The sequence below is a fragment of the Diabrotica virgifera genome, chromosome 3 (assembly GCF_917563875.1).
Source record: "Diabrotica virgifera virgifera chromosome 3, PGI_DIABVI_V3a".
NCBI classification, from domain to species: Eukaryota; Metazoa; Arthropoda; class Insecta; order Coleoptera; family Chrysomelidae; genus Diabrotica; species Diabrotica virgifera.
In genome coordinates, this window is record NC_065445.1 from 208,013,203 (window position 1) to 208,141,676 (window position 128,474).

The window sequence follows — 128,474 nt, forward strand, 5'->3', positions numbered from 1 at the left end:
AAAATCCAGACATGTCAGTTGCGAGATGGTGCATTTCCCACCACGAGGTAAAAACTGATCCAAATGGACACCTGTTCGTCTTCGGAAATCGAAGATTTTCCGCAGACTTCCAGGCTACAAACAGCGCTCTCAAAAGATCCACATTGGCATATTAACGAAGGAAAATGGAAGTAAACAACCTTTGCGAAAGTGCTGAGATTCTGATGGAAACACACATCCCCGATTCTAGTGCCTCAAAAGCACCGAGCTAAATGGAAGAAATAATCATACCCACACCGAATGACTGGCATCTTGCCAGAACATTAATTAGTAAGGAAATGGTAAGATGGGCCATATTATTATTTTAAGCCATATTATTATTATAAGCCTTTTAAGTCACCAAGGCCTGACGGCATATATCCAGCTCTACTACGGTGGGGACTGGATATTCTTTTGCCACACCTTGTGGAAATGATCAGAGCCTCCTTGGCTCTAAGATATATTCCTAGAGAGTGGGGAGAGGTACGTGTGGTCTTCATACCAAAACCAGGTAGAATGGATTACACCCTACCAAAGGCTTTCCGACCAATTAGCCTAACATTTTTCTCTTGAAAACGATGGAAAGGCTATGCGAGAGGTACATAAGGGATGAAGTTCTGGTTCATAACCCACTTCACCCAAATAAACATGCATACACTTCGGGAAGATCTACTGATTCTGCACTGCATCAAGTAGTGGGAAGAATTGAAAGATCGCTGGACAATAAAGAATCCACCTTAGGTATAGTCATAAACATTGAGGGAGCGTTTGATAAAACAATATTCCCAACCATCGCCCAACAGCTCAATATCAGGAATGTTCCCCTGGCCGTGAGCGAATGGATATTTAGTATGCTCTCCAATAGAGCAATAAGCATAAATGTAGAAAACGTTTCGGTTAGGTAGAGGCATGCTTACGAGGGGATGTCCACAGGAGGGGAGGTGTTATCACCACTCCTCTGGAATATAGTTTTGGATACCCTGGTTAACCAACTCAGCAAAAACGGTTGAGATAGTCCTCTTCACCAAAAAAAGGATCACGAGCTTAATACCCCCAAGGATTCTAAAATGCAGTCTAAACTTTTTTGAAGAGGTGAAATACCTTGGTATTACCCTTGACAGGAAGTTAACATGGAACTTTCTTAGAGCTAAAAGAGCATATATTGTCTAAGAAAAATATCGGCGAACCGTTGGACGCACTTGGGTCTTTCGCCCAGAGTGATCGTCTGGATCGACACTACTGTCATTAGGCGAATACTAACTTACGGAGCTATTGCTTGGGTACCAAAAGTTCTACAGGCAACAGCGATCAACAAACTAAACCATATTCAGCGGATGGCTTGCGTAAATATAACAGATGCCATGAAAACAAGACGAACTGCTGCAATGGAGTTGCTCATTGGCATCGCTCCTTTAAACATATATATCAAAAAGGTGGCACTGATGACTATAATGTGATTGCATTCAGTGGGTGTAAACCTAGATGTAGGAAAGGGACAATTGAGATGTCGTTTCTGGAGGGGTGAGCTGGAGGCACTACCCCTGCTACATGCAGGCCATGGAGGCGACTCAATTAAACCTACGTTTGTCTTCGACAAACCCTACAAAATGGAATCAAGATAACATATAGGGATTCAAACGTAACAAATGCATATTGCATCTACACCAATGTCTCCAAAATGGAAGAAGGCTGATCAGGATGCGGGATATACTCCAGATCACTGAACCTTAGTATAAAATGGGGTATGGGCAAAAATTCCAGCATAGTTCAAATGACCTGGTGATCTTTTTGGCTGGTCAACTGCAACAATCGTGGAAATTGCCAAATGTCACTCCCACACGCAAACCGTGAAAAGATGGGAAGAAGGGCCAGAATGTAGACTTGTCAAGGTAACACTAAGGAACCTTGGGAAGTCAGCATCAGAAAAGTACTTGAGAATGACCAGGAAAAACCTACGCTTGACAGTTGGTCTTGTAATTGGCCATTATCAACTAAGCAAACACCTCCACACACTGGTATCAGGAAGTGTGAACGAGATGACGAAACTAAGTCCTATGTTAATGTCTGGAGTTATCGTCAATACGAGAGTATGCGTTCGGTGAGCATTGGCCTACACCTGCCGACATGGGGGAGATGGCCCCTGGTGATTTGTCCACCTTCCTGGAAATGGAAGGATGGACAATGAGCTAAGGACGACAACCACCTGGGAGCATGTAGGGGAGGAGGGGGCTAGTTGTAACAATTTTCATAAAATCAAATATATCTTGACAGCTATTTTCCCAATTATCACTAATTAAACACTCAACGCTAGTTTAACTCTTTCTGAATCAAATTGAACTGAAAAAAGTTAAAAAGACTGGTATTTTTTAATCAACTAGCATTTCACGAAAAACAGTAAATTGTTACAACTTACCCCACGCTTGGGGCTAGTTGTAACATCTATATATTGGGGCAGGTTGTAAAAGTACGATAATTTGAATTTTTTGGTATATTTCGAAGAAAATAAGAACGTTGCTCCTTTTCAAAGATGTTGCTCGACTTAATAGCGTGGCTTCCGGTGTTCTTAAATATAAATGTAAATTTCTACGCATAACATTTTGAACCCAATCTGGACCAACTCTATAATTTTAATACCAATAAGAAAGAAGTTGCTTAGCACTGAGTTTTACGGCACATTGATAAGACAGTTTTCGCACCTTCATGGGAATTAATCCAAAATATAGTTCAGCTCACTTCAGAATATACGAAGCCATATTACAACATGTTACAACAATCCCCAACGTTTTGTTGCAACATACCCCGTACCACAATTTTGTATATTTATTAAAATAACTGTAAAAATATCTTCCTAATCGTAAAATTGTTAAGCAACATCAAAGAATAACTAAATTTAGAAAATAAATGAACACCAAAAGTTTCATTTCCATTTAAAACAATAGCGATAACCAAAATTTTATGAGTGTCAAATTTTATATTAACTCATCCAATTGAAGCTCGTGCACAAAACTACTATTTGCAACTATCGGAGGATGACTGGCTAGACGATGTCATTTGCAGAGCGACAAGAGAATAAAATTGAGTCAGCTAAATTAGTTAACAACGGTCAAATAACCTATGAAAAAGCCGTGTTACTACTTACCCCTGTTACAACAAGCCCCTTGTTCCCCTACAATGGCGCATATGTGGCCTAAGTGCTGTGGGACAGAGACTCGCCCTCCCTACTCTACAGATACAGAGATAGTACAAGTCTTTCCGGTGGGCCGGTAGGCTAAAACAGGCCGGTATATTTTAGGTAGAAAATTATCTATAAATTTAGCCGATCGGCCCCCCCTCTTAACAATGCTGGATCCGCCGCTGTTAGCAACAATATTATTACAGCGGTATTGTTAAAGAATTAGGCTATAACATATTTTTAGAAAATCACTTATATCTGCCAACAGGTTTAGGAAATATAAGACATTAAAAATGACAAAATTTTTAAGTGGACGGATTTCTATATGCCCGCAAGTTTATATAAAAATATATTATATTGAACTAAAATAATTTTAATAACATACCTTTTAATGTTCTTTATAATTTGGAGCTCGAAATATTGTAAAATATTTCAGTTTCTCTGTAAATACAGTGAAAATTATTTAAAAACAAATGAGAACTGTCAGAATCAATCGGTCTACCAATAGATGTTGCCAAGTTTCAACTTCATGGCTTGTTAAGTAAAGGTGGCTATGCTCAAACGAAAAGGATAGGCCCTCTCAGATTATAACTAACCAGTGTTGCCAACGATCGAACGTCGTTTTCTACTAGATTTATATAAAAACCTACTAAATTCTACTAGAGAGGATAAAATCTACCAAAAATTCGGACATCTTGGCTATTAGTGCACCCTAATATGTCTGTGTAAATTTTGGCATTGGATCCGACCATCACTTGTAACACCGTTGCCGTATCCTCTATTTTTTCATACTATCACGTTACAATTTTTTGTGATATTATACACGAGCGGGACACCCTCAAAAAAGAGCTTAGTTTTCGAGATACTGACCACGGAGGGGTGAATGGCTAATTTTATTCATACTTTATATTTTCGAGGGTGCTGAAAACGAAAATGAAGTTTATTTTGAATTTTATGTGATGGAAAATTGTCAAAATCGCAATTTTAACCTAAAAATAAAAAAAATGAAATCACGTTTCTTGCGTTTACCTCGCAACAACTTTGTTCCATGTTAATATTTTTTTCTGAAATTTTTACAGTTTATAGCTCTAACATTTCTAAAGACAAAGGTACCTGCTTCAAGTTTTTATTATCATGATAAAGGTTATGAATTTTTCCAAGAAAAAGGTGCAGATTTGTGCATTGCAATGTTTAATCGCAAAATTTGTGTCACGAAGTTTAAAATTTAGCTTCTTAATAACGTTTATTTGAAAATAGAGAGTACAAAAAAGTTTTCTGGTAAGTTTTAGATCAAAATGTTTTATAGAAAAAAAATAGTGCAACTTTTAATGTCGACATTAGAAATTCCCAATATAACGCTTATTTTTTGAGGGACAGACAATCTAGTAGTGATGTTGATAATAGTTACTTTCGAGTATTCGTTACAAACCGTTACTTTTGTATAAAGTAATCATTTACAGTATTCGTTACTTTGATTACTGATTACCTTTGTTACTTTTGTATTCGAGTACCTATTGGCTCCGTGCGTCTCCCCTCTACCTACAGTCACGTGACACGCTGTCATATTTTGTAAGGACGTTTTAACATTGAGTTTTATGGGATTATTTTGTTAAACTTGAATATTTTATTTTGTAGTGATAATAACCGAATACAATTGTTAGAATTCATTAGTTATTAATTTATACTATAATTTATAGTGCAACAAAAATATTTTCTTTTTCGTTAATAAAGATTTATTGACATAAACTGAGATAGTGAGGTTATGTATACAAAATCAAACTGATAATCAATATTGGAAAGTGGAGAATTTATATCAGATTAAGTGTGTTTATATTATGTTTATTATATTTATATTAATACATAATATCACTAGGGTGGCACGTAATTTTTTTTTAAATGTCTCATTTAAACATACACAAAGCGTCCTGATAAAATTTTAAAAAACCGCCACCATGAGCAGGTCGGTCGATTTTGCTTTGACACTTTGTTAACGCTCGGAGCGAATAATCATATCGAGAATCGTATTTCTCAGTAGGTAGGTATTTTGTGTAGAGGTATTCCGATATAACAACGACCTTCACCGATCTGTTTAAGGGATAAAAATGAAAAAATTGGAATAAATCCTTTGTAAAAGGTATAAAATTTATTAAAATCCCTAAAGGGCTACATCAGAACAAAACGTTTTCGATTTTATTACAAAATCATCATCAGTGTAAGACAGTCTGGATGCTAGCTGAGCCACCAAAGAAATATAGGGGTAATAACCCTTCAAATATAAAATGTATGCTTTACAGATGCATATTTACTTAAAATGCCTTGTGATGGGCAAAAGGCAACAGGAATAATGCCCTAAGGTAAGGTATTTAAATTACCAACATGTGGGATGCAAAAAAATGCAACTCAGTTGCCATAAAGTCATCGAAATGTAAACTCAAATTTTTTTGCATCCCACATGTTGGGAATTTAAATACCTTACCTTAGAGCATTATTCCTGTTGCCTTTTGCCCATCACAAGGCATTTTAAGTAAATATGCATCTGTAAAGCATACATTTTATATTTAAAGGGTTATATTACCCCTATATTTCTTTGGTGGCTCAGCTAGCATCCAGACTGTCTTACACTGATGATGATTTTGTAATAAAATCGAAAACGTTTTGTTCTGATGTAGCCCTTTAGGGATTTTAATAAATTTTATACCTTTTACAAAGGATTTATTCCAATTTTTGTGATTGATGGTATACAGCCAACTACAGGAAAACTTTTCTTTCCTTGTGGATTTTGGATAAAAATGATTTTAGTACTATGATTACTTTTGTATTTGAGTACCGGTAATCATATCGAGAATCGTATTTCTCAGTAGGTAGGTATTTTGTGTAGAGGTATTCCGATATAACAACGACCTTCACCGATCTGTTTAAGGGATAAAAATGATTTTAGTACTATGATTACTTTTGTATTTGAGTACCGGTAATCATATCGAGAATCGTATTTCTCAGTCCTCACCCTCACACCCTTAAAACGCTTCATACCGATAACGATATTCGATAACACTCGTAAAATACCGGTCCCGTCTGTTTACGTCCGATACGATTGGTACGAAGTGATCAAAGTAGATACAATAATCGTTACTCGCTCTGATACGATTAGTACGAAGTAATCAGAGTAATCAAAGTAACGATTTGCCTCTCATCTGTATAGTAATCGTTACTTTCGGTATTCGTAAGTAACGAGTACTTTGTAACGAATACTTACTTTTTCAACATCTCTACAATCTAGGTCTAATTTCTCACCTTTAGTACTATCCTTGGATTATAAGCTTTTATTTGACACCTCATTTGTCATTCTACCTAGTATAATGAGGAAGAAGTAAACGTTCTTATTCTATTATTCTTGTAGGTACATTTAACATTGATTGAAATTATGAAAGAAATAGCTTGGCAACACTGTGACGCACAAACATAAGATTCAGCTGTGCGTTAAAATTACATAGGGTGCACTGGGTGCACTAATATTCAAAATGTCAAAAATTCTACTAAATTATTGCTCACAAAATGACACTTGACAGCCAAAAAAGAAGAAAAAATGACAGATGACTATAAAAAAAAGAAGAAATGACAGACGACAGCCGAAAAAGAAGAAGACATGACAGGCTATAGACCGCGATAGTCGTGACGTCAAAACGTCAAAAAAAGTTTTCCAAACACGTTGTGTCTAGGTACACGCTAAAATGTACGCAAATAAAGAAGTTAAACTTCATCAAGCTAGTGACTATTTAGCGTGGGCAGTGACTGTATATTTTGATACACGCTATTTTGATATGTTTAGTGTTTGTTTGATAGAAAAATATTTGTTATGACCTTTAATTCTACCTAACTTTTTTATTTGCGTACACGCTAGCGTATATCCTAGACACAGCGTGTTTGGAAAAATTTTGACGTTTTGACGTCACACTATCACGGTCCATTTTGTTATATGTGTTATTGGGGGCTATGCTGTATCCTTTACGTAAAGTGATTACAGAATTACGTACATCAGATTACAGTCGTCAAAACATAAGTGTATAAAGTGGTATGCTGTATCAAAAAAATTACGTATCATGTTATTTAGGGTTCTGTCATGTCCTGACTGTCATTTAATTCATGTTAACCCAACTTTTTGCTTGTTTTTAAGTTTAATGTTTATATTTTGAAAAGATAAATTTTGTAAATCGGTTATTTATGTACTTAAATGCTGTGGCAGAAAGACATAATTTAAATCTAGAGTGACTTCAGTTACGAGACAACCAGTAATCCGTTTTTATGAGATATTTCAGTGCCAAAAACTATTACTGTGATATAAAATTAAATAAAACATTGTAATTACTACTAGATTAACAATCTTATATTTTTTATGTTTAGTGATAATGTTTAAAATTTAATGGACTAAGCTCATGTTGTAAGTTTTTATGCTTCTTTAATACAATGCTTTTTTGTCTTAATTTCATTGTATTTACTGAGAAAAGAATTATAAATTTATTTTAGACTTGATGAAACAAATAAATTTTGCGAAAGCTTGATATTAATACATTCACTGACACAACTACATATGAAGTCACTCCTTAAGAAGATGTGACTACATGTGAAGTGTGTCCGTTAATGTGTCTACAGAGTTTTTTTTTATTCTGCCCCTTAACTTAATGACTGCAACCTCAAAATACAGATAACAGACACTAAGAATTCAGCTTTTTCACCCATTTAGTGAAGATGTTTTGTTTACAAATCAACATTATCAGTTTATCTACATTTCTGTATGCTATACCGCTATACCTACTAGAGGTGTATGCTAGCTTGGGAAAAGATCACTACAGGAGCAATGCAACCAATTTGTGACAATAATGTTAGAAGATCCTAACGATTCCAGAGCAACAACTAACACATCCAAGGAGGAAGCTACAGCTACCTGAGGAAAGGAATGCGGAATGTTTCAAACAATCAATGTTTAGAGTTTTTCAAACAAGGAAAGGTTAACGCAGACCTATTCTAATTTGGCTATACTGTACTGATGATAGCTAATGAGTCAGAGACATGTGTCTGTCTTCACATAGTATATCTTAAACATACTGTATTTTTTCCATCCTTGTTGCGAGACGTGCTGATATATACTTCCTACTTGATTTTACTGTCAACTCGCACTGACCATGAGGAAGTGGTTCAAGCACTTCAAAAAATAAAGGAATCGGGATATTCCTGGGGAAATGTGGAAGCCATTAGAAGAGGCAGGAATAAGTTGGCTAATACGTTTATTTAATAGAATTATGGAAGTTGGACAAATGCTAAACGAATGAAGAAGCAGTATATTTGTACCCGTTTATAAAAACAAAAAAAAATACAATAATGAACAAACTACAGTCATAAAACTACTTAGACACTTCATGAAAATATGGGAGAGGCACAGTAAGTACTCAGTTCTTATTTATACTCATTAGTTTTGGATCAGTAAACAAGGGAACTGCATAGACCTGGATAATGCGTACCAAAAAAAAGTTGATTAATAGCTAGCTGAAAATTATTTGTTAATAGATTAACAGTGTCTAGTCAGACAAACTTTGATGTACGGGAACAGGGGAAGTATTAATTGTGGAATAAGTTAAAAATTTGGAACGTCAGACTTTGAATACGTTTTATGTATTTTGTCGGACAGAACTTCCAATTGATTTGTTTCCATTTCATTACTCTCATGCAAAAATCAGACTGGTGTTTATCACCAACTGGGCATTTTAATGAGTGGAACAAGAAGAACATGTCAAATGACAGGAATCATGTTGGTTAGTAATATCAGTCTGCTTTTTGCATGAGAGTTTAATGAAAAGGTAACAAATCAATTGGATGTTCTGTCTGACAAAATACACATGAGTTTTAGTAATCTACGTTCCAAATTTTTAAACTGTTCCACAATTAAAACTTCCAGTGTTTGCGTACATTAAAGTTTGTCTGACTAGACACCGTTAAGCTATAGGGCTTTTCATTCACAGTCATTTGTTTCGAGCTTCTGTCATATGCCGTATAATCCGTGTATAGGGCTTTTCATCGATTGTCATTTGTTTCGAGCTTCTGTCATGTGTCATATTATATTAATATATCTACGTCATATGTCTTTGGTTTGTATCATTGGTATATGCCAATAACGTATGACGTAGATATATTAATATTATGTGACACATGACAGAAGCTCGAAACAAATGACTGTGAATGAAAAGCCCTATATTAATATTATATAACATATGACAGGAACTCGAAACAAATGACAATTGATGAAAAGCCCTATTAGCAAATTTTCAGCTTGCTATTAATCAACTTTTTTTTGGTACGTGGGATCCAGGCCTAGCAGGGTAAAGGTGCACTCACTAAGGAGACCAAAGGATGGTATCCTCTCCTAGAACAGAGTATCCTACTACTCTTCATTATCGTGAACGATCTCATCGCATTTAACATAATGCATCGGGCGATCCATGATATGGTACGAGGGATACCAGGGAGCGAGGGTCGGCGCCTCGTTGTGAGCACAACTTTACATTTCCTGGTACTTACTGTATCCTGATGATGTAGTGTTAGTAGGAAATAGTGAAAGCTACTTAGAACAAAAACAAAAATTCATTTTATGATATAATATATTGAAGTACTAAACAACTAAAAAATCACTTAAAAATTAAACACTAAACCAATTAAACTAAAAATCAAATAAAGTCTATCACACAAACAACTTGGTTTCACAAATAAAAATAACAATATTTATTAATATAACATAAACATTTTCACATAACCAAACTAAACGGCAAGTAATTTTTGTTTAGAAAAGTTTAAAATTACGTTTACGCGTGCGTTTACCTAAAAGAAATTACATACGAAGGTAGGCAACCCCTTGGATATCATTGATACAGCATACCGATTTTACACACAAGATTACAGCCTGTAATTCGAGTTTACCGTACGTAATCAGTTTACGTAAATGATACAGCATAGCCCCCATTAATTATAAGCCCCATTTGGGGCTAGTACACGTTGGGCCAATCAGTTGGGCCAAGGAGTTGGGCCAACGTGTACAGGATCACTTGGCATGAGTTTGCGATTGGCGGTCAGCGTTGGTCTACAAACCGAATTTTGTCGGTATTTATTGGTGCACAAATCAAAGGATTTTTGGGACTTGCGCGATCTGCCAAACAGCTGTTTGGTTATGAACACGAACACGTTGTTGTCGTTGAGTTTAAAATATTTGTTTTCTCTTCTCGCAATACTGATACTGTTTATAAGTATTAATTTTAAGGTTGTGTTTTAATATTAATACTTTTTTCGGTGTAAAAGCACTGTCGTTTGCGCCATTGTTTTTTAATCACTCTTGTTTGGTACACTTTTCTATAAGCATTGAACGCCATTATGGCTCCAGTACACGTTGGGCCACCTAGTTGGCCAATAAGTTGGGCCAAGTAAGAACAGTGAATACATGGTGATTACACGTTGGTGGAGTTATCAGTCTGTATTAACCTTTCTGTGGATAAACAAAAAACAAACTCTGATTATGGATATGGATGTGGATACTGTAGCAGCCGCTGCAATTAATTTGTACAACGCGTTCAATGCTTATAGAAAAGTGTACCAAACAAGAGTGATTAAAAAACAATGGCGCAAACGACGGTGCTTTTACACCGAAAAAAGTATTAATATTAAAACACAACCTTAAAATTAATACTTATAAACAGTATCAGTATTGTGAGAAGAGAAAACAAATATTTTAAACTCAACGACAACAACGTGTTCGTGTACATAACCAAACAGCTGTTTGGCAGATCGCGCAAGTCCCAAAAATCCTTTGATTTGTGCACCAAATACCGACAAAATTCGGTTTGTAGACCAACGCTGACCGCCAATCGCAAACTCATGCCAAGTGGTCCTGTACACGTTGGCCCAACTCCTTTTGGCATCTAGACAACCTCTTTTTTCCTTGTCTAAGTGAAAAACAACAAAAACCATTTTGATTTAAAATATAATAATTTTTATATTTACGTAAACAACATAACTGAAACTTCTAAAAAATAATTTTGAAAAATGTTAAATATTTATTCTATAGAAAAATATATCCTCTCAAGGAGAAAGTGGTGAAAACAAGATTGATTTACTAATACCATTGTTTAAGAACTACCCTTTTTTTAAACAATGCTAATACATTTTGTACATTTTTTTTTAAGTCACTTTCTTGTGCTTAACACAGTTTACTATCCAAAATTTTATTTCAAAATTAAGTTAGTTTAACGTTTCAAATTGTAAACTTATTTTAATGTAAAATTATAGCTTACTCCCAGTAAAAATAGTGCATTAAAGTTCCTTTCTAACTCTCAATAAACTCCAATTCCCAACTGATAAAATGCTGCAACCACTGGCAATTTTATCTGATTGCACATATCACAAAAATATGCTCTCTAAAGTGGGTGATCGACAGGCGAGCCATAATACCGCGGTTTTAAGAACAACCGACGGTTTTATTCGCGGCTCGTTGATCGACTAGCGAGCAAAACAGTCGTGTCAACCGTCCACAGCCAACATGTCGTAACCTTGTTACTTTCTTTCCTGTAGGAAGCTCGCAATGATTGAATTTTTTTCTTGACATCGGCTCTAGTTGAGTTGGGTTAATGTTTTTTATGATATTTAAGGGTTTAACATATCGATGGTGAAAGTTCTCATATGTCAGTTTTTGGCTATTTTGTTTTGTTTATTACCCTAAATTAAAGAGACATACATATGTATTTTTACGGTTTACCAGCTCCTACATATATGTCGTTATTGCATATGGCCATCTAGGCGTCTATCCACCCACATCAGTCGTGTTTGATATTCCATCCGGGTAGCCTGGCTATGGAGGAAAGCGTAATAAGTGCTGTGTATAAAAGAAGGGCAATTTGGGACCCAGCAGACCCACTATGTGACGAACTATGGCTTAAAATATCTGTTTTATTTATTCTTTGCAATTGCATTAAAAAAAGATCTAATATTCAAGTCAGGTGAATTTAAAAAACAATTTGTACCTTTAAGTCAATTTTTTTCCACTTTCTGAAAAGTGTAGTTAGTGAGTTTTACCTCTAATAGGACGATATGCTAAAAATTAAACCAAATATAAGGTAACAAATGAAACAAACGACTCCTCAGCAGTCAGTTGGATACTGAGTTCTGACTTCATTCCACTCTTTCACTGAGTCCAGGATGAAGCGCCTCCACCATCCACCTTTAAAATCCACCCTCCAAGCGACCATCTTAGCATCCTGCAGTGCGGCATCGGCTTTAGCTCCAACTTCAATAATCTCTTATGCAGAGTACTTTCATTTTGTTTCTTGATATACATGCTGGTTATTTTAAGGAGTAAAGAATGGCATTTTAGAATAATTTACCATCTACTTGACCTAACCGTTGCTTTACAAAAATTCACCTGAACAGAAGCCTGGTGGGAAGCTTAAGTTAAGACACAGTCTCAATCAGACCTATTCACTAGTGGATGGATGGTTTGACGGTATCAACAATGGATGGTACCCCAAAAACCATCCAACTTTCCACTCTAATATCTACTATACAAGACAGATTTTTGTGTTGTATTTTACTTTGTTAACTAGGTAGGTACAAAAAAATCAATGCATAAAAAATAACAGATGATATATTTCAAATAATTAAACCATATAAATATCTTAAAATTACTTACAATACTTTATAAATTAAAAGGATTGAAACTATTGATATAGTAAAGCAGAAATATTATGTACACCGTAAGAACAGAAACAGACGAGCCACTCTGCAGAGCTACTGAGTGGATTCATAAAGTCCAGCCACTGTCGCCGATCTTCGTTGCTAGTGGCGTCCATTACAAAACCAATCTCGCTACAAAATGGCCTGTTTAAGCCACTTTGTGGATCCACAGGGTAGCGCTGCAAGAGTGGTTCATCTGTTTCTGTGCTAAACAAAAATTATCTACACCACTTGATACCAAAAAGGTAAAAAATAAAATATTTTTATCAGTTTAATAAACAAACGCACTTTTTTCAACGAATATACACTGTTCTAGAATGTTACGTCTAATGGAGACGATATCCTTCGTATCAACTGTAAATAAGAATATTTGCAACCAACCCACTCTAAAAAATTAATATACTTACAGATTTTGCCTTTTACAAAAATGGCGGGAATTCAAAATGGCGACAATACAAACATATGTGACTAATAGCACGATAACATTTGAACGAAAAGTCCGATTTCAACCAAATTTGGTATATAGCTTTTTTTTATGTATAAGATCAAGGTCTTGAACCGGAAGAATCGGTTTACCAAAAGTTGTGTTTTTCCTGGTTTTTATGTAAAAATATGTTGTTCTTTTTCAATTCTTTCACCCTGTATATATTAATTTTTTTAAAAGAGAGTAAAAATATTTAACGAAATATTTTGAACTTTTTAGTTATGTTAATTACCATTTAATAAATGCATAACGTATCTTCACATGTACCTATGTGCAGCAGATTCATTTGAATGCCCGCCATTTTTGTAAAAGACAAAATCTGAGATGGCCTCATATATGGGCCTCAATTTGAATCTTTGTATGTGTAGGTGACTTAATGATTTGATTTAGAATGTTACAGGGTGTTCTATAACATAGTGGCACGCCAAACTTATGTTTTTTTAAAATGGAACACCCTATATTTTATTTTATATTCGAAATGTAACTTCCCCATTACAAAAATATAAAGGTTTGGTATATTATGCAGGATATTTACAAAATTATAACAAATTTTATATGAAAATCGTAACAAGTTCAACTCCCTGTATAAATAAAAATAAGCACAACGGCAATGGTTTATTGATGCCATATTTTTTTATTTGTCAAAATTTTCATAAATTATTGATATTCCTAATTTTCTTTATATTGAATACAGGGTGAGTCAAAACGCAAATACATTATTTTCTCAGTAATTTTAAATGAAACACCCTGTATTTTATATCACTATCGAAAAGTACTATTACCGTACTTTAATTTTTTAATAACATTCCCTATGTCTAAGTTTATTAGTTTCTGAGATATTTTCATTTTTCAGAGAAAATTATTAATTACGGTAAGCAATGACTGAATTGTCTAAAACTGACAATTTACGATTACATTTTCAAGTACAATTCAAATAATATTAAACAAAAAATTTCAAACAAAAATTTTGAAAAATAGACCCAACGGTGGCAAATTTTTACAGACACTTAAAAAAAATTGATTTCATCAGAACTTCGTTACTGGATTATGTGAAACAAAAAATTTAATAAGATTTTATTAGCTTAATAAGTTTCTCGAGATAATGCGGTCGAATATTTTTATTTTTAACGATTTTTGAGTCCTTGGTATCACTCGAAAATTAAAAAAAAAAACGAAATTCTTTCTAACAAAAACGGTGAAAATCAACATATTTATTATTGTTAAGCCAAAAATAAGCATAAAAACAAATAAATCTCGACAGCTTTACCTCACGAAATGTCTATAGAAAATATATGCAAAATCTTAGGTGGATTTCTCGAGTAGTTTTTTAGTTACAGTGTCCAACGCCTTTGAAAAAGCAGTTTTGTCTGTCAAATCGTCAAGTAATGCACACCGGAATATGTATATATTTGAATCGCGGAGTAATCTATAAAAGAGAAGATGAACAATTCAACATGATGTATATCTTCGGTAATTTTACTCCGATAAATCTGAAATTTTCAGAGAGTGTTCTTGAAGTTATGCACTTTCGTTTAAAATAATTAAAAAAAAATAAAAAATTCAAACCATACCCCCCTCTTTTAGCGTTCTATAAGCGTGTATATTCCTCGGTTTTAGGTTTATATTTTTGATGTTTGTTAAATTCAAAATGTATCTTCACAATAGTTGTTTGTTAATATAACAATTAAACAGGAAATAATATTTTGCTTTCTTTCATCACTCAGTCACTTTAAAAATAACTTCAATAATGAAGTGACTTCATATTGCATAACTAAAGGGAAAAATGAGATTGTTTATATTACTCAATAGAGAATTGAATAACCTTTCAAATGAGCTAGCACACGACCCCTATTCTCATTTCAAAAAAATAGTCGATTACGTCATCACGCCCAAATGGATGAAGTCACTAGTATGATATGTTAAAAAATCATAATTAAAAAATCGAATATCTTTTGTATTATACATTTTTTTCTAATTCTGTATATAAAGCAGTTTACAAGGGGGTCAAAATATAGTGAATAACACTGTACATTCAATGGGGCCGACCGACCAGCTCTGTCCCGTCATACAGCTGACCGACTATAATAACTTTTATTTATATTCAATTTAGAATGTGTGTACTGATTTTCAGCCTTAGTAAATGGATTTAATTACCTCCGCAGGTAAGCAACTTTGACAAGCTGTCAGTACCACCTGTTCTACGTTTCGTTTGAGCTACCGCAGTATGTTTCTCTACACAATCACAGTAATGAACTGTGAAAAAACTAGCTGTGAAAAAACTAACTAGAGAAAACTAGTATAATCATTTTTATTTACCATTCCTTCTTCTTTTTTATTGGTCTCTGATATTGCTAGTGTACTTAATTCTGTTGCCTCAAATTCCTCTACTTGTTTTATTTCTTTACTATTTATGCTCTTGATGTTCCACATTCCAATTTTCCAAATGCTATGCTCATTTTTTTGATCCTAAGGAGCACGGATAATTGGGGTTCTACTGTATGTAGTAGATACTGAAAACATACCTGAGCCCGTTTTTTAGAACAAAAATATGCAGATTCACTGTTGATATAGTACAGGTTTAAGTTTATATCTAATCTAAATTGAATGTTGAATATGCTGATATTGATCCATTGGTTATAAAATGAAATGTGTCAAATAGTCCTACTGTAAACCTGCTTTTAAGTTTGATTGTTTCTATAAAAAAAAATAAATCCATAATTTTATTTAAAAATAGTTAATATAACTAATACATACACCTTTATCTATTCAGTTAGTTACTGTAGAAAAAAGGGTGTGATTAATCTGCTATAAAATTACCTTTATAGGTGCATCATAATTGAATTTCTAAAATACATTTTAGTACCAATTTTAAATCCTCGATTTCCAACTATGTTTTAAGATGTATAAACAATAATAATTCATTTTGATACATCTGAAAGCAAAAAATCTTTCTGCTTAACTATATAAGATATTAAGAACCTATCTAGATAGAATGCTGGCTAGGTGTAAGACCGGCACTGTGTTCAGGGCTATGCTTTTGCTTCTTCCTCTTCTTCTCCTTTTTCCGTTTTCTCTTTTCTTCATCATGTCGTTTCTGCTTTTTATGTTTCTTCTCGTGAGTTTCACTATTTGTGTCAGATACAGCTGTTTCTTGACTAGGTAGGCCTGTTTCCTTGTGTTTATGTTTTTTATGCTTGTTTTTGTGTTTCTTTATGGGGGCTGCATTGGCATAACGATATTGTTCAGGAAGCTAAAAAAAATATGCAAATATTACCTTTTTCAGTATAATATGAAGAGTACTATACTATTAAAATATCAATTATAAATTTAGAATAGTGAAACTCTCTACAATTATTGGTCCTTGTGAGTCTAATAAGACCAGATAATTGATGCATAAAATTTAATAAACTTAACAAATAATAAAAAAATACGAAAATGTGAATAATGATCAACAATAGCCTTGCCGACAAATTGATTAGCGAAGTGTCCTATACAATGATCGTAAGTGCGATACTATAGCATATAATTTTGTAATACAGAACCTCACACACAATCTAGTAGATGGTATAGACCTATAGTACAGAAAAAGCACAATGGACATAGACACTAATTCCATAAATGTGAAAGAGTGGTATCAATGTAGGTTTAAAAGAACAAATTACTTTTTTACTCAATTCCTGACCGGACACGACTCAATCAGGTCTTACACATATTGCATAAGGAAAACTGAAAATGTATGGAATGCAGAGTGTGCATTAATGAAGAGCATTGCGTATTCCATTGCAACATTTTCTACGATAAACAACAAGATATGAGAGAACAAAGCTACAGTAGGAAAAATGAAAGAATACCAGAATAGAATTTGTTATCAATCTGATATATTATCTCAAATGGAAAACCGTAAACAGGTAGATTCTATATACACAGATTTTTCCAAGGCATTTGATTGTGTTGATCATCAAATACTATTGGACAAATTAATTAATGTAGGCTTTCATGACACATTTGTTGAATGGATTAAAAACTCTACATATGGTAGAAGCCAAAGAGTCAAGATAGGTTGTCATCTGTCTGACATTATTTCAGTAACATCTGGAGTTCCTCAAGGTGGCCACACTTCTACACTTCTTTTTAATATCTTTGTTAACGACATCACTTCCTGTTTCCTAAATAGCAAATGTCTAATGTTGGCAGATGACTTGAAATTCTGGAAAGTTATAGATAGCCAAAAAGACCAAGCTCTGTTGCAAGATGACTTAGACAGATTACAAAATTGGTGCAATCAGAACAAACTTCACTTGAATATAAAAAAATGTTGTTTTATAAGTTTTTCTCGTAAAGTCGATAGAATCGAAACAAGTTATACTATTAACAATATGCCATTGAATTATGTTTCTTCTATTCGGGATTTGGGTGTTATTTTCGATGAGAAACTTACTTTCTGTGACCACATAAACACTATTTCAATAAAGGCATCTAAACTTCTTGGTTTTGTTACTAGGAATTGCAAGTACTTCTCCATTAATTCAACAAGGTTAGTGTATTGTTGTTTAGTTAGATCTATTTTAGAATACTGCTCAGTTGTTTGGTCACCCTATTTTCAGAATAATATTGATACATTGGAAAGAGTCCAGCATAGATTTTTGAGATATTGTGCTTACCATGTTCACACTGCCATTAGAAATCATGATTATTCCTATATTGAACAACAATTTTTACCCCCACTTAAGAACCGTTGTGATATATCAGGTGCTATATTTATATATAAGATCATACATGGATTTATTGATTGTCCAAACCTGTTAAATCACATTAACTTTAATGTTCCAAACCAAGCTCTACGTCACCACAATGTTTTCAACATTCCTTTCCACAGAACAACATATGGCATTCATAACCCATTGAATAGATACATGGGGCTATTAAATGAATTTGATTATGATATTTTCAATTTAACTTTATCTCGGTTCAAAAGATCTCTTGCTTTGTGATATACAGTATGTCCCTGTAAGTTGTATCCATATGGAAAACTTTTTTATTATTAATTTTACGAAGAAAAGTTATTCTTCATAAAAAGCTCTGCATGGTCCAAAACCTAAGATTCAACCACCAGATATCAAATTTTATGAATATTATACGAGGTATGTCAAAAAGTTTGAATTTCACTCAAGAGTAAAGTAGCTTTATTTTTCACAATATTGAAAATTGCTATTATGAAAAGTTGTTTGGAATTAAAAACTATATTCTAATATGCAATTACATCCTTCTAATTGAAAAAAAATTTTTTTTGAAAAATTATGGATAACTAACATTATTTTCAGTAATTTTAATTCTAATAACTCTTTTATTATTAATTTTACGAAAAAAGTGATTTGTAATAAAAAGTTCTGCATGGTCTAAAATACTCTAAAACCTAAAATACAACCATCTTATGTCAATTTTATACGAGATGTGTCAAAAAAGATAAATTTAGATCAAAAGTAAAGTACCTTTATAGTTCAAAATATTTCAATAATAAGGATGTAATTACATACTGAAACATGGTTTTTAATTCTTAATAACTTTTCATAATAACAATTTTCGATATTGTGAAAAATAAAGGTATTTTACTCTTGAGCCAAATTCATATTTTTTGACATACCTTGTATAAAATTGATAAAATTTGACATAAGATAGTTGTATTTTAGGTCTCAGACCATGCAGAACTTTTTATTAAGAATCACTTTTTTTCGTAAAATTAATAATAAAAGAGTTTTCAGAATTGAAATAACTGAGAATAATGTTAGGTATCCATAATTTTTCAAAAAAAAAAAAAAATTTTCAATTAGAAGGATGTAATTGCATATTAGAATATAGTTTTTAATTCCAAACAACTTTTCGCAATTTTCAATATTGTGAAAAATAAAGCTACTCTCTTGAGTGAAATTCAAACTTTTTGACATACCTCGTATAATATTCGTAAAATTTTATATCTGATTGTTGAATCTTAGGTTTTGGACCATGCAGAGCTTTTTATGGAGAATGACTTTTTTTCGTAAAATTAATAATAAAAAAGTTTTCCATATGGATACAACTTACAGGGACATACTGTATATGTATGGTATTGTTGAATTTTGTTCTTATTATATTATATTTTGTATGTTTTTAGTATGTAGTGAACTTTTTAAATGTAACTTTTGTTATTGTTTTTACACTATAGGTAATTTATGTTTTGAAACCTAACTGATATTGTATTGTAATTTAACTGTCAATGGGGTATCCCGTGTATTAAATAAATAAATAAATAAAATAAATAAATACCCATGAACGAACATATAAAACACACTGTATGTTCCTGTCACCGTGTCTGTTACATTACTGTTACATGTACTTGCACTGGACAATTTTCTTTGACAGGAAAATACAGCGTGTTTTATATGTTCGTTCATGGGTATTCTTTCATTTTTCTGACTGTAGGAAAAACAATACCAGTGAATATAATGAAGGTAGCCATGTAAAGCAAAGAAAAGTTCAATGTGATAGTAGATCTAATAACAGAAATAATGAAAAAAAAGTGACCAAAAAAGAAAACAATTTAAACATAGGTTTTGTAAATTGAACTCAAACATAGCATGTTAATTAATGCAAGATTTGAGCCAATGCACACGATGGGTTATTGGGACCGTGCAAGTTCGGCAAAGCGACCCCTATTTCTATGCTCTATACTAAAATTCGCACTTTTAATTATATTGGCCAATTATATTAGTCCTGGTTACTGGATAATTGTCAAGGCCATAGTCCAAAAAAATAATAAGAAGAAAAAATAAGATTCAGGTTATGTTATGAAAACGTCAACAATTGTATGTAATAAATAAAATTAGTTATTAAAATGCAGTACTGCAAGCAAAATAAAATTAATTAAATTTACATTTATATAATAATTGCATATCATATCGATATTGTGGAGCAATATATAATTTTTCTGCTTCATTGACAGAAGGTATGAAATATACGTCAATTTGACAATTTCAATTGACAATATGAATTATTTAAGATAGTTGCAATATTTCTCCGTGACTTGCGCAGGGTCGTATCTCGTTTCCCCTTCCAAGTACTTGCACACCGCGAATAGCTGCTTTGAGTTGCACCAACAGTGTTCTACAGACTTTTGCTGTTATAAAACAGACAAATTCAATCAATAAAAATCAAAAACTATTGTAAAATACTAATACACTAAGCAGCAAAATTAATGGAACACTTTAAAAATGGGACATATTAGATGTTTTGAATTTCCTAAGCCAGTTGTTTGATTTGAGTGATTTTGTGGTATGTTATAGCCTTATTATTTAAAAAAAATTGATATAATAATATTGTTGCTAGACAGGTAAATCTCATTTTATACCAGGTGTAGCAATCATACTGTGTTTTTCCTTAAAGTTTAGAACACCCTGTAGAATATTCTAGCACATATAAAATATTGAAATTAAAACTCAATTGTGTAGCCCAAGGCTTTATTAACATTTTCTTGTTTGATTCATTTGCTTATGTTGGATAACAACAAAGTTAGGTACATTAACAACTAGCCATGTTTTTCATCAATAAATCCACATTTTCGGCTTAGTTAATAAACAAGCCTAAAGTAAGCTATGAGAAATTATCAATTTAATAGATGTCAAATTGTTAACAGTCAAAAAGTGTCTAATTTGTTGTGAAAATTAGTAGATTTATTATTTAAAGTTTCAATTAAGTCCATATTTTTTTTTGTTGCTTGGTGGAAATGGAATACACTATAAGCAATTTGACCCAAGATGATGTGTTCAAGCAGTGATCTTACATAGTAAAGGACTTAGCTACCATGCTATTGGCTTCTTATACTGGTAACAATTTTTTGCTAATGCATGATAATGCAAGACCTCACATTCACAAACTGTAATCGAATATTTACAACAGGTAAATCTTAGGACTTTGAATTGGCCATCGCACAGTCCAGATCTTAACCCGATGGAACATTTGTGTGACATAATTGGCAGAAGACTACAAAAGCGTTTGCCACCGACTAGAACCACACAAGAGGTAGAAACAGTAGTTCTTGAGATTAGGAATGATATTGATCAAGATCAAATAGCATGCTTCATTTGTAATATAAAAGTACATATCTCTTTTATTATCAAACATAAGCGAATGAATTAAAAAACAAAATGTTAAGAAAGCCCAAGGCTACAATTGAGTTTTAATTGCAACATTTTATATATTCTAGATTGTAGAATATTCCACAGAGTGTACCGAACTTTAAGGAAAAAACACAGTATGATTGTTACACCCGGTATAAAATGACAGTTCCCTGTCTAGCAACAATATCGTTACATCGATTTTCTTAAATAATAAGGCTATAGCATACTAAAAAAATCACTCACATCGGACAACAGGTTTAGGAAATTCGAGAAATCTAACATGTCCCATTTTTAAGGTGTTCCGTTAATTTTGCTGCTGTGTGTGGTTCTATTTGTCTCAATCTCCAAAATTTAGAGTATTCTGTGAATGGTTACAATAAGAATCCGGTCAACGGAGTAGAAAAATTAATGTGAAAATAACTAATACAGTCAAACCCGTTTATTAGAATACCGGTTTTATAGGAATATCCTGGTTTAAGGAATAGAAATTTGAGGTCCCGAAACGTTTTTACTAGCCACCAATGATAGGTTATTAGAATATCCTGGTTATAGGAATACTTCTGCTTGGCATGACAGCTATTCCAATAAGGGGGTTCAACTGTATATAAATTAATGATTCTTACAGGTCCAGGATGAAGTCGAAATCCATCTAATTGGATATTGGATAGTGGAAGAAGCTCCTTACCACCTACTGGTGGTTTTTCGATAACAGATCTTAAGGAACTATTGTCTTGTTGTCCTGGGGAATCTATGACACCAGGTAAAGTGGGTAGAAATGAAGATAACTGCTCCTTTAACTTTTTACCACTGAATTTGCTATAGGAATGTTCCAAGCCATAATATGTCATCAAATTTGTGGCTCCTGTTAGCTCAGATTCTCCTATAAACAGATTTAATATGGAGTTATTGAATAATTGAAAGCAGTGTTAAAATAGTGTTTTATTATTTATGTTAATGTAATATTAAGAAACGAATATTAGGAGAATACCAGAACTGGTTCATGCCAGGAGAGTTCAAAAATCAAGAGAATACAACAGAAAAATGCACATAATATTCATTGGTTTCAAAAGTGCTTTTAATATAATTAATCAGACGAAAGTGATACAAAGACAAAGATGATACTTATAAAAGCTAAAGAAAAATTAGATAAAGAAGCAAAGAGAATGGAGCTAGACATACACCAGCACAAAACAAAATACATGATGATGTGGAGGACAACTAACACAACAACTCAGAAATATATTAATAACACAGAACCCTAAATTTGAAACTATATCCACCTTTAGCTAGTTGGGAATAACAATAGGGAAAACCAGAACAGAGTGAACATAGGAAAGAATTCTAAAACATGGAATGAATGGCAATCTGCTGAGAAGCAAGACTTTAAGTAAGAGAACAAAGATGAACCCATATAAGACCTTAATAAGACTTGTTGTTATATACCTAATATGGGATGAAAACAAAGATGATTAACAAGAAAGAGGAGTCGAAAGCCTACTGATATTTGAAAGAAAACTAATAAGAACTCTACTGGGTCACAATGTAACAAGTAAGGGAGAAAGAAGAATGAAAACAAATGCCGAAATTCAGGAAGAATTAGAGGAGAAAATATAGACAGATACATAAAATCTCTATGCTTAGAATGGATAGGACATATTGATTTCTTAAAGAATACTTACTGTATGTCCATTTTTTTTTCTATTATTGAGTTATGCACAGTCTATCATCCTGCACAGATATTGCATGTCCTAACGCATTTGGTGTGGTACACATGACATTTCAAAACTATGTGCTGTGCTACATGAACTTAAACATTCAAAATTGATTTTGTCAAAAAGTACATGCACGGACATACAATAAGTGTGTTTTAAGCCATCGATATACAGAGACACCCACACTCAAGATATGTTGAGAAGAATAACTAACTGCACATAACTATGGCCAAGATGTAGAAGAAGGCCTAGAAGATGGCTTGATGATTTAGAAGAAAATATGAACAATCGATGTTAAATACTGGAAAGTTCAGTGCACTGACAGGATGAAATGGAAAGAGTCAGGACAGCAGCAAAGACAGCAAGCTATAAACATAGAGGAATAGATGACATAGAGGAGTAATTCACCTCACCCAGGAATAGAATTTTGAATGCCATGGCGTTAGCGACAATCCCTAGAGATTGTAATGGTTAATGAATGAAATATTAAGAAACTTACACCAGCCAACTGTTGCTATGAAATTCACTTGACATACTTAATTACATTTAAAGAGCTTTAAGTTATGAAATAACTCTTTCATATAAATTAATAATATATAGCTTTTAACATACCGGGTGGTTCTTTCATTAAATAGAAAGGTCCACTAGGGACTATGGAGGGATTCTTTCCTAGCAAAATTGTTGTTTTTAATGTTCCCGAAGAATCTTGACGTGATACGACAGGGGACCTGGCCCCTCTTGGCGACGATTTTGGAGAATATTGTTCAACTTTCCGAAACTGATCTCCCATCATCTTTCACTTCATTGTTTTATCAAAAAGTTGCAGACAAAAATTGGAAGCCATAAATGACAACTTCAAGTATGACAAGTGACAGGCGTCAGCATTCAGCTTGACAAACGAATTGAGCTCAGTATTGCCAAAATTGTATAGTTTTTGGAAACTACGATAATAATCGAATAAAGCCGACAAACGTAGTCGTACATAAAATAAATTTAAGTTCTTTTAGGAATCATTATTATAAAATTAAAATTTAATTATTGTCCAGTCTAGATAAGTTCTATTTTTTATTTAATTATTCATTATTTTTTTTTGAATTAATAGAATAAAGTGAATGCAAAATTTTTACGTCGTTAGTTTCACGAATCATAAATCACAAGGTGGAAGAATAGGCAGCGAAGAAACATAGCCCATATCATATTGGTGGCACACAATATAGAGGTGATAAAAAGGGTCACTAGAGACAAAAAAAGAACCAACTGGTGAAGGAAAAGATAGAGCGATTTAAAGCTTTAAAGAATGAGCTCTCAGAGGAAATAAACAATGAAAAGAAAAGGTGTACTGGAAAGAAATGCGCGATAATCTCAACAATGACATCTAGAGTGAGTCTTACAAGATAGTTACCAAAAATCTCAAAGGAATTAATATCCTCAAAATCGAAGAGATCCGAAAAAGACAGCAAGCAGAAGAGCTATTCCCACAGAGAGAGATTAAAGGCCGCGTCTCACCATCAAATAATTTGATCAAACAGTTTGAGCAAACTCCGGAAGTACGTCAAAGTGACGTCACAATTGCAGTTTTTTTGAAATTATAAAAATCTGTGCTCTCACTATCAGTCTAGTTTGATTACATTTTTTGTATTGAGTTGTCTAACTTGTTTGTACTTTATTTAAAATTAAAATTTTTCATTATTATCCACAATGAACACTCAGGATGTGACGTCACTAACTGTCACTTTCAGTTTGCTCAAACCAGTTTGATCAAATTATTTGATGGTGGGACGCGGCCTTAAGAAATTCAGACATTTGCGTGTATACCCCATTCCACAAATATACGTCTGTTTTGGATTATCGCGAGAACGAATATTTTACTGTGCACAATATTGTAGCAAAACAATGAGTCACCGGCCGCAAGGCGTAAGCCGAGAAAAGTCTAGATCGAAGCACGCTATACGTGGAACCGATGCGCGGTTGTTGGAAGGTCACACGATAGTCGGAGAGCTGGCTTAGCCCGGAATGATCGAGAATAACGACTAGGATATATAAGGCATAATTTTTGTGAATAGAGTTAGTCTTAAGCTAAAGTTTGTAAAGTAAACTTGTATAAATAAATAATAAAGTCGTAAATAAATACCCGAACGCTCGTTTTTGTTACAGTTGGTGTCGGTGTTCGGTTAACTTAGTGCGATATAAATAAGTGAATTACAGAGAGACTTTTGAACTTTATTCGTCGGGAATAACCGGAGTGCGTTAATTGTTCGGTATTCGGAAAGACTTTTAAAAGACATTTTGAAAAGTACGTGTGTGCCGACTAAAGATGTTGCTAGAAGAACTTTCGCTAAAACAGCTCCGTGAACAATTAGAAGAGTACGAGCAAGATGCCAGTGGGTCCAAGAAAGTCCTGAAAGCACGACTCGAGGAGGTCCTCAAGAAGAATGGAGATGACCCAAAGACGTTCCACTTCCAGTCAGCAGAACAAGCGATCTTATCGAAATTCGAAAGTGTTTCTCAAAAGATCGATGAAACGTCTAAGATAAGTCTAAGTCTTTCTCAAAAGATCGATGAAACTTCTAGAAAGAACAACGAAAAACTCGAAGAAGTTAGTAGACAGAACAACGAGAAACTCGAAGAAGTTAGTAGACAGAACAACGAGAAATTTGAAAGTGTTTCTCAAAAGATCGATGAAACTTCTAGAAAAAGCGACGAGAAATTTGAAAGTGTTTCTCAAGTAATTAAAGACGTTTGTAGACAGAATGACGAGAAATTTGAAGAAGTTTCTAGAACATTCGATAAGATGCAGAAAAGTGTAGAGACCGTAGAAGAAAATATCAAACAACTAGAGAGCATGATAACCGATACAAAAGTACAACCATCAGTTAATGCAGCAGCGTTAGATCCTGTAGTGAAAGATGAACTACCCAGAGACGAAACGTCGCATAATATGAGATTCAAATTACCACCATTTGATGGAAAGTCCTCTTGGTCCATATATCTTAGACAGTTTGAAGCTATTGCGACCGCCATTCATTGGACCGAACAGGAAAAGGCTGTTTCCTTGACTGCTGCTTTGCGAGGTGATGCTGCAGATATATTAAGATCAATTCCTAAGGGTCAAGAAAATTGTTACCAGACCTTGTTCACTCGTCTAGAAAAACGCTATGGAGATGCCCATCTACAACAAGTATACAAAGCACAACTGCGAAGTAGAAGTCAACGAGCAAGTGAGAATCTGCAAGAATTTGAAGCAGATGTGGCTCGTGTGGTGCGGTTGGCTTATCCAGAGGTACCAGACAGCGTTTTAGAAGAAATTGCAGTAGATACCTTCGTCAATGGGCTGAAAGATAATGAACTAAAGAAAGCTTTACGACTAGCAAGGCCGAAAGTTTTAGATGAAGCACTTGCTATTGCCTTGGAACACGAAGCAGCTAGCCAAGCTTCACGAAACAATCGAGTAATAGCCGTGGAAAAAGGCGATAAGAGAAAAGATGAACGTTTGGTGGAAATGGTACGGAGGGTGATTCGTGACACGATGCCGAAGAGACGCGTGAAGAGGGCTGGAAGAGTTCGTTCAAATACAGATGCTTCCTCGATACGGCCATGCGGTGAAAGTTGTAATCACCGGCTTAAAGTAGAGGAACAGCGTTGCCCTGTGAGACGAACTACCGTAGTTAATAAACAATGGCAGCCCCAACAGCTACAACACGCCCAAGAAGATGATCCATGTATAAAAAGAGTATTGGATTGGATGCAGCAAGGTGAGAGACCTAGTTGGCAGAACATTAATGCATGTAGTCCAGAAGTCAAGGCCTACTGGAGCCAATGGAATTGCTTGGTACTAAAAGATGATCTTCTGTACAGAACCTTGGAGAACGATGATGGTACAGAATCTAAGCTGCAGTTGATTGTACCTAAAAGTAAAGTGTCAGAAGTATTGCGTCAGTTGCATGACGGTACATCAGGTGGACACTTTGGTATTACGAAGACTCTGCAAAAGGTTCGAGAACGGTTCTATTGGGTGAACTGTAAAGATGATGTAAGAAGATGGTGCCGGAAATGTGAACTGTGTGCATCCGGTAATGGTCCAGTGGGTAAAAAGAGAGCACCCATGAGACAGTACAATGTTGGAAGTCCTATGGAAAGAGTAGCAATCGACATTGCAGGTCCATTTCCAGAAACCGATGCTGGAAATAAATACATTCTGGTAGCCATGGACTATTTTACGAAATGGACCGAGGCCTATGGATTACCGAATCAAGAAGCTGCTACCGTTGCAGAGGTACTTGTTAAAGAATTCTTCAGCCGATTTGGTGTTCCCTTGGAGATCCACTCCGACCAAGGGCGAAACTTTGAGTCAGCTCTTTTCCAAAACGTTTGTAAATTGATTGGTGCCAATAAGACCAGAACAACACCCCTGCATCCTCAATCAGACGGAATGGTCGAGAGGATGAACCGAACGATGGGTAAACACTTGTCCAAAGTTGTATCTGAACATCAGCGAGATTGGGACCAACACATTCATTTATTCCTGATGGCCTACCGCTCGGCCGGGAATGAAACTACAGGTCAAACACCAACCTGCCTGATGTTGGGTCATGAAGTTCGTTTGCCCTGCGACCTAGAGTTTGGCTGCAGACCTTCCGAGGAATATGTTGCAGGCGAAGAATACGTAGACCGCCTGAAGTTACGAATGAACAACATTCATGAACTTGCCCGACAACACATCCAGATAGCCAGTGACAGAATGAAAGATCAATATGATTCTCGCTGTAAGAATGAAAGCTTCGAAATAGGTGATCTTGTCTGGCTTTATAATCCACAACGTCGTCGCGGCTTGTGTCCTAAACTACAAAGACAATGGGAAGGTCCGTATGAAGTTAAGAAGAAAATAAATGACGTAATATACAGAATTAAGAAGTTGCCAAACGGTAAACCAAAAGTTATTCACATAAATCGTCTTGCACCATATGCTGGCTCCAATGAAACAGAAGAAGCCCGAGTCCTCCAACAGGAAATGAAAGATGCCGCACAGCCAAGTTTTAAGGAATTTATGTCAAATTACGCAGAAAGAAAGAGTGCTAGATTCGGCGTGACCACAGAAGTTCAGCAAGATCTGTTTGGTGTTCCAGAAAACGTCTCTCTAGCCCACTGTGTTGCCCAAGACCTCGAGATGACTAAAGGAATCTCGTCCGTATTCAATAGAAAGTTCGGCCGCCTGGACGAGTTAAGAAATCAGCAGCCTAAAATTGGAAGAGTACTGCGATTGGAAGATGGTCCTCGATCTTTGCTGTATATGGTGACCAGGAAGTCTTATACGGACACGCCAAGCTATGAGAACATATGGCGTGCTCTAAGTAATTTGAAGAAAATCGTGTGTAATTATGACATCAAAGATTTGGCTTTACCAAAAATAGGCCATGCAGTAGAAACTCTGGATTGGAAGATTGTGAGAAGCATGCTTGAAGTGGTCTTCAGAGAAACTGGCGTACGAATTACTGTGTGTTGCATGAACCCGAAGATGTCGGATCCTTCAAAGACAGTAGACTGTTATTTCTTCTTGAAGGGTGTATGCAAAGCTGGAGAGTCGTGTAGATTCCGCCATCCTGGGCCTTCATCTAGAGTTGCTGATCGGGACGCTCAGATCTTAAGAGGGGAGCAATGTAGCAAAACAATGAGTCACCGGCCGCAAGGCGTAAGCCGAGAAAAGTCTAGATCGAAGCACGCTATACGTGGAACCGATGCGCGGTTGTTGGAAGGTCACACGATAGTCGGAGAGCTGGCTTAGCCCGGAATGATCGAGAATAACGACTAGGATATATAAGGCATAATTTTTGTGAATAGAGTTAGTCTTAAGCTAAAGTTTGTAAAGTAAACTTGTATAAATAAATAATAAAGTCGTAAATAAATACCCGAACGCTCGTTTTTGTTACAATATGAAGAACGAAAGAAATTATATTGTTGTTTATTGGAGTAATTATTAGAGCAAAATACTTTCGTACTTCTTATGTTCGCACACTAAAATATTCGTTGTCGCGATAATCCAAAACAGACGTATATTCGTGGAATACACCATAGAAACGTCCGCAGCAAACTTCTCTATGGAGGAGCTGATGAAGACGGGGAAAGCACTCAAGGCCGGGAAAGCACCTGGACGCCTGGAGCCGACACAGTTCTACAAGAAATTGTTAAAATAATCATAGAGGAAAAAGCACCGTAGGTAAAAGAAATCATGAATGACCTCCTCAGGAGCCAAAAATTTCCAGAAGCATGAAAAACGACAAACCTTTTACTTATTTCCAAACCCGGTAAAGAACTTTTGATGAACCGGGAGCTTTTAGACCGATCTGCATATTAAACACAATGGGCAAAATCTTCGAAATATGTAATTATAAATACGAGATTAGAAAAGAGAGGAGGCATTGAGAAAGGAGGCTTGTCTGAACGCCAATATGAATTTCTTTTTCTTCGGGTGCCAGTTCCGTGGTGGAGGTCGGCAATGATCATAGCCATTCGGTTTAGAAGTTAGAAAACGGAAATCCGCAATAGACGCAGTCAGTGGAATCACGCACATGTAAGTACAGGTGGTTAGTGACCTTCTTTTAGAAATAAAAAAATGCCTTCAACTGCGCGAGCTGGAAAGGAATAACGAATAGGTACTAAAGAAATTGGACGTATCCCCTTATCTACAAAATAGAGTGAAAGGATACTTCTCAAGAAATATTATCATAGTGAGGGGAGATTTTATGCAGATATCGGCGGGGTACCGTAGGGCTAGGCCCTAGAACCGATACTCTGGAACATCCTCTACAATGACATACTAGAAAAAGATCTAGGAGCAGGGAACTAGTTAGGTATAGCTTACGCTAATGAACTGTTCATTCTAGTAGAGTTCAATTACAATAGGCTTATAGTGAACACGGCGAATGCTGCACTGGGAAGGGTGAAAACGTTTATGAACGATCGAGAGTTGACACTCGTTACGCACAAAACGGAAGCCTTAATATTAAGAGGACCTAGAGGCTGAGAGCACATCTCTTTCACCCTCGAGGTAGAGATAATAATGCCGGTCAAAAAGGTTAGATAATACTTAGGAGTGGTGCTGAAAAGTAAGCAGATATTTGGCGAACACGTCAATTTTGTTTGAGTTTGACAGATCCGTCAAAGTCAAACTAAATTTTAAAGTAGTAATAATATATATGTCATTATTTTATAGTAAATTTAATTATTATTTAACATACTATTTGAGTAGGTACGTATAGTTTCAAAGGAATTTATTAATAACTACCTAATGTTAAAAAGCAGATCGCTGTGGTAAAAGAGAACAACGTCTTTTCAAGTAAAATACTGACTGACAGGGCTCTGTCCTGTCTGCCTGTCTCCTACCTTGTTTAATTTGTATTCAGAGGAAATAATCCAGGAATGGCTAGAAGAACTAACTACGGGAATAAAAGTAAATGGTCGACTAATCAATAATATACGGTTTGCCGACGATACTATTTTATTAGCGGAATGCCTTGAAGATTTACAATAAATGGTCGACAGAGTGGTACAAGTCAGCTAAGAAAACGAACTGTCCCTCAACATAAAAAAGACTTAATTTTTGGTAATAACAAAAGCCCAACAACGCTAAGAATGCGTAACAATACATGGTGTACAAATTAAAGAGTTGAAAAATATGAATATCTGGATACAATAAATTAATAAAAATACTAGATACACTTCTCTTCTTCAAATGCAAATCCACTAATTGATGTTGGCGATCACATTTTCCATTAACTCTCTGTTTCTTGCGTCCTATTCATCTCCTGCCTTCAATTTTACCCTGGATTATAAGTTGAAGGAACTGGTATTATTTGTTTCGCATGATGTGACCCAAATACGCCGTTTTTCTTTTCTTGATGTTTTCGAAAAGCTGACGTTCTTGGTTGATTCTTTTAAGGACATCCACATTTGTGACTTTCGCTGTCCATGGTATCTTTAGGATACGGCGATAAAGCCACATTTCGAAGGCTTCTAATCTGTTTATATCCCTCGTTTTGAGTGTCCAGCCCTCTATGCCATATAGCAGCACCGACCACACGTAGCATTTAGTAAACCTTAGTCTCAGTGTAAGGTCGAACTCTGAGCAGGTCAGTACCTTCCTGAATTTTACGAAAGCTTGTCGAGCTTGCTCAATGCGACATTTTACTTCCCTGTCCGATGCCCAGTCTTCAAAAAGCCACGTTCCTAGGTATTTGAATTTGCTCACTCTCTCAATGGACTTAGTAGTCAGTGTTATGGTGGAGTTTTCAAATGCATCCAAGTTTCTGGAGATGATCATGAATTTGGTCTTTTTGGTATTAATCTCTAGTCCCATTCGCTTACTGTATTCTCCGATTATAGTGACAAGTTGTTGAAGATCTGCTATGTTGTCGCAAATTAAGACAGCATCATCAGCATATCGTATGTTGTTGATCAATACTCCATTCACTTTGATTCCCATCTCTGCATCTTCCAAAGACTCCTGAAATATGGCTTCCGAATAAATGTTAAATAAAAGAGGGGAAAGCACACATCCCTGCCAAACACCCCTTCTTATATGTATGGATTTTGATATAGAATTGTCTATTTTTAATTGTGCTGCCTGATACCAGTACAAGTTTTCAATGCATCTTATGTCTTTTTGGTCTATATCAAGCTTCTTGAGGATATGCATTAACTTGTGATGTTGGACACGATCAAACGCTTTCTCGTAGTCTATAAAACACAGGAATACGTCCTTCCTCTGATCGTAACAATTTTGGACCAACACCTGTGTTGCTACTATTGCTTCTCTTGTTCCCAAACCTTGCCTAAAACCCAAACTGAGAATCACTGATGTCCCATTCACATTTTTTGTATAATCTTTGATGTAGTATTTTTAAGAATATTTTTAAAGTGTGACTCATTAGGCTAATGAGTCTGTGATCCTCACATATTTTTGCATTGACTTTTTTGGGTAGGGGAATAAATGTAGAGAGCAACCACTGCTGAGGATAGCCACCAGTTTCATAAATAAAATTAAATATTTTATGTAGTGCTGAAATTCCCCTTTCATCTAGTAGTTTGCGTATTTCTGAAGGGATTTCATCAGGTCCAGGTGCCTTATTGTTTTTTGAATATAATATTGCCTTTTCTATTTCCTCTTTAGTGATTGAAGGGCCAGTCAGCTGGTCGTCTGTATAAACTTCACTCATGGGTTTTTCGTCATGAAAGAGCTCCTGGATATAGTTTGCCCATATATGAATTTTCTCTTTTTCGCCTAGCACTACCTGGTTATCCTGATTAACTATACTGATAACTGATTAACTAGATACACAGAAGAGATTAAAGCAAGAATAGGACAGGCATAAAATGCTTTCAACAAACTGAATAAAGTATCCTGTAGCAAGGATATTACAATTTCTTTAAGGTGTTCTCCGTATTATATTATGGGTTGGAGGCTGGGACAATAAAGAAAGATGTTTCGAACAAATTAGAAACAGTTGGGTGGATAGAGTCACGAATGTCGAGGCGTTGAGAAATATGGAAAAGGAAAGAGAGGTTTTAAATACAATTGAAGTTAGAAAACTGCAATATCTGGGACATGTCGTGAGGGGCGTTAATAATACAAGAAACAATACAAGGTAGAAGAAGTCGTTGAAGAAGACGCATCTCCTGGTTAAACAATTTGAGAGCTTGGTTTAACTGCACTTCTGCTGATCTCTTTAGAGGAGCGGTATCGAAACTATCGAAAGTGCGAATTGCCATGATGGTTGCCGACCTTCTTAGATGAGATAGCACATGAAGAAGAAAAAGAATGTTAAAATGGTTATATGTATTTACATTTTTGTATAACGGACTCTCCCTTTAACGGGCGAAATGAGCTAAGAAAAATAATTTTAAGTTTTATGTAATATTTACCCACTTTGTATATCTCGGATCACACTCTGCCTTTTTAGTCGAAGAGATAGAAGCTGATTTTGCTCGTGATAAGTAATATGCAAAAGCTACACGGGGCTATGTTGAATTAGTTGTGTACATGACTTTCCCCAACGAACGGAAACCAGAGTGGGGGACGAGGGTCGTTATAAGGGGTCAAAGTCGCGGTTTTTATTATTTTTTTGTGATGCTCCTAATAGAGATAGTGCACCAAAATTTGGGAATAAAAATAGGTCATGACGTAACTAAGGAAAATCTCCAGGGGCGAAACGCTGCATGATCTCGATCAGGAACGTCACAAAAAACCCCTCATAATTTTTATATTCACCCGTGCCCCTTTGTCGGCCACGCAGCGTTCTTCCCATGGAGACTTTACTTAGTTACGTCATGACCTACTTATTCCCAAATTTTGGTGCACTATCTCGATCATGAGCGTCACAAAAAAAATAAAAACCGCGACTTTGACCCCTTATAACTACCCCCGTCCCTCACTATGGTTTCCGCCCGTTGGGGAAAGTCATGTACACAACTAACTCAACATAGCCCCGTATAGTTTTCCATATTACTTATCACGAGCAAAATCCGCTCCCAGCTCTTGGACTATTTGAAGTTAAACTTCTTTAGGCGCGATTGGGAAAAATGTTGGCATTGGGAGTAAATGTAAATTTGCGTATATTCATCAAAAATTGTTAGCCCTACGTGCAGATGAATGACAGCGAATACGTTAAACGTTTGCTCTGACTGGGCATTCCAATGACCTGTCAAAAATTATTCAATATGGCGGCTGTGGTTAAATAAATGTGGTGTTTATTTTTTAGTGTTGTGAGAACAGAAACAAAAGTAAGTTTATAGTTGTAGTGACTTTTTAAATAGTTTTTATAAGCAACAGTTACTTAACCTTCCGTTACTCGCGCCAATTTTTTGTGATCGAATACTCACGCACGGTCCAAAACACCGGGTCCAAAAATATGGGTCAGTAAATAATTATTTAATTTTTTTTTTGACAAATTGTGTACAATTATATTATTCAATAAATATAATATGATCATATAATTTTGTGTATATGCGTTTGTGTTAATATTAATATTACCAAAGAATATATTATACTCTCCTAGAAGAAGTGTTTGAATGGAACATGGAACAGATGGTCACGTTTAATTGTCCATTGAATATACTGTAGTCGTTGTCAGGTCACATGCACCTACCTACTCCTTAGGAACACGAAATCCTATGCTGAAACGTTACAGGGCAGTAGCCTTCTATTAACGTCTATATTCTTTGATATTACTTATTCCTAAGAGGCTACAGAAGCGCGTCATCAATAGCGGAAAACGCGGTCCAAGATTGAGGCTTTAATTTTGAATATTTTGTTGAGATATTTGGACACATACTCGTAATATAGTAAAGAATGGCGGTACAGAGCCCAATTTGAGAAATCTAATTCCAAATCCCTACTACAATCAAAGTTAATGAAAGTGTCTATAAGGCCGGTCTGACACACTGTGCACGAGTAACGTAGGGTTAACTGTAAATGTTTTAGTATGGTAATAAAAAATTATATACTTATTTGGCAAATGTAAAATGTAATAGTGCTTCGATTTGCACAATTTGATTTCCAACAAAATTTCTACCAATCTTAGTGCAATATTTTGTTTTCTTTCTCTACACTCTACATTTTATTGCATTTTAATATTTTAATTCCACAAAAATCAAACTAATTTGATTAATTCAGACAATAAGCAACTGTCAAATAGTTTAAAACGTTCAATTGCGTGTCTAAATCGGTGCATTTTAACAACATTGGTGCTTGATTCACAACCTACTATACGAGGGTTCGATCCCCAATGAAATTTTTAATTATTTTTGTACATTTTATGATTATAACTACATAATGTATTATATAATTTTTTTCAGAAAATATGTATTTAGTTAAAATTTTTGCCAATAATTGTTTCGAAATCATTTCTTTGTGACATTTTTCAATGTATGTATTTGTGAGTGTTCTATTGGCATGATTTCAACAACCAACTGACCAGTCAATTATTTGTTTTGAGTTCTCTCATTACAAAAGATAGGATTCGTATGTACATTTAACACTATTGTATTGTATTTTCTATTTAAATGTTAGTACATACATGAAATGTTAGAAACTTAAAGTTTTCAGTTTTTACTGCTTTTTTTATTTCAAAAATATTGAAGTTATACTTCTTTAGGAGCGATGGGAAAAATTGTTGAGAGTGAATTTTTATGAAAACGATAGTATTAAGTAAGCGCTCAGAATAAAATGAAGTTAGTTGCTACATCTTTCAGGTGGATGACCGACTACTTGGGAAAACCTCAGGTTGTAGCCTTAGTACTTTTTTTAATTTTTGGTATTATTTTAATTATTAAAATTAGTGATTTTGATAGGTATTTAACTAAAAATACAATTAAACTATTTAAAATATATTTTTTCTATTATCATACTATAATATATCAATTATGATTTCACTACCTGTATCATAGTGCACTTTATTATGATACAGATTTTCATTACGATATGATTTTTAAGCAATAGAATCGCGATATGGCATTTGCGTTGAAGGTGGCACACGCGCAGTGGCACTAATAAATTTGAATATATTTTTTGTTGTGAATGATCATAGAAAAAATCGTGTAACTTGCATTTAATTATCATTATAAAGCTCGTACTCTATACGAAACTCGCCGCTATGTGGCTCGTTTCATATCACTCATACTCGCTTCATAATGACCATTATTAAATGATCGTTGCATAATATTCGCGATGTGCAAATACTTGGAGGGGATACGAGAAACGATCGTGCTAGAATAGCGGAGAAATCTTGCAACTTTCGTAAATAATTCATATTGTCAATTGAAATTGTCAAATTGACGTATATTTCATACCTACTGTCATCGCAGAAGAAAAATTATATGTTGCTCACAATATTGATATGATATGCAATTATTATATAAAAGTATATTTAATTAATTTTATTTTGCTTGTAGTAGTGCATTTTAATAATTAAGTTAATTTACTACATACAATTGTTTACCTTTTAGTAACATAACCTAAATCTCACTTTTCCTTCTTATAATTTTTTTTGGGCTACTGCCTTGATAATTATCCAGCAACCAGGACCAATATAATTTGGCCAATATAATTAAAAGTGCGAAAAAAGTTGCCGAGCTATGAAACAAGGTGTCGCTTTTCCGTACTTGCACGGTCCCAATATTATTTCGTTGAAATCATAAATAGAATTACAACTTGTTACGTGCGTACAAAGTGCGCACACTCTTTTTTTTTACATTTCTTTACTTTCTCTGAAAAAAATTTTTGTTACGCCTATGAACAGGAATTTGCCGAATGCGTCATATGATTTTGGAAAGTACAAAGTACCAACATTATAAGTCTAAAGTTGTGATTGTGAATGATAATCAAAATAAAAACAAAAAATACAGAGAAATTCAGTCTGTTCTGTTATTACAAAACCGAAGTGGTCGGCGTAATTAACAGGTTCTTTGCGTTCTTTCCGAGTGAGTCACTTCTTATCTCTTCTATTGTTTTTCGGGTAGTGTGAATTAACTTTTTTTTCTCACAACATATTCATTTCTTGTGTGTAGTTTTATTAACAGAAAAAGGTAAGGATCTATTTTTAGTAATCAATAAAATATGCTCATCACACTTCTCATCTAGAAAAATGTCGCTGTACCCGAGTTTAGAAGACATGAAAATGGACCAAATGGCCAATGCCCAATACAGCCAAATTCAAAGGAGTATTGCCGCCCCACAAGCCACTGCTCCCGGTGCTCCACCACCTTACACATATCCTGGATTTGATTCCATGCCTGTCCCTGCATTGGGGGCCGACAAACAACTTTACCCCTCATTAGGGGAATTTATGGGGCTAGAATTAAGTGAAGCTGTCATTGCAGAGAACATGCCAGAGTATTCCCAGGTGGTTCTCTATCAACAGGTATGTACAAATGTTTTGAAGTCTGGTGCAATCTTCCAAACTATTTTTATAAGGGATTTTAATTGATTGAAGATATTTTTAGTATCTTTACTGAGTAGAGCTATCAAGAAGTTTGTGTGTGCTTTCACACAATTAATATATTTTGATGTGATAGGCAATTAAATCCATTTGATTACTTGACCTTCAGGTCATTGATGTTTTTATTATACCTATTATTGTGTCTAGATGAATGGACAAATAAAATGATTTCTTTTTTGGCATGTTTCAAAGTAAATATATATTAAGTAACTTAAATAAAGTGTTATATTTTTAGAATTCAATTTTCAGTATTGATAACCTGGTAATAATTTATTATGCTTATATGGGATTGAGCCCCAAGTAATAAAAATTACATTATTAATTAACTAATGTTTTTCCACATTGGAAATCGAAACATCAAACATTAGTTAATAAAGAATGTAATTTTAATTACACAAATAATTATGTCTCAATCCCATTTAAACATAATACTTGAATTAGACATCATCATTCTCTTTGCCTATGCAATGTCGGCTTCCCTAATTGGTATATTAAATATTGGGATAAATACTAATCTTTTTTTCCTATCAATGAAATTTTTCTGTCACACACTACACCATTCGCTTCCTTCCACTTTAGTCATCCAGCCCTAATTCTACTGCATGCATCTCCATATTTCTCCATGACTTGTTTTTCACAATCATGTCACCATCCAAAGATATCATTTTATTTGTAGTAACTCAATATTTAAATGAACATTCCAAACACTCTGTTTTTGTTCTACTAAGTTTTAAACCTTTTTCCTCTAGAGCTTGTCTCCTATGTTCCAGTTTTTGTTCTAAGTCTCTTTCACTATTTCTTACTAACACTACATCATCAGCATACATTAAAGACCATGGAATGTACCCTGTAGTTTCGCTGGTATCTAATCCAAAACTAATGATAATAAATCTGTGGTGCTAAGGCAAAACCCGATATGCCAAAAAACGTGATTTTGTAGCAGATGAGTTTAAAAGTTCACGGTGTTGTTGTAATAGTGGACATATCGAAAACTAATTTTATCATCTACTGGTTACATGAATGCGTAAGGTTTTGTCATCATATTCTTCATCACTCAATGTACATATTGACGTTAAAAATGAAAAATCGATAATTTTTGACATATTGTCGGCTAAGTGTGTTAACCTGCTAACTCCACTTTTCACTGTGAGTGATACTGGGCTGGTTTCTGGGTCTGTGTACTTTCATACACCACCCCACAAACCCGCTGACACCAATATAGTTTAGAAATAACTATCTCTAAACTACACTGGAGCCAGCGGGCTTGTGGGACAGTGTATGAAGGTACACAAACCTAGAAACTACCCCAATATCACTCACAGTGAAAAATGGAGTTAAAAGGTTAACACTCTTAGCTGACGATATCGAGTTTTGTCTTAGTACCACAGAAATAAGGACTAAGCACCGAGCGTAGGTGCAATCCTACTTTCACATACAATTTATCAGTCTCTCCCTCACCTTTTCTAACACTAGTTGTTACTCCCTCATACATTTATCTCACAATCCTATTAAAGATGGCGGAAAGTAAAAATGTGCCGTCACCTCTCTCTATAGTAAAAGAGGTAGATTTTGAAGAGAATACATTTAAATGTTGTCAAACGAAGCCTAATAAAACACTCGTTTGTATAGTATGTGGAAATAGTTATCATATCTCATGTGCTGTGAAAAACAAAGTGAAATTCTTCCAGATAGGGGATTCGCGTGTAATCTGTTGCCAAAATAGTGATGGACAACCCATCGAATCATTTAGTGCCATAGCGATAGAAAATCAGTGGTTAAAAAGGCTGTTAGCTGAAAAAGATGATAAGTACAATTTATTATTAGATAACAATAATCTATTAAAATCAAATAATGAACATTTGCTAGAAAAATTAAATTTATTGAAATCAGAAATAACCAGAATCAAAATCTCACAAAAACCCAACATAACTGCTAATGAGGGTTTAATAAAAACTCAAGGTAATGAAGATAAGACCCCCAGTGTCCAGTCAAGGAATTCTAAATACAAAACAAACAATGAAACTGACTCAAATAAAAATTTTAATGATAAAAACACCAAACATGTTGAAAGGAATTCTAATATACAGGGCAATTCAAAAATTACTACAAACGAATTAAATGCACAATTAATGGATATTCAAACCAAACAGACATGTGACTACATTACAAATTTAACTGTCAAAAATGAGGAAAGCACAAAAATGAATCTTAATCATATCACAATGGGGAGTTCAGAGTATAAAACGAACGATGAAGGATATCAGATTGTGACAAAACGACGCAAGAAAATAATGGGAACTGGAATTGGTGATAAGGATTTCCATGGAAAATCCGAAAAACCAGACAAGAAATTGTGGCTATTCATCCCAAAAGTTCCGGGTAGTGTAAATGCGGCCCACATCAAGAGTTTCATAATAACTAAGACAAACTGACCAGAAAAGAAAGGATAATCAATGTTTCATGATAGGTGTACTACCTGACTTAAGGGAAGAAATTTACAATCCTGCTTTTTGGCCGAAGAAAATTGGCATTGAACGATTTAACTTTAGGTTAGGAAGAAGATTTTTAGATCGTGAGCATCACAATAGTGTTCTGTCAACTGGAGAAGATAGACCAGACTCTTTTTTAGTCAAGTAAATCCAAGAGAAAATAATATAGTAAATGTTATTTTATAGTTAGTATTTTAATGTATCTTGTACTGTGTTTGTACTATACCACGTTGTGTTTTATAAATGTAAACTCATTTTTAAAAACAATAAATTTTCTGTCTGTCTCAATCTTTACATATTCACCAAGGACTCCTTTCGTATTGAGTGCCCACCACAGAAACTCTCGAGGAACACAGTCAAGGTGTTAATATTTCTTCTGGCATTCCACTTTCTCTTGTACTTCTATTATTTTTTAGGTTTCTTATTACTGATGTTAATTCTTTTTCCGCCAGTTTTTGTTGTTGTTCTGTTTCTTGTGTTTGTTGTATCTCTGTTTGGCCTTTATCCTTTAATAATTTGTTGGGTTAGGCCGTAAGAATGTTTGCATAACGTTTATTCTTGTTCTGATATTTCGGTTATATAAATATTTATTTCTCTACTCCTCGCGGTAGAAGAGAACTGGATTATAATACATATTTATACATTTACTACTATATCATTCATTTTGGACTGCTGTATCTGCTTAGAGGAGGTATGATATCGTTTATATATTATCTGTCTAGTTTTAAGTTATGTTGAAGCTGAATTCGGGTTTCAATTGTTATTTTATTTACGAGATTAGTGCAGTACCAAATAATAGATTACAGAAATCTGTAGGAGCTCTTTCCTTCACACAGTGTTTCTGGCAGGTTAACAGACAAAGTTTTCTTCCTCTGAAGATTCGTCTCCTCCTTCTTGATTGAAATCAACTTTGATAAATATCTCTGCATTCCTGTCTTGTATGCTGTCATTTGAATCATTATCCTATTCATCGGACAGTATGTTGTCATATTAACAGTTCTCATTCTCATGTGAAGCTCTTAGTCGCAAGACTTCTTTGTCATACGGGTCCATGCTAATACATATATCGATGGGTTTTTAACAAAACATCATAAAACGCACATTTTTCTGGAGACGACTTTTCTTCTATCAAATTTTTGGCCAATAAACTTAAAAATTTTTAACTATGATAAACTAGGGTAGCAGCACCATTTTTGGCCATCTTAAGGAATTTCTTGGCCTTAATAAATCATTAAAAATCAAAAATTAGAGCTGCGCACTTGTAATTGAGCAAACGTATGACGTTAACTTTGTTTGATTTAATAGCCACTTACGTTTGAAGTTAAATTATAAGGACATTTTGTTAGGTATTTTTAATTCAGAAAGCATATAAAAACTAACTTTGTACCATTTGTGACCACTTTGCTCCTAATGTGGTTTATTCAGAAACCATTTGTGGCCATTTGTTTAATTCTACATAGATAAGGATGATAGTTTCTAGTATTTTTAGTTACCTAACACATTTTTTTACTAAAGGTAGAAAAATTATATTTAATTACTAGAAATGTTAATAAAATTACATGAAAAGGATAGTAGTTTTAATAAAAAAATTGTTATTACAACAGTTTTAATCAACACGAATTACTAAAATTTATAATATTTATTGATCTCTTCAACAAAAAAGTAACCCCTTGAATTTTTTTTTAAAGGTGGTTGAATTTCTTCCATTACCTCATCCTTTTCATACCAAATTTCATCCTTTTTTTGTGGCCACTTCCAATCATTCCCATAGTTTTCCATTGTGCTGATTAAAACCTTGCCATTTTTTTCGTCAGTAATTATTCCTGGGAAAAACTTACTTTCGTACTGTACAATTACGTATGTAGATACTTTGTCCGCAGTACATATGTCAAGAGGGTTCTCTTCAACTACATTCTGTATATTTTTGGCCTCCTCACAGACAGGTTCCTCCCCTGATTCTTGTGTGAGATTGGTCTTTTCTAACCCGTTTCCAATTACTTGTTTTACATCTTCAGGGGCCTTTACATTACTCACGGAAACTGTTTTGTTTATTATTTCGGTTTTTTTTAGTCTCTTTAGATTTTATCTTAATTCCATTTTTCCTAGAAGTTTTTTTTAGATTCTCTTCTTTACAGGCTCTTTTCGCCTCTTTGTCTTGCTTCTTTTTTTCTTTTTTTTCCATTTCAAGTTCTTTTTCTTTTTCTTTAGCCACCGCAAGTTCCAACCATGTATTACATGTTAGCACAGAAGGTAAGATTTCACGCTTTCTGGTTTTCTTGGAAATGTTTTCGTCAGTGGGATAAATTAGAATGTTACTTAATAGGTCTACAGGCCTTCTTTTCGGAGTATAGACAATGGTAGTACCAACAGATAAAGTCATTAAGTCAACATTTGAAGGTATAGGCGAGTCCGTCAATTTATTAATAACACTGCTATTTTCCAATAGATCCATCGATTCATTGTCCATAACCACATCAGAATTTTTTGCTAACTCTTTATCTATTAACATTTCTGTAGCATTGTCTATGAAACTGCTTTCTTTAAAGGAAGGATTATTATACTCTGGAAAGTCAAATTCTACAATATTAGAGACTGTTGGAGTTGATGTTAGTACATTATTATCTTCCACTTCAATTACAATGGAATTGTCTACCATATAATGGTTAGGAATTTCCTCAGCCGACAATTTGCTGACACTCTCAATAGGGTCATGTAATAAATCTTCTTCGTTTTTAAATTGTACCCATATATTGTACAATGATTCATCAAAAGCATCGTATTTGGACTGTTTGAATTGTTTTAAAACGTCGGGATGAATTTTAGACTCCAAATATTTTAAATGTGTCAGACAAGTTTTCGTTTTGCTAGAGACTACTATGGGTTCTTTCTTTAATGTGATTTTAGAATAATCTACGTTATTAGCAGAAAACGGAAAAAGTCCACATGTTTTAAACCCATTTTGTAGAGATTTAGTAAAATCAGTTTCATCCATAATTTTTTGAAGGAGTTGTGGAATGTCATGTTTTTTGACATATGCCGTTGTGAAATCTGTACATTTTTACTTCAGTTTTCCACTTACTTTTTAACGGAAAAAAGAAACTGACATCCAACGGCTGAAGGATGTGTGTCGTATTTGGATGTAAACACACAACTATAATTTTATTCTCAATGCACAATCGACTTAAAGGCAAACTTAAATGCGAGGAATGCATCCGCATTCCAATCGGCAACGCAATATTACTTTCGTGAATAAAAGGAATAAACACATTTGAAAAGTATTCGTAAAAGCACTTTGATGTCATCCATCCTTTGGGTGATTTTCCAACTCCCCAGTCTCTTGGAATATTTTTGCAGATCTTCTCAGGAAGCCGATCATATTCAAAAAGTGTAAGGGGTGGTGCCATTTTCCCTAAAGCATTTGCTGTTATTAAAGTGGTTATATTTTCTTTGTCCGAGGAGGATGAAGTATTGTAAACTGGAAGACCTTTCTCCGCTAAAATTAAACCGCCTTTTGGACATAAATAGAAAGACGTCTCATCCATGTTCCAGATTCTTGCCGGATCATCCAAAACATGCTTATCATCTCCAAGTAAATCCAAAGTTTCTTTGAACCAGTTTCGGATTTTTTCTTCAGTAATTAATGATCTGGCTCTATTTATGTATTCAGACTGCTTTAATGAGAGTTCTGGAAATCTACGCATAAATAGATGAAACCACTTCCTCCCAGGAGTATTTGCTTTAAAAGGGGTTTTTAGTTGACTGTCTTCTACCAATTTTTTTATTGAAAAATAAAGGCCTTCTCGACAAATAGGAAAACCCATTTTAGCTGTAGTTTTGATCCAGTGTACCAGCCGATCTTCTATGATCTTCCCTAAAACTGGACTTCTTCCGACTTTGCCTGATGTTTCTGGAGCTCTTCCACTTAACTTATTGCGTATTGTGGAACGGGGTACTTCATACAAATTACATGCTGTACTTACTTTCATTCCACCTCGAATAGCTTCCAATGCATTCTTTACTTGCTGAGGTTCGTATTGAAAAAAATGTTCGTTTTGGTCGTTGTCGTACATTATTATTTTTTTTCTTGATTTCAATTTTCTTTTTACTCCGTGCCATTATCTGTAATAATAACAAACATTTATAAATAAATTATTAGTTATATTTTTATGTACATAATGTTTTACCGGTAACGGTATGGTTTCTTATTTGTTTTAAATAAATGTCAATGTATAGTAAATGCATACTCCAGAGTTCTCCATAAAAAAATTATATTTTTGTTTTACAACCCCATTTTGGGATACCTTGATTATTACAAAATATTTTGAAATCATTTTGTTAACGAACGGTCCGTTGCGAGTAAAACACCCTGTAGAGTATAACTGGCTACTATGGGAACACGCGTGCTTTTAAAGTAGTCAGTAAATTATGTCATATGACCAAAATTGGATTTAACTGTTCCATTAGTAGCCACTATTAAACAGTTGCTGTGGCCACAAATAGGTCAGAAGTGTTCTAATAGTAGCCAGCAAATGGCCATTAATGGTGTGAATACAAAAATAAGTGTTCCATTTGTGGCCACCCAATTTAATAATGTATCGAGATAAAATAAGGAGTTTAAAAACAGATGAAATCGTAAAGAAATCATACCCAAAACTTAAAATCATACGTTGATCACAAAATTTTAATATTTGGCTTAAATACAGCTTAAATAAACTTACCTGTTTTCTTACGTATATCGTTAACAGAAGGTCTAATACACAGTGTCACCTACTTCAAGAATAAGTAGAAACTAACCTGTAAATCAGAATAAGTCGCAAATTGTAGAGCCATCGTGTTAGAACGAATATAGTCGAAATTCTTCCGATTTCCGTAAAGGCGGTAAACTCGGACCTTATTATATTAGATTATTGGTTTAGGTGGCCACTAACGGTGAAGTGGCCAAAAATGGTGCTGCTACCCTAGTATGTAAAAAAAAATGTAAATTTAAGAAAAGAAAAACTGTAATCTAACATATTTTTATTAAAATCATAAATAACATAATCTTAAGAGAAAAAATATTAATAACAAAAATCGACAAAGAGTAATAAAATTTTGTATTAAACAAGTAACACACAGAATAATAAAAGAGGTATTAAATTGTCTGTGACATTCTGATCTTCATCAGTTTCTGCCGATGTATCAGGAATTTCACCTTTATAACTTCTCATAACTTTTTTAGATTATGTGCTATTCTCCTAAATGGTGAGATACTTTAGCTAATTGCCGTAAATTACTGACACCCAACTTTTCTCTTTTAATTAATTCTAGCAGTTCTTATTTTTGTAGGCCATTAGAAGAAAAGATAAGAAAAGAAAAGAAACATAGAAGAAAAACAATTTTAAACTTTTTTAAAAAACCTGGATGTTTTTAGATTTTTTCAGAAACTTGTTTCCTAACATAGACTTGTCTTTATTCTGCCCGGCACAACTATCACAGAAAAGAGATACAGTTTTTACATTCTCTCAGGCTTTACTTCTTCTAAGTGGTTATAAATTATAGTGGCTATCTCATTGGTACCACGGTTACCATCTGCTTCGTAGATAGCAGAATGCATTTCTGGTTCCCCTTTCATAAATATTGTGTGTGTTTATGTTTTATTGGCACTGGTTTAAGCAACCAACTGGCCAGTCAATGTGTTTTGAATTCTCTCTTTTACAAAATATATGCTTAGTATCTAAATTTAAAACTATTAGTACTACTGTTTTTTTTACTCTGTTTTTTTTATTATTTTTTTTATTATATTTTTTAACATTTTTTTTATTACATTTTTTTATTTTTTTTTAGTTTTTTTTTTTTAGTTTTTTTTTTTTTTTTTTTTTTTTTTTTTTTTTGTTTATTTTTTTATCGCGCTAAGACCTAAACCCGATTCAACCTCGCGGAGGTTTAGATCTTAGTAACTTTTTATTTTATTTAATTATTTTTTTTTTTATTTTTTTTTCTTTTTTTCTCAGAGCTTTAATTTTAAACAATTAACATGGTTGTACAAAATTTTATAAACATCTAGATTGTTTGATTGTAAAAGGTATATAAGATTAAAAGGAAATTGTACATTAACTTGAACTAGATTGGCAAAAAAGTTTGATATTTCAATAAAATGTAAAGGACATTCTAATAGCATATGTTGTAGATCAGCTAGCTCTCCACATAAACATTCATCATTATCTACAAGTCCTATTTCTCTTTTGTAGACTGGAGTCAGACAGTGATTACTTCTTATTCGACAAATAGTTTTGATAAATCCTTTGTTGGAAACTTGATTAAACCATGTCTTGATGGGAAGTGTAGGCTGGATTTTTTTGTAATAATTTCCTTTGTCTGAATTATTGTATTGTTCCTGCCATTTCGTCCGTTTGATAGATCTCATAATAGAAATTATGTCTCCCATAGGAAGTTGATAAGTATGCAGAGTGGATTCCTTCGTTGTTGCTTTTTTAGCCAGATCATCTACTATTTCGTTGTTTTTTATACCAATGTGTGCTTTTATCCAACACAATATTATATTTTTGCCCGATTTCAAAGCTTCACTGTTCATTGCTATGATGTCACTGATGATATAATTTTCTGCAAAATTATGTACATTATATTTCAATTTCTTTACAATGCTTTGGCAGTCTGTAAATATAACATAATTGAGTTCTTTTTGATTAATACATATTTTGTATGCTTCTTTGATTGCAATGAGTTCAGCTGTGAAAATTGTCATTTTATCAGGTAATCTGTTGTTTATTTTTATACTTTTTTGTGGGTAATATATAGCATATCCAACTTTTCCTTCCATTTTTGAACCATCCGTATATAATTTCTGATAACTCCCCCAGTTTTTTTGTACACACTGAAGGTGGTCTATTTTAGTAAGGAAGTCTGTCGCACGAATATTACTTAAATGACAGTTAACTGGAGATAAATAATCTTCATAATTTAGCTTTCGAGACGAGCTTTGTTCAATTTGGTGTATGTCGCCAATGGAATTAGAAACGTTGAGGAAGCTTTCCACAACTAAAAGCAGTTTCTTTTTTTCCCAGTAATAATGAGTTAGGTATGAGGTGGTTAAATGAACAATTTTATTTAATAGCAGTTTATCGTTAACCGCTGTTTTAACTATAAATTTCTCACTTAGGTATTCCCTGCGTAATGAAAGTGGAGGTTCATTAAGCTCACATTCCATGACCAATATAGGTGTGCTACGAAGATAACCAGTGCATAACCTAAGTGCCTTATTTTTGATCCTCTCGATTTTTTGGAGTACAGAGTTTGATGCTGAGCCATAAAAAATAGATCCATAGTCTAAGATTGATCTTATCAAATTTCTGTATAGTAATATTGATATGTTTGGATCAGCTCCCCAGTTACTGACACTTACAGTCTTCATGATATTCATTGCATTTTCCATTCTTCGTAATATGTAATTTGTGTGTTCTTTCCAATTTAATTTGGAGTCTAAAAATACGCCAAGAAATTTTATTGAAGTTTTATAAGGAATACTAGTATTATCAAATTGTAGATGGCTTTGAGGAACATATCGTTTTTTAGTAAAGGTAACAATGGTTGATTTACTCTCTGATATTGTTAAGTTATTATCGGTAGCCCATTTTTTTATAATATTCAATGTCGATTTAAGGTAGTTATTACATCTATCTATTGACTTATTTTCTGCATATATCGCAACATCATCAGCGTACTGTAGGATTTTTATGTGTTGAGGAAGTTTAGTTTCTAAGTCAGCAGTATACAGTATATATAATATAGGACTTGGATGCTACCCTGAGGTAGTCCCAAAGATGTGTATCGGGAGTTAGATTGATCTCCATTTAATCTAACGTGAACTGCTCGATTAATGTATAAGTTAATGATGTTCCATGTTACTATCTCGGGTATTCCTATTTCCAACATTTTCGCGTATAGTATGTGAAGATTAACGTTGTCGTAAGCCCCTTTTATATCTAAGAACAAAGCACTAACTGCTTTCTTATAAGTAAAGGAACTATAAATGTCTATTAAAAAGTGGCAGAGGCTATCTTGTGTTGATTTACCTTTTCTAAAACCAAACTGACTTCTTGGTAATAGGTCGTTCTTTTCTAGCCAAAATTCCAGACGGTTTTTAATAAGTCTCTCATATGTTTTTAGTATACAGGAAGCCAGACCGATTGGACGGTAAGAATCCCAATTCTTTGATGATTTTCCTGGTTTTAAAACCGGGATAATAGTGTAAACGTGCCAATCGTCAGGAATCTTTATGCGGCGCATCCAAATTTCATTATATATATTTAGTAGTGCAGCCTTACCAATTCTTGAAAGATTTGATAGCATCGAGTAATGGATATTATCGGCACCTGGTGCTGAATTTGAGTTTTTCTTCAACGCAAAGTTTAGTTCAGTGGCAGAAAATGGTTTGACTAGGAAACGGATTGGTTCTGGATAGTCGTACAGAGCATTTAGTTGTAAATCAGGAATTACTAATTCTGCAGACGGCGGTGTGATATTTTGATGGAACTCTTCTATCCACGAAGCTTCCGACAGAATAACAGGGACTTTGTTCTTTGTTTTTCTATTTTTTATTCGGTTAACTTTTGACCATACATCTTTAATAGGGACTGACCTATTTAGGGATCCGACATAATCTCTCCAGCTATTTCTTTTAGTTTGTTTAGTGATCTTCTTGACATGTGCATCATCTTTTTTATACTTAAGTAGGTTTTCATGGTTTGGATTTTCTTTGAATATACAAAAACTTTCCTGTCTTCTTCTGACTGCTTCTTCACATTCTAAATCCCACCAGTATTTTCCTCTGGAAGTCGGTTTTTTTATTTTAAATTTGGGGATGCAGTAGGATGCAGTTGTATTTATATTGTGCAAAATTTGTTCATAAGAATTTATATCTTTAAATTGAGAGAATACATCTTCCGAATACTGTTCATATAATTTCCAGTCGGCATTCTTTAAATTCCACTTTTGTGAATATGGATTATATGTATGAGTTGGTTGATCCTCTAACTCTACTCTTATAGGTGTATGGTCTGAACCAAATAGGTCTTGAAGTGTTTTCCAAGTGATCAGGTGGTTTAAGTCAGGAGTACAAATGGTCAGGTCTATTGCCGATTTCGAGAAGTTCCTAAAGAAAGTAGGAGAGCCATCATTTTTGAATATTAAATTATTATCGTCTATACAGTCCATCAAGATTTTACCTTTCATATCTGTTTGGTTGTCTAGGCCCCAGGCAATGTGGTGAGCATTAAGGTCACCTCCTATTATAAATGGTCTTTCTATAGGTGTTATGAAATTGTTCCATTGTTGTAACAATAACTTGGTTCCTGGGGGAACATACATAGATATAAATGTGACAGTATATGACTTAAACTTTATTTTTATTGCTACTTTATTGACGTTTATTAAATCTACTTTCATGGTGACTTCCTCGTAATATAGGTTTGAATTTATTAAAATTGCTGAGCCACCGCCAACAGTTACTGAAAAGCGGTCGTCTCTGACAATATTGTACCCGTGAAAGTTATAATACTTTTCTGGTTTAAATCTAGTTTCTGATAATAATGCGATATCAACTTTCTGGCCTTCTAATAGGTGGATAAGGTTTTCTCTATTAGAGTTAGCCGATCTACAATTCCATTGACAAATTACCAATCTATTCATTATTATATAAGAGAGAACTTAAAACTGATTGAATTGAATTTACTAGAACTGATTTTTCTGGAATTTCAAAATTTTTGTGATTTATATTCGAGATAATACTTGTAACTATATTTGATATTAATTCTGTTAATTCTTTTGATGGTTCATGTATTTTAGATCCTTGTTCTGGATTAAATGTAGATTGATACGAAGAAGAGGTGATAATACCACCAGGTCTGTTGGACATGGGGTTTAACTTTATTATTTTTTGATGTTCCATTGTTACTTGGTCTGGTGAGGAAGAGATAGGTCGTTTGTATTTTGGTGGTTTTATTATTGTATATCTATTTGAAACTGAAGGTAGAGCGAACTGATTGGAAGATGTTTGAGACGTGGACAATTGAGTAAAGGAATATGAAGAGGATGGTGCATTCATATTTGGAGTTTGATGAGAATTTATTGAGGAATTATTGGCTGCTATAGATGCATAAGTTATCTTAGGAAAGAGTTTAATTGTTTCCTTAAAAGATAAGCTGTTTTCAGACATATAATGTTTTATTTTCTTTTGGCGATCAAATTCTGGGCATATCTCCCATTCATTAGTGAAGTGTTCACCTTCACAGGATAGACATTTTTTGTTAAACGATGATAAAGGACAAGAATCGGAAAGGTGAGATTCATGACACTTAAAACAGCGAGGATTACTTTTACACTGCTTACTCATGTGCCCATACCTATAGCAGTGGTAACAGATAATTACCTTTTGCTGGTATTTTTCAACAGTGTGTAAGACATGATTAATTACTACATACTTTGGTATATTCTGGCATTTAAAAGACACAATAACTGATTTTGTTGGATTAAATATTACTTTGTCATCTGCTACTATTTTTCTTGTTATTCGTTTCACATACTCAACCGAGAATTTGCAATGGTGATCAAATTCCTTTATTCTATTTTTAAGATATTCTTCCGATATATCTGAATCTATATCCCTTACTACACCTAGTTTAAACAATTGAAATTTTGGAATGTATGCGGTCAGATTTTTTTGAATAAGGAATTTGGAAGTAACTAAAGCATTTGCGCTACTATAATTTTTAAATGAGACCCTAACTCGGTTGCGTCCGATTGAGTCAATTTTTTTTATATAATTGTCAATTTCTGGATGCAACGTAAATAGGATCTCGCCTATTTTAACAGCGTTTAATTTTCCTGTAAAATTTAAACTGGAGTTTTCAATGAAAATGTAAAAAGGTCCTAAATCAATTTTTTCGTATAAATAAACAGGCCTGGTTTTTTCTGGTTGATCTGAGTTTACTAAAGTATTTTGTTTTTCATTAATATTGTTAAGATTAATACTACTACTTATCTTATTTTGAGGCTGGTTGGGTAGAAATCCATTTAAATCTTGTAAATCACAGCTACTATCCATCGAATTCTCAATATCAGGCGGTTCGCCTCCACTAGATGACTCCATAGAGGAGTTTTCAAGTAACGTTTAACTTATGAACACTTTCAAAATGTAAACTAAATAAGGAAAAGTTTAACAAAACTAAACAAAATTAAATTAGAACGGTATAAATCAAATAATCCGCCAAAAATTAATATTTTTCGGAGAGATTTCCAAATTTAAATTAACTTTGACAATTATTTTGACGTATCTGCCTTTCAAAATAGTTTCATTGAAAAATGAATATTTTCCTGAATAGCATAAAAGCATGTTATCACGATGAGGAGTATTTAATATTTTCTGTAGGTCGAAACTAGCATAAGCAAGAGCATTCAGAGCTTCTGTTCTGAAATAAAAAGCATTTTGCACTCTTCTTTATCCTGTACATGATTTTGGTAGTATAGTTCTTCGTTCTCAGTAAATTTAACATTTTTTTCAATTCTACACTCACAGAATGCACATTTACTATTGGACCAAGAAGACGTCGAAAAAAAAAATCATTTTAAGACGGCTGATTCTTTCATATATTGTTCCCTATGCTTCCTCGAACACCGTACCGGCCATCTGGCTACTGATACAGGTTGCGTTCATTACTGCGCAGCACACTTGTACAGGTAAACATATCGAATTTAAAATTATTGTAAGACGAAAAATTTTTTGTCATTACTTTTTAAACATTATTAGAAATATGAACTGTAATTGCCAGACATTTCTGTGGTTTAAAAAGTAATTTTTTTTTAACATCCCATTTATTTACAATCTGTAATAATGATTACAATAAGTAAATTGTTTAACAATTAAAAGAGACTTGCAGGAGATTGTCCAGTGACAATAACCTATTAAATCATAATTTTAGTACTTAACAAAATTATTTGTGACTAATAAATAAAACCCTATAAATAAAACTCTAATAAATAAAATATTTTTTAAAATTTAAAATATTGTTCGTAGATCGCTTGGAGTGTGGCGCTTTAGTCTTCTGTTTACCTGGGGTCTCATTAGGTTCTTCGCTAGCCTGTTGGGGTGGTTTTGTAGTCGGATGTCGTATTTTTGGGCGTAACTGGCAATTTCTTCTTTGACAGTCTTCATTTGGAAATCACGATTGATGTGTTCATTGGGCATGTACCACGGTGCATTTGTGATAATGCGCAAGGTTTTCGATTGGAATCTCTCCAGGATGTCGATATTGGATCTCGACGCAGATCCCCACAGTTGGATACCATAGCTCCATATTGGCTTAATCACTGCCTTGTATACTAAAATTTTATTGTTCAAACTCAGTTGTGACCTTTTTCCTATCAGCCAGTACATTTTATTGAGTTTCAGACCCAACTGTTTTCTTTTCGTAAATATGTGTTTCTTCCACGTTAATCTGCGGTCCAATTGCATACCTAGGTATTTTATATTATCCTTTTGTTGTAGTACTTGATTATTTAATGAGACGGTTGGGCACGTATCTTTTCGATTAGTGAACGTTATATGTACTGACTTGCTTTCGTTTACTTTAATTCGCCATGTTTGTAACCAGATATTTATTCTGTCGAGATTTGTCTGGAGCAGCTGCGAGGCGATGTACGGGTTTGAGTGAGCTGCAATGATTGCTGTGTCATCTGCATATGTGGCTGTGATGATGTTTTGGCTTGTAGGAAGATCTGCTGTGTAGAGTAGGTAGAGAACTGGTCCAAGGACACTACCCTGAGGTACTCCAGCTTTGATTGGATATAAGTTAGTGCACTGATCTTTAACTTTTACAAGGAAATGGCGGTCGGAGAGATAGGACTTGAGGATTAGAAAGTAGTTGAGAGGAAGGACTTTTCTTATTTTGTATAGCAGGCCAGTGTGCCAGACTTTATCAAAAGCCTGCGAGACATCCAAAAAGGCTGCAGAGCAGTATTGCTTCTCTTCTAAGGCTTTGTTTATGGAATTGCAGACTCGATGAATTTGCTCAGTGGTAGCATGTTGTTGTCTAAATCCAAACTGGTGGTTGGGTATTAGCTGCTTTTCCACGAGGATTGGCTGTAATCTGCCTAGTAACAGTTTTTCAAAAACCTTTGACATCACTGAAAGTAGACTGATAGGTCTATAGGACTTAACTTCTACAGGTTTGCCTGGTTTGGGTATTAAGATGATTTGTGCCACTTTCCACAAAAGGGGATAGTAACCAGTTCTTAAGATTGCGTTAAAAATCTGTGTCAAATATTGCACTCCTTTCTTGGGAAGTTCTTGTAAAATTCTTGCAGTGATTAAGTCGAACCCTGGGGACTTTTTCGGATTAATATCTGTTTGGATTTTGTTGAAAACTTGTTTGGCTGTGAATTTCTCCAACGGTGCTTCTAGTTGGTATGGATATTCTAAATACAATTGAATATTATCTTCTGCATCAGAGTTGTTGTTTTGGGCATGTGGTTGGAACACTTCCTCCAGGTATTTGGCAAAGACTGTGGCTTTTTCGTTGTTACTTTTAGCCCATCGTCCGTTACTGGCCCGGATAGGCGGATTAGAGAGTTGTGGTCTGTTAATCTTTCGTGTTGCCTTCCATAGCGAGTATTCGGAGGTTTTCGTGGCAGATAAATTTTGTAGATATCGTTTTATGTCGTTGTTTTTATTGTTGTTTAACAAAGTTCTTAGTCGCGCTGTAGCTTGGTTTAATCTATTTTTATCCTGGGGTGCGCGGGTTCTTTGCCATACTTTCCTTAGTCTTCTTTTTTCTGCGATTTTTTCTTTTATTTCGTTGGGTAAATCTTTGTGTATGATTGTTCTTGGTTGTTTAGGCGTTGACTGCCAGCCAGCTTCCTGAATTATCCTATTTAATTGATTTACTGCTTCGTCAATTTCGCCATCCGATTTTAGTGGGATGTTTAGATCCAGTCTCTCATCAAGGATAGCCCGGAATTTAATCCAATTGGTATATTTACTACTTAGATATGGTGGAGGTTCTGTTTCGAGGATATTCGTGGATATCATGACCAAGACAGGAGAGTGGTCGGATGAAAGATCGAAACAAGATTGTGCTGTCTGGGATTCAAGTGGTATTCCTTTCGTCACACAGAAATCAACCAAATCTGGAATTTTGTTTGTGTCTGTGGGCCAATATGTGGGTTCGCCAGTAGATATGTATTTAAGGTTGTTGGTTTCCATTGCCATGTATAATTGCATACCTTTCGGAGTTATTAGCCTGGATCCCCAGTGAGTGTGTTTTGCGTTATAATCGCCGCCTGCTAGAAACCTGTTTCCAAGTGTGTTGAAGAATTCTTGGTATTGATTTTTGGCTATAGTATGTCGTGGTGGACTATATATTGCAGTTACTGTTAAGGGACCGTTCCAGTCTTCTATGCTAATACTTGTTGCTTGTATATAGTCTCTTTTAAACTTATTTAACTCGTGGTGTTTTATCGATGACTTAATTATGATTGCAGTTCCTCCATGTGCAGTGCCATCTGGATGTTTGGTGTTATATATTGCATAGTTGGGAATTCTCAGATAGCTTCTATTTGTAAAGTGTATTTCAGATATTAACATTATGTCGATGTTGTGTATTAGTATAAAAGCTTTAACCTCTTGAGCATGATTTGTTAGCCCGTTGGCATTTCAAATAGCTATTTTTAAGAATTTGATCATTTTGTTAATTTAGTGACGACGGTGGTGAGAAGATTTAACAGTGTACCCATTTGTTCCATCAGGACTTTTAACATATTCTTTAGTTCAGCCTTTTGGTACGGTGGTTCAATTTTAATCTTATGGTTTAATAGGAACTCGATGTCATATATATTTCTATTATTATCAGAAGGTTCCAGGTCGACGAAAAATAGTGATAGCTGATCTTTAGTTTTAGGGTGTTTGATGTTCCAAATGTTTCTAACAGTGTGGCCTTTCTCTTCTATTTTCTTTTTTATAAGATTTTTGTCCATCGAGTAATGCATGTTCTTAAAATTTTTTGTCATTACTTTTTAAACTTTATTAGAAATATGAACTGTAATTGCCAGGCATTTCTGTGGTTTAAAAAGTAATGACAAAAAAATTTTTCGTCCTAAAATAATTTAAATTCAATATACAGGATGATTGATGAGTGTGATAAAGCTCAGTAGATCCGCTATAGTAATAGATAGCAATAAAAGTTAATAATAAAAATTGTGGCCAACTTTCAGCTTCTCATTACGAAATTAGTTAGATTGTTACAGGGTGTTCGATAACATAGTGGCAGACCAAACTTATGTTTTTTTAAATGAAACACCCTATATTTTATTTTATATTCGAAATCCTCTTAACTTCCCCATCACAAAAATATAAAGGTTTGTTATGTTCTACAGGGCTTTTACAAAGTTATAACCAATTTTTTATGAAAATCGTAACAAGTTCAGCTCCCTGTATAAATAAAAAAAAGCACAACAGGGATGGTTTATTGGTGCCATATTTTTTTGTTGATTGTGAAATTTTTTAAGAATTGTTGATATTGCTAATTTTCCTTATATCGAATACAGGGTGAGTCAAAACGCAAGTACATTCTTTTCTCAGAAATTTTAAATGGAACCCTGTATTTTATATTATTATCGAAAAATGTCATTACCGTACTTCAATTTTTGTATAATATTCCTAAGCCTAAATTTGTCAGTTTTCGAGATATTTTCATTTTTCAGAGCAAGTTATTAATTAGGGTGTGCTATTTAAAATTACTGTGAAAATAATGTACTTGTGTTTTGACTCACCCTGTATTCGATATAAGGAAAATTAGCAATATCAACCATTTTTATAAATTTTGACAATCAACAAAAAAATATGGCATCAATAAACCATTGCTGTTGTGCTTATTTTTATTTATACACCAGGGAGCTGAACTTTTACGATTTTCATAGAACATTGGTTATAACTTTGTAAATACCCTGTATAACATAACAAACCTTTATATTTTTGTGATGGGAAGTTAAGAAGATTTCGAATATAAAATAAAATATGGGGTGTTTCATTTAAAAAAACAAAAGTTTGGTCTGCCACTATGTTATCGAACACCCTGTAACATTCTAACAAATTTTGTAATGTGAAGCGCAAAGTTAGCTACAATTTTTGTTATTAACTTTTATTGCTATCTATTACTATAGCGGATCTACTAAGCTTTTTCACACCAATCACCCTGATTTTGTGTTTATCTGTACAGGTGTGCTGCGCAGTAATGAACGCAACCTGTATCAGCAGCCAGATGGCCGGTACGGTGTTCGAGGAAGCATAGGGAACAATATATGAAAGAATCAGCCGCCTTAAAATGATTTCTCGAAAACGTTGCTAACTCTTAGGTCATATTTTCCGAAGGTGAAAACCAATATTGAAATCTTTCTTAAAAACAGTTCTGAACACCTCCAATCATACTCAGTGGCGCAGCTGACAGGCCCGCAGGGCCCGCAAGGCGGGGGGCCCCAACGTTAGGAGGGGCCCCTTAAAGCCTTCAGGCTTAATACTTCTACTACAAGCAAACCTGGGGAGATGTAGGTCGGCACATGACATACTCACGTTAAGAGGGGAAGAAACGGGGGCGGATTTAGTAATAGTATCCGAACCCAATAAAAAGATTACAGCTAAAGGGAGATGGATTGTAGACAAGAAGCAAGACGTAGCAGTCTATATTAGAAACAGAGAAATAGGAATAAGAACATGCATAAGGAAGGAGGGATTTGTGGTCCTGGATCTTGGAATGTTTGTCCTGCTGGCGACCTACATCTCTCCTAATATCACACTCAGGGAATACAAGACAGTAGTGGACGACATAGCTAGTCATGCAAGAGGGAAAAAGAGACTGATTATTGCGGGCGACATAAATGCTAAATCTGTGCTATGGGGAGCACCACAAAATGATCACAGAGGAGATATGTGGAATGAGATAATTCAAGCAATGAACCTATCGGCCCTTAATAACGGCAAACCAACCTTTGTTAGAGGAGAAAGTCAGACTCACATAGATGTCACGCTAGCAACGGCGACGATGAGGAGGAAAACGGCTGAATGGGACGTATTAGAAGGGGAAATATTTACCCACCATAGACACATCCTATTTAAGATAAGAGAGAACGTAAAGAAAACTAACGATGGCAGAAGAACGAAACACATCGATAAACAGAAGCTAAAAGAAGAAATCAGAGCAATGGAAGAATATCCCAACAACTATGAAGAGGGATACGAAAAAGTCAAAGAGCTTGCCAGAAGGTGTTGCCCAGAAGGTGGAAGAATAAGCAGCCGCCCATATTGGTGGACAGACAACATAGAGGGAATAAGAAGGGGATATATCGAACTAAGAAGGAAAGTCACTAGAGATAAAAAGAAGAATCAACCGGTGGAGGAAGAGATAGAGCGATTAAAATCTTTAAAGAAAGAACTCTCAAAGGAAATCAACAATGAAAAGAAAAGGTGCTGGAAAGAAATGTGCGATAACCTCGAGAATGACATCTGGGGTGATGCATATAAGATAGTGACAAAAAATCTCAAAGGAAGTAGTATCCACAAAATCGAAGAAAGCCGGAGAAGAGAGATAGCAGAAGAGCTATTCCCACAGAGAGAGATTAGGGAATTCACACCTTGGCATGTAGAAACGCCGGCAGATGATTTCACTATGGAGGAGGTGATGGAGGCAGGGAAAGTACTCAAGGACAGGAAAGCACCCGGACCCGACAGAGTTCTACCAGAAATTGTTAAGATAATCATAGAGGAAAAAGCTTCGTGGGTGAAAGATATCATGAATGACCTCCTCAGAAGGCAAAACTTCCCAGAGGCATGGAAAACGGCGAACCTCTTACTTATTCCCAAACCTGGGAAGGAACTTGGGGAACCGGGAGCTTTCAGACCGATATGCCTATTAAACACGATAGGCAAAGTCTTTGAGATACTTATAAAGACGAGATTAGAAAAAGAAGTAATGGAGAAAGGGGGCTTGTCTGAACGCCAATATGGATTTAGGAAAGGGAAGTCCGCAATCGATGCAGTCAGTAAGATCACGCAATTAACTGCCACATGTAGGAGCAGGTGGTTGGTGGCCTTCTTTCTGGACGTAAAAAATGCCTTCAACTGTGCAAGCTGGAGAGTAATAACCGAAATACTGGAGAATTTGGAAATATCCCCATACCTACAAAATATAGTGAAGGAATACTTCACAAGTAGAAAAATTAACATAGCGAGGGGAGATGTTATGCAGACATCGGCGGGGGTGCCACAGGGCTCGGTCTTAGGACCGTTGCTCTGGAACATCCTCTACAATGACATACTAGAAGAAGATCTAGGAGAGGGGACGCAGGCTATAGCATACGCGGATGACCTGGTCGTTCTAGTAGAGCAAAACGAAAACAGGCTCATAGTGAACACGGCGAATGCTGCACTGGAAAGGGTGAAAACGTGGCTGAATGATCGAGAGTTGACACTCGCTACGCATAAAACGGAAGCCTTGATATTAAAAGGACCTAGAGACAGAGAGCACATCTCCTTCACCCTCGAAGGAGAAAGAATAACGCCGGCCGAAAAGGTTAGATACTTGGGAGTGATGCTGGACAGTAAGCAGATATTTGGCGAACACGTCAAATATGCTGCACATAAGGCAGAACAAAGAGCAACAGCCCTGGCAATAATCATGCCTAATATAGGAGGCCCAGGTACGGGGAAAAGAAGGATCATAATGGAAGTAATACACTCCACAATCCTATACGCGGCACCGGTGTGGCATCAAGTAACAAACAAGAAAAAGTACAAAAACATCTTAGAGAAAGCCCAAAGAAAAGCCCTATTAAGGGTTGTGTGCGCCTACAGAACGACCTCGACGGTGGCCCTACAAGTTATAGCTAGGGTACCACCAATACACCTGCAGGTAAAAGAGAGAGCCCAAACATACGGAAAGACTAACGAGGAAAAGACAGAAGAAAGGAGAGAAACCATTACAAAGTGGCAAGAAGAGTGGGAAAGCGAGCGGAGGGCTGCATGGACAAGGACTCTGATCCCTGACGTGGAGGAGTGGGTGAAGTGCAAATATAAAAGTACGAACTACTTCTTCACGCAATTCCTTACGGGACACGGATCATTTAGAGCATACCTTGAGAGGATAGGCAAGATAATAGATGATAGTTGCGTAGATTGCGGAGTAAGCGACACAGCAGAACATTGCATGTTTGAATGCAGAAAGTTTAATGACGAAAGAGCGGAGCTACATGCAAAAGTAGGCATCTTAGGAGCAAACAATTTTATGGCCATAGTGACAAGGGGGGAAAGGGAGTTTAAAGAAGTGATAGAGGCTGTGACAAAAATCATTAAAAGAAAAGAGATTATAGAAAGAGAGAGACAACAGGGGTAAACAAAAGCAATAAAGCAACAGAGAGAAAAAGAAAATAGTAGAGAAGGAGAGGCTGCGCGCGCGAGAGAACGGTCTGGAAAGACGTGCCACGCGCGTAAGCCGAGAGTGGGTTTAGTTGGTAGGCATTGTAACACGGATGCATCCGGAGACAAGGCCCCCAGAGGGGGAACTGCGTTCGGATGTACTCCGTTTACTCTGAATCCAACACACGCCAGGTACGATTCGCCTGGTACGGTCTTTAGAAGATTCCCACTCTCACACAAAAAAAAAACTTTCTTTAAATTGAGGACCAAAACATATTTTCCTAATAAGACTTCCGACGCAACTTCTTGGACATGTTGGTAGTTTAGATGAAAGTGAATCCCAAGAAGGTAATTTTTTGTCGGTGGTTCTTTTACTAGCTAAATATGATACTGTTTTAGCTAAATTAATCGATAAAAACAATAACTTAAAAAAAAAAACAAATTACTTGAGCCCCCAAATACAAAACGAAGTTATAAATTTGATTAATTGATTAATCAAATTGATTAATTAATTAAAATAAAAAGGTTTTTATTCAATAATTCTTGATACCACACAAGATATTTCGAAACACGATCAGCTTAATTTTATTTTCCGGTAGGTAACTTGCGATGAAAATTATTTGTCTTCTAAAGCAGAAGTTGGTGAAAGTTTTTTGGGACTTATTTGCATGTTAGACCAAAGTGCAGAAGGTCTTATAAATGAAATTTTAAAATTTATACAATCAAAGCACCTTTCCGTACACAACTGCAGAGGAAAGGGGTATGATGGGACAAGCGTTATGAGTGGTATATATTCAGGCATACAAAGGCGCATTAACTGATGTTGGAAAACAGCTTCCTATGTTCATTGTGCATGCCATAACCTGAACCTAGTGTTGAATGATGCCGTTGTTGGTGTACAGGAGTTGGTTTCTTTAGGATATAACTAAAAAAATTATGTTTTTTTAGTGCAAGTATTAAAAGATAGGATGTACTATGTACTATTATGACTTTGGATCCATCGCGTTTGCAAACACTTAAAAGGTTACGTGAAACCCGGTGGTCATCCAGACATGATGCTGTTATGGTTTTTCGTCGAGCTTTCCGACAAGTAATGAAATTTTTAACGAAAATTTCATTGCTATCTAAAAAACGATGAAAAATTATAAGTTAATGAATTATTAGAGCATATGAATAATTTTGAATTTGTCGTTAACATTAATATTCAATCTAAAATACTTAACTTTATTAATCTAACATAAACACTTTTGCAATCTGAAACGGCAGAGTTAACGGTAACCCTTCAACTTTTTGAAAAATCTCGTGATAATCTTCTAGAAATGAGAAATTCGTTTTCCGAAACTTTAGCAAACGCAGCAGGAATAGCAGAATAGTGTGGTATTATACCGGAATTTAAAAATAAACGGATAAAACGCATAAAAAAATTTTACGATGAGCTCAGCTGAGACGAAAAAATAACTTTTAACAAAAAAAGTTTTGTAGTTAATGTTTTCAATGTAATTTTAAATATAATATTGCAACAACTTACTAATAGGTTTGTGGGATTAAGATACATGTATAATTACGGTGACTATATCTTTTTAAAGAAAAAAAAAATACAAAAAACAAAAATGTATTAAAAACGCAAAATGTAGTTATCTTGTTATTGGAAAAATATAACTTTTTGGCATTAAAAATAAATAAACTATGTAGCAAAACATAAAAAATTATATCAATTAAACTAAACATAGTACACAGGGCCGTGCGGTGAGGCAGCCGCATCAGGCGGCATCACAAGAGGGGCGGCATAATCAGTAAAATCAAAATACAAATAATTGAGCCATTTAATAATTAAAAATATATATAGGACCAAGTGTCAACCGAAAATATTTAACCAGTGAAGGTACAGAACTTATTTTGACAAATTTGGAAAAATTGGTTCTTGATTTAAAACGGCTCAGAGGACAAGGCTCTGATAACGAGGTTAATATGAAAAGAATAAGAAAGGGTGTGCAAAACAGAATATTTGAAAAATATCCGAGGGCGTTTTACGTGCCTGTGCATGCCACCTTAGTCTAAATGGCGCAGCGTCTTCTTTTACAGAAACAACAACCTTCTTTTTGTATTATACAAGAACTGTACACTTTTTTCTGGTTTTTCAAAGCGTTGGGAAGTTCTGACAAAGAAAACATGTCGCACAACTAACACTAAAACCGTTGAGTACTACTAGGTGTTAAGTCGAATAGATGCATTGAAACCTCTAAGATTTCAATGTTGTGAAATATATAATGCCTTATTCGAAATAGTAGAAGACGTCAACAATGATTCACAAACTAAAATCAAAGCAAGAGGATTAGTAAAAAATATTAAAAATTATAAATTTATATGCCGTGTAGTTCTTTGGCATGATATTTTATTTCATATAAATTCAGTCTCGAATACGTTGCAACATGTAACTATAAATTTGTCAGATTGTGTAAAAATGTCGTCAGAAACTATGGAAAAAATGAAAATTTACTGACAATTTGCCTATGACCAAATGAAAATTACTGATAATGAAATTGCAAAAAATCTTGTAAATAAGTTCCAAATTTCCTGTTGAAAATGAATATTGAGGCAAGAGAAAAATGCGTCAATTTGATCTGTGGATCAGCTCTCAACAGAGGAAGAGAAATTTAAAGTAAATTTTTTCATCTATATTTTAGACATTAATTCTTTGATTGATCGATTTTCGCTTTTAGAAACTCATAATAAAAATTTTAATTTTTATATGATATTTTTAAATTGAGGGAAATATAAGAAAAGGGAAAAGAAAAAGATGATTAAATACTAGAAAATCTTCATTCAATACTTTTTATAGAAAAAGATTCGAATATAGAGGCAAATTATTGTCTAGAAGAATTATTGCATGCTTTATCTCAAATGATGCCATACTCCATGAAACCTTTAGAGGTTTTGAACTATTTGTGCCAAAATAACCTAATTTCTTTATACCCTTTAGTTGTATCACTAAGGCCGGTATTATCTGTCCCGATTAAACCTCGGTTAGAGGAATTTTGTCATGCGAGGTGCAGAAAGTACCGGCCCTAAGAATTTTATTAACACTCTCTGTCTCGGTAGCTTGGGGAAAGAAGTTTTTCAAAACTAAAAATGATTAAAACTATTTACGAAGCTACGTAAGCCAAGCTGCACACCAAAGAAACATGAAACGAAAAACATGAAACGAAAAACATGTTTCATGAAAAGAAAACACTGCTAAACAAATCTCAAAGTCCGCCTACCAATGAAACGAGTGTGATTCATGCTCATGACACATTTTTATTTTCGGAGAGTTTCATAAATGGCCGGACATATATTTGTTTAGCAGTGGTTTATTTCCATGAAACGTAATTTACGTTTCATGTTTCTTTGATGTGCGGCCTGCCTAAGTCTACTTACGATAAGACAAACAAAACTAAAAAAATTAGCACTTATTTCAATAGAGTCCTCACTAGCTGCTACTTTAGACTACACCAATCTGATTGACGAGTTTGCCAAAATTAAAATCAAAAGGATAAAATTGTAATTTTCAAAAAATGTTATTTAATGTTAATACATGTTTCATTTAATTTAAAGTATGTTTTGTTTTTAAAATAAAAGTTTTCGTTCATTTTGTGTAATTTCATTTAATAAAAATAAATACTAGTATTAAGTTTCAATAATATTTAGGGGGCGGCATTTCGAAGACTTGCATCATATTAAAAAGATTTACCGCACGGCTCTGATAGTACATTACATTAACTTTGAAAAAGTTACAAGCAGAGCCGAATTTAAGGCAGTGGTGGCCCCTGGGCAGAATTGGTGTGGGGGCCCTACCTCCTACCATTAAAAAAATGTTAATCTACTTTTATAAATATAAATATATAAATAACAAAAAGTAGATGAGCTGTAACTTGCTACAGTAAAATATTAAAAATAATTGTAAGATGTATGGTTAAAGTCCGGGAACTTTTCAAGATATTTTAATTGAAAATTTCTTGATTATGTGGGACATATGTAGTTGCATTAAGACATCGTGGCCAATGCTCATTTTAGAGAAATGATTCAAACACTCTTGGCCCATCGTAGACCGAAGTCGATTTTTAATTAACTTAAATTTTGAGAATGATCTCTATCCACTGCAGTTAGTTAGCATCAGAACTAAATATAAACAAAGTGTCACCTCAACATTTGGAAAATCATCATTCATGTTCATGTCTTTTAGCAGTTGGTACATTTGAAGCTCTTTGCTTATATTTGATGAGCTCATTTCCTCTTTAAATGAATTGAAGAATCTTACAAACTGTACCAGATGGAGACATAAGTTTTCATCTAAATGATTGCTATAAATGTTGGCAAGCTTTAGTGTGTGAGCTTCAATTTCATTGAGAGTTAAATTTTCACCAAAATGGTGTAAAAATCCAAAATTGGACTGAGTAGACAGCTTTTGTCTAAATTTTGAGTTCTAAACTTCTCTGATGTTCTCATATCTTTCGAAATTGTCACGTCTTGACTGTATAATTTATTTAAGTGATCTAAGTGCTGCCACTCCTGAATTAAGATCAATATTTGGATCTTGATGAATACGACTTATGCTGTTTGTCCTCCCTAATATCCTCTCTGTTTCCAGTAAACACATTCGATTATAGGTACAAACCATTTGCAATGCTACGAGTTTTAAATTGTTGGTCATAGTCTTCTGAAATTTTGGATAATGCTCCTTTAATCTGATTATAACCTTTAACTAGTTCTTTTGAGGCATCACCTCCATGATCATCTAGTAGTACCTATTTGCTCATTTAGGAACAATAATATTTTTGCAACGGTCTGCGTTGCTGTCGCTTAAAGACGCAGCTTTTAAACATTCTGTTAACAAGTTGTATATATATGTAGAGGAAGTGAAAAATACATATACCTAGTTAGTTCTTCTAAGTTGCAGTTGCAGCTTTTGAAACTAAATTTAGAGAGTGGGCGACACAAGGAATCTACAACTCCAAGATATTAAAGTACGTATCCATACGGGGGTTCTCCGTGCTCGGTGTAGCAGCTCAACATAGTTGATATGTTGGTGCTCGCCCCACGGTGCTCACCGTCTTTGATTCAACCGGTTTGCGGGTTATATGTAGGGAAGCGCATGCCGTATCCATTTGAGCAGCTACACCGAGCACGGAGCACCCACGTATGGATACATACCTTTTTGTTCTATAATGTCAGCCTGAACACCATTGTATTTTCCGGTTCACCACAGTTTTTCAAATCGATATCATGTTCTTGCAAAAATGTCATTAGAGGATTAAATAAGTATATCTTCTGCTTTATGACCGCGATTTGGCAAAAATATGGCAAACCTTTCAACAGGAGTAAAACCTTCTATGTAACGAAATATCACAGTTAATCGTTTGGTATGAACCGAATAATATTTTGACTTCTTAATCCTTGAAACTATTTCATTTAATACGTTTTGACCTATCGGATGTACAATTTCCTCTCATATGGTTGATGAACGATAGTTGACATGTCCGCTTCCAGGATTTGAATATTTATTAATATGGTGCTTCAAAAATTGATCATATTTAGCTAATAACTGGAGTATTCCCAAATAATTTTCATTTATGAACTCGACAACCCATTTTCGCTGCGAAATGCTAAATCTCGTTCACAAATAAACTTTATAACACTAAAATTAGTCTTTGAGTATTTTCCAATATTCCTTTATTGCTTCGGCCTGTTTTGCTATTTCAGTATCAATACGCCCAATTATTCTTTCGTGTGCTTTAGACATTTCGTGATCCATAAGCCTACTATCTGCTTGTTTCCAATCATTCCTCTAGGGCTAAAATGTGTACGAACACTAGATAAGAATTTACAAACGAAGCAATACACTCATCCTGTGGAAGGTGAAAAACATAACCATGAACAATTATTATATTATCACTCCTACGCTCCTTCATTTTATATTTGACATACATTGTCGATGTCGAGTTCCAGTATCTCCTGCCAATATCTGTTTAAATAAACCTCTTATGTTTGGGGCTTTGTGGGGGCCCCCGAAATGTGGGGGCCCCGGGCAGCTGCCCAGCCTGCCCCCCTTAAATCCGGCCCTGGTTACAAGCCTGTAATTAAGAGCTTTTAGATGAGGGACCTGGAATAGCCTCATCCTCTTCCGGTTTTTTTTATCATTCATATTTTTCTGAACTGAAATTAATTTAAGAAGGTCCGGCTTCGACTGAAGTAAATGAAACATTTCATACAAGTCTCATCAAAATTTGCGTACACCAGCATCGCTGCCTTGAGAGTGGATATGGACATTTGTGACTTTTCCGACGTCCAATAATGATTATTTATTACAGAAAATAAACGCTCGATAGCCGCACTAGTACCCGGAAGACAAAAAATAAATTCACATAATATTTTTAAGTTTTTCAGTTTGAATTGATCTACACACTTAAAAACTTTAAGCCATCGATCCTGACTATTTTTTTCTTCTCTGTTCCACTCAGCAATTTTTTTACTTGTAGCCACGTCTTTCAAAATTCCCAGTTCGTCAAAGAGTTGATCTTCGTTTAACATGGTTGCCTTGATATACAATTTAAAATCTTGGAGAGAATAACAAACATCGTTCCATGTTATTTCACTTCTTATGCGAGCTCCACACTCTCGCCGAAGTCTATCGAGGTTCAACAAGTACGAGAGTGTAGACGGCCACCTTGTGTAACTTTGCCTCACTTCGTTCTACTTCCATTCTCTGTCGGTCTGGTCGAAGGGATCTTTGTCGGTATCGCACCGCTCTTTGTCGGTATCGCACTTCCTCGCGAAGTAGAACGAGTGTGTAGAGACGGTACTTTGGACTTCGGTCAACTTTGGCGAAGTAACTTCGCCGAGAGCGTGGAGCCCGCTTTAGATCTATGCTTTTGAATAGTTTAAATTCATGAAAATTTGTACTCCAGTTTTCTAAGTAGGTTACACATTTTGTGTAAAAATGTTTCACTTGTGCAGTGAAGTTTTGTGTACGACAACCGCACCATAAGCCTGATGTCTCACACACTTAAAATGTTTTTAAAGATCATTCATAAACGCATTTGCCAAACACTTGATATGGATATTGAAGGAACCCACTTTGGATTTACACTACTAATCCAGAGATGCTTGGATGTAAACCAGGAATGTACGTCTGTTTCATAGATTACAACAAGCCTTTCGATAAAGACCGCCACAAAGAGCTAATGGACGTCCTCAAAGCAAAACAATTACAATACAATGACCTTTGAATTATAACAAATCTATATTATAAACAGCAGGCACACATACGCATTAACGAGCCCACATCAGAAGAGTTCGAAATTAAAAGAGGAATGAGACAGGGGTGTGTATTGTCACTACTACTATTAAATGCATACTCTGAAGAAATTATGAAAAAAGTTCTTGAGGGAGAAACAGCAGGAATAAAGGTACCTAAATGGAACGCCAATTAACAACATTAGATATGCGGACGACACTATCATAATAGCGGACAACCTCCAAGACCTCCAAAATCTAATGAACAAGGAGTATGGAGAACAATATGGATTATCAGTAAACATCAAGAAAACTACTCGTAAATTTATGAGGATATCAAAAACCCAAAATAATGATAAAAGCCTGACAATTAAAGGTAAAACTTCAGAACAAGTTGAAGACTACAACTATCTTGGCACAATAATTAATCACACAAAAGATTACTCCAAAGAATTCAAAGTTCGAATAGAGAAGGCAAGAACCAACTTTAATAAAATAAGAAAGGTAGTTTGTGCAAGAGAATTGAAATAATTAAGACTTGAGAGTTAGGCTGGCAAGGTGTTATATTTTCTCGACTCTGGTTTACGGGATAGAAGCATGGTCAATTAACGCGTCGACTACTAAAAAGTTGGAAGCATTTAAACTGTGGGTAAAGGTACCTGAACTTAGCATGAACCGAGCCTGTAACAAACAACGAAGTAATGAGAAGAGTCAACAAAAGAATGGAAATATTGGAAACCATATATGTATACAAAAAGAAAAATATACAAAGAAATTTGTTTAAAAGTAGTAAAAGATAAAAATATTCATTTCTTAGAAAAAATAAGTACATTCGCGTGTCCTTAGAAAGGTTTTAAAGTACATTAGGACAATATTTAAAAATAAGTAGTATAAGAGCTGTGAGACATTTTTGAGTAGGTATTTTAGGCAACCTGAAAATTTTTCAGGTGACTTTTCTATGATAGCCTAATACAAAAATGCCGGTCTGGCTGGAGGGTAGCGGTTATTTTCCCCAAAAATCCACCCCAAAGTTAAAAAAAGGGCAAAAATTGATATTACAAAAAATACCATTGACGTGACTTTAAAGTAAATTTAAATATTCAAATATAAAGAAAATAAACAGACCAGGCGATTTGAGGGCGATTTTAACTCTGCAAGATACTTGCATGGGCGTCCCAGGATTATTTTCAGGGGATGCATCTGAACTTCACAAGATTTCATCTGAATCTGTACATACTATTAACGAGTATAAAATATACAACTATACATGCATAGCTATGTACACTCCTTCCGGGCAGGGAGGTGCAATTGTTATTTTGACAGGGTATTTTTTAATATTAAAAATAAATATTCTAAAAAAGACAGGTTTTTTTTGGTGAAATTTTCCAACTGCCATGTGATCACACAAATTACGGGTGCATATAAATGAAAAGCGCTATAGGTAAGCACCAGTGTGAGAAAGAGCGTATACCGATAGCTGTTTGCGTCCTCTGTTCTAACTGAGCGAGTCCGTTCGCTCGAGAAAAATCACGTGACCTAGCGATAACCATGTTGTTGTAACTTTTTCTTAATTAAAGGAAAATAATACGTACTATACAATACAGTGATGAGCAAGCTAATAACCGGCAAAATAGCTCAAAAGGTTGAAAACATAACACATTGCGAAACAAAAAGAGTTTCATCTCTTTTTGTTTCGAGATGTATTATGTTTTCCATCTTTTGAGCTGTTTTGCCGGTTATTAGCGCGCTCATCACTGTAGATTTTGCAAATATGATAGAAAAAAAAACAAATGTAATATTATAAATATATAGGTAGAAAAGTATTAAACTATAGACTAAATTAATTCTGTGTCTTGTACTTCTTCTTCAAACTCCTCATCTGAGCTTAAATATTCATTCTCTTTTTCTTTGTTAGACTCCCCTCAAGACTCAGATTCGTCTTCTACCTAATCTGTAAATAGTTATAATATGTATTTAGAGTTAATTAAAAGATTATTAGTGATTAATTAATTGAGTTGCTACGTATTCTTTCTTTTAAAACCAATACTTAATACTTTTCCTTATATAACCAATCACATCAGGTTTTTTATTTCTTAGTATATGACCAAAGTAGCTCATTTTTTTCCTTCATAGTGTTGAGTATTTCTTGTCTAATTTTCATCTTTCTTAATGTTTCCGCGTTTGTTACGTGTTGTGTACATTATTTTTTTACATTATTCGATAACACCACATCTCAACAATGGCAAGTCTTTCTTTAGATGCGCCCGTGGTTGTGCAGGCTTCGACTCCGTACAAAATGACAGAGAATACGTAGCAAATCAATTAATTAATCAGTAATTAATTTTTAATAAATTCTAAATGCATATTACAACTATCTACAGTTCATGTAGAAGAATAATCTGAGTCTCGAGGGGAGTCTGACGAAGAAGAAAAGAATGAATATTTAAGCTCAGATGAGGAGTTTGAAGAAGAAGTACAAGATTCGGACACAGAATTTATTTAGTTTATAGTTTTATAATTTTCTACCTATATATTTATAATAATAAATTTGTCATTTCCTATCATATTTGCAAAATCTATTGTATAGTACGTATTATTTTCCTTTAATTAAGGAAAAGTTACTTAAAAAACTATAATATATAACAATTACTCTAACGTTTCGAGGCACAACAACATGGGTATCACCAGGTCACGTGATTTTTCTCGAGCGAACGGACTCACTTCGCTAGAACAGAGGACGCAAACAGCTATCGGTATACGCTCTTTCTCACACTGCTGCTTACCTATAGCGCTTTTCATTTATATGAACCCGTAATTTGTTTGATCACATGGCAGTTGGAAAATTTCACCAAAAAGCTGCCTTTTTTAGAATATTTATTTTTAATATTAAAAAATACCCTGTCAAAATAACAATTGTACCTCCCTGTCCAGAAGGAATATACATAGCTATGCATGTATAGTTGTATATTTTATACATGTTAATAGTATGTACAGATTCAGATAAAATCTTCTGAAGTTAATATGCATCCCCTGAAAATAATCCTGGGACGCCCATGCAAGTATCTTGCAGAGCTAAAATCGCCCTCAAATCGCCTGGCTTGTTTATTTTCCTAATATTTGAATATTTAAATTTACTTTAAAGTCACGTCAATGATATTTTTTGTAATAACAATTTTTACCCTTTTTTTAACTTTGGGGGGGATTTTTGGGGAAAATAACCGCTACCCTCCAGCCAGACCGGCATTTTTGTATTAGGCAATTATGGAAGAGTCACCTGAAAAATTTTCAGCTTGCCTAAAATACCTACTCAAAAATGTCTCACAGCTCTTGGACCAAAGTACTGTCCTACTTAAATAAGTACATATGGTCACCGTATGTATAATAGGTTTTCATGTCTATTCCCAAAAAATCTGTTAACACTAACTAATGAAGACTTATTAAAGAAAGGCCAAATATTGTTATACACCCATTTTAGTAATTATACTGTTATTAGTTGTCGTTATGTTTATAATACGGGAGACCATAAAAGTTGTCGCGGGGGGCCCCGCAATCATCAGCTACGCCACTGATCATGCTTAGTTTTTGTTTTATGATTTTCAAACTGATCTTTAATAAACATTACTTATATAAAGATAAGATACATTTCTGAGTTCGGTAGGTACATTTTTGTTGTACTTGACCTACAATAATCAGAAGAAACAGTAGGAAGTTTCTTTACAAATTCGTGGATTCTGTCTTTATCATTACTTGTTTTGTGTGGAAGTTTTGGATTGTTTTAAAACATAAAAACAAGTAATAAAATCTTACCACAACTACTGAAAATTTTTAACAAAAAAGGTTTTATCAAATTTCTGACACATTTAAGACAACACTGAGTCATCTAACGGTCATGTCCATCATTTAATCTTATCCGAAGTAACAAAACATGCCAACGTAATGGACATTATTTATGGCATTTACGATAATTTGTCGTTACCAGCTTTAGGATATAAAAAGCGCAACGTGAGGTTAAAATGTGGTGCTTAGGATAAAAATTAAATACAATTTTAGACACTTAGGCTCTTATTATAGGAAAAATAATTTTGAATCAGCAGTAAACTATCCTAAAGCAATCATTTAATTTAAAAATCCCATTTTGGCAAAATTGGTGCTTACGATTTGTTGAAACTAAAATTAACACAACTAGATATGACGACTTAACTATCACTGTCAGCGAAAACCATATGTTTTATGTTTTGGCGCTGCTAAGGTACTTATTCATAAGAATGTTATAGTATGCTTCAGGGACAAAATATCATGACTTGCATTTTGCAAAGTTATTCATACATATCCATAGGGATGACTTTCATCTTTCATTATATTACGTGTTTTATCCAGTCCCACAAACCTGTTATGTCAGGAATTCCCAGAGAATACTTATGATTTTACTCATACATAGAAAAAATAATTTGTGGTATTACCCTGTTGGGTAATTTGATGCGTCAGATCTGCCAAATATGCCCGTCATCACGCTCAGATGGATGACGTTACTCGTATACCATACATGCCACAATATCATAACTTAAAAATAGAAATCGACCTGTTTCGGGATTTTTCCTTAAAATTGCAAATTTACGAAATAACGAATTTATTTCTTTCATTTGCACCATACTGTCGGTATAAAATAGTGTCGCGCACGCTTGATTAGCAATTAAAAAACAAAGGAGTTTTGAATATTGTATTGCAAAAACTCTTCTAGATTTCATCAATCGATGTTTAAAGAATACCTACCAACGTTGGCAACATTCAAATTTTCAGTTTTTCACATAGTTTTTGAGGGTTAAAAATGGCTGATTTCGCAATTTTTCAATTTTTAGTCGCTTATAAGTATGTCAAAAACTATCAACTTTAGAGAAATGTCACTAAAGACCTTTTCTGTTTGTAATGATCCAAAAAACCTAAAAAAACTTTGTTCCATGCAAAAAAAATAATTTTAGGAAAAACAAAAAAAAAACGTTTAAAAAATTTTTGACCCACTTTTGGTCCTGGCAACATGCAAATTTGTTAAAAGAGGTCCTTTTTGAGTAAGATTGTGCAAAAAATCCGAATCGGAATATTTTTCCTAGCGGATGCGCAGTGGCTTTCTGGACTAAATCGCGTTTTCAGCTTTTCAAAGCAAATTTCTGTACAAGAAAAGGAGCTGAAAGATCAAATACTGAACAATGTTTTTTTAAACATAAATTTAAATAAATAACAACGAATTCAGATTAAAAACAAATTTATAATTTTTCTATTATTTCCTTTAAAATTTTGAACTTTTTTTAAATTTTTGAATTTTTCTAAAAATTTTTTAATATCTAATACAATTTATAAGTTTTTATACTACTTAATTGCATTAAAAAATTTAAAAAACAATTTCTTCTTTTTATTTTTAAATTTCCTGATTCCCGGGTATTCCCGAGAATTCCAACTTTCCGACACCCGATTCCCGGGAAATTAAAATGGGCCAGGAAAATGGAGCTCTACCTAAGCACTTAAGTTCAGTTCATTCTCTTCTGACTTATGTTATTGAGAAAAAAGTTGTTTGGGATAAACAAATTGAATAAGTTTCAAATTAATTTATGTATCACTCTGAAATTTTAACCACATTTTTATCACTATAAGACCCACGCAATATCAAGGTTGTCGGTTCCTTTTTTACAATAGTTTTAACATTTCTTGAAAATTGAGAATACTAAGTTTTTTACAGTTTTCTATAAATACGAATCTGCTAGATCTAGACAGAGATTAACCAGAATGACCTCAAGGGGGGAAGGGGGGTTACGTATACTTGAAGGTCTCTGGGGGGTATGGAATAATAATGGTGTTAAGCGTATAGAGCTCAAAGTGCATTCAAAAGGGGGGGGCTTTATACCCCCAAAACCACCCCCTGGTTCCGCCTATGGAGCTAGTCGAAAGTTCTAAACTTTTGACCTTAAATTGTTAATAACTTAACACGTCCACTGAATCCACTGCATGAAACTTAGAGGTTTTGATTATTGAGATCTATAAAACTCAAAAACGGTACTTTTTTTTATATTTTTTAGCAGCTAAATTTAGATAACTAAAAATTCATAGTTTTAAAATGTGCACGTGCAAAGAGACGTTTGTATTTGCCGACCGGCAGTGATTTATGGCCTGTCGGTCCGAAGTCAATTTACACTAGTAAGAGAATTGTTTCGTGGAATTTAAAATATCGAGGATATATTGTCGGCATCAAATAAAATTACTAATAACTGAATTCGTTTATCATGGGAAACAGTTTTATATAGGTATATTTTAAAAGTTAAAAAGTTGTCATAACAACTTTAGTTTAATGTTTAATACTTGAAGGTAATTATGTGATTATGTCTAATATTGGAAGAAAACTTTCGTGGCGCCCCTGTGGTCGAGCCACGGCGCCCCAGGGGGCCGCGGCGCACAGTTTGGGAAGCACTGTTTTAGCTTATTTCTCTGAACTAAAATTGCTTGAAAATATTAGCGTCTAATGAGCAACCCGTTATATGAGTGATACCGTTAAAATTTCTGTTTTCTGATGATAATTACTTATTATAGTGTCTAAAAAATTAAAATGGTTTCAAATGTATAAAAATAGAATTTAGTAGTTTTTTAAAGATAGGTATGTGTTGTGTATTTTAATGACATAATTTTTGTTGTATGTGTGAATAGGTTCATTGTCTTTAAAATGTGTTTTACAGCTTTATATAATTTAAAGTGAGTCATATTTAGAAAGAAATAACAGTTATACTTTATTCGGTTTCTTGAACCATTGACCTCCTAAACTGGACAATTTTAAAATAAATACGAAATATTTTTTGTTCAATTACAACATAATGTAACAAGTTTTATGTAGTATGTTTTTAGATTTAGATATTATGTTGATTAGGTTGTTATCTATTTATACTGTAATTAACTAATCATCAATTTTATTGATAACGGTGACTAATATACCTTTAAAATTTCAACTATTGATCTATATAGACTATAAGACAAGGCATTTAGCACTAAAAACACCGGAATAGTGCTAAATACAGCACCTACTATACTTACAGATTTGTAACTTTTTGCATTGTGTTCAGAATGACGCCAGGAAAAAAGTCTACAATAGATCAATGGGTAGAAAGCATAATTGCTTTCAAAAGTAGATAATTGCATCCAAAAGTGCATAAACGTGTCAAAATAAGCATATCAAGGGCCAGATTTTGTTACTCGGGGAATACATTTTTGAAGCTCAAAACTTCTTTAGGGACGTTGTGCACTTTTTTCATGAAGAAAAATTATTAAATTAGCGACCGTCGTCACTTCGACGAAATATTCGATGAAATAAATTTTTGAAGTGAAAACTTCTTAAATAACGTTATGCACTTTTTGGATGGGAAAAATTATTAAATTAGCGACCGTCATCCAAAGGCGGATCCAGGGAGGGGGCCATGGCCCCCTCCGAGACTTTAAAAAAATATAAATTTAAATATTTGCAGATAAAATGTTTTTAGTTTTAAACACATTATATATGTATAAAACAGGGGATAAATATGTCTTTCTGGACTAGAGTTGAACAAAAGCAGTAACGGAAGCTTCAAGGATGACGTAGGATGTTTTGTAAATCAAAATGTTGATAATTTTACAGAGTGTCGATTGTTAGAACGATCTTGGCAGCCATTAAAATCGTATCAATTTCCACATTCTGTACACATACAGAATAAAAAAGAAAAAAAACCTTACGTGGGTCACCAGCATTGAGAACCAAAAAGTTGGTTGGTACTTTCGATTGTTTTCTAATGAAAAATAGGGTCACAATAAAGGGATGACAGCCCAAAGCCTTGTCATTAAACCTTTATCATCTTTTGCCAAACTCATGGGTTAAGACGAAGGCATACAAACCCATGAAAAAACATCATATCACAAGGAGTTCGTTCAGGTTGGGCTGGATTTTCTACAAAGTTATCGCAACCCGCAAAAGTCATTAACCAGATAGACTCTCAGAGGTCAACTCAGACACTCTCAAAGAGATACAAGAAAATTGAGAAAGATTACGATCAATAGTAGAGTCTATAGGGTTCTTAGGTCGACAAAATATTCCTCTAAGAGGTCATCGAGATATGGCCTGCTTCTGGACGAAGATGCTGGACCTAGCAATGAGGGGAATTGTTAAGGTTTAAAATCGCATCAGGAGATCAGATTCTTAAACAACGCCTATCCACAGCATCTTCCTAAACAACATACTGTAGCGGAAGAGAAATCTTGGCCGATCCCCGTATAACAGTAAACACCTCGAGAATGACGTAATCGGATGTGCTAGGCCTCGCCGGAGAATTCTGGAAGGTACGTCACGTAGGCGGAACAAGCCGATAGCTCGAGATGGGAGTCGATTGTTCCAGAATAACAACTGGGTATAAATACGGGCATATTTTGTGAATAAGTTTAGTGTATAAGATAAATTCGTCTGTAACTTATATAAATAAAGTCGTATATAAATTACGAACCGCTAGTTTTATTGTAATTAGAAGTAATTACACTAATCACGCTACAGTTGGTGTCGGTGTTCGGTAAACTTAGTGCGATATAAATAAGTGAATTACAGAGAGACTTTAAAAGACTTTTGAACTTTATTCGTCGGGAATAACCGGAGTGCGTTGATTGTTCGGTATTCGGAAAGACTTAAAAGACATTGTGAAAAGTACGTGTGTGCCGACTAAAGATGTTGCTAGAAGAACTCTCGCTAAAACAGCTCCGTGAACAATTAGAAGAGTACGAGCAAGATGCCAGTGGGTCCAAGAAAGTCCTGAAAGCACGACTCGACGAGGTCCTCAAGAAGAATGGAGAGGACCCAAAGACGTTCCACTTCCAGACAGCAGAACAAGCGATCTTATCGAAATTTGAAAGTGTTTCTCAAGTAATTAAAGAAGTTAGTAGACAGAACAACGAGAAACTTGAAGAAGTTAGTAGAAAAAGCAACGAGAAATTCGAAAACGTTGCTAAAAGATTCGACGAGACTTCTCAAAAGATTGAAGAAACTTTTAAAGAGGTCTGTAGGCAAAACAACGAAAAACTTGAAGAAGTTTGTAAACAGAACAATGAGAAATTTGAAGAAGTTTCTAGAACATTCGATAAGATACAGAAAAGTGTAGACGACAATAAAGAAATGTTAGAAGAGAAGATCAAACAACTAGAGACTATGGTAACCAATACGAAAGTTCTACCTTCAGTTAATGCAGTAGTTTTGGCCGTAGAAGAGAAGATCAAAGAATTAGAGAGCATGATAACCGATACAAAAGTGCAACCGTCAGTTAATGCAGTAGCTTTAGATCCTGTAGTGAAAGATGAACTACCGAGAGACGAAACGTCGCATAATATGAGATTCAAATTACCACCATTCGATGGAAAGTCCTCTTGGTCCATATATCTTAGACAATTTGAAGCTATTGCGACCGCCAATCATTGGACCGAACAGGAAAAGGCTGTTTCCTTGACTGCTGCTTTGCGAGGTGATGCTGCAGATATATTAAGATCAATTCCTAAGGGTCAAGAAAATTGTTACCAGACCTTGTTCACTCGTCTAGAAAAACGCTATGGAGATGCCCATCTACAACAAGTATACAAAGCACAACTGCGAAGTAGAAGTCAACGAGCAAGTGAGAATCTGCAAGAATTTGAAGCAGATGTGGCTCGTGTGGTGCGGTTGGCTTATCCAGAGGTGCCAGACAGCGTTTTAGAAGAAATTGCAGTAGATACCTTCGTCAATGGGCTGAAAGATAATGAACTACAGAAAGCTTTACGACTAGCAAGACCGAAAGTTTTAGATGAAGCACTTGCTATTGCATTGGAACACGAAACGGCTAGTCAAACTTCACGAGGCCATAGAGTAAGAACCATTGAAGAAAGTGACGAACACAACGATGAACGTCTGGAGGAAATGATACGGAGAGTATTAAGTAATCAGATGCCAAAGAGACGCGAGCCTAGATGTTGGAATTGTGGAGACGTAGGCCACATTCGTCGTAATTGTAAGAAGATCGTACAGCCGTCGGAAAACGAGCGGGTCGACACCAAGGGGCAACTGCCGACCTCGAGAACTAGAGCCCCCATAGTAACTGTCAACCTTACGTCCTCCGGTGGAATCCACAACTTATACATCGAAGGTCGTATCAGTAATAGATGTAGATCATTTTTGGTGGATACAGGTGCAACGAGAACTATCGCACGTCCAGATGTAGTACGAGACCATAATAAATTATCACCTGCAACAGTAAAGCTTAGAACAGCGACTGGTGAGCTAATTAATACATATGGCGAGGCTAATATGTCAGTATCCATTGGCCAGACCACAGTTGAACATCAAGTATTAATTGCCGAGATCTCCGACGAGTTCATATTGGGGATGGACGTACTACGAAAAGTGGGGGCAATATTGGATGTTCAAAATGGAGTTCTCAGGATCAACGGTGAAGAGTTGCCCTTTCACGACGACAAAGAAGATGTCATCCGCTTACTAACTACATGCGACGTAACCATACCCGGTAATAGTGAGAAAATTCTGATGACCATGCTTGATGGACACTGCCGAGAGGGAAGTTTAAGGATGGTCGAAGATGTAGAAAATGTCGAGTTCCTAACGGCGAAAACTTTGGTAAAAGTTCGAGATGTCATCCCTGTAAGAGTTATGAATTTAAGGGAAACTGCTATTAAGTTAAGTAGAGGAGCTTTGATCGGACAGTGTGTTCCCGTGGCTTCAATTTGCTCTATGAATACCAATGAGAAATCATCAAAGTCAAAGTATCCAAAAGACCTTGTCGAGATGATCATTGAAAGATGCCAAGACCTTGACTATGAACGAACGAAAAAAGTAAGGTCTATGCTGATAGAGTATCAAGATGGTTTTGCTATTGATAAGAAGGATAAGGGCAAAACAAGCATAGTAACGCATAAAATAAATACCGGAGACGCTCAGCCAATCAGACAACGGCCTAGACGACTTCCATTTGCGAAAAGAGATGAAGCCGAAGAGATTATCAAGGATATGGACAAACAAGGGGTAATTGAACCATCGAACAGTCCATGGACATCACCAGTAGTTCTGGTAAAGAAGAAAGATGGTTCAACGCGTTTTTGTATCGACTACCGCCAGCTCAATGCGGTAACAAAAAAAGATGGTTATCCTTTGCCCAGAATAGACGATACATTGGATACTCTCTCCGGTTCTCGTTGGTTTTCCACACTCGATTTAAAAAGTGGATATTGGCAAGTAGACATGGAGCCAGCCGATCGGGAGAAAACCGCATTTTCGATAGGATCAGGGCTTTGGCAGTTTACGGCTATGCCGTTTGGTTTATGTAATGCCCCTGCCACATTTGAAAGATTAATGGAGGCAGTTTTAAGAGGTCTAACATGGAAAACATGCCTGGTTTACTTGGATGATGTAATTGTGGTTGGAAGGTCCTTTGATGAACATGCCAAGAATCTAATAGAAGTCTTTCAACGATTGAGGGCAGCGAACTTGAAGTTAAGTCCGAAGAAATGTCACATGTTTCGACGAGAAGTTAAGTATTTGGGACATATTGTATCGAGTAATGGTGTAACAGCTGATCCTGAAAAGATTGAAGCAATTAAAGATTGGCCAGTACCAAAAGATAAACATGAAATTAGAAGTTTCCTTGGCCTATGTACATATTACCGACGATTTGTCAAAGGATTTGCCAATATCTCCAAGCCCCTAACAAAGTTGACGGAGGAGGGCAAAGAATATACATGGAGTGAAGAGTGCCAAAAAGCTTTCGAACAACTACAAATGGCTCTGATCAGTGCACCGATATTAAGCTACCCGGGACAGGCAGGAAAATTTGTTTTGGATACCGATGCTAGCAACAGTGCTATAGGAGCTGTTCTCTCCCAAATCCAGGACGGACAGGAAAAAGTCATCGCTTATTTCAGCAAAGTCCTGTCGAAACCGGAAAGAAACTATTGCGTTACCAGAAGAGAACTGCTGGGTGTAGTGAAGGCTTGCGAACATTTCCATAAATACTTGTATGGCAGAAAGTTCCTTCTTCGCACCGATCACGCTGCTCTAAAATGGCTCATACAATTCCGTAATCCAGAGGGCCAGATGGCAAGATGGTTAGAACGATTACAAGAATATGATTACGAGATAGAACACAGGGCCGGAAGAGTTCACTCAAATGCTGATGCCCTTTCGAGACGACCATGCAGTGCGAATTGTAATCACTGTGCCAAATTAGAGGAACGATTTTGCCCCGTGAGACGAACCACCGTAATTAATGAGCAATGGCAGCCCCAACAGTTACAAGACGCCCAAGAAGATGATCCATGTATAAAAAGAGTATTGGATTGGATGCGGCAAGGTGAGAGACCTAGTTGGCAGAACATTAGTGCATGTAGTCCAGAAGTCAAGGCCTACTGGAGCCAATGGAATTGCCTGGTACTAAAAGATGATCTTCTGTACAGAACCTTTGAGAACGATGATGGTACAGAATCTAAGCTTCAGTTAATTGTACCTAAAAGTAAAGTGTCATAAGTATTGCGTCAGTTGCATGACGGTACATCAGGTGGACACTTTGGTATTACGAAGACTCTGCAAAAGGTTCGAGAACGGTTCTATTGGGTGAACTGTAAAGATGATGTAAGAAGATGGTGCCGAAAATGTGAACCGTGTGCATCCGGTAATGGTCCGGTTGGTAAAAAGAGAGCACCCATGAGACAGTACAATGTTGGAAGTCCTATGGAAAGAGTAGCTATCGACATTGCAGGTCCATTTCCAGAAACCGATGCTGGAAATAAATACATCCTGGTAGCCATGGATTATTTTACAAAATGGACTGAGGCCTATGCATTACCAAATCAAGAAGCTGCTACCGTTGCAGAGGTACTTGTTAAAGAATTCTTTAGCCGATTTGGTGTTCCCTTGGAGATCCACTCCGACCAAGGGCGAAACTTTGAGTCAGCTCTTTTCCAAAACGTTTGTAAATTGATTGGTGCCAATAAGACCAGAACAACACCCCTGCATCCTCAATCAGATGGGATGGTCGAGAGGATGAACCGAACGATGGGTAAACACTTGTCCAAAGTTGTATCTGAACATCAGCGAGATTGGGACCAACACATTCATTTATTCCTGATGGCCTACCGCTCGGCCGTAAATGAAACTACAGGTCAAACACCAACCTGCCTGATGTTGGGTCGTGAAGTTCGGTTGCCCTGCGACCTAGAGTTTGGCCGCGGACCTTCCGAGGAACATGTTGCAGGCGAAGACTACGTTGACCGCCTGAAATTACGAATGAACAACATTCATGAACTTGCCCGACAACACATCCAGATAGCCAGTGACAGAATGAAAGATCAATATGATTCTCGATGCAAGAATGAAAGCTTCGAAGTAGGTGATCTTGTCTGGCTTTATAATCCGCAGCGTCGTCGAGGCTTGTGTCCTAAACTGCAAAGACAATGGGAAGGTCCGTATGAAGTTAAGAAGAAAATAAATGACGTAATATATAGAATTAAGAAGTTGCCAAACGGTAAACCAAAAGTTATTCACATAAATCGTCTTGCACCATATGCTGGCTCAAATGAAACAGAAGAAGCACGAGTCCTCCAACAGGAGATGAAAGATGTCGCACAGCCAAGTTTTAATCAATTTATGTCAAATTACGCAGCGAGAAAGAGTGCTAGATTCGGCGTGACCACAGAAGTTCAGCAAGATCTGTTTGGTGTTCCAGAAAACGTCTCTCTGGCCCACTGTGTTGCCCAAGACCTCGAGATGACTAAAGGAATATCGTCCGTATTCAATAGAAAGTTCGGCCGCCTGGACGAGTTAAGAAATCAGCAGCCTAAAATTGGAAGAGTACTGCGATTGGAAGATGGTCCTCGATCTTTGCTGTATATGGTGACCAGAAAGTCTTATACGGACACGCCAAGCTACGAGAACATATGGCGTGCTCTAACTAATTTGAAGAAAATCGTGTGTAATTATGACATCAAAAATTTGGCTTTACCAAAAATAGGCCATGCAGTAGAAAATCTGGATTGGAAGATTGTGAGAAGCATGCTTGAAGTGGTCTTCAGAGGAACTGGTGTACAAATCACTGTGTGTTGCATGAACCCGAAGATGTCGTACCCTTCAAAGACAGTAGACTGTTATTTCTTCTTGAAGGGTGTATGCAGAGCTGGAGAGTCGTGTAGATTCCGCCATCCTGGGCCTTCATTTAGAGTTGCTGATCGAGACGCTCAGATCTTAAGAGGGGAGCAGTGTAGCGGAAGAGAAATCTTGGCCGATCCCCGTATAACAGTAAACACCTCGAGAATGACGTAATCGGATGTGCTAGGCCTCGCCGGAGAATTCTGGAAGGTACGTCACGTAGGCGGAACAAGCCGATAGCTCGAGATGGGAGTCGATTGTTCCAGAATAACAACTGGGTATAAATACGGGCATATTTTGTGAATAAGTTTAGTGTATAAGATAAATTCGTCTGTAACTTATATAAATAAAGTCGTATATAAATTACGAACCGCTAGTTTTATTGTAATTAGAAGTAATTACACTAATCACGCTACAATACATTAGTAGCACCATTCAAAATAAATTGATAACATGTAGTGAAGAAATAATTGAACAAATAATGAATCAGGTTCAAAGTGAAAATTATTACTCTGTCATATTTGACGAAACGACTCACGTATCCTACATGGAACAGCTTTTCTCTAAATTTGAGATGCATACACAATAACAACATTCGTGAAGACTTTGTCAAGCTCATTGACATTTATGAGAAAAATAATTGGTGAAAATCAAGAAGAGGGGAAAAAGAAGGCCTGACAGGAGAAGCATTGGAAAAAATAGTATTACATACTAAGGTTCTATGTGCCACCAAAGTGGTTAAAAACATTGAATAACAACAGGCGTATTTTGCCCCCTTATTTTGTATTTATTGCTATATTGCAGAAAAGTTAATACGTTAAGACATTTTTGACCAGTCGTATATCATACAAAATTCAATTATCTTTATTTTATTTCTGTACGACTTTGTTCCAAAACGAATCGTTTTAAAGTTATAAGCAAAGAAAGCAGAAAAAAAAAGACGTTTTCCGAAAGTTTTAAATATTTTAATTTTTTTATTAATCTTTCGGGCATATTTGAGAAGGAGCATAAGTCAATTATTATAACTGAAGGTATCACCTAATTTTATCTGCAAAAATCCGAATGCCACCCATAGGCGTAACCAGGGGGGGTTTTGGGGGTTGTAACCCCCCATTGGGATGTACTTTGAGCTCTATACGCTTAACACCATAGCCCTCAGAGACCTTCCAGTAGTTGTAACCCCCCCCTTTCAGGTAGTTGTAACCCCCCCTTAGGATCATCCTGGTTACGCCTATGATGCCACCTCTCACATCCAAAAATAGACGCTTTTTCACAGGTCCTTACTGGTCTATTAGTAATAAAATTAATCCATAATGATATGCAATAATTTCGGAACAAGCAATATTTATCCGGTATTTCCTCTTGTATTAGTCACATCATTGCTTGTGGTAATTCCAAATCGAATTTTTAATGACAACTACAAGTACATAATATTATACGTTAGTTTCGCTACATCATTGTAGAAATTATTATAATCGATAATTTATACATATAAATGACAAACAAATAAAAATTACGTATAAAAATAAAATTGGGTATAAGAGATGGTCTATAAATTGTTATGAATAATATATTGTCACTGGTGTATTGATTGTTAACAATCATTGTCACTCTTGTTATTTAGAATTTAGTAGTATCTTGATAATGTTATTTTATTTAGTATTGTTATAAATTTCTAAATATCCCGGATTTGTTTTCAATGACGTTCTCTGACGATTATATTAGCATTCTTTATAGTCCAGTGCACCGCGGTTAAAATAAGGTCTAACCTCCGATTTCCATCAACACTGACGTCGATTTTGATGACATTTTGGAATTAACCTCTACTTAAGAGAGGGGAATATAGTTTTAAATTTTCAATTTTTTTATTATTTTAAATAAAAGTGCATAACTTCTAGAATAGTCTCTGAAAATTTTAGATTGAGCGGAGTAAAATTACCAGAGATACAGCATTTTAAATATTCCTATCTTCGACTAGCTTTGCCGCGATTTCGCGCCAGCACCCAGCACGCTTGAGCGTAGTGAGAAACGTTCAACAACTGTTCCCCATTTCTTTTGTAGATTACTCCGCGATTCAAAAATATCGTTGCCAACACTTTAAACGAATTTTTCTTAAAACTGCCTTTTCAAAGGCGGTGGACATTGTAACAACAACTACTTGACCAAGACATCTGAAATTTTGCATACATTTTCTATACACATTTCTTGAGGTAACTTTGTCAAGATATACACACACACTCAAGCTTATACAGAATCATCTGATATTTCTTACTATTTCGTGAGAATTAAAAAAAAACACACGAAGTCAAACAATATTTATTTTAAAGAAATTTAATAAAATTCATTTAGATGAATTAAACGAAGCTATCATGAAAATGAAAAATGGAAAATCGCCGGGACATGACCATATTACTACAGAAATGATAAAATACATGGGACGACAAAGAAAGGAACTTCTTCTGGAGATGGAACAAAAAATGAGATACTAAAGATTGCAATAACTACCGAGGAATTACATTGTTGAGTACAGTCTTGAAAGTGTATGAAAGAGTATTGGAGAACAGATTGAGACCAATTATTGAACCTACATTAGAAAAGTCTCAAAGCGGTTTTAGGAAGGGAAGAAGCGTCCAGGATCATATATTTGCAATAAATCAGATCATTGATAAAGTTTTAAAGAGGAAAAAGAAAGCGTATTTTGCATTTATGGATTTAGAAAAGGTTTTTGACAGAGTACCCAGGAACAAAAAAACCGGATAGACACGCATAATTAACAATTAAAAAACTACGGTCTAAATTGAAGTTAAACCCGATCACTCTTCGGAATCTTGAAAAGGAATGTTTAAACTTTAATACAAGTTATTGGCACCCTTAAAAATACTAATTTAAATATGAGTTTTTAAGCCTCGAAAGTGCGTATTTTCGCATTTTTTAGATTTTAAATCGCCTATAACTCGAAAACTGTCAATATTTGAGAAAAATCACAAGATACCTTTCTTGTTTAGAATGACCCAAAAACCCTAAAAATATGTTTTTTGGAGCAATAAAAGGTAATCTTATGTATTTGTTTAAAAAAATTGTTTAGTCTAAACAATTTCTGCCCAAAAATTCCGTCCGGCACCCTTCAAATTTGTTTAAAGGGGACATTTTTGAATATGAATCCGCAGAGAAACCGAATTAGAAATGTTTTTGAGACGGGAGCGGTCTCACCACATGGACTAACAACTTTTTTTGCAATAATATAAGTCATAAAAAACTGAACTTGACAATCATTCTACGGGTAGCGTAAGCAAGAGAGAGTTATTCTATCATAAGAATTTACAAAAAGGTAGAAAAAACCATTACCAACATTGCAAAAACATTTAAATTTTTTTTGTTTTTAAAAAATTTGAATAACTTTTTTGTTATTTCCGAATGTTCGAAAAGCTGTTAAGTTTAAAAAAAAAGTTCTCCTGCGATTATTCTGGACGAAGTTAGTTCCTTTTTTAAACGCCGTCTACACTCTCGCCGAAGTCGATCGAAGTTCAACAAGTACGAGAGTGTAGAATGCCACCTTGTGTAACCTTGCTTGACTTCGCTCTACTTCCGAAATCTGTCGGTCTGGTCAAAGGGATCTTTATCGTTATCACACCGTTCTTTGTCAGTATCGCACTTCGAACGAGTGTGTAGAGAGGGTACTTCCGACTTCGGTCAACTTTGGCGAAGTAACTTCGCCGAGAATGTAGAACCCGTTTTACATCGGTGATATCGAAAAATGAAATATCACGTATCTCGAGCTATCACGTATCTCCGATTCTTGATCATGCATTTTGACGTTTCTTTTTAAAATTTGTATGTACTGTTTACGTATATTACGAATATGCAGTTTGTTTACGTTGGCAATAACTAAACAACAAATGAAAATACGTAAATAAAGAACTTCTACATAAAATAATGAAGGAGTACTCAAAATATTTTTCTTATTTGTTAAAACTTACTATTTCCTGTAGCATTTCTTTTCATTTGATAATTTCTTAAACGTTTAAAATGTTTTGACTTTCTATTCGTTACCACATAATCTAGCAGTAATACAGAGATGGAAACTTCAAGGAAAAACAACAAAAAATATCAATAAACGATGTAGGGGAGGATCTTAAAGACATCAGACAGGGGTAAAGGAAAGAAAGGAAGCCATCAGAAATGGCAGAATGGAAGGATATCCTAAAGCAGGCCAGCACTGACAAAGGGATGTAGCGTCAAAGAAGAACAAGAAGAACATGTTTTACCGATTCACTATTTCTATAGTACCAATATTAAAGCCAACTAACTCATTAGTTACTCATTAATACATTTTAGAGTAACCTTTAAGCACTAGAAAATTATAAAAATTGTATTCATATCACCCTAGATTGACATTACCTGTTGTGGTTGTATTTGGTACCCCGGGAGGCGACTAATAAATAATATTACTATATTATAATTTTGTTTTGATATCTGTACCATGTTTTCAATTCCAGATAATGCGATAACAATAATATAAAGGAAAACAAACTGGTTGACATTTTGTAATGCAGATAATTTTGTTCTAATATTTATAAAACTTCACGATGATAAATTTCCATTGCATTCACAACCGTTATCAAAGTTCAATTCCTATTCCTCCGAATACACAAATTATTATAATATGCGTAGAGCGATCTGCGTAACCGTCTCCAAAAAAGATGGAATGGAATGAAAACTTGCCAGTTACATACAACGTGGCTATTATACTCTGGGCTAATTAGCAAAATAAAAGGAAAAATTATTTACCAGCAATTTTATTGCTGGAATCGAATCTTATGATTGTATATATATATATATATATATATATATATATATATATATATATATATATATATATATATAGTTTGAGTTAGATTCTTGAACCTTAATATATTTTATTAATTTGGTTTCTTGGGTTTAGGTTCATAACAGAAAAAAAGGTGACTATGATGTTGTCATACTTATTCGACGTTTCGGCTGGATATCCATGCCTTTTTCAAGAATTATGATTACATGACTAAAAAAACAATTCATCAACGATACAATACTAAAATTTAATAAAAGATTTTGACTTACCCTACATGCAAAGTTGGTAGTGAAACAGAAATACATAAATAGATAAATAGACGTCACGAAATAAAACAATGGTGAACCATAGGAATACACCCACTAGTCATTACGTTTAAAATATAATGTGTCAAAATTAGTGTGATGTTTTATCGATGTTTGAAACATCAATTAAATAATTAATTGATTTCGCATCATAGGCGTGCTGAATTTTCTTTGGTATAGTTTTAACTTAATTTGAACTATACCAAAGAAAATTCAGCACGCCTATGATGCGAAATCAATTAATTATTTAATTGATGTTTCAAACATCGATAAAACATCACACTAATTTTGACACATTATATTTTAAACGTAATGACTAGTGGGTGTATTCCTATGTTTCACCATTGTTTTATTTCGTGACGTCTATTTATCTATTTATGTATTTCTGTTTCACTACCAACTTTGCATGTAGGGTAAGTCAAAATCTTTTATTAAATTTTAGTATTGTATCGTTGATGAATTGTTTTTTTAGTCATGTAATCATAATTCTTGAAAAAGGCATGGATATCCAGCCGAAACGTCGAATAAGTATGACAACATCATAGTCACCTTTTTTTCTGTTATGAACCTAAACCCAAGAAACCAAATTAATAATATATATATATATATATATATATATATATATATATATATATATATATATATTAATAATATAGGTATGCAAAGTTCGCAGATAGTGTGCTACTTTTTTTATAAACAAAATGGCGTCAGAAAATCGTGTTTTTTTTTTTCAATTTTTGCTCTACAACTCCAAAATTTTAACGTTACACCCAAGTAAAAATTCACCGTAATTAAATTCTGCATAGAGGTGTGTTTTTCCCGATGTACTTAGATGAAAATTTTCCCCGGAAAATGCGGGGTTTTCCAACAAAATCTTTAATTTTCAACTAAAATTTTAGATAAGTAATTGTTTATCAATAATTAAATAACTTGGTAATATAAAAGCTCTTTTCGTATAGATTATAATTCCAGAAGCCGATGGAAACTGAATGAACAGTTTAGCAACAATTGAATTGTTGATTAAAAGTTTACGGTCGCTGTAATAACCACAATAATAATTATTATGATACATAAGAATAACTATGATTTTTGTATAAAAAGACACTGTACCTATCTAATGTACTTTACAGAATTGAAATTGGACTATTTAAGCGGCCTCAGGAATATTGTAAAATTATAAACAATTTTTTGGCTTATAAACAAACAGAATATTTCGGGAAATATTAAATTAAATTAAATCGTGGAAAGGGAATTGGAAAAAAAGCGGCAGGACGCTTCTTTTAAAAGAAAAAACGTTTAATTGTGATGAGTGGTTCCTGAGATAAAACCGGTCAAAGTTGACCGGCATTTGCAGCAAAGATATAAACAATATGATCATAATTTTCGAACCATCAACTTTTTATTTTTGTCCTCTTTCTCCACACCAATTTTCATATCTTTAAAATACTCATTCATAACACATATTATTATAATAAGAACTATCGATATTACCAGTAAAAATTGCGAAAAATTGCAAAATTCCAATCAAAAATTAGGTTGGAGAAAATGTAATCTCAAAGTTCAAAATCGCTATACTTACGTTAAAAATTGCATTTTCTCGGCTTTCCATTGAGCAGTTTTCTTCATTCTTTTTTTGTTCCCAAGTAACTCGAGTGAGGCATCTAACTTAAGCATTATTAAATGCCAAACTTGCTTTTGTTCTGTTATAAATTAGTGTGACCAACACCAATTCAGTCGAATTCGGGACAAAGCTAAAAAAATACCTGAAATCCGGGACTTTTCAATGAAAATCGGACAATTTTTTTAAATATAGAACTTTAATATCTTCATTTTATTGATTATTTAACATTTTTATGTTGACAATATTTTTGTTGGGATTAGACAAGTGACAATTGGTTGTAACGATAACTACATTTTTCTTAGTTTTTGACGTTTCGACGGAAATCGTTCTCAAGAAAGGAATTTTTGATGTGGTACTAGTATTACAAAGAGCACTGAACGCTAGAATGTTGGGAAAAAGACCGCTTGGAAAGCCAAGAAAGCGCTGGGAAGACACAGTACACAGCGACGCACAAGCACTTTTAGGAGTCCGTGTATTGAGAAGAGCAGCGAGCAGCCACAGACGAACAAGGGCGGAGGCAAAAAATAAAGGAGGTCAAGGCTCAATTTGGGCTGTAGGGCCGTAGAAGAAAAAAAATTAGTATTACATTCTAGAAATTGTCGACTTTTTTGCGTCCGGCCAATTCAATTTGATGTGAATTCTTAAAAGAATAACGTATTCAAAATTTCAAAATAGAATTTTACCAAAATGTTGAAAATTCGGATGGTCCAGAAGCCTTGTCCGGGACGCCGGGACACGACTTCGTAATTCGGGCCATGTCCCGGATTTTTCGGGCTAGTTGGTCACACTAGTTATAATAGATTAATTTATTTATAAGAAGAGAAAACTATGCAGAGAAAACTTGCAAATTAATTTTTGTTTTTCTCATTTCCATAACAACGGAAGGTATACCTACTAATAAAAAAATAGTATTCGTAATTCGTAATAAAGTATTCGTGGATAACTGGTCTTTGAAACACTCTATCACTCTCAACCGTACTCGAAAAATCGCGCGTGTTTTAAAGACCTCAGTATCCACTTATACTTTAATATACTATTAAAGATGAATAATGATTTTGTAGAAAAAATCAAATGTTTCATTTACTGAATTTTTTTTCAGAGCGTTGTTCCCCAAACTACATCAACTGGCCTAATAGCTCCCATTTCTGGACAATCAGTCGGCCTTCAAAGAGCTCAGGTCACTCACGGTGTTCGCCAATTGATACTCTGCAAAGATAAAGATAACAAAGTGGGAGTTCGCGTCAAATCCATCAACAAAGGTGTATTCGTCTGTGTCGTTGTAGAGAACTCGCCAGCCGCCATGGCAGGGTTGCGATTTGGAGATCAAATCTTGCAAATTAACGATGAAAACGTCGCTGGATATACGATGGAAAAGGTAAGAAAGAGTTATTTTGGACATAAGCGATTTTTTATGGCTACTGTTGATATTCCTTTATACTCCAGGCTGTGGGTGAAAAATAGGTCGATTTCAGGATATAATTCAGGAATTTTTGAAACCTATCAGGTGTTGTAAAGGACGATGCCAGGAATAACTTCTACTAAAATGTGACCAAAAATATTGTGAGCTTTTTTTTTATTGCGATTTTCATTTGTTAAATTTGCAATTTTTAAAGATTTTTAATGTTGCAGCTTAGGATATTGATTCTAGAGAAAAACTTTTTAATAGAAAGTTGTAGTAAATTAAAAAACCTACAATTTGAGCTATGGTAAGTTTAATTTCGTTTATTGGTTATTGCAAAACATCCTGCGAAAGGTCCAAAATGGCCGTTTTTTACAATTGCGTTATTTGTTGTACAAATAATTTTTTTTTATTTTTTAAAGCTTTAAAATGAAGATCTTTCAATTCCAAACATAAAAAAATTGTAAGGCCGGATTAACGAATTTGTTGCTTAGATATTATAAATTGTTTATCCCAAGAGGTCAAATGTCGGAGGCTATAACTTTTTGAAAAAAAAACGTAGAGAGTTGGTGAAACATCCAATCTCTTCTAAAGAGTTATATCTTCATATTCTGAAGTAAATATATGCGTAAAACATTTTTAAACCTCTAATTTTTGGGTTTGAAAATAAGGGGGCTTTCGTTATAAACATTTAGAGCTTTAGCGGCCCTGTACATCCTATGAGTTTTTAACTTACATATTATTTATTGTTCCTGAAGACGAAACGAAGATTTATAAAGAAATAAAAAATTTCTACGCCCAACTGAAGCCGAGCTAAATGTTGGGTTTGGAAATAAGGGGCAAATTTCGTTATAAACATTTAGAGCTGAAGCGGCCCTGTACATGTTACGAGTTTTTAACTTACAGATTATTGTTGCTAAAGACGAAACGAAGATTTATAAAAAAATAAAAATTTTCTATAACCAACTGAAGCCGAGATAATTGTTTCTTTTTTCTTAAATCGTAGTGCCTTTATTTATAACAATTAAGAAATTATTTTAGAGTCATTGACTAAAGAATAGTACATTGTTTACCGGGTAGGAAAAGCTTAACATTCCTGGACGACTGTGAAGATTGCTAAGTCGAGGCGCAAGCCGAGACTTAGCAACACAGAGTCCAGGAATGTGGCTTTTCCTACGAGGTAAACATACTATTTTTCCGCAAATCGTTTAAAATTCGACAGATATTGATTGATTTAAAAAAAACGCGATAATTTTATTCCCAAATAAATGGTGCTTTAAAATTCCTAATAAAATTACTTGGGTTACTATGGAAACGTATTGAGGTTGAATTGTCAAACTTGACGCTTATAAATTTAATTGCTGGTGTTCTCGAAAGTAAAATGATAAGTGATGATGAAATTTCCATTCCTGGGACTCCTCCAGAGCTGGTTGAGGCAGTGAATGCTGCTTCATTAGAATTATTGCCAAAGAAATCAAGAGAAAAGTACGAAAATGCATACAGACGTTTTATGGATTATCGCATGAGTAAAAATACGAGTTCTTTCTCAGAAAATGTTGTAATGGCATACTTCCTAGACCTTTGTTTAAAGAAGAAATCTTCAACATTATGGGCCAATTATTCAATGCTGAAGTCAACCCTTGCACTTAAACACAATGTAGATATATCTACATACTCAAAACTTCGTTCTTTATTGAAACGGCAAGCTCAAGGTTATAGGGCAAAGAAATCTAAGATTTTAACGAAGGAAGAAATTGAAAAATTTATCCAGGAAGCTCCAGATAAAGAAAATTTAATGATTAAGGTAATTTACAAGGTTTTAATAGCAATGTGTTTTCTATCATTTATGTAGAACACTAACAACTGTACGGAAATATCATTTCCTTACAGTAAGGAAATGACATTTCCTTTCAGTAAGGAAGTCCTGACTTTTTCTTCAAGAAATTTTGACAGGAATGTCAAAATTTCCTGGCGATTTGCGGAAAAGACTTATATTATCTTAAAATAAAAATTATTATAAAATAAAGTTACATTTAATTATTAAAAATTATTTTTTAAAATCGGTGCTTTTGCGAGCGGCCGAATTTTGCAAATCGCCCGGCTCGCTTCAAATCCGCGCTCTCGGAAAATTTTTACGTAACTTGTATTAAATTTTGACCAAAAACAATTTAATAATATTACCATTATAATATACAGTCTATTTACCACTGTATTTGTTTTTCTTGATAATCTTTTATATGTGAAATCTCATTTCTGGAGAAATAATATTACAAAAATGATACATATATATGAAATATGTTTTTAATTTTTTCAGTGTTATATAAATATAATAATAATAATGTTACTTCTTATTATACAATATAAAACTTTTTCTTCTTGTAGTGACTATCCGTTTTGGATGTTGGCGACCATCATGGCAATTTGGCAAACCCCATTTGGAAACTGAAAACCAGGAAGGCGAAGGATTACCTTGCTAGAAAATTTACGTACGTGCGTCGTTCAACACAACAACTACAAATCTTTTTAGAGCAGCAGTACCGATTTAGTATGCAAGTACAGATTGCCATGATGGTCGCCAACATCCAAAACGGATAGTCACTACAAGAAGAAAAAGTTTTATATTGTATAATAAGAAGTAACATTATTATTATTGTATTTATATAACAATGAAAAAATTAAAAATATAGTTATATATTTCATATATATATGTATCATTTTTGTAATATTATTTCTTCAGAAATGAGATTTCACATATAAAAGTTTATCAAGAAAAACAAATAGTGGTAAACAGACTGTATATTATAATGGTAATATTATTAAATTGTTTTCTGTCAAAATTTAATACAAGTTACGTAAAAATTTTCCGAGCGCGCGGATTTGAAGCGAGCCGGGCGATTTGCAAAATTCGGCCGCTCGCAATAGCACCGATTTTAAAATAATTTTTAATAATTAAATGTAACTATATTTTATAATAATTTTTATTTTAAGATAATATAAGTCTTTCTTTAGTCAATGACTGTAAAATAATTTCTTAATTGTTATAAATAGAGGCACTACGATTTAAGAAAAAAGAAACAATTATCTCGGCTTCAGTTGGCTGTAAATTTTTTTTATTTTTTTATAAATCTTCGTTTTGTCTTCAGCAACAATAATCTGTAAGTTAAAAACTCATAGCATGTACAGGGCAGCTCTAAGTGTTTATAACGAAATTTGCCCCCTTATTTTCAAACCCTAAAATTAGAGGTTTAAAAATGTTTTACGCATTTATTTACATCAGTATATGAAAATATAACTCTTTAGAAGGAGATGTTTCACCAACTCTCTACGATTTTTTTTTTCAAAAAGTTATAGCCTTCGACATTTGACCTCTTGGGATAAACAATTTATAATATCTAAGAAACAAATTCGTTAATCCGACCTTGCAATTTTTGTTTATATTTGGAATTGAAAGATCTTCATTTTAAAGCTTTAAAAATTAAAAAAATATATTTGTACAATAAATAACGCAATTGTAAAAATCGGCCATTTTGGACCTTTCGCAGGCTGTTTTGCAATAACCAATAAACGAAATTAAACTTACCATAGCTCAAATTGTAGGTTTTTGAATTTACTACAACTTTCTATTAAAAAGTTTTTCTCTAAAATCAATATCCTAAGCTGCAAAATTAAAAATCTTTAAAAAATTGCAAATTTAACAAATGAAAATCGCAATAAAAAAAAGCTCACAATATTTTTGGTCACATTTTAGTAGAAGTTATTTCTGGCATCGTCCTTTACAACAGCTGATAGGTTTCAAAAATTCCTGAATTATATCACGTTTTTTCACCCACAGCCTGGGGTATTATCTTAAAATGTGATAGGTCAGTGAAAGTAATGGGACGTGATTTCACTACCGGTGATTCAGTCGCCGTGATTTAGAAATCACCAATAACTACCGTTTCTGGCTAACTTCGGTAACCGTGATCAGTGACCAGATATATAGATATCAATTTCACGGCCACCGTCTCACAATATAATGAATATTACGATATTCTCGGTGAACGCGTTTTGGGGGACGGTGACCAACATCTGAAGATTTCCCATTGTGAATTTTAGGAACTGTTAAATACGAGGTATTTTTTGTTATTGCAGGTTGAATATTTTGTCATTCCTAAAAACATTCTTAAAAGTTTATGTAAAAAAAAATTAATTGCAATTATAAAGTTATTTTTAGTTTTATTTAAAGAGGAAGCTTTATCAAGAAAATTTTATAGTGTTTGTTAAATGAATTACTTTATTGTTACTTAGTATTGTAAATTTATATTATATAAGTCAAACAATCTAGTTGCGTTAGATAAGAGAGTAGGCGAAAAGTTTCGGGCCAATGCTTTTTAAATGCGTTAATTTTTTTCGAATCCTAACTAATAAATATTTTTGAAAAAATTAAAACAGAATGAAAGATTACATTATTACCGAGGGCCGACATTCCCTTAAAATAAACGAAATTTCATTTGACTGAGATATTTGAAATTAAAAATCACACACAATTTTCTCTTTTCTCTACAAAACAATTGTTATTGTTTAAACAATTAATAAACAATTAGCCACTCAATATGTGAGTAGAACTTGTTATCTTAACGTGTATATCGCTGGTACCTACGATTAATGTGATTCCTAATACATTTCCAGTGAAAATAATAACTTTTTGATAAGTGTTGGCGATACAATTATTTTTTATACGCATGTCCGCGAAGATTATAACTCCCAAAATATTTATAACGAAAAGATGTAGTTCATAATAGATGCCGACGAAAACAATTATTTCTCTTTCTGTTTCTGTTTCTACCGACGAAACAATTATTTCTGAGAAATTTTTAGTAATTAAAATTTTCGTGGACCCAAAAACAGAAATGATGTTCTACTCTTACCGGCATTTTTCGGAGTTATACTTTTCGTAGGCGGCGGCGATATAACCTACCAAAATAAGTTTTAGAAAAATATAAGCTTGTTTGAATTTTTCCGAAACAATGCATACTTTCGTTCTCTATTGAAGAACGCCCCTATCAATATTTATACAAATATGTGCCAGAATATTAATATTTAAAATATTTTAATGTAAAAATAAATAAATATAAAATCAAATTTCACTATACAATGTCCGAATATACCAATGACATAAAATATTTATATTTACGTCGCTGAAAAATACTAATCAAGAAATTATAATTGTCATATTTACATGATTTGTGAAAATACTGTCACAATCGATTACTTTTGTGTCAAATTATCTTTATTCGCATCATTGATTGGTTATTTATTAAGAGTATTGTAATCGCCAACCAATTATACATCTTTGAGTATAAGTCGTTTTAATATGAAAATACCCGTCAAGGAATACATAATTTTCTAAGTTCGATGGATAATAATCAAAGAGGTACGTTTTTTCTGTCACTTCTAACTGTAATGCATTAGAGAGAATTCGATAATCTGTGACGCACTGAAAAAAGGGTTTGGGATGATCTGTACTTGTTATTCATACTTGCCAAGTGAGAACGTGGTATTTTATGTTTTTTTTTTTCAACTGTTTGGAAAAATGTTGTGACTATCAATGAGTCGGAACAGTCATGACCACTGTGTTTTGGGACTGCAAAGACATAATTTTAATTGACTATCTTGAAAAAGGTAAAACTATCAATTAAAGACCTGCTCCAATTAACAGATCTGTTGGTGAGTTAATATGAAAGTTAGGGTCAGATAGCTGAATATTAGAAGGAATTCCTAAGAAAGATATATCAACATTACAACCAGGGAGCTGATCACATATTGATTTAGTAATTAGACAATTCATAGAACTTTTGAACGAGGACTAACAAGAAGCAATTGTTAAATTGCAATTGTATTTTAAATTCTAGGAAACTTAACCAAAACCAGATACTGATACATTCAAATAATTTTTTGCTATTCCCAATTTATCAAAAAAATTAGATACAATATAATTTGATTGTGAGGCACTATCCAGGAGGGCACGACATTTGTGCGCAACTCCTGCGCTGTCAGAAACATTTACTAGAACTGTTGATAACAGAACAGACTTGTATTCTGGGACACAGTTAGATGGAGTTTGAGTATTGTGTATAGTCGAATCAAATTGAATATTCGAAGATGACTGCACTTGATTGGAATATGAAGTTAAATTATCCGAGTTGTCAACATTGATATGCAAGAGAGAGTTATGCTTTTTACCACATTTAGTACACTTTCCGTACTTACAATTTATATTAATATGGCCTGAATGTAGACAATTGAAACAAAATTTAAGCTTTTTAACATTTTCGGCCCGATTAGAAATACTTAAATGATTGAAATCGGGACACAGACTTATTTTATGATTGATGGATTTGCAGAAAGCACAAGAAGTTTGAGTGGCTACTAGAGTTCTCGGGGATTTCGTATTGGAACTGAATCGCTCTTTATTATAATGTCCAAGGTTAACATCAATTTTTTCCAAAACGTCAGCCTTACTTTTTAGAAAATTAATAGGATCCTCTAACGTTGCGTTTGGAGGTTTCTTAGATTCCCACTCCTGTATGGTGTAGGAATCAAGTTTTCCTATTATAATAAATATAAGTAGAGTATCCCAAATATCAACTGGTTGGTCCAATGATTTAAGTGATCTTAAATTACCTTGAAGTTCATCTATTAATTGCCTGATGCTTGATGCAGATGGCTTTGTGATTTTTGGGAGAGAAAAAAGACACTTAGTGTGATTGTATATTAATAAATCTTTGTTTGCAAATCTTTCTCATAGCATTTGCCACGCGACTGAGAAATTATCCGAAGACACTGGCAAACCACTAATGACCTTTTCGGCAACACCGCTAAGAGAGGATTTCAAGTAGTGGAATTTTTGAATAGGATTTATATCTGAATTATCCAAGATTATTGACTGAAATGAATCTCGATACTGTAACCATTTCTCGAGTTTCCAATATATTCTACAAGGTCGACTAGAAGGACCTGCTTGGGATTGAACATCGTTTTCTGAATTAACGTTATGCATAACTTCACTGGGATTAAACTTTGATAGTAGCGATCGTGTTTTAGTAACAATAGAGAAATAATCTTTTTCGAAGAGCTCTCTTTGGGACGCTTCCTCCTCTAAATCGTTCACTTGACATTCAATTTCAGATTGAACTTCATCGAAATTATCTACAGCTTTACAGCTTTGTTTAACCTTAATTTGATTTCCTCAGACGGAATATTATAATCATATCATCGTTGGAAATATTTGACTCTACATCTGTGATATAATTTTTAAAAATTGTCAATTTAGATTTAAGTCCTGCTCTCTTTCTCTTGTACCTCTCAACGTTAGAAACTTGACTATGATTTTCAGTTTCGGACATTGTGACTTATATTGAAGTAAAAAAGAAGAAAATAAAATATGACAATAATTCTATAAAGAGAAATGTCGCGTAAACCTCACGTAAATGTCAGATAGTCTTGACAAACCAAATTAAATGCAGAATTGTCAAAATATGAAGGATTGATATTATACAAAACGAAGTAGGTAGTAAGTTAAAAAGTAACAACAAAAAAAAATAACCAATTGGAAACTTAGGCGCCACAAGTGAATGATTAGACACTGACCTTAAATATATGTAATCAAACAATGAAATAATCGAATAAACCAATGAAATATGATTAAATTTTGTGACACTGGCGAATGATTAGACGCCGAAATTGTCAATTAAGTAGGAAAATGAAATATGATTAAATTTTATAACACTGGCGAATGATTAGACGCAGAAATTTCAATTCTTCCATATCTTCTTCTTTCAAATTACGGTGGGCTAAAGGAAAACTGTACAAAATCACTTTCAGTACCTTGTTAAAACTTATAATGTCTCTTTACTGTGTCATACCTACTCCAAAAGTACATTTTGTTGTTGAATTTGAACGTTAGGAACAAATTATTATAATGATTTATGGACAAAAGATTATTGTATGTTTTGTTTCAATGAATCAAAATTACTTTTTAGGTCCACGCTATGTTCAAGAAGAGCCCCGTGAACGGTATCAACGTAGTTGTCAGAGACAGGCCCTTCGAAAGAACTATCACTTTACACAAAGACAGCGTGGGTTGTATAGGATTCCAATACAAGAACGGTAAAATTATCACAATTGTTAAGGACTCTTCGGCCGCTAGGAACGGTGTTCTGATCGAACATCAGCTATTGGAAGTGGATGGACAAAATGTTGTAGGACTGAAAGACAAGGAAATTACTAACATCATTCAGAAAGCTGGACCCGTCGTTACTATCACCGTTATTCCGAGTTTCTTATACGACCATATGATCAAATCGTAAGTATAGGTTTTTTTTAAATAGATTTTTACGATTTGATGACTGAAATATGTTGTTTTTTAAAAAGAATGTGTGTGTACTTTGTACGCACGTAAGAAGTTATACTTCTATTATATGATTTCAACGAAATCAATTAAACAGTTTATTTATATTTTATTTAAATATTAAACTAATTTTAATACGTTACTTTTAAAAATTTTTATTAAAACAATACGAAAAATTAAAAAAATAAAAGAATAAAACACGCAAACACATTGAAAAATGAAACCAAAGAAATTATTTCTGAACAATTGTTGAGAAAATTTTAATTAAATACGTATTTTCTAAAAAAACATATAGGTAATAAATATACTTACAATCATAAAATGTATAAAAAAAAAAATAAAAATTTGCATTGGGAATTGAACCTGCGTCTATCAGGTTTAGATTATTTTGAACTCACCCCACGCAGAATTTAATTACCGAGACATGTGGAATTAAAATACGACAAATTATAGACTAAAAAAGCAGTATATTAGATGGAGATTTTTGTTGGTAATAAAATTATGTAAATCAAAGCATTACCTACTAGCTAGGTAGGTACATTTACCAAATAGGTATTTACCTAATTTGTAATTTTTTATTACAATACTGAAACATTTACAAATGGGGTAGTGAAGCGCAATACATGATGCTGTTTCCAGTTAGCATCTCTAGCCTCTCCTATTCAATTCCTATCCTCACCTCCACGAAGTGTGGCTTAGGCTGCACGGGTGAACCCCGGAGAACCTGAGCAACCCTGTTGGAGATTGGGTAACCAACCCCAGTGGAAGGCAGGGTCAGGGCTGACGAGGAAGGGAGAAATGGTCCTCCGAAAAGGGGGTTTTGCTATGGATCAGCAACCCATACAAGGAAAAAGAAAGACGCTACGAATCGAATACTATTGCCTCGGAATAGACATGAAACACGGATTAGACCCAAGCTACGAAATAAGGACATTCTTTTAGGCACATGGAACGTGCTAATCTGGTTCAGGCCCGGAATTGCAACACATGCCATAAAACAGCTTCAAAAATATAAGATGGACGTAACAGCGATCCAGGAAATGAGATGGACAGGATCGGGAAGCCTGCAAATGGAAAATTTCCTGGTTTTCTGGTCAGGAGAAGAGGAAAGGCACGAATTTGGATGTGGGTTTGTAGTTAACGGAAAACTCAAGTCTGCCATAATTGATTTCAAACCAATCAACAAGCGCATGTGTTCTCTAAGGCTTAAAGGAAAATGGTTTAACCTAACCCTCTTCTCAACCCACGCACCAACTGAAGAAGCAAATGAAGACGACAAGGAGGAATTTTATGAAATTCTAGAACAACAGTACAGAATGGCACCCAGACACGACGTCAAAATCATACTGGGAGACTTCAATGCCAAACTAGGTAAAGAGGACCATCTTAGAGCGGTGATCGGTACACATAGCTTACACGATAACACCAATGATAACGGATCAAGATTGGCAGAGTTCGCTGTAGCCAACAATATGGTAGTGAAAACTACACAGTTCCAAAGGAAAAATATACATAAAGTAACCTGGGTGTCAAATGACGGAATCACACGAAACCAGATAGACCACGTGCTCATCGACGGAAGACACTCTAGCAATATCATCGGCGCACACAGTTTAAGGGGAGCAAAAAGTGACTCTGACCACTTCCTGGTCAGAATAAAAATGAGAACAAGGCTAAACACGAGACATCCAAAGCAACGCCAACAAGGAAACAGATGGGACATTTCAAGGCTCGATCTACCTGATAATGAACGCCAATATCAGTCACTGATCCAAAATAAATTGCAGACAATGGAAGAAGAAGAGACATTAACACCAGAATTGACCATAGACCAGAAATTGCAAAATAGAACAAACGCCATAGAAAGCGCCGCAGCGGAAACGATAGGGAAACAAAAGAATAACAAGAAGAAAAACCAGTGGTTTGACCAGGAGTGCGAACAAAGCTTACAGCAGAAAGCAATCAAGAGGCTGGAGCTACTAACGCGACCTACAGAAGAGAACAGGGAAGACTACAATAGAATAAGGACTCAAACGAGAAGACTTTTGAGAAGAAAAAAGAAACAGTACCTAGAAGCACGAATACAGCAACTCGAGGAGGAACATAGAACCGGTCAGTCTAGACAGTTTTATAGGGACATAAAAACAATGACGGGCAACACGATCAACAGCCCAAGATTTATAAAAGACGATGCAGGACAATTGCTCACTGACGACGAAAAGATAAGCCGCCAACGGAGAAAGTATTTTGAGCAACTCTTAAATACAGAAAACCCCACAACGACAGGGCAACAAAGACAGTACCAGTTAGCCGAACCTGAAATACCAGGGCCCACACTAGCTGAAGTAAAGTCCGCAATTTCGTCCCTAAAAAACCATAAAGCCCCAGGCCCAGACGGCATACAGGCGGAACTACTAAAAAAAGGGGGAGACAAACTACATCTTGAGATATATCATCTTTTAAGAGAAGTCTGGGAAAGAGAAGAAATACCGAAACACTGGCATGAAAGCCATATAATACCTATTCACAAGAAGGCAGACAAACAAATATGTCGGAACTATAGAGGAATATCGTTAATTAATACAACATACAAGATTATATCCATAATACTGTTTAGAAGATTAACTCCATACGCAGAGGAAATAATAGGCGACTACCAAAGCGGATTCAGACCGGGAAGGTCGACTATAGACCAGATCTTCGTCCTACGCCAGGTGTTGGAAAAAAACTGGGAATTCAACCGCGATGTACACCAAATCTTCGTGGACTTCAAACAAGCTTACGATTCTGTTAGCAGAGAAGCATTGTGGGAGACTATGATAGAAATGGGAGTACCTGGAAAACTGGTACGATTAGCAAAGGTGAGCACGGAGAACGCTTCCGCACGAATCAGAGTTGGCAGCAACACGTCGGAGGAATTCCTCATTGACACAGGACTTAGACAAGGAGATCCTCTCGCCCCCCTGCTGTTTAACTTCGCACTGGAACATGCAGTAAGGAAAGCTCAGCCACAACTGACAAACGGATTTGCCGCCCAAGGATCAAAAATACTATTAGCCTTTGCCGATGACGTGGACACAATTGCACAATCCACCAGAGATGCAAAAGAAGTTTTCACCCTATTCGAGAACGGAGCCAAGGAAGTTGGTCTTAAGGTCAACGAGGACAAGACCAAGTACATGGTGGTTACGAAGAACCCAAGACCAAGGGTTAGACAAAACGTAACAATTAATGAATACAATTTAGAAGTCGTCAAAGAATTTAAGTACTTGGGAGCGATCATAACATCTGAAAATAACTATGAAAAGGACGTGGCAGCCAGGATTATTGCAGGAAACAAGGCATATTACTCGTTAAGGACCCTACTTAAATCAAAAATACTCTCAAGACCAACAAAAATAAGAGTATATAAGACAATCATTCGTCCCACAATAACGTACGGAAGCGAAACCTGGACTCTGAATCAGCGGGAAACAACAAAATTACTGGTACTTGAAAGAAAGATACTGCGGACTATCTATGGACCTTGCAGAGAAGAGACAACAGGAGAATGGAGAAGAAGACACAATGATGAACTCCAGACAATATACGGAGATGGAAACATAGTACGCTACATTAAATCAAACAGAATACGATGGGCGGGTCACGTACTAAGATCAAGTGACGAAAGACTTCTAAACGCCACATTCTGGGAAAGGCCCGATGGAAAAAGGTCAGTTGGTCGCCCAAGAAAGAGATGGAAGGACGCAGTAGCCAGCGATCTACGCAAAATGGGAGTACAGCAATGGGAAATAGCTGCTCAGGACCGACAACAATGGAGGGAAATAGTAAACGCGGCCAAGACTCACATAGAGTTGTAGAGCCAAATGATGATGATGATGAAACATTTACAATAAGGTACGTACCTGTTGCTTTTAAAAACTGTTTAAAAAGTCACTACAATTATGAACTTGCTTTTTGTCACTGTCCTCACAACAATAAAAACTAATATACACAACATTTTGTTTATCCAGAATCTCCATTTGAACAATTATTGACAGATGATTTTAACACCCAATCAGATCCCTCATAACGTTTCATACCATACTGTCTGTGTGCGCATGCGCTTAACAAAATAAAAATTTCCCCTTGTGCCTAAAGAAGTATAACTTCAAAAATTCTAAAATAAAGGAACCATTTTAATTACATTATAAAATATGTACGAACTTGTAAGTAGAGGAAAGTATTCGAAATGACTACTATGTGAATATGGCCTGAAACCAGCAAATGACATGACTGTTCTATTTAAGAATTTCATATTAGTCACTATAACAGTGAACTCTCTCTTGACGTGCACCTCTATATCATTCGGATATGTGACTCCGTACGTTTAAACTCCCCTAACACTCAACAAAGGACGTGGACGTTAGGTAATTATATAAAAATAATTCTAATACAACATAAGGTTCCCTCATTACATTTCTCAATACTTTTTCTATCGTGGGTTATACTAATATCAATTCCCTGCATATACATACATATCCTCCCTAAACGTATCCCACCAATCTAACAATAAAACACTGAAAACGTTTGTTTTCTATACTTCCACAAAATTTATTATAACTATGTGACTACAGCTGTTTCCGCAGAGTGCCTTTCTCAAGTGATTTAGTTTACTATGTGTTTGCCTTTTTAAAGTCTTTAACTGAAGAGGTTGAGGAGTGGGGACCTGTTTATCTCGAATTGGTCATTTCATTTATCATTCGGATATGTGACTCCGTACGTTTAAACTCCCCTAACACTCAACAAAGGACGTGGACGTTAGGTAATTATATAAAAATAATTCTAATACAACATAAGGTTCCCTCATTACATTTCTCAATACTTTTTCTATCGTGGGTTATACTAATATCAATTCCCTGCATATACATACATATCCTCCCTAAACGTATCCCACCAATCTAACAATAAAACACTGAAAACGTTTGTTTTCTATACTTCCACAAAATTTATTATAACTATGTGACTACAGCTGTTTCCGCAGAGTGCCTTTCTCAAGTGATTTAGTTTACTATGTGTTTGCCTTTTTAAAGTCTTTAACTGAAGAGGTTGAGGAGTGGGGACCTGTTTATCTCGAATTGGTCATTCAGAATTATATCTCTATTATTTAATTTAATCATTTCTATAGATTCTAATAAAGATAGCTTAAGGCCTTTATTTTGAATGTGCCGAATTTGAAACTCTTCATTAAAAGAATGATTATGATCTAGAATCTAGAAGGTGAAGTGCGTATGTAGAAGTGTCTGTTTTTCTATTGTTGAAAGCCCTTTTGTGTTCTGCTATCCGTTTGTCAAAGGTTCTGCCAGTTTGACCGATGTAAGTTTTCGGACAGTCACCACAAGTTAGTTTTTAGACACCACTCTGTAGTTGTTTTCTTCATACGCACTTCACCTTCTAGATATTAATCATTCTTTTAATGAAGAGTTTCAAATTCTGCGCATTAAAAATAAAGGCCTTAAGCTATCTTTATTAGAATCTATGGAAATTAATAAATTAAAAAATAAAGATATAATTCTGAATGACCAACTCGAGACAGACAGCTCCCCACTCCTCAAACTCTTCAGTTAAAGACTTTAAAAAGGCAAACACACAGTAAACTAAATCACTTGAGAAAGGCACTCTGCCGAAACAGCTGTAGTCACATAGTAGTCCAGGGTAATAAGGTTTTTTTCCATGACACTTGAACAGCCAGGGTACTGAACCGTTTTTTCGGCAGGTAATACCTATAAGAGCAAATTGTAACTATATCCTGCGTAGGATCTGGCGGCCATTTTTATTTATAAACAATAATTAAGTGCCAAAAAATGGCATTTTTCACTTTTTTTCAAATCAGTGGAAAACAGGGAAACTTATGGTTTTTTTAGTACAAATATCTTAGAGATTATGGAAAAGCTTTAAAATGACGTATTACAAAGTTTGATATACTCATTTATTGTTAATATAATTGCGAAAAAAGGTAGGAATTGCAAAAAAAATTATTTTCGCAATAACTTGTTAAAATTAGTGTAAAGCTTTGAAATTTTTGTCAAATAAGGGTTCTTTGGTGCTTAATATGTGATAAAAATTTCAAAGCGATTCATTCGATTGTTTAAATTTTATTCAAATTGTTTATCCCAGAGAGCATTTTTTTGCAATAACATAAGTCAGAAGAAAATGACGTTAGAACCATTCCACAGGTGTCAAATGAAAGAGCATGAGCTATATTTTCAACTTTGTTGTGAATAAAAAAATGCATTTATTAGTAATAAATAATTATGCAAAAGTATCGTAAATCTTTCCTTATAAACTTTTTATTTTGTTATATAAGAAATTATACATATTTATTACAATTTTTTATCAATTATGATATAGATAACATTACTTGGACATTACTTGGTAGTTGTCACTTAAAACAGGGTAAAAAAGTTAATTTTTTTGGAAAAAGTTATTCAAAAAGTTAATAAAGAAAAATTGACGATACTTTTGCATAATTATTTATTACTAATAAATGCATTTTTTATTCACTTTTTTAAACCATGTTGAAAATGTAGCTCATGCTCTTTCATTTGACACCTGTGGAATGGTTCTAAGGTCATTTTTTTCTGACTTATGTTATTGCAAAAAAATGTCTCTGGGATAAACAATTTGAATAAAGTTTAAAAAATTGAATGAATCGCTTTGAAATTTTTATCACATATCAAGCACCAAAGAACCCTCATTTGACAAAAATTTCAAAGCTGTACTCTAAGTTTTACAATTATTGAGAAAATATTTTTTTTTGCAATTCCGACCTTCTTTCGCAATCATATTAACAATAAATTAGTATATCAAACTTTGTAATACGTCATTTTAAAGCTTTTTCCATAATCTCGAAGATATTTGTACTAAAAAAATCATAAGTTTCACTGTTTTCCGTTGATTTGAAAGAAAAGGGGAAAATGCCATTTTTTGACAGTTAATTGTTTATAAATAAAAATGGCCGCCAGATCCTACGCAGGAAATAGTTATAATTTGTTCCTATAGGTATTACCTGTCGAAAAAACGCTTCAGTACCCTGGCGGCTGAAGTGTCACGAACAGGGTATATTTTTGTCTTATTACCCTGGCCTATAGTTATAATAAATTTTGTGGAAGTATAGAAAACAAACGTTTTCAGTGTTTTATTGTTAGATAAAATGAACTTCCATCAAGTAACGATCGAATCGATCAAGTAACACCCATCAAGTGTTATACAGTTATTTGAATGCTCTTAAAGGTGTACTCGTATGAGGGGTAGCTGATGTCAAATCTTTGAATACGTACAGCTGACTTTGTTAAGTTCTTTTTTTATTTAAAAAGTAAGAACTTATTGTTTTTCTATTAAATGGTCCTTTTATATTTTAATTTTAGAGTAAAGTGGCATTTACATACAAGTAAAAGGTTGTAACCCTTTAAAGTGATGGCGTGAAATACCGCCACGAAAACGTGTAGGGCAGAATTGCAGAATTCTTAGAGTTCCGTTTTTTGTTGAGAATGGAACTTCAAATCGAAGTTGACTTATGTTTTTGGCTCACAGTCGTAATGATTTTCAGTTCCCTTTTTTACTAAAATGCATTTTTTAATATCTTCTACTCGTTGGGCTAAAAAAGTTCGTAGGCCAATATAGAAAAAAATTTTTGGTAAAATTTTATTTTATTTCTCAATATACTTACCTTCGAGTGCGATACAACGATTATTATTGGCAGCTATACAACTTTTCAATACCATTTTTATAATACAATTTGTCGTTAGCCTCTAAATAAGTCTCAGTTTCGGCAATTACTTCTTCATTGGTGCTAAATTTCTTTCCATCGAGAATTCGCTTGATGTCAGCGAGCAGATGGTAGTCGCTGGGAGTCATATCTGGTGAATATGGTGGCTGCGGAAGCAATTCGAAGCCCAATTCATGAAATTTTGCCATCGTTTTCATTTATTTGTGACACGGTGCGTTGTCTTGACGAAATAGCACTTTCTTTTTCTTCAAATCTGGCCGTTTTTTCTCTATTTCTTCCTTCAAACGCTTCAATAACACAATCCAAGCGCATCCCAAAATACTGATGCCCTAACATAACCTTGCCAGCCGACTGTTGTGTCTTTCCACGATTTTAGTCTAGTCGCAACATAGGGGGTCCCGTGGACACTTTTAGTTCGTCGCGATTTGATGGTGGTATTATAGGTTTTTCGGATCGCTGAATCTAATGGAAGTGGTCTGGAAGCCCAAATGTGGTGCGTTTAATTGTTATTAACAAATTATGGAAAAATTAGGTGTTTTTCAGGAATTATTAGAAGCCCTGTAAATAAATTGATAGTGTTAAGGTCTTCTCTGGTGTATTTTTGGTCGCTGAATCGAATGTGACTAAACTGTATTCATTTTACAGATTCCCAACTGTAAACAAACGCACATGGAAGCTAAACAGGGTCGTACTGAACTGAGGTGTATCATATATTTTACCGTGAGTGAATGGACTATTATGAAACTGCATTCTGTATATTTTTCATGTCCAGAAAAGGAAATAAAACTGTTTGAAACATCAATAAATTAAAATTTTGGGTTTTCTTACCGTTCTAAAAGTGATTACCACAAGCTATTTTTACTTTTGAACAATAAATACTTTGTTTATGTATATTAAAAGGTCATTAAATAGACTGCACACTATAAAACTTATAAAAAAACTATAAAACACGACCGGTATTAATTAATAACTCAACAATAACTATTATAAAATACATATAACACAAAATAATATTATCTTAAAAACTAACACATTACATACGATTTGAATTTGAGGACTGACAAGTTTGGACCTGTAAAATGAGAATCCGCCTGGTTTAGGACAATAAATTACATTTAATAGCCTCTTGAAGAATTAAAGGGCGAATAGTAACACGTGCGTTTGTTTATAGTTGGGAATTTGCTATATGAATGCACTTTAGTCGCGATTACTCAAAATATGTTCTTATTTTGTTAATAACAAAATAATAGTTTATTCGCCGAAAAGCTCGAAATGCGCTATCTTCAGCAAGTTTGTAGTCTTTTTCATAGTATTTTTATACGCTAAATCGATTGCCGCTAGTCGTGATAGCTTATACCACGTTCCGACTGTTATTAATAAATTATTGCAAAAATAACGGTTTATAGTACGTTCACTCACGGTTTTTACTCTGAATTTTAAAAAGCCACTTGGATTGACATGAAATTTGGCATACACGTAGCTAACATGTCGAACAAAACAAGTGATATTGTGCCGATGTCCTGCTTTTACCCTGGGGGGGGGGGAGGGGGGTGAGTTTCACACCTTTTTGGGGGTGAAAAAAGAAACCTTTAAAATAAGTCACTTTTGTTGTATATTCTATCTATGCAGTTTTTTCACTAAGTCAATACTTTTCGAGTTTTGGTCGTTTTGTTAAAAAATGAATATATTCACTCGCAAATAACTCGAAAAGTATTGACTTAGTGAAAAAACTGTATGGAACAAACGTTGCTTAGAATTAATCAGTTTATTCAATTCCAGACTTATTTTAAAGGTTTCTTCTTTCACCCTCCGAATCGGGGTGAAACTCACCCCCAAGGTAAAAGCAGACATCGGTACAATATCACTTGTTTTGTTTGACATGTTAGCTACGTGCATGCCAAATTTCATGTCATTCCAAGTGGTTTTTTAAAATTTAGAGCAAAAACCGTGAGTAAAGTACTATAAACCGTTATTTTTGCAATAATTTATTAATAACAAAGTCGGAACGTGGTTTAAGCTATCACGACTAGTGACAATCGATTTAGCGTATAAAAATACTATGAAAAAGACTACAAACTTGCTGTAGATGTTTTTCGGCGAATAAACAATTATTTTGTTATTACCAAAATAAAAACACATTTTGATTAATCGCGACTAGTCGCATTCGATTCAGCGACCAAAAATACACCAGAGAATACCTTAACACTATCAATTTATTTACAGGGCTTTTAATAATTCTCGAAAAACACCTAATTTTACCATAATTGGTTAATAACAATTAAACGCACCACATTTGGCCTTCCAGACCACTTCCATTGGATTCAGCGACCCAAAAAACCTATAATACCACCATCAAATCGCGGCGAACTAATTGTCCACGGGACTCCCTATGTTGCGACTAGACTACAGTGGAACCTCGATTATCCGTCTCTCCATTAACCGTTACCTCTGTTAACCGTCAGGGTACATACAGACGTTGTATTGACTACAGAAGCAAAAATTTTAATGTAAAAAAATAAAAAAAAAAGTTAATTTGATTTGTGATGAGGACCCAAACCGCTATCCATTGCTGATAGATAAAGAAATCGTTGAAAGGGCAACAAAGGCGGACTAAACAGATTCAGAAGCTGACACAGACTTGGAGTTTGATTGTAGATATCGATGGTGTAAAGGCCAAAGGGCGTAACCCTCAATTTATAAATTTTACAGGAGGCTTATAAAACTGAATTAATTGTACTATGTCGCTAGTTTCAATATTCCATATTCATTGTTCTATGTAGCTATCATAGAACATGTAACTGAGAATATTGTAACTAGCTACATAGTACAAGTAATTCAGTTTTATAAGCCTCCTGTAAAATTCATAAATTGGGGGTTAGGCCCTTTGGCCTTTACACCATCGATATGTTGATGAACCTATTGTAACTGACAAAGATTTGCGTCAATAACCTAGAGAATCTGCATCGCAGACGAAATAATTCATCGAGTGGTATTCTCGACAAGAAGAAGCCAATAAAGTAGATTGCATGATCTTATGCCGATTAAGAAATTCAGCCGTCGCAAAATGTGAAGCAAAAGTAAAACAAACAAAGATTTCAGAATATTTTAAATTAATTCGATTGTACGAACACAAATCCCTCTTATATTGTCAAACAAAACATACAAATGAAATTTTAAAGTTGTACTATGAATGTTTAATTTTTTTTAATGTTCTGTTAACCGTCTTTTCGATTATCCGTCATACCCTTGGTCCGGTGCCGTGACGGATAATCGAGGTTCTACTGTATTTGGAGTCGGTTCATCACGTGCAGTCCACTGGCTGATTATCGATTGGACTCCGTTGTGAAATGATGGAGCCATGTTTCATCCATTGTAACATCGACGCAAAAATTCGGTTTTATTTCGATTGAACAGCTTCAAACACTTCTCAGGATCATCAATTTGTTGTTGTTTGTGATCGATTGTGAGCTCCCGCGGCACCCACTTTGCACAGGGCCTTCGCATGCCCAAATTTTCATGCACAATATATCCAACACGTTCCTTTGATATCTCTAGAGTCTCAGCTACCTCGTACAACTTCACTTTACGGTCATCCAAAATTAATTTGTGGACTTTTTTTGATGTTCGTCGTTAACAGCCTCTTTGGGAGAACTGCTAAAGACTGTGATGCACCGGAAAATGTTTTATCTGGGACATATATTGAGCGGAAATAGATATATAATACTACAACTGATCCTTTAAGGCAAAATAGATGGTCGTAGAAGTGTAGGAAGAAAACAAGTTTCTTGGTTAAAAAACATGCGTGAATGGACTCAGATATCAAATGCAGGATTCCATATTGCAGAAGATAGAGAAGCCTTTGCTATGGTCATCGCGAACGTCGGATAATTCTGATATGACACGTAAAGAACCAAAAGCAGAGGATGAATCAGTCGCCAATAAAGAGCCTTTTTCGCCTAATTTTGAGTACTTTTCAGGCCTCTTGTCTTTATGTCCATTTTTTTTTCACGAGTTAGAACGAAATTTTACTGCCTGCATCGTCCTCGGTGCTCATTTCGCCTCGTTTAAACTTTTTTCCTTTTTATCAATTTTTTTAAACTAACACAAAGTTGCTTCACTCAAAATGCTATATGTATCTCATAAACTAATAGTTCGCCAGCTGTCAAATTTATACACGTGTCTTTTGAAGGTTAGGGCTGACTATTTAATACTATTTAATACCAGTAGTGCCATCTATATGTCAGTCTACGAACTTTTCAGCCCACCTGCTATTACGCCTTTTTTGTTTCCCCTTACTTCTTTCAACGTTTTTAAAAATTAGTAACACGTTATATTGTGTTATTGTCGATCGTACGCTGAAATATGCTCTTCCATTTAAATATCAGTACATAATTTTTTATCGCTTCATTGTTTTATCCAGTTTTGTATCGTGCATCATAGTTTTTATACTTTATCATATTAAGATTCAGTTGAATGCTCGAATATATGAATTTTACGGAAATAAAAGGCAGATATCCAGCAGAGTTATTTATTAAATCTTGTCCAAGTACTTTCGCTCTTAGAGCATCTTCAGAGGCATTTCATCAAAAGAATAGGAGGCTATCCAGCACATTTAATAATTTCGTACACATTCACATATATCTAATTAGCCTTTTTCGGACCATCCTTGGACATAGGCCTCCCCAATTCTTTTCCATTCTTCTCTGTCTGTCTGTCTCTACAGTTATCCACCTATAGAGCCATTCACATACAATAGAGAAATTTTGCACCTCTTATTTTGCAATTCCGTTATGGTTATCGTTATACTACGTCTGCGCAGTAGCGAATATATGATCCGTTATCGTTATTAAACATAAGGGATTCCATAATTTACGGAGGTTTAAAGTAGTGCTTATCGTTATCGTTATAGTAATGGTTAAATTGCTTTGTTGCCAGAATGTTAAAACAATCAGTAAAATTACATTTACATAGATTCTAATTTTGATGACCTATAAATTAAAACATCAAAAACTGTTCAAGTATATGCTTAAAATTACAATAACGTTGTTAAGTGAGGTTATGTTTAAATAACGATAACGAAGACACGAAAAACCTACTTGACAGGCTGCAAAAACTCTGCTTTTTAACGTTGCCGTAATTGTTATGCTTAAAGTTAACCATAGCGGAGCCAAAATCAGCGGTTATTTAAAGAGGTGCAAAATCTCTCTATTAGGGAACTTGCATAAAATTTTACTTCGAAAAACTTCGAAGAACTTCGAAAAAAATGTTATAAATCACAACAGAACATAATTTAAAACATGTATCAAAGATAAAAAAAGTTTTGTTTCTTTTCCGTTTGGCCCCTAAAGACGATTAATACCAGCCAGCCCAAAACGCGTCGTGACGTCATCGGGCTATATGTTTACATTCTGAACCAACAAATTAAACAAAATTGTATATAATTTTAAATTAGACATTATAAACGTCAGTAGAAAATGCAGTTATGTGACGTTACAAGTGTTTTTGATTGTTTAAACTATTTACAGAAAATTTGTACTTTTACAAAACGGTTTTATTTTCCATAGTAAACCTTCTTTCCTTTCCTTCAATAACTATATCAAACTCCAATCTCAACAAACTGGTATATATTATTACAATGACATACGATAAATGTCATTAGAATATAAATATTTTTCCTTTATTTCGCGACGACGAGCTGGCCAAATACCCAAGTAGGTGGAGGCCAATAAAGTAAAGAAGAACCAGAAGAATATACCTAAATATAACCATAAACGGAACCATATAGTTAAACTATGTGACGTCACAGGCCGTTTGAACTATTTTAAAATACAGAAGACTTTAAATTTGTACTTAAGTTATTATGAGTTTTTGAAGCGTGAAATTTTGGAAATCTCATTTTTATACAAAATTGAACATTATTATGAAAAAAAAAATGTGCAAGTTCCCTATTATACAAATAACAGATACTAGACAAAGGACAAACAGTTTAAAATAATTATTCGTGAGGATATGGGCAACGGCAGAAGACAGAGTGACTGTGTCCCTTTCTGTATCTTTTTCCTTTGTTAACGTTTTTGATGGTTTCATCCATGATTGAATTGAAGAGCATAGGGCTCAATGAGTCCCCTGTCTTATTCTGCTGTCTGTCTATTGCTTCTGTAAGTTGTCCATCTACTGCGACATTTTTTGTTGTTTTGGATGACTTTTCCAATAGTTTTTATGATATTAAAGGGACTTCTCTGCTTAGTGGTAATCATTAAGAAGGCGAGATTGAGGATCCCATGTTTCAAATGAATGAAGATTATCGGCAACCACTCCTCACCGAAGAAGAAATTAGATAAGCCATCGTAACACTGAAAAATAATAAAGCCCCCGGTTCGGATAATCTCCCTGCCGAACTTTTCAAAAACGGCGGCGACACCCTCCTGAAACACATGCATAAACTGATAACTGCAATCTGACAACAGAAAGAAACACCCACAGACTGGAAGTTAGGTGTACTGTGTCCTCTACACAAAAAGGGAGACATGATGGTGTGTGATAATTATAGAGGCATCACTCTACTCAATATGGCATATAAAGTGTTGTCCAACGTATTGTACAAAAGACTCCTCCCCTATGCCGAACAAATAGTGGAAGGATATCAGTGCGGTTTCCGTCCTAATAAATCAACAACGAACCAGATATTTGCAGTGAGGCAGATCCTTGAAAAAACCCTAGAGTTCGGCGTCGACACCCACCACATATTCGTTCATACACAACTCGTCAACACCACGGAGCCGACACCACTTCAAAGCCGCATACGACTCCGTTAATAGAAATAAATTTCTACTTGCTATGGTAGAATTTCGAATACCGTTTCATCTTGTCCAATTAACTGAACTTACACTCACAGGTGCAGATAGCATGGTAAAAATCCAAAACGATCTCTCAAGACCCTTCCATTGCAAAAATGGACTAAGACTATAAGACTAGATGGACTATCGTGTCTCTTATTTAACCTGGCATTAGAAGAAATTATTCGAGAGTCACAGATTACTACGAATGGTACTATCTTTAACAAATCAGTACAAATTGTCGGATACGCACATGACATAGACATCATAGGTAGGTCCACAGAATCTCTGACTGAAACATTTCGGTCGTTAAGAGCATCTGCCAGAGAATGGGACTAAATATAAATGTTCAAAAGACCAAATATATGTGTTGCACTAGGTCAAGCAACCCGACACCTACAAGAATAATAATTGATGACCTAGAACTGGAAGGTGTCGACACCTTCATATAGAGACACCTTAGGCTCGCTGCTAACTAAAGATAACAATGCCAGTGAAGAAATTAAAAGAAGAATAGTGCTCGTCAATAAGTGTTACTATGGCTTAAGAAGACAGCTGGCCTCAAAAATGCCTAGAAAAATTAAACTGACTGTATACAAAACTTACACTTACAAAGAATGACTAAGAACTGCTCAAACGTTTTGAGCGAAAAATACTAAGACGAATATATGGAGGCATAAAAGAACAAGGTTTGTGGCGTAGGCGTTACAACTTTGAGTTGTATAGAAGTTTTGGAGAACCTGACGTTGTAAAATTCATTAAGGTAGCACGCCTTAGATGGATAGGTCATGTAATCAGACGAGAGGAAGATGCCATAGTCAGAAAAGTTTCTGACCGAAGAGTGCCGATAGGACAACGAACAAGAGGAGACTTAGGTACCAAGACAACCTAGAAAATGATTTGAAATCTATTGGAATTAGAGCATGGAGAAGAGTTGCCAGAGACAGGGGCGAATGGAGGATTGTTCTTAAGAAGGCTTTGGCTCATAAAGAGCTGTAACGCCACTGATGATGAAGGGGACTTCTCTATTATACAGAAGATGTATTAAATTTTTGAGTCTTCCAGTTCTTATAAAGTTTTAGGTGTAAGTTTTAGGGTAGTATTTAATAAGTTTATACCTCTGTAGTTTTCCTTTAGTTCCCTCCTTATACATTCTTCCGGTAATTACATTATCTACTTCAAACTTGTATCTCAGGCTTGTTTTAGATACCGAAATCATCATCTTGAAAGAATTGGCTGTTCAATTAAATAGGCGTAAATGTCTTGCAGATTTAATTGTTTCTACCATTTTATATTGTTTTATTTTACTCCATTTCTTATCATTTCGTATTGAATAGAAGGGCACTTCATATTATATCACCCATGTTACCGGTTAGATTTTGCAATTGCCATTTCTGCTTATTAGTCAACAGCTTAATCGTAACATAATTTTCAACTTTATATAAACCAGCTTATACCTTATAAGCTTCGATAGTAATGTTATACATTCTTCTTCTTAAGGTGCCTTCTCCATTACTGAAGATTGGAGCATTTTCTTCTTCCTGAACATCTTTTTCCTTTTACTTTCCCTTCCATTATGCGCCGTAGAAAGTTTTAATTTTCTCGTCTGTAAGTATGTCCTAGATAACTCCTGATTTTTCTGTTTTTTACAATATTTAGGAGTTCTCCCTCAGTCCACATTCTTCTCAGCACCTCGTTGTTGATCACGTGCTCTGTCCAAGAGATGTTCAGCATTCTTCGAAAATCCCACATCTCAAAGGCCTCATACTTGTAATTCCAAGAGTCCATGTTTCCACTGTGTATAGCAATATGGAATAAATGAATGTTTTTACGAATTGTTATGGGATCTCTAACGATAAGGTAGAGTTAATTAGGAATTTTTTCATTCTTTGAAAAGCGGACCTAGCATACATACGCTTAGACCGGGTAGTATCGTCGCGTCGCCCCCGCTAGCGAAATTATTCCGATTCGATTTTTTTGCACAAACTTATTCAAAAAGAGGTCCTTATAACATATACACAGGATGCCGAGCGGTGTCGTGGTCGAAAAATTGTTTAAACAATTTTTTTAAGCAAAGGACATCGCACACATCTTATGGAAAATATAATGTCACTCAAATTCAATAAAATTTATACCAAGAGATTCGTTTTAAATTAACGATCAAATCTTATCATTGCGCCAACTCTCTATTTTCAAAAATAAGAGCAGAAATTGATATAAATAAATCTGAAATCAAATGGGTAGGTACATAAGTTAGAGAGAGAAAAAATATTTTAAAATACCCAGATTTTCGGTACTCCATAAATCAGCGGATTAGTTTCACTAATCCGCTTAGGTCCAGCGGGATTTAAGCTGTTATGAATAGCACTCAGAGCAATAATGATTGTAAACTAACATTTTATGGACTCCAAAAATGTGATTTCGATAAACTTTAATTGCAATTTGCGCCGTAATTAATCATAATTAAGAGTTGGCGCAATGATAAGAATTGATCGTTATATTAAAACGAATCTTATCGTATAAATTTTATTGAATTTGAGTGACATTATATTTTCCATAAGATGTGTGCGATGTCCTTTACAAAATTAATTTTTTTACTTCGAACAATTTTTTTTAAATAATTTGGGACATTCTGAGCAAAAAAGGTCACTTGTGATTTTTCTCTAAAATTGATTGTTGTCCAGTTATACGCGATTTAAAATTTGAAAAATGCGAAAATGGCCATATAACTCGACAACAATCAATTTTAGAGAAAAATCACAAGAGACCTTTTTGCTCAGAATTATCCAAATTATATAAAAAAAATGGTTCGTAATGAAAAAATTATTTTTGTGAATTTGTTTAAAAAAAAATGTTTAAACAATTTTTCCCCCACGACACCGTCCGGCACCCTGTGGATGTGTTATAAGGACCTCTTTTTGATTAAGTTTGTGCAAAAAAATCTAATCGAAATAGTTTCGCTAACGGGGGCGACGATACAGTTGGACTATAGCGCTAATTGTTAATAATTAAACATATGGTTCTTTTCATGAGGATTTTTCAGTGCGTCACAAATGATAGAAAAAAAGGTAAGTCCGTGATAATATACATTTATAACATTTATTCTAACTTGACATTTTAGTTAAATCTGACAGTTGTCAAATTTCATTTACAATTGGGCATAAAAACAAATCAATTGTCTTTATTGCATTTATAAAACGGTATTTTCTTTGATTTGTATAGTCTTATAAATTGTACATATTATATTCGTAGATATTTATTATATAATTATTAAATAAATTTTTTTCTATTATAGCACCATCTATCGACAACTAGAATAATCACCGAACTAGAATAATTACCAAAGTAATCACCGACGTGCCTTTGTTTCTGTCATATACAATTTAATGCGTTAGAAAGAAATCGAAAAACTGTGACGCACTGAAAAATGCTCATGAGAAAAAGCATAGCAGCATTTTAATGAAGAAATAATGACAAAAATCTCTTCAGGACCTCGAAGAATGGCTTTGAAACTTGATTTGGTCACTTTTTGAATTTCATAATAATAATTTTTAATCGAGTTATTAAGACTTAAAAATGGCCATTTTCGCATTTTTCAAATTTTTAATCGCATATAACTCGACAAAAATCAATTTTAGTGAAAAATGAGACGAGATCTTTTTTGCTCAGAATGACCCAAATTATCTAAAAAAATATTGTTCTAAATGAAAAAATTATTTTTGTGAATTTGTTTAAAAAAATTGTTAAACAATTTTTCGACCACGGCACTGCCCGGCACTCTGTGGATATGTTATAAGAACCTCTTTTTGAGTAAGTTTGTGCAAAAAAATCGAATCTGAATAATTTCGCCAACGGGGGCGACGATACTGCCCGGTCTATCTATACGAGCAGGTATTTCGACCTCGTTGTCAATATCGTTTGTTATCCAGCAACCAAGATACTGGAATCTTTGTACGGGTTCTATCTGTTATAAGTACGAATATTAATGTCGGCATTTGGTGCACGTGTAACAGCCATTACTTTTGTTTTATATTCATATTTTTATATGTTTGGGTTTATATTCAGCCCCAAGCTATTTCCCTCTCTGGTTATGACATTCAAAAGTCGTTGCAATCCCTCAGCATTATACGCAATAATGACGGTGTCGTTTGCGTTACTTAAGTTTTTTACGTATTCTCCGTTAATTTTTATTCCTTCTTCGATATTTTTTAGGGCATTTTGAAAGATTGTTTCGAATATATTAAATAATATTGGAGAAAGTATACAGCCCTGACGAACTCCTCTTTTTATTACCAGAGAACGGCAGTTCTCGCCAGCGGCGCACACCTACACGCGACACTATATATACACGAAATTTTCGATTTTCTAAATCTGAATGAATTGAAAATTGGGCCAACTCCCATCTTAAAGTTCAGGAAAAGACTCACCCATTCATATGTCAACCATCCATTTTGGTCCAAGGGTGTAGATTTTACGGACCTTCCTATTTAGGGTCTGTTTTTCGTTCTCATCCCCAAAACTTCCAAAAACTTCGAAAATTTAACTCCGACCTTTGCGGCTTCTAATATAAGCGATCATTACCTTTCCAACGCATGTCCAATTTTGAAAATCCGTTCAAAAGTTACCGAGCTCAGAAATATGAGTCAATTTTTATTTAAAAAGGGAAAATGTTTGTGGATATGTATGTATGCATGTATGTATGTGTGTGGAAAAGTTAAACCGATCTGAATTTTTTTTCTGTGTTTGAAGAGGGGGTGAGAGCCGATTCAGAACCGGTGTAGTTTGTGGGTTTTGACTACCCATAAGCCAGCTATAGGACTTGGTAGGTACAAAACGGCATATTTTTTGGCGGTATATATCTTCGGTCCAAGAAGAGACATGAGAACAGTAAATACACCAAATCAATAGCGTCGAGTTAAGCTTTCAAATGGTGTCTAAGCTGTCAGGATCAGACATACACACGGCTCAGTATAGCCGAAAAACTGAAAAACTAAACTTTGAAAATTTTGGTTTTTCGACAATTACTCAAAATTTCAACCTACGAATTACGCCAATAACTTAGCGTTTGTAGAAGGACTCAAGACGAATCTAACGATGTATACCTTGTATCCGGGAAAATTCGAATTTTTAAGTTATAGGATTCATAAGTATGATCAAATCTATTTCTTATGGGAAAAACGGTTTTTCAAGCTCAATAATTCCTGTAATAGCTTCAGTTATCATACTTGACCTTATATGCATAAGATACTACTTGTCAATACGTTTCAAACTCATGTTTAGTGAACAAAATCGGTTAAGCCGTTTAGAAGTTATTAAGCTACAAAAGTATAATCCAATTAACGATTATTCCCTAAATGGTTTATGCAGTTGTAGCGGTCACGACGCTAATTTGATCTGGCAACGGGCAATCCGAGTTCATTTACCGGCCATCCCAATATTTTTTTTCAATCTATTTCGAATAGAAAAAAAATCTAGAGTACATTCGATGGACACTAGATCATTTGGGAGATAATGCGACAAAGGCGACCATTTATAAAGCTTAACGTGTCATCGAGAAACATTGCATTTAACTTTATACATTTAATTTATAAATAACTTTGAAAAACTCCTGATACAAGAATAAAAAACCGCTAAACGCCGTAAAAATGAGTGGCGCATACAATATTCCAGCTGCAAAAGATCTGATATGAATATTTCGTGGCGCGAAAATGTATTTTCATTTTGATGCAAAACAAAATTCTAGTTTTATTTTAAAATATTTTTTCATATTTGCTAAACTTGAAGTAAACGCGCCACAAAAGAGTTTCAAAATTCAAACTGTATCAAAGTTACTCTTTTGTGGCGCGTTTTACTTCAAATTGGGCAAATATTATGAAAAAATCTTTTAAAATAAAACTAGAATTTTGTTTTGCATCAAAATGAAAATACATTTTCGCGCCACGTAATATTCATATCAGATCTTTTGTAGCTGGAATATTGTATGCGCCACTCATTTTTACGGCGTTTAGTGGTTTTTTATTCTTGTTAACATTTACACTACATATTTTGTATTTTTCTTAACATGATATTACAAAAAATATAAAATAAACTTTCTGACAGTTTCAAGTTTACTTATTTTTACCATTATTTTTTTTTTCAGAATGAAGGGTTCACTACTGAAGGATTTGATGGACCACTCAATACCCACATTGTAATTATTTCCATCCATTTCGATATATAAGCACCATATGGCAATCTTAATATCTAGAATAGTATATATTTGTATTTCCTTATATTATTATGTTCATAGATCTATTTTTTATTGTTTATATTTTAATCCGACATGCATTTATTATGATATATTCCAGCGATACTTAAAAAGTTACACACATATTTGATCAAATTTGTGTGAGACGGAAGTAAAAAAAATAAATTGGAACTTACTATGTCAAATTTAGTTAAACTTTCTTTTGAAAACTATCTGCACAATTTCGCTACAGCTTTTGTTTTTTACTGTAGTCTGTATTACATGATATTCATAGCCCATTCTCGACTGAAAGCACATAAATCTGTGCACAATGGACATATCTGTAGGTTCTATTGGCTCTAATATATTACTAATAAAACAAACTCATACATTGCTTGCTTGTTTGATTAAAATTAACTTTTAAGAAATGCACTAACAAAAATTTAATTTTTGAGAATTCTGCTGAGCTTTATAAGTTTGATGTTTTATTTACTAATTGTGCTTTTACAAACATTATTTGAAACATTGTGCTTACAATACATTTGAAAAGCTTAATTTTTTGTATAATATAGCGTTCCTTAATACAACATAAACAGAATATTGTTAACGTCATTTAATTCTGAAATTATAATCCGGCTCAAAGGACCAAAAAAAATCGAATGATTTTCTTTTTCCATGTAGATTATATATAACAAAATTAGGTAAAGAACATGTCTCAACATTGTATCAAGATTGTGATGTCTTAAAATTTCAAGATTTTCATAAATCACATTTTAAATTATGAAGTTTTAAAAATATCTGAAATATATGTTTTTATGTGGCTAATAATTAGTCTGTAATATGTATTGATCAGTAAGAATCTACACTTTACTTTCTTCATTTTTTTTAACAATGATTTTGATATACCCTATTCCACGAATATACGACTGTTTTGGATGATCGCGACAACGATTATTTAACTTTTCGAAATATGAAGAACGAAAGTACATTGCAAATTACATTGTTGTTTATTAGAATAATTAGTAGAGCAATTTACATTCGTACTTCTTATGTTGCACACTAAAATATTCTTTGTCGCGATAACCCAAAACAGTCGTTTATTCGTGGAATAGACTATGCATGATTATCTTATTCCATAGTAAAATTATGTGAAAATTAATTTTTTAATTTTATATTTCTCCTTTTGTTATAATAGTGCGAACGATAGGTTATTTAGTTGATCCATGCTTTGTTTTTAAACCAAGAGGAGTAAACTAAAAAGACAGATTCACACCCAAGAAAGTCACCAGAAAAATCACCAAATACATCTTTTTTGTTGATCTTATCGGCCTTCGACGGTAATCCATAAATATATTATACTAATACGCCGCTAAAAAGTTCTAAAAACAACAACTGTGTTTTATATAAAAGCAGACTAAAATTCTAAAAATTAAAGGAATAACGCAGAAAACAAAAAAATCGCTGATATAACTTAATTAACTTATAAAATACTGTCAAAATTTCGTAAATGTCATTAGTGTCAAAATTGCATAACAGTGGAGTAAACTTGCCTGAGGTTGGACCATTTGCAAACAAGTATTACGGCGCGGTAAATTTAAATTACTCCTCCTGTTTTAAACACAGACTATAGACCTTGATTGCATAATTTTTAAAAATTGTGAATAATCTCAGTTATGACAAAAAATGTCGTTTCCTTTTATTTGAATGTATATTCCCGTCTTCATTGGTCTAGAACTCATATACTATTATAATAAACTCACCATTTTTTGTAGTTATCAATGTTAAACTGCCTCATATAGACACATATAGTTTATTTTTCTCGCTGTATTATAATAGAGTTATATAGTTACGTTTAAAATATTTAGCTTTTTGTATTCCTTAAAGTAGAATATGTTATATGAATATTGGACCTAACGTTAAAACAATATTTATGCACACCAAAGAATCTTGGTTTTGTGATTTATCTGTGCCAGATAATAACGTTTAGATTTTAATAAATATTTTAGACTTAAAACTGGTTTTTATTTATTTAACATATGAAGGGTTTGGAATAAAAAAGGTATAAGTCCATTGAACCTTGTTTTGAGATAATTGGACTTAAAGTTATTTCATCACTGTAAATTACTAAAATAATTTAGGTAAACTATGATGCTTACATAAATTTTGTAAGGAGCTTATTTTTTGGTTCCAAATGTAAAAATAAAAAAAAGTAGAAAAAAAAATTTTTTTTATTGAAAAAAAAATGTACTTATACCGTTTTTATTCTAAATAAAAGTACATATTTCAAAATTAAACTGTTTATTTCCAGACTGGTATGAATAACATTTTATTCATTATCAGAGGATAATGTTGTATTATCATCATCATCAGGAAATTCAGAAAACTCTGGTGCTTCTCTAAATTGAATATTTTATTCTTCTTTTATTTTTCGCTGTATTCGATTCATACTGCAGCGCTGAATCGAAATAAATTCAAGAGGAGTTTCTAAAATCTTCCATTTTTTTTATGTTAATATTCGTGCAGTTATTTGTACTGCAAAATAATATAAGTTTGCTGTCAAAAGATGGGGACCAGAGGACATTATCTTACAAATGCACTGACAGAAAGAAAATTCCTCATCCAAGGTGGATTTAAAAAATAATGAAAAGAGCTCTTCGGTGCTATTATATTTAAAATACTGTATATCCCGAAATTTAATACCTACTGTGGTTGTCACAGTCTCGTTTGGGATCACTGACAATTTTATTAAGTTTTGAATAAGACAAAAAATCTTCTTGTCTCATGGAATGTACCAGGTGTCCCAATAAGAATGGCTCTCGGCCATATCTGAGGATCCGTTTATAGTACAGCTTTCAGAAAAAAATATTTTTGGCAAAAGTTACCTCGGAAAAAGCTTGGAAATAATTTTCATAATTATAGGTCCACCGCTAGAGGGCGTATTTAAATATCAAAAATTAAAAAATCAAAATTTTACAAAATTTACCTAATGAAAGGGCACTGGAAATCCAATCATCGTATTCTTCATAAAATTCTGCGCATATTTGATTTCACAAGGTTAAGTTTACCTTTGCAAATAAGAGGTGGGCGTGAGTGGAAACCTTCTTATGAAAAAATGGCTGTAAGTCCGGTTTTGCTAAATCGAATTTTGCATACTTGGTCTTGTTGAAAACAGCTCTTTTTCGTCAATGTAAGTGTCTTATTTTCGAAATAGCCTAATAAGTAATATGCAAGCTAGGGGGCGTTATTTAATTATTTTCCAGAAATCTAGTTTTCTTTGGAAAATATTAAATACAAGTATGCATTTTTAACCGTGTATTACGAAATTAGACCAAATGAGCAACATAATACCGAAAACCGTATGTCAATGCTTTTTTTCTATTTCGAGATGTCTTAAGAAATGTGTAAATTTTAAACATAATTGTTACTGTCACCGGTAAACGAGGTTAAGGAAAAGTAGTGTGCTATGGAAAAAACAAATAAATATTTTATAGATGTAAACGTATATAATTAATTAAAACAACAATAAGACAAGCAACACTATAAAATATAACTAAGAAATAAAAGCAACTACTTACTTTGTCTTAGTGACTGCCTAAATGTTCAAATTGTTGCCCATCATTTTCGATGCAAGCATTTACTCTTTCAAGAGTAGATTGAATAGCAACAGATTTAACTGTTTTAGACTTTTATTTATGGGGACGGATTAAAGACCTTGTTTTTGCCACTAGGCCCACTACTCGAGAAAACATGATCTAGAATCTAGAGAATACGAAGCGCCAGTCAAAGCATTGCGAAAGCAGAAATTGAGACTGCTGTTCAATCTACTCTTGAAAGAGTAAAAATGCTTGCATCGAAAATGATGGACAACAATTTGAACATTTAGGCAGTGACTAAAACTAAGTAAGTAGTTGCTTTTATTTCTTTGTTATATTTTATAGTGTTGCTTGTCTTATTGTTGTTTTAATTAATTATATACGTTTACATCTATAAAATATTTATTTGCTTTTTCCATAGCACAATACTTTTCCTTAACCTCATTTACCGGTGACAGTAACAATTATGTTTAAAATTTACACATTTCTTAAGATATCTCGAAATAGAAAAAAGGTATTGACATGCTGTTTTCGGTATTATGTTACCAATTTGGTCTTATTTCGTAATACATGATTAAAAATGCATACTTGTATTTAATATTTTCCAAAGAAAACTAGATTTCTGGAAAATAATTAAATAACGCCTCCTAGCTTGCATAATACTTATTAGGCTATTTCGAAAATAAGACACTTACATTGACGAAAAAGAGCTGTTTTCAACAAGACCAAGTATGCAAAATTCGATATAGCAGAACCGGACTTACAGCCATTTTTCCATAAGAAGGTTCCCACTCACCCCCACCTCCTATTTGCAGAGGTAGACTTAAACTTGTGGAATCAAATATGCGCAGAATTTTATGAAGAATACGATGATTGGATTTCCAGTGCCCTTTCATTAGGTAAATTTTGTAAAATTTTAATTTTTTAATTTTTGATATTCAATTACGCCTTCTAGCGGTGGACCCACAATTATAAAAATCATTTCCAGGCTTTTCCGGAGGCAACTTTTGTTATAAATATTTTTTTCTCAAATTAGTATTATAAACGGTTCCTGAGATATGGCTGAGAGCCATTCTTATTGGTACACCCGGTACAATAATACGCTTTGATGAGCTTTTTATCACATCTATCCAATGTTCAGGTAAAAATACTTGAGGATTTTTTCTTTCCGATTTTTCAATTAGTCCAAAAGCCCTATCGCATTCCATATAGGTGTGCCAAGGTTCAAGTTTATGACTAATATCTTCCATTTGAGTTGTTTTTACCAAAAACATGAATAATTTACAGATATTTTTATTCTTGTTTTGCCCACCACAAGAATTACTATAAACAATAAGCCTTTTTATGTTTGGTGGTAGCCTTGTGATAAACTAAAATATAAATGAGTAAAAATAGCACAATATTGCGATACTACCTCAAATAAACAATATCCAATTTCTTGAGAACCTCTTCCTGAAATACTTTCATTCCATACAAACATATATGAGGGATTCCACTGAGTAAATCATAAACACAAAAGTTATACCATAGCTGTCGTATAATAAGAATACCTTAGATGTGGTCAACAAGGGAGTAGGTAGGGTTTGTTGCAAATCGAAGTATACAACTATTTTACTATATCTTCTGACCCTTTATAACGCTCAATATCTGCATTCTTGCACCCCAACGCCTTTTGTGCTTTTCCATATTATGTAGATCACAAAATATTAAAAATGAAACACGTCTTAACAAGGCTCACAGTACTTACGTAATAAGTAATAAATTTCACTATGCTCGGAATCGCTTCGAATGGAAACGGTACAAGTAATACTTATACCTTTTTTATTCCAACACATTTTGAAGATTTCTTTAGTAGATTTTTCTACTAGCTCGTAGATGGCACTGTATGTTGCGTTTGAAGCTTATACCATAGATGAGGGGGTGTTATACCCTTATTATTCTAAAAATATAGAATATTAAATTTTATAATAATATGTACTTATCCCATATTTAAAAAAAGGCACTTATACCATTTTTATTCCAAACCCTTCATACAGTTTAGTCAGCGAGTCTTTACCCGTGCGTCATCATTTAAAGCATACGAAATAAAACGATGATAAAACGGAAATTGAAATTTACTAAACGCAACAGCAAGTGACAGTAAGTCACTTGCTGTTGCGTTTAGTAAATTTCAATTTCCGACTTATCATCGACTTATTTCGTATGCTTTAAATGATGACGCACGGGTAAAGACTCGCGGACTCAACTGTATATTGGTGTTCTGAAAAAAGTATTCGGAGTGTTACAGCGGGAGAAAACAAGTGGAGACTACGAACGTACGCCAAAATTAACCTCTTTTAAGTGCCGCAAGCGAAAGCAAAAGTGCATAACTGGGCGCGAGGATCTGTTTTGCCGCTTGCGAACATATCCGTCATACCATCATAATTCAGTTACTCCTCTACTCTTTTAATAGAAACAAATAAATGAGAATGATTCTAACGGCATTAAATCTTATGTAAAATGACTTACAGCTGTAATGTTATGATTTGTTCTTCTTTTCGTGGAAACATGACTCGGTCTCTTTTTCAAGGTGCATCTAGTAAGTTGTTCTATCGTTTTCGTGGGTTTCACACTAATCGTTTTCCTATTGGAAAACCGTCTCTCGCCATCTTTACCACTCTTGGTCGTTCGGCTTATATGACTGTTTCACTCTATTCTTTTATTTCTGATCCAGTCCTTGATGGTCTCCACCTTGCATCACCGTCGTATTCCTGTACTTCTAGCTCTGTCCCTATAGTTATAATATAAAATAACAAAAATAGTCGAAGACTTCTACAAAACCTTGTACAGCTCGCAAAGCCAGCCTAATGAATCAACAAAGGAGAACGTCAAAAGAAAAATAAAAAACGTGGGATCAGAAGTACTACCAAATATAAAGGGATTCGAAATAGAAAGAGCTTTAAAAGAACTAAAAAATATTAAAGATCCAAGACACGACGGTATAATTGCAGGGCTCTTGAAAACAAGTAAAACAGTAACAATCCCTGTACTAACAGAGCTATTTAATAGATGTCTCCATAACAGCAAGATCCCTAAAGACTTTAACGAAAGTCTAGTAATACTTTTACACAAAAAAGGGGACAAATGTGACCTACAGAATTATAGACCTATATCGTTGCTTAGTCAAGTATACAAACTATTTATGAGAATTATTAACAACCGGTTGACCTACAAAATGGACAGTTACCAACCAGTGGAACAGGCTGGCTTCCGCAAAGGATATAGTACATCAGACCATCTGCTGACAATGAGAACATTGAGAGAGAAGGCAAATGAATACCAACTACCCGTATTTCTTGCCTTCGTAGACTATGACATGGCGTTTGATAGTATCGAGATGTTAGCCATAGAACAAGCTATTGATAATTGTAGAATAGATTCCAGATATAGACAGCTAATACATAATATATATGAAATTGCAACTATGATAGTACAACTAGACGAAAATACAAATCCCATCCCCATTAAGAGAGGCGTGAGACAAGGAGACGTAATATCGCCAAAGCTTTTCAACCTAGCCCTAGAAGACGTCTTCAAAATTACAAATTGGTCAACCTATGGCATTAACGTTAATGGCAAGAAGCAAAACAACCTCAGATTCGCTGACGACATTGTGATTATAGCGAGCTCATTCGAGTAACTGCAAATTATGATGGAGGAACTCGCAGGCAGCTACCAATACGTCGGCCTGAAAATAAACATGAGAAAAACGAAAATAATGACAAACACAGATGACTCCAGACGTATAAATAATGACAAACACAGATGACCCCAGACCCCAGACAGATAAATGGCAGTGAGATAGAAAAATTCCAGGAATTTATCTACCTAGGCCAAATCCTGAAACTTAACAAAGAGAACCAAAGTGCGGGAATTACTAGGAGAGCAAGACTAGCATGGGCAGGATTTGGAAAACTTAGTTGGATACTTAAGAACCGCAAAATACCCCAATACTTGAGGAGAAAAGTGTTCAACCAGTGCATCCTTCCTATCATGACATATGGATGTCAAACCTGGACACTACCAAGGCAAATATGAATAAACTAGCCCCAATAGAAAGAGAAATGTTAAGTATACGACTGTCAGATAAAAGAGGAACGACTGGGTAAGATCAAAAACAAAAGTCGAGGACATAACAACAAAAGTTGCCAAACTTAAATGGAGCTTCGCAGGCCACACTGCTAGACAAAAAGACCAACGTTGGAATGCAACGATACAACATTGGAGAGCTTACCAAAGTAAACGACCGAGAGGAAGACCACAGATGAGATGGGTTGATGATATTAAAAGAGTAGCCGGAACAAATTGGAAATATGTTGCTCAGGATAGAGACCGATGGAAGGAGTTGGGAGAGATGTCCAAACGTGGACGATAGAAGGCTAAGAAGAAGAAGCTTTGCCCCATAGTGCCTTATCATCGATTTTTAGAAGGGTTTTTATCTCTGCTGTGTGTAGCATTCTTTTTGCCCTCTCTGTGTCAAGTTGTGTTTATGCCGCGAATTATAAATGTTCTTGGGAAAAACACTTTTTTAAAAACTAAACTCGCAAGTTAAACTTTTATTTTCGACTTACAAAGATTTTAGTAACAACACAATAAATTAAAATTAGACTGAAAAATCTTGATTTTTTACACGGTGTTTTATAATTTTAAATTTAGTGATCTTGCTGTCCAATACGTCGCAATTAGGTCCAGAATGTTCAAGAGGTAGACTCGTGTTGATTCCACGTGGTAGAATTTACTGGATGGTAGCTGGATGGTCATTGTACTGTAACTCGCGTATGTCATCATTGGTCTGATGACTGTTTTGTAAATTCTGCCGTTCATTTCTTTCCAGATATTTTTATTTATCCGCATTATTTCATTCATGCAACTTGCGACTCTCTTTGCTCTATTCACATGATTTTCCACTTTTGTTCGAGCTTGACGTAGCTGGATAGTGTGACGCATAGATGTTTAAACTCAATCACTTGTTCTACTACCCGACTCTTCATTTCTAATTTACACCTTTGCAGATTGGCTGTTATAATCATGCTCGTCTTTTGTAGGGAAATTATCAGTAGTAATTGCACGAGAGCTCTAAAATTATCGATGTGTTTCCAGAGTGACACTTTGAAAGTTTTAATTTCACGACCCGAAGGGGAGAAACACGCTTTATCATCCATGCCATTCGTTGGAACGGAATTCTCCTGCGGCGTTGCAGAGACAGTAATAAGAATAGTTACAAAAAGGTAGGTTGCACACAAATCCTGGAATGATAGAGGAATTCACTAGGACAAAGACAGATGAAACAGTTCATTACCGAACATTGGCCAAATTTATGACAGATCTAATAAGCAAAGACAAGAAGAAAACAGTCAAAAGCCATAGTAGGTCTGCTAACAGGACACTGCAAGCTGAATATACAGTTGAAGTTACCTAGAAGAAGAAACAGCAGAGCACATTTTATGTCAAATTGAGAGCCTAGCAAATGTGCGGTTCTTTGAATTAGACGAAGAAACGTCACTGGAAAAGAGCTACAAGGAAGGTTCGGTTTCAAAATTATTAGACCTTTAAACAGGATCAGAATCCAGAAACTATAAAAAAAGAAGAACTGGAAGAAGCAATAAGAAAGATAAAGATTGGAAAAGCACCAGGAAGCGATGAAGTAGCAGCAGAAATGATGAAATATATAGAAGTAGAAGCAAAAGAAAAATTGTTATAGGTATATATATAACCTAATATGGAAGAGAAAAGTAATACCCAGAGAATGGACAAATGCAGTAATTATACCTATATACAAGAAAGGAAATACAAGAGACTGTAAGAACTGTAGAGGTATATCACTACTATGTGTAGCAGCAAAAGTATACGAAACCATAATAGAAAGGAAAATCAGAAAAGAAATAGAACACAAATTAGAGGACGTATAAAGTGGATTCAGGAATGGACACAACACACAAGACCATATTATTCACCATGCAACAAGTAATAGAAAAAGCCTTAAAGAAAAATAGAGAAATAAATCTGAGCTTTATAGACATGGAAAAAGCATTCGACTCAGTCAAAAGAAAGATATATGGGAAAGCCTAAAGGAGAAACAAGTAAGTGAAGAACTGATAGAAGCAACAAAAAGTATATACATGAAAACAACAAATACAGTAAGAATGTTAAATATACAGTCAGAACCATTTGAAACAACTCAAGGAGTTAGACAAGGGGGAAGTCTCAGCCCAGTGCCATTCATAAATGTAATAGATGAGATAGTATTCAAGAAATAAGACTGTATCGGTTGGAACATAATGTAAATGATAAACGCTGAGATGTATATATTTGCAGACGACATAGTATTAATTGCGGAAACAGCAGAAAAACTGAAATACAACTTAAACGTAAATAAAGAGAACACTCAGATAATGAAAATATCAAGGGAACAAGGGACGGAAGATCAAATAGAAGTAATGATAGACCAACAAAAAATAATACAGACAAATTCATACAATACGTAGGAACAGTAATCAACAACAAAGGAGACATCTCGGACGACCTTAACAACAGAATGGAAAACACAGGAAAACTATTTCAAGCACTAAATAGAGGATTCCTTAATAACAAAGAAATATCAACAAAGACCAAGATGATAATATACAAAACAATATATAGACCTAAGGTGACATATGGAGCAGAAAATTGGATATTAAACAAAAGACAGATGAAATACGACAGAAGAACGATCGGAGTAAAAAGAACTGATAGAATCAGAAGTGAAGAAATAAGAGAAAGACTCAAAATCAAACCGATACTCGACTCAATCAAGGAGAAAAAATTGG

The 128,474-nt window shown here is 34.4% G+C and overlaps 2 protein-coding genes across 2 annotated transcripts; one reads left to right on the plus strand and one right to left on the minus strand.

Moving 5' to 3' along the window:
* Positions 1-12,845: 12,845 nt before the first annotated feature.
* Positions 12,846-24,175, minus strand: LOC126881518 (mediator of RNA polymerase II transcription subunit 19). The gene is made up of 3 exons (XM_050645819.1): positions 23,911-24,175; positions 22,210-22,466; positions 12,846-16,686 (listed from the first exon to the last, which is right to left on the minus strand). The coding sequence occupies exons 1-3, from the start codon at positions 24,089-24,091 to the stop codon at positions 16,420-16,422; spliced, it is 705 nt and encodes a 234-aa protein (XP_050501776.1). The 5' UTR covers positions 24,092-24,175; the 3' UTR covers positions 12,846-16,419.
* Positions 24,176-36,619: 12,444 nt separating this feature from the next.
* On the plus strand, positions 36,620-120,050 carry LOC126881519 (syntenin-1-like). The gene is made up of 5 exons (XM_050645821.1): positions 36,620-36,873; positions 36,929-37,208; positions 88,518-88,793; positions 96,839-97,161; positions 117,950-120,050. The coding sequence occupies exons 2-5, from the start codon at positions 36,933-36,935 to the stop codon at positions 118,002-118,004; spliced, it is 930 nt and encodes a 309-aa protein (XP_050501778.1). The 5' UTR covers positions 36,620-36,873; positions 36,929-36,932; the 3' UTR covers positions 118,005-120,050.
* Positions 120,051-128,474: the final 8,424 nt, after the last annotated feature.

Coding starts and splice junctions, on each gene's coding strand:
- LOC126881518 (XM_050645819.1), bottom strand. CDS start 24,091: ATGATGGGAGATCAGTTTCGGAAAGTTGAACAATATTCTCCAAAATCG. Junction 22,467..23,910: donor TTTAATGAAAGAACCACCCG/GTATGTTAAAAG, acceptor ATCTGTTTATAG/GAGAATCTGAGCTAACAGGA. Junction 16,687..22,209: donor TTCGACTTCATCCTGGACCT/GTAAGAATCATT, acceptor TATTTTTTTTAG/CTTCCTGAACAATATCGTTA.
- LOC126881519 (XM_050645821.1), top strand. CDS start 36,933: ATGTCGCTGTACCCGAGTTTAGAAGACATGAAAATGGACCAAATGGCC. Junction 88,794..96,838: donor CTGGATATACGATGGAAAAG/GTAAGAAAGAGT, acceptor ATTACTTTTTAG/GTCCACGCTATGTTCAAGAA. Junction 97,162..117,949: donor TACGACCATATGATCAAATC/GTAAGTATAGGT, acceptor TTTTTTTTTCAG/AATGAAGGGTTCACTACTGA.